Raw genomic sequence first — 122,874 nt, 5'->3', positions numbered from 1 at the left:
TATGGTGTTAAACGCTGAGCTGTAGTCAATGAACAGCATTCTGACACGTAGGTGTCTCTTTTGTCCAGGTGGGAAAGGGCCGTGTGGAGTACAATAGAGATTGCGTCATCTGTGAATCTGTTGGGGCGGTATGCGAATTGGAGTGGGTCTAGTGCTTCTTGGATGATGGTGTTGATGTGAGCCATGACCAGCCTTTCAAAGCACTTCATGGCTACAGACTTGAGTACTACGGGTCGGTAGTCATTTAGGCAGGTTACCTTGCCATTCTTGGACAGAGGGACTATGGTGGTCTGCTTGAAACATGTTGGTATTACAGACTCGTCATGGATAGGTTGAAAATGTCAGTGAAAAAACTTGCCAGTTGGTCAGTGCATGCTCTGAGTACACGTCCTGGTAATCCGTCTGGCCCTGCGGCCTTGTGAATATTTATCTGTTTAAAGGTTTTACTCACAATCGGTTACAGAGAGCATGATCACACAGTCGTCCGCAACAGCTAGTTCTCTCATGCATGCTTCAGTTTTGCTTACCTTGAAGCACGCATAGAAGTAATTTAGCTCATCTGGTAGGCCCGTGTCACTGGGCAGCTCGCGGCTGGGTTTCCCGTTGTAGTTCGTAATAGTTTGCAAGCCCTACAATATCTGACCAGCGTTAGAGCCAGTGTAGTAGGATTCAATCTTAATCCTATATTGCCTGTTTGATAGTTTGTCTGAGGGCATAGCGGGATTTCTTATAAGCGTCCGGGTTAGAGTCCCGCTCCTTGAAAGCAGCAGCTCTACCCTTTAGCTCAGTGCGGATGTTGCCTGTAATCCATGGCTTCTGGTTGGGGTATGTACGTATGGTCACTGTGGGGACGAAGTTATTGATAAGCCGGTGACTGGTGTGGTACACTTCTCAATGACATTGGATGAATCCCTGAACATATTCTAGTCTGTGCTAGCAAAACAGTCCTGTAGCTTAGCATCTGCGTCATCTGACCACTTCCGTATTGAGCGAGTCATTGGTGCTTCCTGCTTTAGTTTTTGCTTGTAAGCAGGAGTCAGGAAGATAGTATTATGGTCAGATTTGCCAAATGGAGGGTGAGGGAGAGCTTTGTACGCATCTCTGTGTGAAGTAAAGGTGGTCTAGATCTTTTTCCCTCTGGGTGCACGTTACATTCTGGCAAATATTATGTAAAACGGATTGAAGTTTTCCTGCATTAAATTCACCGGCCACTAGGAACGTCGCCTCTGGATGAGCATTTTCTTGTTCGCTTATGGCGGAATTCAGCTCATTGAGTGCGGTCTTAGTGCCAGAATCGGTTTGTGGTGGTAAATAGTCAGCTACAAAAAATAAGGATGAAAACTCTTGGTAAATAGGGTGGTCTACAGCTTATCATGAGGTACTCTACCTCAGGCGAGCAAATATTAATATTAGATTTTGCGCACCAGCTGTTATTGACAAATAGACACAGAACACCACCCCTCGTCTTACCATGCATGCGGAAGAGAATAAGATCCCTGACGCTCTGTCTGAATGTTAACAGGTCTTCGTAGAGGTGGCATCACATGTTCAAAATTGGTGTGGCAAAATGTGTGTCTTTTCTGGGGCCTGGAGTTTTTACTGATCTCATGACCTGGTCAGGTAAAAATATATACTGGCCTGGACATAGTGTAGTTTGTAAATGCATTGGGGTCATGCATGGCCCGATGGCACAGTCAATGACGTGGCACGCAACCATTGGTTGAGGCATGCAACGTCTGAGCAGGGGAACACAACCCTACAATATATCTAGTGGAGCTGCACGCAAATGGTTTGGCGCAAAAAAACTAAGGAATCAAGCGACCACACAACTATCATGTTATTATCCATTCATGCAGTGATCAACAATCAACATAGATGAGAACATAACATCTCTCTCTTTCTCTCTTAGTAACACAGCGACCATGGATGGATGAGATGCTCACATTAAATCTCTTTCACACAGAACAAGAACAGATCATCGCTGAGAGGGAAGAGAAACGGTGAAGTCAGTTTGGCCTATGTAGCTTACAGAAACTCTGTACAGTGTCCCGCAACTCCCCTAAAATCCAATGGAGCCGCTTCACAGGTTAAATGTTGTAAAGTGCTTTAGGATCTTCCTGATGATGAGGAGAGTGGGGTAGTAGGGAAGACAGGGGTATTCTCTCTGGGTGAAGTAAGCTAGCACGACTAAAAAGGTTTCTATGGAATGGGGTGCAGTCATATTCCAAAAAAGAAAGGACATCTCCTTCTCTGTGTAGCACAGTCGGTAGAGCATGGCGCTTGCAACACCACAGGCGGTGAGTTCGATTCCTATTGGGACCACCCATACGTAAAAATGTATGCATAAATGACTGAGTTGCTTTGGATAAAAGTGTCTGCTAAATGGCATAGAGTGCATTCAGAAAGTATTCAGATCCCTTCACCTTTTCCACGTTTATTCCTTATTCTAAAATGTATTAATTATATAACAATCCTCATCAATCTACACACAATACCTCACAAAGTGAAAACAGGTTTTTAGATATTTTTGCAAATGTTTTACAAATAAAAAACAGATTTATTATTTAAATAAGTATTCAGACCCTTTGCTATGAGACTCGAAATTGAGATCAGGTGCATCCTGTTTCCATTGATCATCCTTGAGATGTTTCTACAACTTGATTGTGAGTCCACCTGTGATATATTCAATTGATTGGACATGATTTGGAAAGGCACACACCTGTCTATATAAGGTCCCACAGTGGACAGTGCATGTCAGAGCAAAAACCAAGCCATGGGGTCGAAGGAATTAGTCCATAGAGCTCAGAGACAGGGTTGTGTTGAAGCACAGATCTGGGGAAGGGTACCAAAACATTTCTGCAGCATTGAAGGTCCCCAAGAACATAGTGGCCTCCATCATTCTTAAATGGAAGAAGTTTGGAACCACCAAGACTCTTCATAGTGCTGGGCACCCAGCCAAACTGAGCAATAGGGAAGGGCCTTGGTCAGGGAGTTGACCAAGAACCCGATTGTTACTCTGCCAGTGCTCCAGAGTTCCTCTGTGGAGATGGGAGAACCTTCCAGAAGGACAAACATCTCTGCAGCACTCCACCAATCAACCCATTTATGGTAGAGTGGTTAGATGGAAGCCACTCCTCAGTAAAAGCCACAAGGCAGCTCGCTTGGAATTTGCCAAAAGGCACCTAAAAGACTTTAAGGCTATGAGAAACAAGATTCTCTGATCTGATGAAACCAAGATTGAACTCTTTGGCCTGAATGCCAAGCGTCACATCTGGAGGAAACCTGGTACCAGCCCTACAGTGAAGCATAGTGGTGGCAGCATCATGCTGTGGGGATGTTTTTCAGCGACAGGAACTGGGAGACTGGTCAGGATCGAGGGAAAGATGAATGGAGCACAGAGTACAGAGAAATCCTTGATGAAAACCTGCTCCAGAGCACAGGACAACGACCCTAAGCACACAGCCAGGAGTGCAGGTGTGGCTTCGGGACAAGTCTCTGAATGTCCTTGAGTGGCCCAAACAGAGCCCGGACTTGAACCCTATCGAACATCTCTAAAGAGACCTGAAAAGAGCTGTGCATCGACGCTCCCCGACAGAGCTTGAGAGGATTTGCAGAGAAGAATGGGGGAAACTCCCAAAATACAGGTGTGCCAAGCTTGTAAAGTCATACCCAAGAAGACTCAAGGCTGTAATCACTGCCAAAGATGCTTCAACAAAGTACTGAGTAAAGGGTCTGAATAATTATGTAAATGTAATATTTCAGTTTTTTGTTTTTAATACATTTTCTAAAATCTATAAAAACCTGTTCTTGCTTTGTCATAATGGGGTTTTGTGTATAGATTGATGAGGATTTTTTCGTTGCTGAATATGGCTGTGACGTAACAAAATGTGGAAAAAGTCAAGGGTTCTGAATACTTTCCGAATGCACTGTACACATCAACAAAACATATGACTGTCGGAGATCTTATCTGTTCTGCCCTGGTACCACAGGGTCATAAACTACTCTGCGCATGCACAAGCTCCAAGAACCATCTGTGAACTTTCTATTAGGTTCCAGAAACTAGCCATGGCATAGCACAAGTGTGAACTATGAATGTGCAGTGGTAGCATGTACAAGAATTACAGGCTACACAATAACCATCTCTAAACTAACATACTATGCATAAATACTCATGCAATTTAGGCATTGCTGGCACAGACAATATAAACAACATGCAGATGTTGTATCTGAAATATACACAAACATTAGCTGCATGTTACAAACAGTACTGTACGCGCAGTGTCAAATGTTAGAAAGTAAATATAAGTGACTGAGCATTGCTAACAAAAAAAAAACAACAACAGTAAACCCACAACTCACTTTTTGGATGCACGCACAATCTTCCGATTAAACACACTGATAACTTGGTTGGCAGCCAAACATGTGTCTTCATCTGCCAACAATGATAGCCACTCTGACCTAGAGTGGGAGGGGTCAAAGGCCAAATATGCATGCAGGCACTCTGATTGGTGGAAACCAGGAGGCTGTGGTAGACACCTGAGAAGGGGAGAACTCTCCCTAACGGGACTGTGGGAAAAGTTTTTGGAACAGATTATGATAGAGACATCACACTGGGCACGGACATCAGTTCAACGTGTATTTTTTATTTCCATTTGGTTGAGTGGTCAACTAACGTGAATTCAATGTGAAATCACCAAAACATTTCACCATGTCATTGGATTTAGGTTCAAAGTTGGACACAAAAAAAGACGACATTTACGTTGATGACTTTTTGCAAATCGAATAATTTTTCCACGTTTATTCAATGTGATCACAATGAATTATTTTGTTGAAATGATTTGGAAACGACGTTGATTCAACCAGTTTTTGCCCATTGGGATGAGGTTTGGCCCATAGGTTTTTGTAGAGGGTTATCTACACAATTAACATATTCTTTTTTTACCTATTGGTTAAAATATGTATTTTTGATTGGACACCCTACGTCTTAGTTTATCAACCTGCCATACTTTGTGTCTGTATGTTGGTGTGTATGTTGGTGTGTATGTGGCATTTGTGTGTATGCAGCGTGTGTGGCACCTCTCTGGAACAGATGGCGACTTAATCTTCTTCATCGTCCTCTCCTCTCCATCCAACTCCTATCGAAGTATTAACCATCTTTGCTGTTTGGGCCAGAGTTTTAAAACAGATTTCGTGACGTATCTGATTCTGGGAACTTGCAGAAACAGTGAATAAACTAGTTTTTGGGCCACATTGATTTAGCTTTAGAAACCAAGTTTGCATTGTGAACCCCAAGGCATTTTTTTACTCAAATACTTCTAGCAAGTTGAACTCAGTCAATGAAAAGTCATTTTTACTTCAAATGTTTAGGTGGTACTGGCTCAACTAAACGAGAAGACACATCAACTAAATCTTTTACATTTATTATAACAAATTAACATTTTAGCCAGCATGCTCTACCGCAGGTCAATTTTTTGGAATTGTTTTTAATATCTGTGGGTTTATGTGCATTGGGTGATTGGTTGATTAATCTTATGCTACACAAAGATAAATAACATACATTTTTCTAAACAAATCCAATTATTAATTTCTATTTTTTTTGCATCCGTTACTGAAATGATTGTTCCAGTTTAAATGGCTTATGTAATCTCCTCACCCTGTTCCTAACTAACCCTGGCAGTCATTATGAAGGCAGGCTGCGGGTGAATAACAATTCCAACTGTTGGATATCCTAACGCTGGCTGGATTCCAATAGGAATTACACTTCACTTTGCAAGCCAGTACAATGTGACTTGAAGGTAGGGTTACAAAATTCTGGTAAATTTCCAAGGTTTTCCAGAAATCTCGGTTGGAAGATTCCTGAATAACCTCCAACCAGGATATTTTTTGGGGGGGACAGTTGCTGGAATTTTGCAGCCCTACTTGCAGGCCTGATGTGGGCTGTACACCATGAGTTTCAGGCCACTGTATTAGGATCAAGCTAGACCTCAAAATAAGGCCTTATGGTGTAATGTATTGTCATAAAGAGTTTAATTATAATGATAATATTCACCTAGGAACTCAATTGGGGAAGGCCAAAGGACAAAACATATACGAATTCAACATGTCCCTGTCACTAACAAAGACAATCATGGGTGGTATAACTCTACAATTCACTTAATAAGACCAATTTACATTGGAGGACAGGCATAGTGGGGGCGTTACTCAACATATTCAAGCTGACACTCAAATCTGGACGCCGTACAGGGTCACAGTGACTCTTATCAGTTTGAGTAAAGACCTCAAAATCACTTTCAGTAAGTGTACTCAGATATATTAAGAGCAACGGGTTTCCTCAAAAGTATTGAGTAATGACAGCCATTGTGGTTTACAATGTACAGTAGATTGCTCTTGAACCTCCATATGTGAGGTTCCGTGTGTGTGTGTGCACGCGTTGGTGTTTGCGCATACATGCTTATGTGTATGTCTGTATGTATGTACTTCACATACATGAGGGATGATCGAATGCAAGACAGGTCGTGCTTGGCTAACGGTTAGCTTCATTAAAGCGGATCACCTGTTCATTCATTAAGACTGCCCCTGTCGAGCTGGATGCAGTTACTATATATTGAACAGCAGTGGGTGAGAGTGAATGAACAGGCAGGGACAGCTAAACGGCTCAGCAATGACACCCACAGAGATGGCGATTACCTGGCTGTAGGGCTGAGAGGGAAAGGGAGATAGGGAGAGGAGCGATGGAGATAGGACAGGCATAGAGGTAAGAGGGGGAAGAGGGGGGAGAGAGAAGGATGGAGAAAGAGCATGGTTCTTCTTTAAGGTTTCTTCCTAGGTTCCTGCCTTTTCTAAGGATTTTTCCTGGCCACCGTGCTTCTACATCTGCATTGCTTCCTCTCTGGGGTTTTAGTCTGGGTTTCTGTATAAGCACTTTGTGACAACTGCTGATGTACAAAAGGCTTCATGAATGCATTTGATTGATTGATTGATTGATTGATTGATTGATTGATAAAGTGACAGGAGAAGGTGAGTGAGAAAAGGAGGGAATGGGAGAAGAGGAAATGGACATAGAGAGAAAAATAGAGAGGAGGTGATGCTGTGTGTGTGTGGGTGGGATGTTGGGAGGGGGGTGTGGGTGATGGGAAAGAGAGAGAGGGAGAGAGTAAGGGAGTGATAGGGAGAGAAAGTGATAGAATGAAGTAGAACAACAGGAAGTGATGAAGAGAGGTCAGAAATGCTTTAGAACGACTTTTGTGATTACCTGTGGCTCAGTGACCCTAGACTCATAGTCCTTGTCCTGTTGTCACGGTCCACCGAGTGCACGCACGCACACACACACACACACACACACACACATACACACACAGGCTGTCTGTGTGTAAGTAAATGAGTAGGGCTGTGTTCCTGCTCTAGCGGGTCAGAGTGACCATGACTAACTACCTCATCACACAGAGGGAATGCCCCCATCACCATGGAGATGTGTCAAGATTGCCTGTTGATGAGTGAAGACCCCGTCGCCCCTGCCCCCTCCCTCCACTCACACACACACACACACACACACACACACACACACACACACACACACACACACACACACACACACACACACACACACACACACACACACACACACACACACACACACACACACACACACACACACACACACACACACACACACCTCATACACACCCCTCATACACTCCAATCTGGTTGATATGTTTATGCGTGTGTGTTAATGCTCAGAAATGTGATGGGTGAGGTAAAGTGTCAACATTCCAGTGTGAGACTTCTGTCCTATCCTCTTCCTAGTTCTTGACTTTCTCTGGCAGAATGTTAAAGTAGTGGATTGATATGCACCCCGTGTCTCCAGCACTCTCTCTGTCACTCAGACAGACCCAGGGACCCAGGCATCAAAGCAGCCTCTCAGCCACCCTGTATAGATAGACCTGGGATCAGTTGACTCTTAGTTCTAGATTCAATCAGATCAAGCATTAACCTGAGATAGTGTCACGCCTGCTCCCGCTACCCCTCCCTGGCGCTCAAGGGCGCCAATCGGCCCATCATATCGCACACCTTTCACCATCGTTACATGTATCAGAGCTTCATGCGATACACCTGGACTCCATCACATCTTTGATTGCCTCCCCTATATCTGTCACTTCCTCATTTTCTTCCCCGTGTCTGAATTTATGTTGTTTTGTTCCCCCTGTTCAGACGCTGTCCTTGTTTTGTTTCACGTCTGTTATTTATTAAATATTCACTCCCTGTACTTGCTTCTCGTCTCCCAGCGTCTGAAGCATCAGGGAGTTTTTTTTGTTGTTGTTGGGGGGGGAGGGGGGTTGGTGATGCCGTGTCCGGGTGCCGCTGCCAAAGGAGCTGGTGGTGCCTCAGCTGGCTCGAGAGGTTTTCTTACCTCGGTTGGCTCGGCAGGCTCTCAACCCACGTCATGCCCCAGCCGGCTCTTCGGGCTCCCACCCCTCTGCCGGGTCATCAGACTCCAATCTCACGACATGCCTCAGCCGGCGCGTCGGGCGTCTCGGCAGGCTTGTCAGGCTTCCCCGCCTCGGCAGGCTTGTCGGGCTCCCACCGGCTGTTCTGGCGGTGTTGGAGGTGGAATTGCATTGGAGCCGTCAACTCGGTGAGCAGCTGCTCTTGCGATCATTGTAACAAATCAACACCTGCCCCACTCGAGTTAGAAGTCCAGAACAAGAAAGTGTAGGCTATACAGAAGTAATTACACTCAAATGGAAAAATCATTCAAACAAAATGAGGATTTCTACCAGCCTAATTGAGGTATAAATTACATCTCACATTCCAGTGTTCGAACTTGTATAAAAAGGCTGTATGGGATTTCTCCTAATGCGACTCAGTGCAGCCAATGTCAATTTCTGCTTTAGATATAATGCCAGGAGGTGCTTGTGAATTTGGTAGCTCTAACGCAACCACTGCCCAACCAACCTCTATGCGAATGTCGGCTAAAGCGGATCTGATTGAATAGAGCCTGTAGGGTTAGTGCGTGTAAGGTTTTGGTTGTCTCACAGACTAAACTCTGACCTAGGGTCAGTCCCTACTGCTCAGAGGGATAGTCATACAGTTTGAAATGGGATGGAAAAGCCAGTAGCAGCAGGTGTGTTTGTTTCAGACATCTTCATGTAAGCTACATATTTTGCATTTGATTTGGCGGATTTGATCGTGCCTGCAAGATATGTACCTTTGTAGAATGCAGGAGCTTTAGTATTTTTTTGTGAATAAGACTAGGGATTCAGTGGAGAGACTTGAAGGAAAGCTCATCTGATTCCTTATCATATAAATGTGTTTTTGTATGTGTTTGTGTTCAAATAAATGCATTCCTCTGTTTGTGATGGTGGATCTGCTATGGTGCTTTGGCAGCCGAGCAGGGATACGTATGACGCTTGATTTCCATCCCTATATTTAGACATGGAGACGGAGATGAGAAGGAGATGCAGAGGAATCCTTCCAAATGCTCAGCAATAGTAAGATTGCTAGAATGGGAATGAGGCACACCTGTTGTGTTAGCATGCAGCGCAGTGTAGTGCACTATCGTAATATTGATGCAATGGGGACCAGAATGGTAGTCCAAACATCCAGATTCCTGAAAAGCTGAGGGGAAATCTCCCATAGAGAGCTGAAGTGTTTGTGTGTGTGTGTATTGTGTCATTTCCTGTATTATTTAAGTGATAATGCCCGAGAAGCCGGTGTTTGGAGGATATATTGGCATGGGTGTTGTTAGGCCTGAGATGAAGTTGAGGGCCCGCAAACCGTGCCAATAGATCCTCCGAACACCAGCGTCAAGGGCATTGTCATTTTATACAACAGGTTACCAACGTATTCAAATGATGATGTACATATTTTCATTAAACAGTGCAGCCAGAATAACGGCAGCGTAGCCGCGTTGGCATTTGTTTAAGCTGTTTTCTACCGACATTTATTTGGATACATCAATAACATGTGCTCCCTCGTCAGGACACTGTTGTTCAGAGGAGCTAGCCAACAACACAGCTACAGTACAGTAACACAATCACTTCAAACAGAAGCTGGAAAGACTGCAAACTAGCTGCATTTTGTTTCGTTTTTGTCACACCCTGATCTGTTTCACCTGTCTTGTGCTTGTCTCCACCTCCCTCCCCAGGTGTCTCCCATCTTCCCCATTATCCCCTGTGCATTTATACCTGCGTTTTCTGTTTGTCTGTTGCCAGTTCGCCTTGTCCCGTCAAGCCATACCAGTGTGTTACCGTGTTTCCTGTGCTCTAGTTTTGGTTTTTCTCTGATTTGGATTTATGACTCTTTGCCTGCCTCAACTTGTCTTTTGCCTGCCCTTTGTACTATAATAAACTCTGAGACTCGTACCCTCCGCCTCCTGTGTCTGCATCTGGGTTTTAGTCTGAGTCCTGATATTTTTACCTGTTTTCTATTGATATTTCTTTATATATCCATAAAATGATGCCAACTGATTAATGATTTTGACTGGCTGAGAAAAGCTGTCTGCCTGTCTATCTCGTCCCGACACATTCAATACTACGGGAAAGCTGGAGATAGAATTTAAATATTGAAACAATGTTGAAAATGACGGAGAGACAGACAGCAAGGTTTATACAAATCTCCGTTGTTGAAAACCAAATGCTACTCTAAAAGAAATGGGAGATCATGTCTAGATGCTTTTTATAGTGGAGATCTGGCTGGGTTGGTGAGACAGTGGATTGCGCAGTGAGATGGAACAGAATAAATAAGCATTTCAACTTCATAGCTATAACCGGTGGTATCTTGTTGAATTGACACCAGTTGGTGTGCGGTTTTAACCAATCAGCATCCAGGATTAGACCCAACCTTTGTATAAATAAGAGAGAGAGCTCTCGTGGGAAAAATGTGAGCTTGATGAGTCATGTCTGGAGGTCATGCTGCTTGGGCTGGTTGTTACGGCGAATGATCAACATGCAGAATTAGACGTTCATCCATAATCTCCAAACGTCAACTTTCTAAGTGTAGGGTTAAGTTTACGTACTCATTCCAAATGGTTAAGGTAAGGTTTAAGGTTTGGGATATGATACAAATTTTAAAAAGAAACCAATGTCTATGATTGGGGTCGAACACATAACCTTGTCAAGGGATTATGCCCATCCAAGACCCCGTCCACAATGCCCTAGTAAACCCACGGGTACTTGATGGTAATAGCGCTCAATGTTGCCATGGTTTTTGAACACATTTCCCCTCACGACATGGATTTCGACATCTATCTTGAACGTTCTCCCTGGAATGATAGCGGCTGGATCGTGTAGCCTCTCAGCACGCCTCGCTAACACAAAGATGAGTAATATCAGATCTGACGGTGTGTGTGTTTGTGCCTGTGAAAGTATGCATTTATGTGGTTTGTGTGCTAAGAACCATATGCAGGCTGACCGTGTGTGTATTTTAATCCCTGTGCCTACAAGTGTGTGTTACCGACAAGAGTGTGAGTATGTATTGAGACGTATTAGCCTAAGGAAAGCAGAGCGTCTCAGAGTCAGACTGCCATACTGAGAGAGCCAGACAGAGGCAGAGACAAGCCCAATGGCTGCAGCCTGCTGATTAGAGCTCTATTGCCTCATGGCATTTAATTATGACCTAAGGGATGCCGTGCATTTAACCTGACAGTTAGCCAGTGTGATATAACACCTTCGCTTACACGCTCTCTCTCTCTCCCACTTCTGACCAGGTCCTCTACCTACAGTACATGGTTCTTGCTCTCTCGCCCCTATCTCCATTTCTCCCCTCTCAATTCAATTCAAAGGGGTTTATTGGCATAGGAAACATATGTTTACCCTTCCGCAATCCCTTGCCCCAATAAACACACATTAGATAATATTCGAGCTCGGTGTTTTATTTCTGTCCAGGAAAAGCGCTCTACAAATGCAAGTGAATGCTGGAGAATAAACACACGCTGGCATCCATATTTTGGTTTAATTATCCGGTCTTAAACCAAACAAAAGCTCTGCTTTGATCTTAAACACAATTTCCATTTATTTTTCCACCCTTCCTGTATATAGTTAGGCTACTGGTTTGACATCGACTCTAGGGGGTTAAAATAGAACAAAAGCAAAGTACAAGCACCAAAAACACAAACAAAGATCCACATTCCTACTACATAGACATATAACAAGTTTACCCCCCCCCACACCACCCACATACCCCATGTGAACTGAAATACAAAATAAGATATTACAGTAAATTCTTAGGCGTTCAATACATTCTATAAATTCATTTCTCAAAATAACTATTTGGGATGTTTTTTTTGTAACTTTCTGTAAAGGGGTTCCAGGACTTCATTGCCCTGAAGCTGTTTTTCCCAGCTCTAATTTGGGTTTTGGTGATCTATACAGTACGTGGCCTTGATTCTGCTCCGTATGTTACGAGAGTCTTTGTCTTTGATCATATCCAATGATTCATACGATATATAGCGGTTGGTCTTTCAGAGTGGTGATTTTTATGAAAAGGGATGATTATTTTCTAAATTTCCTTCTACATTTGAGTGCATTATGCAATTCTATGGAGGACCACTCGTAGCCATATTGTAGAACCATTCTGGCTGCCTTATTTTTTGGTATCTGTAGTCTCTTTAGGTCACCAACACTTGCATTACTCCAGACAACAGAGCAGTAGTTAACTATGAATGAGAGCTTGTGAGATTTGTTTTAGAATTTACTCAGGCAGACAGTGCATTCGGAAAGTATTCAGACCCCTTCCCTTTTCCACATATTGTTACATTACAGCCTTATTCTAAAATGGATTAAATAAATAAATAAAAAAATGTCATCAATCTACACACAAAACGCCATAGTGACAAAGCGAAAACAGGTTTGTAGAAATGTTTGCAAATGTATTAAAAAGATTCTTACAGAAATACGAAATACCTTTTTACATAAGTATTCAGACCCTTTGCTATGAGACTCGAAATTGAGCTCAGATGCATCCTGTTTCCATTAATCATCCTTGAGATGTTTCTACAACTTCATTGGATTCCACCGGTGGCAAATTCAATTGATTGGACATGATTTGGAAAGGCCCACACCTGTCTATATAAGGTCCCACAGTTGACAGTGCATGTCAGAGCAAAAATCAAGCAATGAGGTCTAAGGAATGGTCCATAGAGCTCCGAAACAGGATTGTGTCGAGGCACAGATCTGGGGAAGGTTACCAAAACATTTCTGCAGCATTGAAGGACCCCAAGAACACAGTGGCCTCCATCATTCTTAAATGGAAGGAGTCTACCTAGAGCTGGCCACTCCCGGTCAAACTGAGCAATCGGAGGAGAAGGACCTTAGTCAGGGAGGTGACCAAGAACCTGATGAGTTCCTCTGTGGAGATGGGAGAACATTCCAGAAGGACAACCATCTCTGCAACACTCCACCAATAAGGCCTTTATGGTAGAGTGACTAGACAGAAGCCACTCCTCTGTAAAAGGCACATGGCAGCCCGCTTGTAGTTTGCCAAAAGGCACCTAAAGGACTCAGACCATGAGAAACAAGATTCTTTGGTCTGATGAAAACAATATTGAACTCTTTGGGCTAAATGCCAAATGTCACGTCTGGAGGAAACTTGCCACCATCCCTACGGTGAAGCATGGTGGTGGCAGCATCATGCTGGGGGGACATTTTTCAGTGGCAAAGACTGGGAGACTAAACAAGATCGAGGGAAAGATGAACGGAGCAAAGTACGGAGAGATCCTTGATGAAAACCTGCTCCAGACCGCTCAGGACCTCAGACTGGGGTGACGGATCACCTTCCAACAGGACAACAACCCTAAGCACACAGCCAAGACAACGCATGAGTGGCTTCGTGACAAGTCTCTGAATGTCCTTGAGTGGCCCAGCTAGAGCCCGGGCTTGAAGCCGATCAAACATCTCTGGAGAGACCTGAAAATATATGTGCAGTGATGCTCCCCATCCAACCTGACAGAGCTTGAGAAGATCTACAGAGAAGAATGTGAGAAACTCCCCAAATACAGGTATTCCATGCTTGTAGTGTCATACCCAAGAAGACTTGAGGCTGTAATCCCTGCCAAATGTGCTTCAACAAAGTACTGAGTAAAGGGTCTGAATACTTATGTAAATGTCATCTTTCAGTTTTGTATTTTTTATAAATTTGCAAAACGTTCTAAAAACTTGTTTTTGGTTTGTCATTATGGGCTATTGTGTGTAGAATGATGAGGGGAAAAAAACACCTGAATCCATTTTAGAATAAGGCTGTAACGTAACATAATCTGGAAAAATACAAGGGGTCTGAATACTTTCCGACTGCACCGTATAAATCCCAATCCTTCTGAGCATAGAGGAGGTGCCGATGATTTTGTGTCATATGAGTTGTGTCATGTGAGTTGTGTAATGTGTGATAACCAAGAGAGACTGTTGTTTAGTAACCACCAGCCTCTGAAGCCCTAAGGGTGTCCGGCCAACTGTCAGCTGTAAGGAGTGTAGTTTCTTCCTTCTCCTTTTGATATATCTTAGCATCACTTTGGGTTTGTTTGTATTTATTACTAATTTGTTTTGGGTTATCCAATTTGAAATATGTATCATGTCAGCTACAAGAACCTCTTTCAGCTGCCTTACAGAGTTGCCTGTTACATAGACAGTGGTATCGTCAGCAAACATGGTTGCCATAGAATTGGAGAGCACCAGAGAGAGATCAGTTGTCTACAGCAAGTTCATACGAGGTCTTATGAGGCTGCCTTGTGGTACACCACAGTCTACAGAATGAAGTTCAGAATAGAAACCCTTTATGAACGCAAACTGCTTCATGCTGACAAGATAGGACTGTAACCATCAAAAATGAGGTGTGATCAAATCCATAGTGACACAATTTCATCAACAGTATATCATGATCAACAATGCAAAAGCAGCACTAAAATCAAGAAGCAGCACACCCACAAGTTAACCTTGGTCATGTGACCTGAGCCATTGATCTGTTAAACCAGAGCTGTTGCAGTTGAGTGATCCTTACTGTATGCATTCTGGGAGGCTGTGATAATTGTATTTTGCTCTATATACTCCCATATATGGTTAATTGATTCAAAATTGTACTCAATGATGACAGTGGGCTAATTGGTCGACTGTTTGATACCATAAAAGGTAATGTTCTGTCTTTTGGAATTGGACACAATTTTACATGCTTCCATTCATTAGGAAACGTTCCTTGGAGTAATAACAGGTAACAAAAAAAAAAAAGAATTGTAACTACAATATAGGGTGCTGCTAGCTCTCGAAACCCCTTCTTCTCCGTATGTAGGGTTTTTAGCCATTACATTTGCCCACATTTGGCTAAGTGTAAACTACAATTCCAACACTGTGTTTTAATGCTTAGAAATGTCAATAATCATCACTTTCTAAATGGTTTTCATAACATATGTGATATGCCCCTTTTCTTTCATGTCAGCAAGAAATAATCTTTCATTTAAAAAATATACACTTACTGAAGCAGGTTTGCACAGACTGCGTGTGCTTCCAGTTGACAAACTACACTTCCTCACCAGTTAGCTTACACACACACAGGTGTTCAGAGCATGCCATATTGCTAATTAGCACAAGTGGTTACTTCTGTCTTCCGTAAACAAGCTCTCTAACATGGAGATATTGCCGTGTGGGGAAGACTAACCCTAACCTATAACGGTATGGAGTAATTTACCTTTTGTTTTTTGAAAATAATATATCTTCATATCTTGCTGATATGAAAGATGCGTTCCTTATTTTTCCAAAACAGTACAGCAAGCGCCGGGGCTCTAAACAAAACTCCAGCGGTCAGAAGATACTATTGTCATTAGGCACTGAAGAAGTCAACATCTATGAATGGGGTAGGGTGCAGCTAGTCAAAGTTGTTTGTTGTCAATTAGATCGAGCCCAGGTGACGTGTCCTCAGGTAAGCACATTTGTGATTTGATCACTTGATCAGTTGATACCTGTGGTAATGTGAAACTGCAGGATTTTGATGACACGATTTGTTCAGTAGAATAAAGAATGCCCCTTTCATTGACAGGATGACTCATATTCTGTATGATATTTTTTACCTTATTTTCTAAATAATCTGCAAAATGACTAGCCATGTCAATAGGTTTAGTTTTTATTTACCCATTTACTTTCACACTAGATAGAAAAGATGCACTGGATGTGCCCAGGAGGCCTTTTACAGTATTCCAGACTGATTTGGGATTGTTTTTAGACACTTGTCCCAGTAGATAGAGAGGCCAAACGGAAGCAGCCCATTCATCATATGCTGTTAATTATTTCCTTCCACTTCCCTCAATAGACTGACTGCCTGACTCCCTATATGTGACCGACCGCCTTGATTCTGTCTCATGCAGGAACATTTGAAAGGGTGTTTTTTTTTTACATTGGATAAAAGAGACACAGAGCTACTAAATGGTATATCATACACTGCATTTGAGGAACATTGGGATAGTAATTCTGCTTTGAACGTTGATAAACTTGTAACGTCACTTTTTGTGAAAATTGCCTTTTAATGTTTTGGTACCTACTGGAGAGCTCTTCTTTGTCTACACCCATTCAGAAAGCTCTTAAGCTTTCGCCTCCACCCAAACGCTGATCATTATACTCACCCTAGCAGAGCTGGTTAGGCTGTTTTCATATTATCCAGATCGTTGGTTACTGTAACTGTGCCGCTGGAAAAAATGTAATTACGCTTTTTTGTCTACGTTTACTGACTCCATTTACTGACACCTTTCAAAGATTTGTTCTTGTTCTGTTTGTCTATTTCCATTTGGCTGAACTCCAAGCTTGCTGTCTGCGATACTCTGTTGGATTGTCTCTAGCATCTCCAGTTTCGCCAGCTTTTTCGACAGACTCCAGCACGTCCCTAGCACCGTCCACAGCCTCCATGCTGAAAGACTGTCCTTCAACGGTGGTGTCCGATGAAGAAGACTGTCACTTCTTGCAGGGCGGGCGTATGACAACGCTTGCACGGATGCTGCCTTTGGCAGTTTTCATGTCCAACAGGGCCTGCAAATCCCTATATGATTTGCCTAATTAAATAAAGGTGAAAAAAAAAAATGTTAGAGTTCTCACCTTCCTTCCCAGTGTGTGCCAGTTTAACAAGGAAAGCAGAGAGATTGGCAAGGATAATATGATTTCTGCCCTATGTATAGACACACAGACTGTACATTTAGATACATGACCGCACACACGCGCACACACACACACACACACACACACACAAACAGAGCCCTGCTGTAATTGCCTGAGGTGAGTCCTTTCTACCATCTCAACAGACAGAGGGGATTTGAAAGGGTCTCCCAGCCCTTCCGTTAACATCTTGCCATCACATTCAGAAAACGTTAAGCCTTTAATGCTTTAAGTGCATGACTCTGCAACAATGCTAGCGGATGCTAGAGGGAATTCCCATGTGCACAATGCCAGGACATAGCATCAAGGGCTAATCGGCTGGCCTAATGAGGGGTAAGTTGTGTTGCTGTGTTGTGTGTTGTGTTGGTATAAGAATTAAGATGCATGTCCGTCCTGTCCAGTGGTGGAAAAAGTACAGAATTGTCATACTTGAGTAAAAGTAAAGTTACCTAAATAGAAAATGACTCAAGTAAAAGTCACCCAGTAAAATACTATTTGAGTAAAAGTCTAAAAGTATTTGGTCTTAAATATACTTACGTATCAAAAGTAAAAGAGTCCTTATATTAAGCAAACCAGACGGCACAATTTTCTTGTTTTTCTTATTTTTACGGATAGCCAGGGGCATGCTCCAACACTCAGACATCATTTACAAATGAAGCATTTATGTTTTGTGAGTCCGCCAGATCAGAGGCAGTAGGGATAACCAGGGATGTTATCTTGATAAGAGCTTGAATTTGACAATTTTCCTGTCCTGCTAAGCATTCGAAATGCAACGAGTACTTTTGAGTGTCAGGGAAAATGTATGGAGTAAAAAGTACATTATTTTCTTTGGAAGTGTAGTGAAGTATAATAGAAATTCACTTCACTTGACTCATCTATTTATATTAATCAATAAAGCCTGTAGTACAGACTACAGAGGATTTCTAGTGATGGAACTAAGATTAATATCTGCATTCAGACCAGGCTACCACACACTGCTACAGTGTACTAGTGCTATTTCTCCCATTCTCTGTGTGTGTGTGTGTGTGTGTGTGTGTGTGTGTGTGTGTGTGTGTGTGTGTGTGTGTGTGTGTGTATAGAAGAATAGTAAACAAACAAAAATTTGACTAACTAGGGACATTTTGCTAGTCCCCACGAGGTCAAAAGCTATTTCTTGGGGGTTTAGGGTTAAGTCCAAAAATTCTAAAAAGTCCGAAAAGGTTAGAATTAGTGTTAGGGTTAGAATTACGTTAAGGGTTAGGAGTTAGGGTTCGTTTTAAGGTTAGGAGCTAGGGTTAAGGTTAGGTTTTTGGGTTAAGGTTAGGGTTAGGGTAAGATTACGGGTTAGGTTTAGGGTTAGGGAAAATAGGATTTTGAATGGGACTGAATTGTGTGTCCCCATAAGGTTAGCTGTACAAGTGTATGTGTGTGTGCACGGGCTAGTACAACCTTCCCTGTTGTCTTCTTCTCCAATCCAGTGAAAGCTCACAGTACACAAGTCTTAAATGGGTTAGTGATCATGGGAACAGAGTCATGAGGAGTAATCACTGCAACATGCCCTTGTGACACTCAGTCACACGCACGCACACAGAACACTGACATCTCTTTCCTGTTCATCTTAGGAGATGTTACAAACTTGAAACCCATCCCCCTTCCTCCCTCTACCAAGTCTTCCTCTCTTTTTGTCCATCTTACATCTCTCCTTCCTTCTCTCTGCTTCTCTCATTCCATGGCTGTCATCCGCTGTTCCAAGCAGATGTGTGTAGTGTCTTAACTGGGCCTGAGGACAATCACACACACACACAGAGGCCCTCTGTCCGGCTGCGTCACAGTGGTCCGGCTGTCTCTGTCTCTATCTTCTCACAGGGCTGTCAGCGGTCATGTGAGCAGAGTGTGTGTGTGTGCGTGTGAAATGTGACAGCACCTTGCTCGGACCAAACAATATGTCCAACCATAAAACAACGACATCAATATGAAAAAAAAGAAAGAGCTGCAAAATCTGGACCCCTACAAATCAGCCGGGCTAGACAATCTGGACCCTTTCTTTCTAAAATTATCTGCCGAAATTGTTGCCACCCCTATTACTAGCCTGTTCAACCTCTCTTTCGTGTCGTCTGAGATTCCCAAAGATTGGAAAGCAGCTGCGGTCATCCCCCTCTTCAAAGGGGGGGACACTCTTGACCCAAACTGCAACAGACCTATATCTATCCTACCCTGCCTTTCTAAGGTCTTCGAAAGCCAAGTCAACAAACAGATTACCGACCATTTCGAATCTCACCATACCTTCTCTGCTATGCAATCTGGTTTCAGAGCTGGTCATGGGTGCACCTCAGCCACGCTCAAGGTCCTAAACGATATCTTAACCGCCATCGATAAGAAACATTACTGTGCAGCCGTATTCATTGATCTGGCCAAGGCTTTCGACTCTGTCAATCACCACATCCTCATCAGCAGACTCGACAGCCTTGGTTTCTCAAATGATTGCCTCGCCTGGTTCACCAACTACTTCTCTGATAGAGTTCAGTGTGTCAAATCAGAGGGTCTGCTGTCCGGACCTCTGGCAGTCTCTATGGGGGTGCCACAGGGTTCAATTCGTGGACCGACTCTCTTCTCTCTTCTCTCTCTACACTGTGTTAACAACCCTCCAGGCGAGCTTCAATGCCATACAACTCTCCTTCTGTGGCCTACAATTGCTCTTAAATACAAGTAAAACTAAATGCATGCTCTTCAACCGATCGCTACCTGCACCTGCCCGCCTGTCCAACATCACTACTCTGGACGGCTCTGACTTAGAATACGTGGACAACTACAAATACCTAGGTGTCTGGTTAGACTCTCCTTCCAGACCCACATCAAACATCTCCAATCCAAAGTTACATCTAGAATTGGCTTCCTATTTCACAACAAAGCATCCTTCACTCATGCTGCCAAACATACCCTTGTAAAACTGACCATCCTACCAATCCTCGACTTTGGTGATGTCATTTACAAAATAGCCTCCAATACCCTACTCAACAAATTGGATGCAGTCTATCACAGTGCAATCCGTTTTGTCACCAAAGCCACATATACTTCCCACCATTGCGACCTGTACGCCCTCGTTGGCTGGCCCTCGCTTCATACTCGTCGCCAAACTCACTGGCACCATGTCATCTACAAGACCCTGCTAGGTAAAGTCCCCCCTTATCTCAGCTCGCTGGTCACCATAGCATCACCCACCTGTAGCACGCGCTCCAGCAGGTATATCTCTCTGGTCACCCCCAAAACCAATTCTTTATTTGGCCGCCTCTCCTTCCAGTTCTCTGCTGCCAATGACTGGAACGAACTACAAAAATCTCTGAAACTGGAAACACTTATCTCCCTCACTAGCTTTAAGCACCAACTGTCAGAGCAGCTCACAGATTACTACACCTGTACATAGCCCACCTATAATTTAGCCCAAACAACTACCTCTTTCCCTACTGTATTTATTTTATTTATTTTGCTCCTTTGTACCCCATTTTTATTTATACTTTGCACATTCTTCCACTGCAAATCTACCATTCCAGTGTTTTACTTGCTATATTGTATTTACTTTGCCACCATGGCCTTTTTTTTGCCTTTACATCTCTTATCTCACCGCATTTGCTCACATCGTATATAGACTTGTTTATACTGTATTATTGACTGTATGTTTGTTTTACTCCATGTGTAACTTTGTGTCGTTGTATGTGTCGAACTGCTTTGCTTTATCTTGGCAAGGTTGCAATTGTAAATGAGAACTTGTTCTCAACTTGCCTACCTGGTTAAATAAAATAAAAAATATGATTATTTAGCTCATTCTCGATTCATGTTCTGTAACATTATTCACTAAATCCAAATTCAAAATATATATGGATTCATGACATTTCCCAGAAATTGAATTTAAGGTGATTTTTTTCACACGTTGAGCTTACTTACTTACTTACATGTGGAATTGCAGATTCACATGTGTGGTTGAAATAATATTATTCTCCTCACTTGTGAAAAGATGGTGTTAACAGGTTGCAGTAGCAATGTTTATTTTTTATCTTTGTTTAAAAAAAAATAAACTGTGGCAGGGAGTAATAGTGTACTGGAGTAATAGTGTTTAATCTGGTGAAATCCTCTTGTGCCTTCAAACTAAACTCTGGACCTCGAAGCCAGTTCCAATGCATTTTTTGTTGTTGTTCCTCTCTAATCAGTGACTGACTTAGACCTGGGACACCAGGTCTGTGCAATGTATTATCAGGTAGAACAGAACCAGCAGACTCCAGACATTGTAGTGTAAGAGCTGAATACCCCTGCTCTAGTGAGTGAGTTATTTTTGTGCCATTAAAATCAAGCAAAACTTCAGAGTCGAGAAAAGTCGAGAACCAAATTATTTGTATTGTAAACAAAAATAATGATATTGTATTGAAAGCTAAACAAAATATTGTAAGGAAATTTAAAAAAAAGAATTGTAAATGATGTGCAAAAAAATAAATAATTATGCAATTTTTTTTTAACGACAATGCAATTTCCCTCATCTTTGGTTATGTTGCCATGGCCTTTGCTGTCGCTGCTTTTTTTCCAGTTGCAAATTTTGGCACATTCATTCCAGCAAATTCCAGAAAGCGCGAGCCACTGCATTTAACCATGGTCTGGGAATATGACTGAATATAAACAGTGTAGTTATTCCCTCCGCAAGGCAATCAAACAAGCGCAATGCCAGTACAGGGCCAAGCTGGAGTCGCAATTCAACGGCTCAGACACGAGATATACTGTATGTGGCAGGGTCTACAGGAAATCCCGGACTCCAAAAAGAAAACCCATGACGTCACGGACACCGATGTCACGCTTCCAGACAAACTAAACACCTTTAACCACTTTGAGGATAATACAGTGCCACCGTCATGGCCCTCTAACAAGGACTGCACCCCCCTCTCTCTCCTTCTCCGTGGCTGATGTGAGTACAACATTTAACCGTGTTAAACCTTGCAAGGCTGCTGGCCCAGACGGCATCCCTAGCCACATCCTCAGAGCATGTGCAGACCACCTGGCTGGTGTTTATGGACATATTCAATCGCTCCGTATCCCGGTCTGTTGTCCCCACATGCTTCAAGATGGCTACCATTGTTTCTGTTCCCAAGAAGGCAACGGTAACTGAACTAAATGACTACCACTCACTTTTGTCACCAACTTACTGGCCACCCTAGACTCACTTCAGTTTGCATACCACCTCAACAGGTCCACAGACAACGCAATCGCCATCACAGTGCACAATCCCATCTGGACAAAAGGAATACCTATGTAAGAATTCTGCTCATTGACTACAGCTCAGCATTCAACACCATAGTGGCCATGCACGCCTCCAACTCAATCATCAAGTTTGCAGACAACACTACAGTGGTAGGCTTGATTACCAACAACGACGAGACGGCCTACAGGGAGGAGGTGAGGGCTCTCGGAGTGGAAAATAATCTCACACTCAATGTCAACAATACTAAGGAGATGACCGTGGACTTCAGGAAACAGAAGAGGGAGCAGCCCCCTATCTACATCGAAGGGACAGCAGTGGAGAATGTGAAAGTTCCTCTGCGTACACATCACAGACAAACTGAAATGGTCCACCCACAGAGACAGTGTGGTGAAAAAGATGCACAATCGAGAGCATCCTGTTGGGCTGTCGGGCTGTCAGCCTGGTGCGGCAACTGCACCGCCATCAACCGCAAGGCTCTCCAGAGGGTGGTGCTGTCTGCATAATTCATCACCAGGGGCGAACTACCTGCCCTCCATCACACCTGCACCACCCGATGTCACAGGAACGCCAAAAAGATCATCAAGGACATCAACCACCCGAGCCACTGCCTGTTCACACCGCTACCATCCAAAACGTGAGGTCAGTACAGGTGCATAAAAGCTGGGACCGAGAGACTGAAAAACAGCTTCTATCTCAAGGCCATCAGACTGCTAACCAGCAATCACAAACTCAGCGAGGCTGCTGCCTACATTGAGACCCAATCACTGGCCACTTTAATAAATTCATCACTAGTCATTTTATACAATGCCACTCTAAATAATTCCACTTTAATAATGTTTACATATCTTACATTATTCATATCACATGTATATACATCATTCTATACCATCTATTGCACCTCGCCTTTGCCGCTCGGCCATCGCTCATCCATATACTAACATGTACATACTCTCATTCACCCCTTTAGATTTGTGTGTATTAGGTAGTTGTTGGGGAATTGTTAGATTACTTATTAGATATTACTGCACTGTTGGAACTAGAACCACAAGCATTTTGCTACACTCGCATTAACATCTGCTAACCATGTGTATGTGACAAATAAAATTGCATTTGATTTGATTTCCTGCGGGATTTTTTTCTGCTGTGTGCAGTAGCGGGCAATCAGACAGACGACTTTGGGATGAAAATATTTTTGTTGTCCCACATATTATTTGTAAACGGTCCTCTTTCTGCTTTGTATGCGTTAGCTTATTTATTGTATTAAAATGACATGTTTTTCGCAATATTCACACATTTAGAATTCGCTGCTTCAACTTCAGTAGCCTACCTCTCCTAGATGGGCGTGAGTGCTCAAGTGCGCCTAGTGTGTGTGGTCTCACTGAAATAGAGTAGGCTGCCTACATGGGTGGAGAATCACATGGTAGTTAGCTTGAATATGAAATTAACAGTGTCTGTAAATAAATATTGTATAATGGAAAGAAGTGGAGGGCGCTCAACCAACATGAGTCGAAGTGCAATCAAAAGATGTAATCATCATGGAAAAGGAAAAGTCACAATGTGCACATAGGTTAGGCTCCTATGGTGAGCGAGTGTTGCATCTATTAATTTACAATAATTATTGATTAGCCATTTATTTGTCTCTGACTGCAAATCATCCTCCTTTTTTTTGTCTATATCCTATAGGCCTATGCAAAACGTAGCAAGTGTCACTGCCATAATTCTTGCTGTTTCCAGTTCAGTAGCCATATCTGTGAGATATATCTGCTTCATCAATAAGTGCATCGACGACATCGTCCCCACAGTGACCGTACGTATATATCACAACCAGAAGCCATTAATTACAGTCAACATCCGCACCGATCTAGAGCTGCCACTTTCAAGGAGGAGGACACTAATCCGGATACTTATAAGAAATCCCGCTATGATCGGCAGAAGAACCATCAAACAGGCAAAGCTTCAATACAGGACTAAGATTGAATATGATGCTTGTTGGATGTGGCAGGGCTTGCAAACTTTTTTGGACTACAAAGGGAAACCCAGCCGCGAGCTGCCAATGACGCGAGCCTACGAGATAAACTAAATGCCTTTTATGCTCACTTTGAGGCAAGCAACAATGAAGCATGCATGAGAGCACCAGCTGTTCCAGACGACTGTGTGATCACACTCTCCATAGCCGATGTGAGCAAGACCTTTAAACAGGTCAACATTCACAAGGCCGCAAACGGATTACCAGGACGTGTACTCAGAGCATGGCAAGAATCTTCACTGATATTTTCAACCTCTCCCTGACCGAGTCTGTAATACATACATGTTTCAACCAGACCACCATAGTCCCTGTGCCCAAGAAAGCGAAGGTAACCTGCCTAAATGACTACTGCCCCATAGTACTCACGTCGGTAGCCATGAAGTGCTGTGAAAGGCTTGTCATGACTCACATCAACACCACCATGCCGGAAACCCTAGACCCACTCCAATTCGCAGACCGCCCCAACAGATCCACAGATGACGCAATCTCAATTGCACTCCATGCTTCCCTTTCTACCTGGACAAAAGGAACACCTATACTTTTCATTGACTACAGCACAGCGTTCAACACCATAGTACCCACAAAGCTCATCACTAAACTAAGGACCCTGTGACTAAACACTTCCCTCTGCAACTGGATCCTGGACTTCCTGACAGGCTGCTCCCAGGTGGTAAGGGTTGACAACAACACATCTGCCACACTGATCCTCAACACTGGGGCCCTTCAGGGGTGCGTGCTTAGTCCCCTCCTGTACTCCCTGTTCACCCACGACTGTGTGGCCAAGCACGACTCCAACACCATCATTAAATTGCTGACGACACAACAGTGGTAGGCCTGATCACTGACAGCAATGAGACAGCCTATAAGGAGGAGGTCAGAGACCTGGCAGTGTGGTGCCAGGACAACAACCTCTCCCTAAATGTGAGCAAGACAAAGGAGCTGATCGTGGACTACAGGAAAAGGAGGGCCGAACAGGCCCCCATTAACATCGACGGGGAGGTAGTGGAGCGGGTCGAGAGTTTCAAGTTCCTTGGTGTTCACATCACCAACGAACTATCATGGTCCAAACACACCAAGACAGTCGTGAAGAGGGCACGACAACTCCTTTTTATTTATTTTTTACTTTATTTTATTTATGAAATATTTTCTTAACTCCAGTTCCACTTGAACTGCATTGTTGGTTAAGGGCTTGAAAGTAAGCATTTCACGGTGTCTTCACCTGTTCTATTTGGTGCATGTGACTGTGAAGCCTATAACGTTAGAGTTGTTAATTAGTGTGTCTGTGTGAAAAGTAGGAAATTAGCTAGGCAAACCGATGGTTTCATCGTTTCATCGTTTGATTCAGGTCTAGTGTGATTGAGGAAAAAACAATAGCTAACATTAGCCAACTTTTGGCAAGCTCTCTCTCTAACAGTACATCAACTGGCGGAAGCTAGCCAAGTTAATTTACTTCTGAAATGGGACAAAACAAAGGCTACAAACCATTTCCATACAAACAACAGCTGTTAGATAGTAACACTAACGGCCTCATATCGCTATCTGACAGATAACTAGAGCTGACCTGTCTGTGGTAGCTACTACTAGCTAGCATAGCTTATTCATTCACCCCAGTCGAGAGGGGATGAAACATTAGCTAACATTACTGTACATGTCACTCACAATACTAGCTCAGCACTGTGAACAAACACAAGTTAATTTTTTTCTGGTAAGTTAAACAGAAGTTACTTTGCCAGCTACATCAGTCAACTAAAGAGTAGCTAGTGTCTGCTCTACTTACTATTAAAACTCTGTGAAAGAGTGCAACACATACACACTGAACTAAGCTCAACTCTCCTTTGCTGGTTCAGCCAGCCTTCCAGAAGCTTTGCCTCCACACAGCATGTCAGCCCCCTCTGTGGTGTCTTCCTGGTCCTAAATCAATCCGTTGTATCATAATGCAATTATATATATATTTTTTACATTTCAGAATGTGGTGGGGACATGACTCTCATCCCCAGTTAAAATTTCGCCACTGGCAGCATACATAAAGTGCCCATCTATACATCCCTTGCCATTTCCATGTGACAAAGACTATGGGCTTTTCAAATACATTCCTGCTCGAATTCAAGGAAAGACTGATACAGACCAAGTCGTTAACATGTCACGCTGGAGAGCGACATAGATGAGGAAGAGCCAGATGAGATGATGACCACGCTCGGTAGAGTAGCCTATTCATTCGTTTATTCTGCGCGCTCGATTGGTCCAGAATACTCTACTGTACGGTGAGGGAGTGAATGCCGACTTGAGAGATATTTTTTGAGAAGCTCATCGGAAACTATCTTCCTCCATTTTTTAACAAGAACGTCGTAAATTGTACAATTCTTGAAATAGTTCGAACCTTAGAATTACGCCCGCGTGATTGTCTGGTGACAGACAAGTCACTCCATCAAGGAGGTGCTGTAACGGTTGTCCCTGAAAGAGATTCCCTAAAAACGGTTTTTTGCTGGACAATTCTAACCGAAGGAGGTTGGCTCAAGGAGGAGGACACACAATAGCGCGCCGCGAAATTAACCGCGTGGCTAACAAAAGAAAACAGCCCTGGCTTTTGACACTTTCGCGGTTTACAGAAATTCAAGTATTCAGCAAGACCCCTTTGTCAACCCATGAGAAAATAGTGGATTCGCTTTTTAGGTAAGGTGCACCTGAGCGCAGGCTGTAGTTTGTCTAATTATGTTGTTTTGTTATGCTATTGATGGATAAGACTAATAATAATGTTAAACAACACCAACATGCATTAGGTTCTGATATTTCTGGGAGTTGTTGGAGTTCCCTGTAGCGAAAATCCAATTGATGTGTTATTTATAATGGCTAGGCTATAGCCAACTGATAGGCACTTGGATTGAGTAACACGTATGGTTGGCTACGTGTATCATTTTTCAAGTATGTGACGATTCGATTGATAAAAAAACAACAACAAAAAATACATAATTGTTTATTTTGAAATAGAAAATCATCATTTGTAACTAACTAGTGACCCAGACTAAATTATAGGCTACATTGTGCAGGCTACATTTCAAGACGTTACATTTTTTTCTGTCTTAGTTCATGTTAACCAACTTGACTTAGGCAAGATACATGGCAGGGTAACTAACCAATTTGACTTCCAATGGGTTAATAACTGAATAAAGTAATACCTTCAAAGCAGAAAACTGACAGATCACTGACACCACTGACGTGATAATTAAATCACAATAGTTGTACAGGTGCGCTCTCTCGATCAGTGACTGGGTATTTTCATTTTAGGGGTCCCTCTGACACACTTTGATATTCTCCTAGGTCTGTCTGGATAAGGACAAGAATGAGAGTGACACTGATATGAAATAGCCTGCAGTAGCCTGCATATTCAGCCTAGACTAGAATAGTCTCTCTCTGTTTCTTTCTGAAGCCAGATTAGTTTTAAATCCAGGGCCAACCTCCTAAACTGAAAAAAAAAACCAAAACACGGTCACACTTTACATGAAGTTGCACAGATACCATATAGCCAAATATAATGTACATTTCTTTATGAAATGTATTGTTAAGTGGTAATATACTAGTAAATAATTAAACACAGAATTTGTTGAATTTCCTTCCATTAAACTGATATTTTATGAATGAATGATTAATGTCTATATTTACAGAGCAACTACATGTCATACAGGGATCTGAAGCTTCCTATGTCCATTAGAGGTTGCAAGACATGTTTTGCATCTCCCTTACCCTTGTGTTGAGCTGACAGTGTTAGTGAGAGAGTGGGTCTGGTCTGAATGATTAGGGGACATAGGCTTGTGAATCAACCCTCCCTGGGCAAACAAGCCTGTCTGTCCTGATGCCATTTGACAGTTATATCTCTGGTGCCTCCTCTTCTTCACTTTCATCTCACTCATTTCTCTCCCTGATTCCCCCAGCCCTCTCCGTCACCCTCTTTCCATCACAGTACATCCATTCTATCACCCCTCACCTTCAAATACCTCTGCGTCTTTTCATCATTATCACTCCCTTCTTTCTTCCGTCCCTCTCTGAGAACACATCACTTTGTCTTCCTTTCATTTCATCCCAAAATCAAACCCTTTTAGAGTGTGTCCATCGATCAGACAACTCAGTCGCTCTCTTTCTCTCTCTCTCTCGCTCTCTCTCTCTGTGTGTATGTGTGAAGTATAGTAAAAACACATTGATCAATAAGCAGCGTTGTAAGTGGACTCTGAGAGCAAAGGTTTAATATTCAATACCTAAGTTCGAGAAATCAATTAATCTCAGTATTCCTGCAATCATAGTATTTACAAGTATTATATCAACATTTGCAAATTTTTTATTAGCCAAAATATTGTATTCGTCAAAATGGTTTGAATGGTCCGCAGGCTCCCTGTGGCAGGATTTTGATGGGAGGGGGGTGGTACGTGTTATGTTCGTCACTGTTTTTGGACCAGGTAGGACAGATTTTGTAGAGAGTTGTTCCGTATGCTAGTTTGCAACATTGTAGAAAATGGAAGAAGACTTGGAGGAAAAACTGAATTCAGGTTTTGCCAGAAGTGTGGTCCAAACACAAAATCAAGTCAATGAAGGCATTTACAACTCCTCTGCTTGAACTCTCTACTAATTTTTTTTTTTTTCAATTTCGGCATGTCTAGCTACAGGCTATGGTAAAAGTTGAGTGTATTAAGTGTGGCCGACATATTTATTGAAATTGATAGTGGAGCAATCGATTGTAATTGTAGTTTCCCCTCTGATGTCAATGATCGAGGATCAGGTTCATGTTCTGAACTCTCAAGGAATCTCCATCATGGACTTTTAAGGTGTCCATCATGTTGTCAACTATGGACCACTTCAAGACATTGAGCCCCACATGCAGGCATATGGAAGAGCAGGGAGGGATGGCACAAGCTCACGTGGGACAAAATGAGTTGGAGGACGAGAAAATTGCCAAGACTCCTGAAACTTTGGTTGGCTCAGAGAAATGGCGATGCCTACTGCAAACGTCATTGTTCCGCGAGCGTCTCATTGAAATGGCTGTCAATGAGATCCCTACTATGGTTCAATGGTGAGTTATTTGTGTTTAAAAGCATATTTTTGGGCTAAGTTGACTAAAACTGTCTGAGAGATATTGGGTGGGGGTGTGGCTATGTGGGGAGAGAGGGGGAAGGTGGGGGCATTGCATGTGATTGTTGCCATGTGTGTATGTTGCCCTAGTATTATTTGACAAGGAAAACAAGTGTCTGATGGTTGAAACATGCTAATTCTTTGATCAGTTGTGTTTCTGTATGTTTGAATATATATCGCTTAATTGTTGGAACTTCTCTTAAAATTACACTCCTTTAAATGAACACAAAGGCCATGAGCTACATTCGACATGACACATTTGTCATTGAACCAGTATTATTTTGTCCTTTATTATGACAACTAATGCATATTTTCTGGTTTTTATCACATTTACTATAAAATGGTAAGGCAGCTTTTCGGAAGTGGTGTGGAATGGTTGGCGACCTGCGGTCGCTCTTACCATTTTCAGACCTGACAGTCATATCTACAGCTTTCAAGGCTACAAGGAAGAGCATAATGAAGCACCTGGGCATTCGGCGAGGTGGTGAAAAGTCCTGACAGGGACAACATCAGACTGGCAATGAAGAAGGTGTCATCTGACCCTGTAGAGACATTTTCATGGTTGGTCAAAGAGTTGGCCTGAAAGGGGCCTGGGACCCCAAGGACTGTCATAAACTGTAAGAGAAGTAAAGACTGTTCTTTGCTGTACAGCACGGTTTCTCAGCGTTTCTTTGGGGAGAATTCGGTGCATCGAGCAGGAATAGAGGACACATGGGAAAACAGTCTTTTTGACATGTACCACTCAGAGACACCCGCGCACATACAACTGCACATCATCTCCGGTCTTGGAAGATAAGTAAATCTAATCTTCGAGTTGTGATGGCTTCTTCAGCACAGGGAATGGGGGTGGACTTTTAGGGTGTCCATCATTTCGTCAACTATGGACCACTTCAAGACATTGAGCCCCACATGCTGGCATATGGAAGAGCGGGGAGGGAGGGCTCACGTTCACTTATCGTGTACAATGGAAGGCAGCTTGTTGGAGTTTCGGATAAGATGAGAATGTATGTGTCAAACAGTACGAGCTGCAGGAGGGTGAAAGTGTTACATCTTTTTAAAGATGTCACACAACCAATATCACCCAAACATGACTGCTATGAAAATCACTCTACCTCATGCAACTGCAGGGTAATTATAGTCCTTTGGAGAGGCATGCAGGACAACAATTACAACCATTGCAGGCTGGTCAGTGAAGAGCGTAGGCAATACCTGAGAAAGGAATAACATGACCTTGCACTTGAGATGGCGCACACAGGTGTTCATGGAAGTGTCTGTTTATTGGTTTATTGCACATCATCCAATGTGGGTAACCCTGACAAAATCATGGACAACATTCTGAGCGCAATTCCCTTTTCTCAATTGAGGACATTTTTTTCTGCTCTGCCCATTACTGACATGAGACATGCAATAGCCCTACTATCCATCATCACTGAACTTTTGAGGGATGAGGAAGACTTGAGTGATGATGATGATGATTCAGTGTTGGGACAACTTGAGGCTTTTGCAAACATGACAGTGTATACATGAGGACTTTTACATTCTGTGTTGACAAATTAATACTGTAGGTATTATCTCCTCTGCTTAACACTTCAAAAGACTTATGTAGTCAAGGATATTATTGTTGTGGATACAGGCCATCTTACCATTGAGCTGTAGCTGTATGGAATAGTAGAATGTATGCCACACACACAGTGTAAATAAATAATTTGGCTTAAAGATTTGTTCTAACACTCATTTTCAGTTATATAATGTAAAGAGTAGGCCAAAATGTGACCTGTCACCCATAGTTAGTTAGTTCCTAATGAGCATTTTGAATATCTCCCTTTTCTCCTTCACTGGTCTTCAATAAATAATCAAGATTTGGAAACATCAAAGTTTAGTGGATTGTAAGACTTTATTGTAAATGAACTTGTAGTTGCCTTTTTTGGATGAAATAAGCAACAATCAAGTGTACTACTATAAACTTTACACAACTTTTAAAGTGGGAAAGTGCGGGCTTTTCCCCCCAGTGTTGACCCAGAGAATTGGCTATAGCAGTTGTTACTGCTCGTACGGTGCTTGTACGGTGTACACATCACTGTGTACATTTCACGTCTTCCTATATAAAGTTTCAGACAGCAACAACAGGAAGCATGTTAATAGTACATCACATTTGATTGGTCACATACATGTGATTAGCAGATGTTATTGTGGGTGTAGCGAAATGCTTGTACTTCTAGCTCCGACGGTGCAGTAATATCTAACAAGTCATATCTAACACATTACACAACATATACACACAAATCTAAGTAGGAATGAATTAAGTTATATACATATGGACAAGCGATGTCAGAGCGGAATGGACTAAGATACAGTAGTATAGAATACAGTATATACACTGTACATATGCGATGAGTAATGCTAGATATGTAAAGATTATTAGTGACTAGTGTTCCATTCCTTAAAGTGGCCAGTGATTTCTAGTCTATGTCTATAGGCAGCAGCCTCTAATGTGCTAGTGATGGCTGTTTACCAGTCTGATGGCCTTGAGATAGAAGCTGCTTTTCAGTCTCTCGGTCCTAGCTTTGATGCACCTGTAGTGACCTCACCTTCTGGATGATAGTGGTGTGAACAGGCAGTGGCTCAGGTGGTTGATGATCTTTTTGGCCTTCCTGTGACATCGGGTGCTGTAGGTGTCCTGGGGGGCGGGTAGTTTGCCCCCGGTAATGCGTTGGGCAGAACGCACCACCCTCTGGAGAGCCTTGCGGTTGCGGGCAGTGCAGTTGCCATACCAGGTGGTGATACAGCCTGACAGGATGCTTTCAATTGTGCATCTGTTGAAGTTTGAGGGTTTTATGTGACAGCCAAATTTCTTTAGCCTCCTGAGGTTGAAGAGGCTCTGTTGTGCTTTCTTCACCACACTGTCTGTGTGGGGGGTCCATTTCAGTTTTTCAGTAATGTGTACGCTAAGGAACTTGAAGCTTTCCACCTTCTCCACTGCGGTCCTGTCGAAGTAGATGGGGGGGTGCAACCTTTGCTGTTTCCTGAAGTCCACAATCATCTCCTATGTATTGTTGAGTGAGAGGTTGTTTTCCAAGCTCCACAATCCCAGAGCTCTCACCCCCTCGTTGTAGGCTCTCGTCATCATTGGTAATCAAGCCTCCTACTTTTGTGTCGTCTGCAAACTTGATCATTGAGTTGGAGGCGTGCTTGGCCACACAGTCATGGGTGAACAGGGAGAACAGGAGGGGGCTGAGCACGCACCCTTGTGGGGCCCCAATGTTGAGGATCAGCGGAGTGGAGGTGATGTTTCCTACCTTCACCACCAGGGGGCGGCTCGTCAGGAAGTCCAGGACCCAGTTGCACAGGGTGGGGTATAATGATGCCTAATGATGAGCTTAATGATGAGCTTGGAGGGTACTATGGTGTTGAATGCTGAGCTATAGTCAATGAACAACATTCTTACATAAGTATTCCTCTTGTCCAGATGGGATAGGTCAGTGTGCTGAGTTGATTTATTTGATGTATTTTTTATTTCACCTTTATTTAACCAGGTAGGCTAGTTGAGAACAAGTTCTAATTTGCAACTGCGACCTGGCCAAGATAAAGCAAACCAGTGTGACACAGACAATAACACAGAGTTACACATGGAGTAAACAATAAACAAGCCAATAACACAATAAACAAGTCAATGACATAGTAGAAAAAAGAAAGTCTATATACAGTGTGTGCAAAAGGCATGAGGAGGTAGGCAATAAATAGGCCATAGGAGCAAATAATTACAATTTAGCAGATTAACACTGGAGTGATAAATGAGCAGATGATGATGTGCAAGTAGAGATACTGGTGTGCAAAAGAGCAGGAAAGTAAATAAAATAAAAACAGTATGGGGATGAGGTAGGTAGATTGGGTGGGCTATTTACAGATGGACTATGTACAGCTGCAGAGATTGGTTAGCTGCTCAGATAGTTGATGTTTAAAGTTGGTGAGAGAAATAAAAGTCTCCAACTTCAGCAAATTTTACAATTCATTCCAGTCACTGGCAGCAGAGAACTGGAAGGAAAGGCGGCCAAATGAGGTGTTGGCTTTGGAGATGATCAGTGAGATATACCTGCTGGAACGTGTGCTATGGGTGGGTGTTGTTATCTTGACCAGTGAACTGAGATAAGGCAGAGCTTTACCTAGCACAGTGGGGCAAAAAAGTATTTAGTCAGCCACCAATTGTGCATGTTATCCCACTTAAAAAGACGAGAGAGGCCTGTAGTTTTCATCATAGGTACACTTCAACTATGACAGACAAAATGAGATTTTTTTTCTCCAGAAAATCACATTGTAGGATTTTTTTTCTTGCATTTTGTCTTAGTTGAAGTGTACCTATGATGAAAATTACAGGCCTCTCTCATCTTTTTAAGTGGGAGAACTTGCACAATTGGTGGCTGACTAAATACTTTTTTGCCCCACTATAAGTTAGAGGTGATATGATACTTGACTAGTCTCTCAAAGCACTTCATGATGACAGAGGTGAGTGGTACGGGGCGGGGCGATAGTCATTAAGTTCAGTTACCTTTACCTTCTTGGGTACAGGAACAATGGTAGCCATCTTGAAGTATGTAGGGACAGCAGACTGAGATAGGGAGTGATTGAATATGCATGTAAACACACCAGCCAGCTGGTCTGCGCATGCTCTGAGGACGCGGCTAGGGATTCCGTCTGGACCGGCAGCCTTGTGAGGGTTAACCCATTAAAATGTTTTACTCACGTCAGCCACGGAGAAGGATAGCCACCAGTCCTTGGTAACGGGCCGCGTTGGTGGAACTGTGTTATCCTCAAATCGTGCGAAAAATGTGTTTAGCCTGTCCGGAAGCAAGACGTCGGTCTCGGCAACGTGACTGGTCTCCCTTTAATAGTCCGTGATTGTCTGTAGTCCCTGCCACATACATCTCTATCCTTTATCTCTATACTGATGTTTAGCTTGTTTGATTTCCTTGCGGAGTGAATAACTCCACTGTTTATTTTCTGCCATATTATCAGTCACCTTGTCATGGTTAAATGTGGTGGTTCCTGTTCTTAGTTTCACGCGAATGCTACCATCTATCCATGGTTTCTGGTTAGGGTAGGTTTTAATAGTCACAGTGGGTATTACATCTCCTATACACTTCCTTATAAACTCAGTCACCGTATCCGTGAATGTGTCTAGATTATTTTTGCAAGCTACCTGGAACATATCCCAGTCCACGTGATCAAAGCGATGCTGAAGCGTGGATTCCAATTGGTCAGACCAGTGTTGAATGGTACGAAGCACAGTTACTTCCTGTTTTGAGGTTCTGCCTATAGGACGGGAGGAGCTAGATGGAGTCGTGGTCAGATTTGCCGAAAGGAGGGCGGGGGAGTGCTTGGTAAGCATTCCGGAAGTTTGAATAGCAATTGTCGAGAGTCTTACCAGCGTGAGTGGTACAGTCGATATGTTGATAGAACTATGGCAGCCTAGTTCTCAGATTTGTTTTGTCCCCAACTACAATAAATGCAGCCTCAGGATATGTGCTTTCCAGTTTGCATAAAACCCAGTGAAGTTCTTGGAGCGCCGTCGAGGTATCGGCTTGAGGTGGGATGTAAATGGCCGTGGCGATGACGGAGGAGAATTCTCTTGGGGGATAATAAGGTTGACATTTAATTGTGAGGTATTCTAGATCGGGTGAACAAAAGGACTTGAGTACCTTTATTTTCCTAGAATTACACCATGAGTCGTTAATCATGAAACACACCCCTCCGCCCTTCTGCTTCCTGGAGAGATATTTTTCCTGTCTGCGCGATGTACTGAGAATCCTGCTGGCTTTACCGACTCTGACAGAGTATCCCGAGAGAGCCATGTTTCCATGAAACAAAGTATGTTACAGGCTCCTTGCTCTCAGCTCATGAACGTTGTTATCCAAAGACTGAACATTAGCAAGTCATATACTCGTAAGCGGTGGGTGATGTGCACACCTCCTAAGTCGAACCAGCAGGCCGCCCTGAGTGCCTTTCCTTCGCCGGCAACGTTTCGGGTCGGCCTCTGGAATAAGTTAAATTGATCTGTGGACAGTGAATAAAGGATCTGCTCCAGGGAAGTCATATTCCTGATCGTAATGCTAGAAGTTCCGGTGAGTTGCCGCTGCTCTATTATCCAATAGTTCTTCCCAGCTGTATGTAATGACACAACATTTCCTGAGCAAATAATGTAAAAAAATAGTACATAAAAAAAACGAAATGCTGGCAAAGTTTCCTAAGAGCTAGTCGCAATGCTGCCATCTCCATCAGCTCCATCTTATGCCATAACATTGTACGTAAAAGAAAATGCACAAATAAATGGTTAAAAAAAGGTTAACAGAATATTTTAAGTTAAAATAATGACAAATGCAACAAAGAACGTAACGGTATAAAAGTAAGTCTACATTTGGCTTCAGCTCACAATCTTTATCATATCACTGCATATTGTCTGTCTGCTCTCATATGGTCCTGCTGACTTTCTGTGCAATGTCAAACTGGACATTGGCCACTTGATGTTGGTTGAGGTTTGTTGTGAGGTGCACATGGTGTTCGCAGTTCAAGTCCAATGCTATGTTTCCTGATCCACCACCTGTAATCACTGTGCTGTTTCACCTGAGTCCTATGAGACACACTGGAGCTTTGTATGGCTAGATCAAACTGCAGTTTCAGAATTTTTAATTTCCACAGCCCGCAGGTTCTCTCCGTCACCCACATGTATAGAAACTAGAAAGTTCCTTTCCTGGAGTACTTTTTCTTTTAGATCTGGCTTAAATTGTATCTTAATTATTGACAACTGATATCTTGTGTTCTTTTTGCTCATGGTGACTCAATTGTTTCAGACTTTGGAAGGACGGATGGCTAGGATAGTGACAGGTCAGCGTCTGTGGTTGTTTCTCCTGTGTTTGGCTTTTCTCCACTCGTCTGGCGGTGGACATCTCTGTGTCGTCGTTCATGACATAGGTGTCTACTATGACAAAAATCTGAGCATCAAACCACTTCTGTTTTTCGATGGCAGATGTGAAATCTTCTGGTGGACTATGTCTGTGTATTGTGTAGGGATGTTGCTTAATGTTTTAACTGCCAAATGTTTTTTTGGGGGGGGGTTCTGTTAAAACAACAAGCACCCCCCCAAAATCCATGTACATTTACAATGCTGAATAATGGTATACAGCAGTCATATACCCTTGAATGCGCATCGGCTATAGCATGTTTGTTTGTCTATCAGGGTACACTATGGCTTTTTAAATTCCAACACGAAGTGCCACTGAATGGGCATTTTGCTTGTCTGTAAAGGAATGCCTCTTCTGAATCGGGACTAACGTCCATCACTAGGCGACCAGAACTGTCAATCAAGTAATCTCGAGCTACCTGTGTGCAGACCACTGTCTCCTAAAAAAAGTGCTTTAAAGTTAGTCAAATACCGTGACTTACCAAGACATTTATTAGAAAGAAAACACATCCTGCTCTAGGAATTGACTGTTAAGATTCAGTATTTCAATTCACCATTACATATGTAACCAGTAGGCCTATTAGATGTACTCTCCCCGTCATTTGGTTACATTAATTACTGTTAATGCATGTGTTAGTCATTTACCGTTCTCATTCTCGGAGTGGAAACATTGTTTGCAGAGTTCAAGACAGCCGGGAGACTCTGGCAGCTCAGGACAGATGGGAGACTCTGGCAGCTCTGGACAGGAGGGAGACTCTGGTAGCGCTGGAGTGACGGGCGATTCTGGCAGCTCTTGGCTGACGGACGGCTCTGGCAGCTCCTGACTGATGGGTGGCTCTGGCAGCTCGAGACTGACGTGCGGCTCTGGCAGCTCCTGACTTACGGGCGGCTCTGGCAGCTCCTGGCTGACGGGCGGCTCTGGCAGCTCCTGGCTGACGGGCGGCTCTGGCAGCTCAGGACAGACGGGAGACTCAGAACGTGCCAATGTGTCCGTATGGCAAAGGCTGGTGCTCTTCCATTAGTTGAATTTTAACTTTTAGATTTGTATAATTTTGATTCCGATTTTTATGATTTAACCACATGACAATAATCTGCACACAATATCAAATAATGTCAAAGCGAAAACAGGTTTAGACATGTTTGCACATTTCTGAAAAATAAAAATAAACCTTATTTACATATGTATTCAGACCCTTTGCTATAAGAATCTAAATTGAGCTCCGGTGCATCCTGTTTCCATTGATCATCCTTGAGATGTTTCTAAAACTTGATTGGAGTCCACCTGTGGTAAATTGAACATGATGGGACATGATTTTGGAAAGGCACGCACCTATCTATATATGGTCCCACAGTGGACAGTGTATTGTCAGAGCAAAAACCAAGCCATGAGGTTAAAGGAATTGTCCGTAGAGCTCCGAGACAGGATTGTGTCTGGGGAAGGGTACCAAAAAATGTCTGCAGCATTGAAGGTCCCCAAGAACACAGTGGCCTCAATCATTCTTAAATGGAAGAAGTTTGGAACCACTAAGACTCTTCCTAGAGCTGGCCACGCGGCCAAACTGAGCAATCGGGGGAGAAGGGCCTTGGTCAGGGAGGTGAGCAAGAACCTGATGGTCACTCTAACAGAGCTCCAGAGTTCCTCTGGGGAGATGGGAGAAACTTCCAGAAAGACAACCATCTCAGCAGCACTCCACCAATCAGGCCTTTATGGTAAAGTGGCCAGATCGAAGCCACTCCTCAGTAAAAGGCACATGACAGCCTGCTTGGAGTTTGCCAAAAGCCACCTAAAGGACTCAAATGCATATCACCTAAACAATATTCTCTGGTCTGATGAAACGAAGATTTAACTCTTTGGCCTGAATACTAAGTGTCACTTCTGGAGGAAACCTGCCACCATCCCTACGGTGAAGCATGGGGGCGGCAGCATCATGCTTTTGGGATGTTTTTCAGCGGCAGAGACTGGGAGACTAGTCAGGATGGAGGGAAAGCTGAACGGAGCAAAGTACAGAGAGATCCTTGATGAAAACCTACTCCAGAGCGCTCAGGACCTCAGACTGGGGTGAAGGTTTACCTTCCAACAGGACAACAACCCCAAGCAAACAGCCAAGATAATGCAGGAGTGACTTCCCAACAAGTTTCTGTATGTCCTTGAGTGGCCCAGCCAGAGCCCGGACTTGAACCCCATCGAACATCTCTGGAGAGACCTGAAAATAGCTGTGCATCGACGCTCCCAATCCTACCTGACAGAGCTTGAGAGGATCTGCAGAGAAGAATGTGAGAAACTCCCCAAATACCAGTGTGCCAAGCTTGTTGCGTCATACCCATGAAAACTTGAGGCTGTAATTGCTGCCAAAGTTGCTTCAACAAAGTATTGAGTAAAGGGTCTGAATACTAATGTAAAATCCGTTTTTTATTTTTAAACAAACATTTCTAAAAACCTGTTTTTGCTTTTTCATTATGGGGTACTGTGTGTAGATTGATGAGGAAAGTGTTTATCCATTTTTAGAAAAAGGCTGTAATGTAACAATGTGGGAAAACTCAAGGGGTCTTAATACTTTCCAAATGGACTGTATTTAGGCTTGCCATAACAAAGGGTTTGAGTACTTGTTGACTCAAGACATTTCAGCTTTTCGTTCTATAAACACAATACCACTTAAACACTATGGTGTATTGCGTGTAGGACACAAAATCTCAATTTAATCGTTTTTAAATGCAAGTGGTAACCCAACAAAATGTGTACAAAAATCAAGGGGTGTGAGTACTTTCTGAAGGCACTGTAATTAGCCTGCGAATGGGCTAGCTAACCAACTAGCTCAGCATTTATCAAGCCTAGCTAGCTAGATCCTCTCACTCAATAGCTTACCATGCCTTTATGACCAACTCGACATTCCTCTTGCCAATCTCAGTGGACTCCTTTTTGCCTGGTTCCGTCTCTTGGTCTCGTTCTAGGTTCAAAACTCTATGGCTGTAGTCCGGTGCTTCATTGTCAAAAGAAACACACTCTTAACACATCCACCTGTGCAGCCAGGCAGTCAAGTAGTCTAGTAAAGGATGTGATCATGCAATATGCAGCACTCTACACTTGAGACAGTAATCAATGAAATAAATGTTTAAAAAAAAAATATAGACTTAAGACAGACCAAGTGAAGGGGAACAAGTTCAACCTTGGATTTGGAGGTTTAAATATATCCCTCTGGTGGCCGAGTTGACTTATTTTAAGAAATGCCATTGGTTTGTGGAGAAAATGTTTAAAATTGTTGATAGGCTGATGAGGAATAATCCCTGCTACTTGGTTGAGGTTAGCATAGGGCTAAATATCCCAGGTTATCTAATGTGCACAGCTAAGATGTAGCATTTTATCACATGCAACTACAGCAGTTAATTGAATTGTGCGATCTTTAAACTTAGTCCAAAACTTTAACTGTTCTAATGGCCCCATTGTGTTTTTAAAGTCTTTGTTTGTTTATGAGTCTGGATGTGTTTTGTAAGTCTGGATGAAATAGGGGGGTACAGTGTCTTTTTTGTTTTTATTGAACACATTACAAAGTACACTACTGTGAACCATAAATCATTTCCAGATATTGAAGCAGCATTGGACATGTTTTTTCTTCTTCTTTTCTCTTGCGGGAGAAAATCTTCATTGATTGTGTTATGTTTCAGCTTTTACTCAGATTTGTCTGATTGCATGATATCGCCAACTGGTCATTCTCACCTGCACATTTAGAGGAGAATGCATGGGGAAAATGCACCACGAATCAAGGTTATCAGAAATCCACACTGATACACCCAGAGGAATTGCTGCAGCAAATCAACAGCACATCAATGTCTGTGGTTGTCAAGGGGAGAGATGAGAGAGAGAGAAAAGAGGGAGGGAAGGTGGAAATGAAAAGCCATTTAGTAAGTGTGTGATTTTATAGGGTACATGGTGTCTTACAGAACAGATGCAACTTTCTTTCCTCTGGGAAATTCAGAGAAAAATAATACATCTGTTTTCTTTAGCCCTCCTACTGTTCCTGTTTTTAACTACGAGCTACTTAATCGCTGCAATTTTCTCACTATGTTTTCCACCACATTAGTGAAGCTCCCCTGAGCACCTTACTCCTAGCCCTGTCTGACTCTTGTCTGCCTGCCTTCCTTCCTGCCTGTCTGACAGAAAGTAACAGGGTGTCAGAGAAAGAGAAACATAAAAGCGGTAGAGAACAACAAAGAGAAGGAGAGACTAAGAGCGAACCAAGGACAGGGACATTGAGATTAGGGCTGACCCCATTTAGTCGAGCAGTTGTAAAAATATATAATTGTTTTGGCAGATCTTGATTGATCTGTCTCAGTGGACTAATCCATTGCGGAGACAGCGGAGATGGCACACCAGTATCACCAGTAGTACATTTACCATTAATTCCCGTAATTTCTCATCTACAATGTTTGTTTGGTTACCATAATTTCTGTTAATGCATTCAATATATTATTATTACAGTCTTTTACTGTTCTAATTGTCGGAGTGGACATGTTTGAAGAGGGTACAACCTAGGCTACACTTGTGAGAAACAGGTTTTTGTTTATTTCATTCCATTTACAAGTTGTCAATTCTTTCATTATGTTGTTTTTCGGAGCGCCCCTGTCAATGTTGAGTAAGGACCCGCACCTGTTTACGCATAGAAGTAGGCCTAGGCTACCTAGCCTGTGCGCAAATGTAGGCTTTTTAATGTGCCCATTTGGGGATCTGATACTATTTCTGATTATCTTAACACACCACCACTAATGAGCTTCTCAAAGTTTTTCTTCACCTCAAATAGGAAGTAAACAAAGACGGTTTTTACATCCATTGAGAATGACAATAGTTCCTCAATGTAGCCTATTTGAAAGATCTTTCCAGTTCTCTCCGTTTTGATAACCACTCTGTGTGTTCGGGAAAAAAATGTATTGCGCTGATTTGGTGGAAACATCATGAAATAGGCCTATCTGGAGCTCAGGGCTAGGGAAACTCTGAGGGTAGAGGATATTTAAATACAATGTTGCAAGTTTGTTAGAGCAAGCTTCCAGTCTGGACCAAGTTGATAGTTGATACAATGTTTCAAGTTCCTTGTAGACAGGCCATGTGTACCCAATGTGATTTATTTTTAATCAGGATATTTTCTACCTTCAGGCTGCAATGTTTTTATTTGTTGGCTTTATGTAGGCTATTTTTACATAGTTGGCAATGGAAATAAGTTACTTTTAGATTTGTATAATTTTCATTTAGATTTAGATGGAATTGTTATTAACCACACAATAATGATTTTGAGATACGAAGTCTTTGTTTTAAAAGAAATTAAACTGTTCCACAAACATTTGCATATGTTAATCATAACTGGCACGCAGATCAGTAGAAATGGTAAGATAAATTGGCACTCCAAATGGAAGCTGATGTAGTTATCTCAGAAACTCTCTCTCAAGCCTCATCCATGCCAGACTAGGCACTCATTCTGTCCCTTTCACCTGCTAGGTGTCACTCACAGGGTGCATCCCAAATGAGTGGGACCTTGTCAAAGGTAGTGCACTTCAGGGGGGTGCCATTTGGGACACAGGCACACCAAGTCTGCTGTGACAGACTGTGTAACCAGCAGATCCAGAGTGACTTACAGGAGCAATTAGGTTTAAGTGCCTTGCTCAATGGCACTTCAACACATTTGTCACCTAGTATGCTCAAAGATTCGAACCAGCGCCCTTTCAGTTAGTGGCCTAATGCTCCTAACCACTAGGCTACCTGGCCCCTGATGTGTCCTGCTAGGTGTAGTATTTGTCAACATGTCAGAGACAAGGTATTGCAATCGCAGCCCCAGACATCTCTGCCACTTACGCCCAGAGGGAAGGGTCAAATATTGACACTGCACAGCTCTGTGGTTCCCACATCAACAGGCAATGCACCAAACTGACGTCACATCACCCTGCAAAGTGACATTTACATGCAAGCTCAAAGTAAATGAATGCTTACCATGACATTTAGGCTACAGATGTAGGATCTTAACTTGACCTATATTGTCACAGCAAAATAATCCTGCAGCAATAGGATTTGAATGTTTAGGCCATAATCTTGCTTGATCGGTGGTTAGTCTATTAGCTGGCCAAAAGCAGGCTACATGAAAAGTGCAATACTGTTAATATAACCATGTGTTAGTGTGGCTTTTCAGTGAATTTCTATAAATAAAAAAGCTCATCTGCATTTCCTGTGGTGCAGAATTCTTTTACATCCTTAGTGTCTATACACAATTGTACAGTTTTGAATTGCATTAGTATGTTTTGGATCCATATCGACTTGATCTCTTTATGAAATGTCACATGTAGTAATAGAGAATTCTCTTCTCTGTCTGCACACTATTTAGAGTTAGGTTTAGAATTCAAGTGTCACTCCACAATAATACAGTAGTTGACAATACAAATTGCAGATTTTAAAAGCAATATTCTGGACCAATCAAATAGAGTTTTGATGTCACAGGGATATTTCATCTCACATCCGAGCTCACTTCATATTCCAACAGGAAATATATCCAATCTCAATCCAATCAGGGATCGTCACCTTCAATGCAAAAAAACAACAACATCCATTCAGAAATGGTCATTTCCTGTGTGTGTGTCACCCACTGGTGTGGGTGTGTGTCTTATGTAAACCGATTTGGAGGTTTGGCAGGCAACACCCAGAAAAGATGTTTATTTAGTCTTAAACTGTCACACAGGGTTATATAAATGTGCCGTCATCCATCATGTAGGTTTTTTAAAGCACCTATGTGCTTCAGACATCTGTGTGGTTGAAAGTAGATTCGCCATGTATGGACTCTGATGCAGAAGTACTGTAGGATTAATTCATAGCATGAAATCATGTATCAAAAATAAATGAAATCATGTTTTTTTCCTTATCCATTCCTGAAAGGAGAAAATCATTGTGTCTGTGTGCTCTATAATTTGTGGTGATCAATCGGTGCATGTTATGCCTTTCATACGCACTGCACTGCCTCTAATTCGGATTTCTTTGGTGAAACGATTGTTTTGCAATGTCATATCATTCTTTTTTTATTGAACATGTGTTGCTTCTGCTGCAAACCAATATAGACAAAAGCGTAATCTAATATTGTATTATATTACATGGAAACCGTAATATTACACAAACAACCAGCTAGAGCTGGTATAGCCAGCTTCTTCTGTTCTTAGGAGGCTTTTGTTGGTGTAGCGGTTGATGGTCCATGATAATGATAGTTGGTTGACTAATGACTACTGGATTATGTATTATAACAGATCCCTTCAGAGATTGGATTACAGTTGGATATTACACCCAGCCAGCTCGAGCTACTGTAGGCTATCTGGCCTCTTCTCATCTAGTAGGAGGTGCTTCTGATGGCATTACTGTTGATGGTCCATGATAATGTCTTTGTTGATGTATTCTAACAGATTCCTTCATAGATTGGATTACAGCAGTGACATTAACCTTGTTTGAAAAGTACACATAAGACCGAGTCTAAATCGGCTCTTAAAACAGCGGCTCCATAGTTCTTTAGTTTGTGCTTTGGTCTACCCTCCAGATGGGCTGTACTCTACCCAGCGGTGCTGAGGACATTACAGTACAGTGTTTCTGACAATTATTAGATCGATGTACCTGCTGTCATGACCTAACCAAATAGACAACCTTTCTGGGGGTCATGTGAAGTTGGGGTGTCTGCCGGCAGCTGTTATGAAATATCGATGTAGGCGTTTCATGGTAACACTTTACGTTACAGTCCAAACACAACTGGTATTTTTTTTGGTATATACTGAAAACAACCTGGCAACAAACAGTCATTTTTTATATAAATTTCAAAGATCGATGAATCACAAATGAAGTCATTGTTATCCATTTAACCTTTTGCCATAGTATGTATGGGAGCACAATATCAAGCATAGCCATATGCATGATTAGACTAAGTCCTCAAGGTATATTTACTTATTTATTTGATTTATTTAACCTTTATTTAACCAGGTAGGCAAGTTGAGAACAAGTTCTCATTTGCAATTGCGACCTGGCCAAGATAAAGCAAAGCAGTTCGACACATACAACGACACAGAGTTACACATGGAGTAAAACAAACATACAGTCAATAATACAGTATAAACAAGTCTATATATGATGTGAACAAATGAGGTGAGATAAGGGAGGTAAAGGCAAAAAAAGGCCATGGTGGCAAAGTAAATACAATATAGCAAGTAAAACACTGGAATGGTAGATTTGCAGTGGAAGAATGTGCAAAGTAGAAATAAAAATAATGGGGTGCAAAGGGGCAAAATAATTAAAATAAATACAGTAGGGAAAGAGGTAGTTGTTTGGGCTAAATTATAGGTGGGCTATGTACAGGTGCAGTAATCTGTGAGCTGCTCTGACAGTTGGTGCTTAACGCTAGTGAGGGAGATAAGTGTTTCCAGTTGCAGAGATTTTTGTAGTTTGTTCCAGTCTATGCTGTAGCATAGTAGAGAAAATGAAAATCCTTCCATTTTAAGGCCCTGTTCAGTCAAAAACACCATTTTCATTTGTTTTATATGTAAACTCAGCAAAAAAGAAACGGCCTCACTGTCAACTGTGTTTATTTTCAGCAAACTTAAAATGTGTAAATATTTGTATGAACATAACAAGATTCAACAACTGAGACATAAACTGAACAAGTTCCAGATGATCCACAAGGTCCCAGATGTGCTCAATGGGATTGAGATCCGGGCTCTTCGCTGGCCATGGCAGAACACTTGCAGGAAATCTCACACAGAACGAGCAGAGCAGTATGGCTGGTGGCATTGTCTTGCTGGAGGGTCATGTCAGGATGAGCCTGCAGGAAGAGTATCACATGAGGAAGGAGGATGTCTTCCCTGTAACGCACAGCGTTGAGATTGCCTGTAATGACAACAAGTTCAGTCCGATGATGCTGTGACACACCGCCACAGACCATGACGGACCCTCCACCAAATCGATCCCGCTCCAGAGTACAGGCCTCGGTGTAACGCTCATTCCTTCGATGATAAATGTGAATCTCACCATCACCCCAGGTGAGACAAAACCACAACTCGTCAGTGAAGAGCACTTTTTGCAAGTCCCGTCTGGTCCAGCGACGGTGGGTTTGTGCCCATGGACGACATTGTTGCCGGTGGTGTCTGGTGATGACCAAACAACAACAGGCCTACAAGCCCACAGTCCAGCCTCTCTCAGCCTATTGCGGACAGTCTGAGCAGCAAGTGGCTGGAGTTGAGACAGTATGTTGGCAGCAGCCACTCAATGTTAGTGGTGGCTGTTTAACAGTCTGATGACCTTGAGATAGAAGCTGTTTTTCAGTCTCTCTGTCCCTGCTTTAATGCACCTGTACTGACCTCGCCTTCTGGATGATAGCGGGGTGAACAGGCAGTGGCTCAGGTGGTTGTTGTCCTTGATGATCTTTATGGCCTTCCTGTAACATCGGGTGGTGTAGGTGTCCTGAAGGGCAGGTAGTTTGCCCCCGGTGATGCGTTGTGCAGACCTCACTACCCTCTGCAGAGCCTTACGGAGCAGTTGCCGTAACAAGCGGTGATAGAACCCGACAGGATGCTCTCGATTGTGCATCTGTAAAGGTTTATGAGTACTTTTGGTGACAAGCCGAAATTCTTCTGCCTCCCGATTTTGAAGAGGCGTTGCTACGCCTTCTTCACCACTCTGTCTGTGTGGGTGGACCAATTCAGTTTGTCCGTGATGTGTACACCGAGGAACTTAAAACTTACTACCCTCTCCACTACTGTCCCGTCGATGTGGATAGGGGGGTGCTCCCTCTGCTGTTTCCTAAAGTCCACGATCATCTCCTTTGTTTTGCTGACGTTGAGTGTGAGGTTATTTTCCTGACACCACACTCCCAGGGCCCTCACCTCCTCCCTGTAGGCCGTCTCTTCGTTGTTGGTAATCAAGCCTACCACTGTAGTGTCGTCTGCAAACTTGATTATTGAGTTGGAGGCGTGCATGGCCACGCAGTCGTGGGTGAACAGGGAGTACAGGAGAGGGCTCAGAACGCACCCTTATGGGGCCCCAGTGTTGAGGATCAGCGGGGTGGAGATGTTGTTACCTACCCTCACCACCTGGGGGCGGCCCGTAAGAGGTCCAGTACCCAGTTGCACAGGGCGGGGTCGAGACCTAGGGTCTCAAGCTTGATGACAAGTTTGGAGGGTACTATGGTGTTAAATGCTGAGCTGTAGTAGATGAACAGGAATCTGACATAGGTATTCCTCTTGACCAGATGGGTTAGAGCAGTGTGCAGTGTGGACCGATTGGGGCGGTAAGCAAATTGGAGTGGGTCTAGGGTGTCAGGTAGGGTGGAGGTGATATGGTCCTTGACTAGTCTCTCAAAGCACTTCATGATGACGGAAGTGAGTGCTAGTCGTTTAGCTCAGTTACCTTAGCTTTCTTGGGAACAGGAACAATGGCGGCCCTCTTGGGCCTGCAGCCTTGCGAGGGTTAACACGTTTAAATGTTTTACACACATCGGCTGCAGTGAAGGAGAGTCCACAGGTTTTGGTAGCAGGCCGTGTCAGTGGCACTGTATTGTCCTCAAAGCAAGCAAAGAAGTTGTTTAGTCTGTCTGCGAGCAAGACATCCTGGTCCGCGACGGGGCTGGTTTTCTTTTTGTAATCCGTGATTGACTGTAGACCCTGCCACATACCTCTTGTGTCTGAGCCGGTGAATTGCGACACTACTTTGTCTCTATACTGACACTTAGCTTGTTTGATTGCCTTGTGGAGGGAATAGCTACACTGTTTGTATTCGGTCATGTTTCCGGTCACCTTGCCCTGGTTAAAAGCAGTGGTTCGTGGTTTCAGTTTTGCGCGAATGCTGCCATCAATCCATGGTTTCTGGTTTGGGAATGTTTTAATAGTTGCTGTGGGTACAACATCGCCGATGTACTTGCTAATAAACTCGCTCACCGAATCAGCGTATTCATCAATGTTGTTGTTTGACGCAATGCGGAACATATCCCAATCCACGTGATCGAAGCAATCTTGAAGCGTGGAATCAGATTGGTCAAACCAGCGTTGAACAGACCTGAGTGAGGGAGCTTCCTGTTTTAGTCTCTGTCTATAGGCAGGGAGCAACAAAATGGAGTCGTGGTCAGCTTTTCCAAAAGGAGGGCGGGGGAGGGCCTTATATGCGTTGTGGAAGTTAGAATAACAATGATCCAGGGTTTTACCAGCCCTGGTTAAACAATCGATATGCTGATAGAATTTAGGGTGTCTTGTTTTCAGATTAGCCCTGTTAAAATCCCCAGCTACAATGAATGCAGCCTTAGTTTACCTAGAGTCAAATAAAGTTTGTTCAGGGCCGTCGATGTGTCTGCTTGGGGGGGAATATATGCGGCTGTGATTATAATCGAAGGGAATTCTCTTGGTAGATAATGCGGTCGACATTTGATTGTGAGGAATTCTAAGCCAGGTGAACAGAAGGACTTGAGGTCCTGTATGTTGTTATGATCACACCACGTCTCGTTAATCATAAGGCATACCCCCCTGCCCCTCTTCTTACCAGAAAGATGCTTGTTTCTGTCAGCGCGATGCGTGAAGAAACCAGCTGGCTGTACCAAGTCCGATAGCGTGTCTCGTGTGAGCCATGTTTCCGTGAAGCAAAGAACGTTACAGTCTCTGATGTCTCTCTGGAATGCTACCCTTGCTCGGATTTCACCAACTTTGTTGTCAAGAGACTGGACATTGGCGAGTAGTATGCTCGGGAGTGGTGTGCGATGTGCCCGTCTCCGGAGCCTGACCAGAAGACCGCTTCGTTTGCCCCTTTTATGGTGACGTTGTTTTGGTTCGCCGGCTGGGATCCGATCCATTGTCCTGGGTGGTGGGCAAAACAGAGGATCCGCTTCGGGAAAGTCGTATTCCTGGTCTTAATGATGGTGAGTTGATGTTGCTCTTATATCCGGTAGTTCCTCCCGACTGTATGTAATACAATTTAAGATTACCTGGGGTACCAATGTAAGAAATAACACCTAAAAAACAAAATACTGCATAGTTTCCTAGGAACGGGAAGCGAGGCGGCCATCTCTGTCTGCGCCGGAAGATGAAGGAAGTTCTGTGAAGTTATTTGGATTTTTATGAATTATCTTCGAAAGACAGGGTCCTGAAAAAGGGACATTTCTTTTTTGCTGAGTTTATTTACACACTATGAGGTTGGAATAACACTGTGAAGTTGTGAACATGCTGATAATGCCCTTTTTGGTGTAAGAGATGTTTGAAAATACATTTTGGTGGGATGGAGTTTTGGCCTAACATGGTGACATCACCATGCGGTAAATTATACTGAGCAAAAATATAAATGCAACATGCAACAATTTCAACGATTTTACTGAGTGACTGATTTCCTTATATGAACTGTAAATTGAAATAAATGCATTAGGTCACATGGATTTCACATGACTGGGCAGGGGCGCAGCCATGGCTGGGCCTGGGAGGACATAGGCCCACCGACTGGGGAGCCATGCACAGCCAATCAGAATACGTTTTTCCCTACAAAAGGGCTTTATTACAGACAGAAATACTCCTCCAGTTCATCACTGTCTGAGTGGTTGGTCTCAGCCGATGAGGAGGTCCTGGGCTGGCGTGGTTACACTTGGTCTGCGGTTGTGAGGCTGGTTGGATTGGACATACTGCCAAATTCTCTAAAACGATAAGGGAGACAGCTTATGGGAGAGAAATTAACATTAAATGATCTGTCAACAGCTCTGGTGGATATTCCTGCAGTCGCACCCTCAAAACTTGCACACTCCCTCTGTGGCATTGTGTTGTGTGACAACTGTACAGTGGCCTTTTATTGTCCCCAGCACAAGGTGCACCTTTGTAATGATCATGCTGTTTAATTATCTTATTGATAGGCTACACCTGTCAGGTGGAATGATAATCTTGGCAAAGGAGAAATGCTCTCTAACAAATTTGTGTACAACATCTCTGAGAAATAAGCTTTCTGTGTGTATGGAACATTTCTGGGATCTTTTATTTCAGATCATGAAACATGGAACCAACACTTTACATGTTGTGTTTATATTTTTGTTCAGTATAGGTAATAGACCAATAAGAAAGAGTTCCAAACCATCTCAGAAGCTGTTTTTGTTTCCTTTTTTTTACCATTTTAATTGAAATCACAGTAAGGTACTTAATTGTTAGCCGGAAATGATTTGTTATTAAGATATAAACGGCTGCATTGGACCTTTAATTTGAAGTTATAAAGGAAGGTTTAATTGTCTCATCAGGGAACCGCTTGATCACTGTTGAGCCATTCATTCTTACACACAGACGCCCCTCTATAGCTTTGAATGATTAGTATGAGATAAATTAATCTGTGCAGGGCCATTAAGGCCACACGCTGTTTTTTTTTTTCATTAGCCAGATATGCTAAATGGGTTGCAATATAATAGCTGTCATGAAGGCTACCGGAATGTAATTTCTGAAGGGGAGAATTTATATGAAGATTGGAGGCTAGGTAGGTTAACACTATTATTCTGGGGGCGATATACAGGCATTGATTGAAGCTCAATCAATCTCCCTACCATCATATCTAAGCCAATTTGACACCAATATCGATAAAAATTCGCAAATCACCTTGTTTGGAGTTATACAACACACTCCCCGCCTCTCGTCATGAGCCGTCCATCCGTTACCGAGAACTACATACCGCATTTTGTTAGCATTAGGAAAAAAAATAAAACGTCTTGCCCAGAACCAGCTCAATATCTATGCGTCAGATAAGAACGAGACTACAGCATCCATAAAGTGACCATTAGACTTGCCACCTTTTGGACTGATGTTTGTAGGGGCAACAGTTATGTTTAAATATAATTTAATCGCTCTCATGTGCACATTTTCGTTTTTTAAGAAACAGCGATGTAGCATTTTTCGCAGCACCTTTTTGTAGCATTTCTGACAATCTCAGAGTTCTATTTAACCAGGTCAGTAACTCGGTTGCTCGGCAACAGCATATCAGCATGCTGTTAGCCTACGTTAGCCTGTAAAGCACAATTTCTCTCCTTTCCAACAAAATAAATGACATGACCTAAACGCCGCCCGTTTCTACATAATACAAGCAGGCAGTGAGCCCCGTCGAGTGTTTTTAAAAATGGCGGGTGGGGAAGCGAAACTAATGCGTGATAGTGAGAAGGACAGATGTCATGTGGGAAAATGGCTTTTTTTTCACTCGATCTGTCCAACTAAAATGTAAATAAAACACTATAAAGAGTTTATATAATGTGTCATTACATACCTATTTGAAGGTTTGTTTCAAATTTGAATCGGGTTTTTAGGGCGGTGCTAAAGTGATCTTAGAAGTAAACAGCGGCTTTGAGAATGATGATCGCATGCAATGATGACGCAAAAAATGACTAGGTATCCCCCTTACCCCCGTCACTGTCCATTTCTTGTTTTTAAACGATGAGAGAAGTACAACACCTGGTGGAGAGAGATTGTAAAGACAGAAATAGTTGCTTTATGCGTGCTGTACGTTACGACATGACACGTCTAGATGTAACGGAGGGTCCGTTTTTTCAACTTTTCTCCAATACTATAGAGCCATTACCATGTCGATCAACGCTTGAATAGAAACCTAGTTCACACCCCCGATTTTGACGTCAACACAGTCACATTAGTTTTCTTTGTAGCCTCGTTTGAATGTTGCGGTTGTGCACATTTGTACGGAATGGGGTGAGTTTACGTTTACATTAACAGCGCTTCTGGCTCTGTTGTCCACTGACGTCCGTGTGTAAATGCATGCTTGCTAGCATCAGAAAAACTCACCAGTTTAACATCCATATTACATTCCAGTATGTTCTTTCTCCTGTGACATTTTAATTAAAATGTGTACTGATCAACATGTGTTAGATTTGACAACAACTCTGCCGTTCACACCTTTGAAGCTAGCCACAATAAGGATTAGCCACAATTTGAGGTTCGCCTTCAAAAATAAAAGTCCCCAGTTGAAAGTGATTCAAACTGATACAAATAGTGGAATCATGCCATATTTGTACTAGATGATACTAAACAGGTCAGGATGTTATATAAATTAAACAAAAGACAATACAAATATGTTGTAATAACAGTATGGATGTAATATACTGTACTTTAGGATTGCATATATCTATTTTTTTAAACCTTTATTTAACTAGGCAAGTCGGTTAAGAACAAATTCTTATTTTCAATGATGGCCTAGGAACAGTGGTTTAACTGCCTTGTTCAGGAGCAGAACAACAGATTTTTAACTTGTCAGCTCGGGGATTCGATTTGGCAACCTTTCGGTTACTAGTCTAACACTCTAACCACTAGGCTACTTGCCACCCCTGAACATACAGTGAGTATACCAAACATTACTTTAGGAACACATTCCAAATGTTGAGTTGAAGCCCCCCTTTTTCCCTCTGAACAATCTCAATTCATCGGGGCAATGTTGACTCCAATTCTTCCCACAGTTGTGTCAAGTTGGCTGGATGTCCTTTGGGTGGTGGACCGTTCTTGCTACACACGGGAATCTGTAGAGTGTGAAAAACCCAGCAGTGTTGCAGTTCTTGACACAAGCCGGTGCGCCTGGTACCTAATAACGTACTCCTTTCAAAGGCACTTAAGTATTTTGTCTTGCCCATTCACCCTCTGAATGTCATACATACACTATCCAAGTGTATGGCTTCAAAATCCTTCTTTAACCTGTCTTTTCCCCTTCATCTACACCAAATTAAGTGGATTTAAGTGACATCAATAAGGGATCATACAGTAGCTTTCACCTAGTCAGTCAATGTCATACTCAAGGTAGAGAGACTACAATGTCAATCCAAGATGGCAGCATGTCAAGTCATTTGTCTGTGACTAGTAGTTTTTAACCTACTAATAACCTATTAATTTATGGTGGAGCAAATCTACAATTTCCTTGTTGTAGTGCAAACTATTTAGTTTTGCTGGTGTAAAGATCGCGGGTCTCCCTTAACTCAGATAAAAAAAATAGACTATTTGCACTTCTTTAATTGAAGTTTACCAAAGTAAACTTCGCTCTGGCTGACCTGTGTTTTATCCTCAGCTGTCCCTCCGCGTAGTGTCTTGTCCAAGCTGCTCCTCTTCACTCTCCGCCTGGCTATCAGAGGCAGCTCAACAATCCCCAACCTGTTCTCTAAGTTGGCCCCCACACCCAATCTACTCACACACACACACTCATACATACACCATGTCCCTCTCTCCCGTCAACTTTCCTTGGCCTCTATTTCTTACATCTCTCAGGAAAATGACCATTTTTGTGGTGTTGCTTTTGTGAACTGACTTTACTGAACTCTGGAGAAAACACATTGTCGCTGGGTGAGTACATCTGACAATGTGCTCTCCCGTCCATTAGACATGTTGTCTGCGGGAACTCGTTATTTTTCACTCGGTCCTCTCGTCCAAGTGCCAATGCATTTGTGGCATGACGTGAACAGTACGAACTTGTGTCTTTAAAACCAGTTTTTAAATTACTGTTTTTTTTGTCTGGAAACTCAATTGTAGAATTCGCCCCCAGAACTCACTTGTAAAAAAGAGAAGCAGTGCAAGGTTATTAAACAGAGGTGCCTAGTTATTATTCTTTTGTTGATATCAGGTAACATGCAACCTAAACTTGGCCCTGATATGCAATGTATCCAACCCCCCTCTGATTTTAAATCTAGATCTAGTTTTGGTATTTTTCATTTAAATGTACGCAGCCTGTTGTGTTTTCTGAAACCTGGCTCAGCAAGTCTGTTCTTGATAAGGATATTTAAATAAATTGTTACAATTGTGTATCGTACTGATCTAGTTAAGAAAGGTGGGAGTGTGGCTACACACATACACACATACAGTTGAAGACGGAAGTTTACATACACCTTAGCCAAATACATTTCAACTCAGTTTTTCACAATTCCTGACATTTAATCCTAGTAAAATATCCCTGTCTTAGGTCAGTTAGTATCACCACTTTATTTTAAATTTTTTGGGCTGTTGTGGAGCAGTGACTTCTTCCTTGCTGAGCGGCCTTTCAGGTTATGTCCATTATAGGACTCGTTCTACTGTGGATATAGATACTTTTTACCTGTTTCCTCTAGTATCTTCACAAGGTCCTTTGCTGTTGTTCTGGGAATGATTTGCACTTTTTGCAACAAAGTATGTTCATCTCTTGGAGACAGAACGAGTCAGAACCAGACTTGTGGAGGTCTACAATTTTTTTCTGAGGTCTTGGCTGATTTCATTTGATTTCCCATGATGTAAAGTAAAGAGGCACTGAGTTTGAAGGTAGGCTTTGAAATACATCCACACGTACACCTCCAAATTATGTCAATAGCCTATCAGAAGCTTCTAAAGCAATGACATCATTTCTGGAATTTTCCAAGCTGTTTAAAGATATAGTCAACTTAGTTTATGTAAACTTCTGACCCACTGGAATTGTGAAACAGTGAATTATAAGTTAAATAATCTGTCTGTAAACAATTGTTGGAAAAATGACTTGTGTCATGCACAAAGTAGATGACTACATTTCTTGTAAGTGTGGCAAAGTCTGAAACTATTTGTAAACAGTTGGAATTTCTTGCTTTGAATCTTGGGGTTTCAAAGGGTCTCTCTGTAACTGTGATTGGCTGTTATTGACCCCCCTCTGCTCTCTATAACTGTGATTGGCTGTTATAGACCCCCCTCTGCTCTCTATAACTGTGATTGGCTGTTATAGACCCCCCTCTGCTCTCGGTGATGCGTTTTATTCTCTGGTGCACCTTATGTCTAAACTTCTTTACAGTGTAATGATCTTGATTGGTGATCACTACTGGTGTTGGTTAAAGCCGGTGCCTGATTTTAAAATGTATTGTAATTATATGAATTTTACCCAGTTGATTAACTCACCCACTCGCCCAAATCTCAAATGTCCAGAGAAATCTACCCTGATTTGATTTGATATTGACAAATGTTCCACATAAATATTCTGTGGTTGGTGTTTTTTGTAAGGATTTAAGTGACTATTGTGCTGTTAGAAATACTAAGATTCCTATAACAAACCCACGCTTTATTCGTAGGAGACATTTTAAGAGTTTTAATGAGCACGCTTTCTTTCATGATTTGTTTTATTTTGACTGGAGCAAGATTAAGTTTATCCCTGATGTGGAAACTGCCTGGAAAGTATTTTCCAAATAGTAAACAAACATCCCACAGGTTCAGAGTTAAAGGGCAGGATAATCCATGGTTTTCTGAGCTGTCTTGCGTTATTCACACAGGTAATCTAACCTGGGCTTAAGCAAGGAAATCATGTTCTGATGCTGATTTGGCTTCTTTTTAGGCAGCTACCAAACACGTGTTTTTTCTTCTCAGGAAGGCCAATATTTTATGTCTGTTACCTTAGAAGGTTTTGGAAGGCAATTATGTCTATGTCTGGTAACAGTAATGTTCATGAATTACCGTCATGTGTATTGAATTACTCTGTTGCTGTATATGACAACTGAAATGCTGAATTGTTTTAATGTGCACTTTGTATCATCTGGTAGGCTTTGATTCAGTATCATTTGTCTCTGTACAACCCTGTGTGAATGAACCAGTGAGAGTTGGTCAAATATTTAGCTTTTTGCCATTCTTAGTCTAGGATGTAAGTAAATCCCCGAAATCCTTAGATCAGAGAAAGCCTGCAGGTCCTGATCTTCTTAATCCCTGCATTTTAAAACTGGCAGCTGATTTCTTAGCTGAATCACTTACATATCTGATCAGTTTAACCCTGGAATGTAATGAAATTCCAAAGATCTGGAAATCAGCACTTGTCCTATCACTTTTAAAAGGCAGAGACCCAACTCTTATATAATTATAGGCCAATCTCAAAGCTGTCACCCCTGGTGAAAATACTTGAAACCCTTGTTAGTGAACAGCTAAAAATCATTTTTTATATACTAACTCTATTTTTTTCAATGTACCAATCGGGCTTCAGGAAAAAGCATAGCATAATTACAGCAGTCATGAAGGTTTTAAATGATATCACTGAAGCCCTTGACATAAAACAGCACAGTATCTCACTTTTATTGATCTCTCTAAGACTTTTGATACACTTGATCATGCTATACTGAGGCAGAGATAGTCGAGTGTGGGTCTTTCGGAGCATGCAGTTGCATGGTTTGCTAACTACCTGTCTGATAGAACTCAATTTGATGGGGTCATATACAGTGCCTTGCGAAAGTATTCGGCCCCCTTGAACTTTGCGACCTTTTGCCACATTTCAGGCTTCAAACATAAAGATATAAAACTGTATTTTTTTGTGAAGAATCAACAACAAGTGGGACACAATCATGAAGTGGAACGACATTTATTGGATATTTCAAACTTTTTTAACAAATCAAAAACTGAAAAATTGGGCGTGCAATTGTAGTGCCACCTTTTGCTGCGATTACAGCTGTAAGTCGCTTGGGGTATGTCTCTATCAGTTTTGCACATCGAGAGACTGAAATATTTTCCCATTCCTCCTTGCAAAACAGCTCGAGCTCAGTGAGGTTGGATGGAGAGCATTTGTGAACAGCAGTTTTCAGTTCTTTCCACAGATTCTCGATTGGATTCAGGTCTGGACTTTGACTTGGCCATTCTAACACCTGGATATGTTTATTTTTGAACCATTCCATTGTAGATTTTGCTTTATGTTTTGGATCATTGTCTTGTTGGAAGACAAATCTCCGTCCCAGTCTCAGGTCTTTTGCAGACTCCATCAGGTTTTCTTCCAGAATGGTCCTGTATTTGGCTCCATCCATCTTCCCATCAATTTTAACCATCTTCCCTGTCCCTGCTGAAGAAAAGCAGGCCCAAACCATGATGCTGCCACCACCATGTTTGACAGTGGGGATGGTGTGTTCAGGGTGATGAGCTGTGTTGCTTTTACGCCAAACATAACGTTGGACAGAGTCTCCCACCTCAGCTGTAGATCTCTGCAGTTCATCCAGAGTGATCATGGGCCTCTTGGCTGCATCTCTGATCAGTCTTCTCCTTGTATGAGCTGAAAGTTTAGAGGGACGGCCAGGTCTTCGTAGATTTGCAGTGGTCTGATACTCCTTCCATTTCAATATTATCGCTTGCACAGTGCTCCTTGGGATGTTTAAAGCCTGGGAAATCTTTTTGTATCCAAATCCGGCTTTAAACTTCTTCACAACAGTATCTTGGATCTGCCTGGTGTGTTCCTTGTTCTTCATGATGCTCTCTGCGCTTTTAACGGACCTCTGAGACTATCACTGTGCAGGTGCATTTATACGGAGACTTGATTACACACAGGTGGATTGTATTTATCATCATTAGTCATTTAGGTCAACATTGGATCATTCAGAGATCCTCACTGAACTTCTGGAGAGAGTTTGCTGCACTGAAAGTAAAGGGGCTGAATAATTTTGCACGCCCAATTTTTCAGTTTTTGATTTGTTAAAAAAGTTTGAAATATCCAATAAATGTCGTTCCACTTCATGATTGTGTCCCACTTGTTGTTGATTCTTCACAAAAAATACAGTTTTATATCTTTATGTTTGAAGCCTGAAATGTGGCAAAAGGTTGCAAAGTTCAAGGGGGCCGAATACTTTCGCAAGGCACTGTATGTTAAATTGTTTGTCTGTAATGGTATGCTCCAGGGCTCTGTACTTGGTCCCCTATTATTCACTATTTATATAAATAATTTAGACAAATTTGCTAAAAGTGCAACTTCACTTTTATGCTGATGATACTGTTATTTATTGTTGTGCCTCATCTCTCACAAAAGCTTTCCAGAACTTGCACACTGCTTTTTATACTGTTCAACATACCTTGTGTCAATTGAAGCTTATCCTCAATACTGACAAAACTAAACTAATGGTGTTTTCTAAAGCAAGAAATAGACCTCTGAACCTTTCACCTATTACTACCTGTCAGGGCAATGACATTGAGACTGTAACCTCATATCTTGGAATTTTAATTGATGACTGCCTTTCTTTTAAATTGCATAATCAACAATTTACAAAAAAAATTAAGCTAAAGTTGGGATTTTATTTTAGGAATATGGCCTGTTTTTCTTTTGAAGCCAAAATGAGGCTAGTTCAGCTACATTAATGCCTATACTAGACTATGGGGATATTTTATATATGAATGCTTCTGCTCAGTGTTTGAAATCAATTGACACCCTTTACCATGGAGCATTGAGATGTATTTTCAACTGCAAAACTCGAGTGTGGCGTAGCAGTCTAAGGCACTGCATCTCAGTGCAAGAGGCATCACTACAGTGCCTGGTTTGAATCCAGGCTGTATCACATCTGGCTGTGATTGGGAGTCCCATAGGGTAGTGCACAATTGGTCCGGGTATGGCTCATTGTCATTGTAAATAAGAATTTGTTCTTAACTAACTTGCCCAGTTAAATAAAGGTAAAACAATGTTTAAACCTCATGCACCACTGCACTTTATATACCAGGGTTGGCTGGCCTTCCCTAGTCAATTGTAGGCTCGCTTACTTTTATTTACAAAGCCATTTTGGCTTTACTACTATTTTATATGGGCAGTTTTATTGTTGAAAAATGTGGTGGGTACTGCCTTCGTTAGCAGGACTTTATCCTGCTAACTATTCCATATGTCCGAACTGAATTCAGTAAAAGGGCTTTTATGTACTCTGCGCCATCGGCTTGGAACGCCTTACAAAATACTTTTAAACTGGAAGAACTTGTCTCGATTGGTGTTTTTAAATGATCGATGAAGGATTTTGAGGCTAATTCCCTGACCTGTCAATGTTTTTAATTAGCTGTTTTATGATTTTGTTATACTCTTGTGAATTCTATGTTTTTTTAAACTAAATTTACTAAACTGTAGTTTTTCATGTCTGTATGTAATTGTGTAAATGACTTGGTGCTGCCTATCCTGGTGACGATGCTCTTGAAAAAGAGATTTCAAATCTCAATGAGCCCTTCCTGGTTAAATAAAGGTTTAAAAAATGTTTAAAAAAAATGTTTTACTTAAACTATACAGCTTAATCTATGGATTGTGAATCCATGAAATGGGGTATCAGCCTTCCCAGTGACACCCACAAACACAACTGTGTAGAGTTTACACAAATATTTGTGTCTTAGCTCCTATTGCAGCCTTTTGACTGTGAGAAATTACCTTTCCAGTCATTCTATTGTGTGTATTGGACATGCATATTGCACTCTACAGCCTAACCTATGGATTGTGGACCCATGAAATGGGGTATCAGTCTAATCAGTTACACTCACAGAACACAACCGTGTACAGTTTACACAAATATTAGCTCTTATTGTGCCCCTTTGCTTTCCTTCATTGAATGGGGCTTTGTTGTTTTATTGCCCCTATAGCATTCAAAGGATCACGGCCGTTTGAGACTGAAAAGCCCTGTACGTACTGACCAGCTATGGGTTGCATGCCCTGTAAAAGGACCCTATCATGCAGAATAGTTGGTTGGAATTTGTTGCTCCCCAGTGCAGTGGTGATGGGTATACTGGTAGCTAGACCATAGACTGCTGGTTATTTATCTGGTTATGAATATTTAAAAAAAATACACGGCTTCTTAAACTAGTAGGCTAATTCCACAGCCAACCCGATACTAGTAGTGTCATTTTGGTTGTGAAGTGCATTAGCAGCATAAAGAACACCAGCAAGGGGGCCTTCATCAGTGTGAGTTTGTGTGTGAACGACCAGTATCTTTGATGAGGAGCCAGGAGCTCTACAGGGCTATGCCCATCAACGGGGCTCTGGCAAAGAACTCAACTCCAGCCTCTTGCCTGCTCTCCAACAGTCATCGATGGAGAGAACAGATCAAGGTAGGCTTAGTCTGACCTTTTTAGTCTGACCTTCAACATAGTATATGTTTGTGTGTCAGATATTACCTATCCCTAACTACCATTGGTAATAGAATAATGACCTGTGTGTGTTTACAGATGCATGCAGACCTGGCACTCAACACATCCACAATGAGGTGATTACTAATAATATAGTACCGCACAAATGTCCAGTAATAGCAACACCCTTTTCATTCAATGTGTCACTGATGAACTCTGCCTCCACTACGTATTTCTTCAGATGGACTGGAGATGCTTTTGCCAGATGGCAGCCTCAGTCGTTTGATGTGGAGACCGTAATTGGGTAGGTTTTATCTGACCTGTTCAAACTTCAACATACAGTGGTTCCTCATTGAAAAGTTTGGAGATTATGCTGCGAGATTTAGAGGTAATTTGTGGTTTAGTACGTTACCTTGCGTCATTGCTTCAGACCACCACAAGGGGGAGTTAGAGCACTGATTATGCGTTTGGAAGCTGTATCACATCTGGCCGTGAGTCCCATAAGGCGGCGCACAGTCATCTGGGTTTGGCCGGGGTAAACCGTCATTGTAAATAAGAATATGTTCTTAACTGACTTGCATAGTTAAATCAAATATATATAATATGTCTTACAGAGCCTTTCCGTAAGTCCACTCAAGTTTCTTCAACTGCCTTCTGTGATGATAGCGATATTGTGCGGTGACGCTAGCACAGCCATCAGTGAATCGATGGCTTGAATAGTCTCGCTGGTAATGGAATACAATGTAAAAATGTGCAGCATACAGTAAAGACCAGCAGTCAATTTATTTAAGCGTTATTTTTAGTACTATTAGGCCTACTTTACAGTGTTGTAGCCTTCTGTACCTGTTCATTTTCCAGGGCTTTCGCGTTCGGCTTAACACAGGCGAATAACACTTTCTGTGACCATAATCTCCAAGTCGAACAGTATTTTCCCGACATGTTTAATTATTCAAGGCTTCTTTTTCTTCTCTGTGCTGGAATTCTTTTAAGAATACTTACTGGAACACCCACAGTTATCCAATTGTTATAATAGGATTTGAAGCAATAGCCTACCCGCGTGTGGTCAACTATTTCAGCACTGTTTCACACTGCTCTGAGACAAGCATGGGGACTGGTCTTGATAAATCCATTTTTATTTTCACTGAATCCCCGTTTGAGTATTGGTTAGCCTACAATTAGGGTGTGGAAACGGTTACGTTGTACAGTGCCATATTTTCCTGACGGAAACCCTGAGGGTTTCGTTTTTTGTTTTTCTTGGAATAGAAATACCATAATATTAATCAAATTAATTAAGCTAAATTTCTTAAACTCAATCCCATATACTATGTTCTTACAAAAAAGGTTTTAAATTCTCTAGCACAGCCAATATTAAAAAGAGAAATGCTGCTCAAAGATGCCCTCTGGTGGTCAAACTAGCACTAACCAGCATTAATGGCAACAATTGCTGACACTTAAATAACGTGCCATTGAATTATGCGGCAGTCCACAAGGTGTGCTGCAGTATGACACAACTTTTAAAGGAAGAAGTACCTGTTTGTGTATCAGATAGTACCTATCCTAACTGCCATTGGTAATATAACTTTGACTGTGTTCACAGAAACATGTATTGAGCCAGTACACGGAGACTTACAAGATGATATGACGACTGACAGACTGACCGACAGGCTTGGTACTGAATGGAGAGAGTCCTGGCCCCGGCATAATTTTTTTACTATACACAACATTTACTTGTATTGTCTTTTTTATTATTGAATTAACACTTTTGTAAATGTTTTAAAAAATGAAAACAGAAATACCTTATTTAAAACACAGTACCAGTCGAAAGTTTGGACACACCTACTTTCAAGGGTTTTTCATTATTTTTTACTTTTTTCTACATTGTAGAATAATAATGTCTTAAAATAATAATGGACTGTCGAAATTCCATAAATTAACTTTTAACAAGACACACCTGTTAATTGAAATGTATTCCAGGTGACTACCTCATGAAGCTGGTTGAGAGAATGCCAAGAGTGTACAAAGCTGTCATCAAGGCAATGGGTGGCTACTTTGAAGAATCTCAAATATAAAATATGTATTGATTTGTTTAACACTTTTATTGGTTACTACTTGATTCCATATGTGTTATTTCATAGTTTTGATGTCTTCACTAATATTCTACAATATAGTAAAAATAAAAACTTTTGACAAGTACTGTATACTGTTTGGCTGTATGCACTTTTAGATATAGGCCTATCACAAATGTGTATTGTCACCATCTTTATTGCAAAAATAAATACAAGTACAAACATAACTTTAAGCTACATATTATTTTGTTTGAGAAGGTTTGAATTCTAAGCAACCTGCCTACACATAGTTTGAAGTACAATACCAATATAGCGACTGTTGTAGGTAAACGCTGTGTGCTGGAAAACCTTGGTAGAGCATGAGTGGAATAGGCATTGTGATGCTCATGTGAATTTCCTTTTTCCATTTCAGACCAATGGGAACTTCTCACATAGTATCATGTATTAAAAACAAAAAACGAACACACAGGCTACCATTTTATACAGTAACACTAATGTCACATAGATTTGATTTGACATACCCAATCATTACATTCAGTGTGTTTGAGAGGTTGGCTGCTGTTCCTCTCCCAATCAAACACCCACGCTCTTGATCAATGATTGGCTGTTGGGCTAACTTCTGCTAGCGTCTTGTCCCCCATTTGCCTTGGCTAATGTCAGTATCCATATGTCTTTATTGTACATCCTTAGGCTCCATAAGATTATTATGATTTTTGTATGGAATCTGAGAGCTCCTGACTTGTACAGTATGTCCCAAAGCAGCAAAAAAATACAGCATTATTAGTCTTCTTTGTCTTCCTCTCTGATCCAGCAATAGAGTCCCTCTTCTACACATGTAATAATGTGTGTTTGTATGTATTAGCTCACTAAGTCCAGTCTCTGCTCTGTCGCCTTCTGTTCTAACAGCACTATTGGAAGACAGAGACATATGTCATTTAAATGACGCATTTGAAGAGTTACACTTCAAATACCATTTAATCTCCGGGACGGGCAAAGTAATGAGAGAATTGGTCCAATTGCCAATAAATGTCCTCCAACCAATGTATGTAATTCAATACTCATCACAGAGAGATATTTCCCTCTTGGTTCAGGGAGGATGACTTCATATTTTATATGAACCATAAAGGCTTTCTATTTTTCCTCAAACACAATTTTACAGATCCCTGTTGATGTGCTGGTGTCTACTCTGCAAAGCTAGATAAAACAAATTACATTAGCATGCAACACTTGATTTTGTCATCTGTTTCTCAAAATTCTCCCCAATGCCACCTCGGTTTATCCCCAATGTCTCCATTATCGCAGGTGATTTGGGTAACCTCCTGGTCCTATACCTCATTGATCATCTCTGTTCACCACCCACCACCTCTGCCTCCCCAGTACGTCAACATTTACCCATCCCCACCAAAATCATACTATAATCCCCACAGAAATCTGACATTTATTTAAGCGTCCATCCTTCTAGTCACCCATGTGCTTTAGTGAGGCTCTGGCCTGTAGTTAGCACTCCAATCACAGCCTGACCGTAGCCATTATAAGGTTATGATAAGGTTATGTCTACTCTTCAGATCTACTGTGGTATTTACTGTACACACATGCATGCATGGATGCACATTCACACACAAACATCCTACTTAAGCTACATGGAGAACATGAGCAGCTCTTTTGTGAAACACCATGGTTGTTCAAACAAACACAGTAATTTGAATGGATCTGGCTACACTACACAGACAGACTAGATGACAAGCATTGATCAAACACAGCGTGATCAATGGAGCTATTGAAAATGCACACAGTTCTTCATTCCTATGATTATGGGTAATTCAATATGATTCAACGTCATAACGGGTTGTAGTTCCAGACAGTAGTTCATTAGTCTGGTCTGGAATCAAATCAAAACGTTATGTCACATGCTTTGTAAACAAAATGTGCAGACTAACAGGGAAATGCTTACCCAGCTAGCACATAACGTTCTGAGAACCATATGTTTCTTAGAGCTTGGTGAGAGCTATGTTATTTTACATATAACCTCACCACATTGTTCTGGGAATGGTGCACAATAGTTGCTTGGCTTTGGAACATTTTCAGCATATTGTAGGAACTTTCACAAAAATAATGTTATTTTCTTGGTATATTTTAACAGAAAGTTTCCTAAAAGTTGAAACATGTTTACATTTAATTACATTTTTGGTAATGTTCTAGGAATGTTCTCCAACTAGTTTGACATTGGGAATGTTGTCAAATATTTCAGAAAACATTGTGAAACAACGTTCTTCTGTGGACATTTCAGTACTTCAGCATAACGTTTTCTGCAGATTTCCTCATGGTTGTACAGTATTTAAAGTCATGTTCTCAGAACTTTAAGAAAACGTTCCATAGAAAACCACAAGAAAAACCGTCACCACCTGGGAGCAGCCCGTCAGGAAATCCAGGATCAAGGTGCAGAGGGAGGTGCTCAGTCTCAGTGTCCATAGCTTGGTGATGAGCTTGGAGGGGACTACGGTGCTGAATGCTGAGCTGTAGTCAATGAACAGCATTCTTACATAGGTATTCTCTTTGTCCAGGTGGGTGAGGGCAGGGTGGAGTACAATAGAGATTGCATTATCTGCGGCTCTGTTGGTCAATATGCAAATTGGAGTGGGTCCAGGGTGTCTGGGAAGATAGTGTTGATGTGAGCCATGATCAGCCTTTCAAAGCATGTCATGGCTATTGAAGTGAGTGATACGGGGTGATAGTCATTTAGGCAGTTATTTAGTAATTAGGCCTGTCCCAGTGCTCCCCAGTTAGCTCTAATCTGGTGTGGCTGGCTGATATTGGTAGCCTGAACACACACACATACATACAAAGGCGTTCACATAAAAATGTATTTTTTAACTACCCAGCTCTGGGTGCAAACTCGTGATGCTCAGAGTCAGAGCGCGCTGGTTAGATCACTGCGCCGCCACACTTCACAATGCTATTGATGATAGTTGAGGAAGACAGTGTGTTGTTTTTAATTATTTTGTTTTAAGCATTTCCCCAAACCAGTCCTAACCTTAACCACTCTGAATTAATACCTAAACGGTTAACATTTGGGTTGTTTCTATTTTATCCCTGTAACCACACAGAATGAACTCTGTAACCATGCGGAACTAATGCGTCAAAAATGGATGTTCATCCATAATATGTACAATTTAGAAGGGAACCTATTAGATTTAGATATTGTTGGATATGGGACAGCTGTGGTGGTCACATTACAGGCTATGTTAAACATATTGTTTCTGGTGGAATATGATTCACCTTGGCACGGAGGGAATGGCACATTCAACACAGAATTATATGAGATGTAAGATCCATATTGACCCTACATTCCTATAGAGAGAAACAAAGGGTTCTGGTGACAGAGATACAACTTGGTGGTTGAGGTTCAATGCGTCTCAGTGGCCACAGCACCACATTAGAAGAAGTATAAAATGTGTGGAGAACAGTGAAAAATGTGTTGTTTGTCTTTTTACAATTGACTATGTAGTTTACTATTCCTCTTCATGATATATATATATATATATATTTGTTTTTATTAAGGTGACAGTTAAACCTGTACTGTGTAACTATGTGTGTACAGGTGTTTTTAGAGACCCCTTTGGCAAAAATGTTTGATTTCTTTCTAGATTTGAACACAATATCCCTGAAACCCCAACTCTTATTTTAGTTGCCGCTGATGAATCAATGTCTGTGATGTGATTTTGTGGCTGTGTAATCTAGTGGAAACCGAACAGAGTTGGGATATTTTAGACTGTGGATAGGGTTGCCAACTTTCTCACTACCAAATAAGGTACAAAAGGTGGCGTGGCAGTGCCACGGGTATGGTGTTGTGTCATATTCTCATTCAATTGGAAAGGAAAAACATTTTAAAATTCCATTTAGTCTATAGCTTTACTAAAACTGTATTATGTAAACTTATGTGAATAAACCTCAAAATAAATGAAATCACAATTTGGACCTTTACAGCAAAAACACAGTTCAAATGCAAAAGAGGAAAAGAGGGTCATGAGTCACTCACCAAGTCTACTTTTTCCAATTATATGTTTTGCTGCTCTTGACTGATTCAAGCAGTCCTTTGTCCTTTTGCATAGCCAGAGAGAAGTCCTCACATGACAAGTCACAGTTCACATTTTTGATCAGCTCTGTGCTGCATCTGTTTCTTGAGTCTGGCCATTTAATCGTCATCAGAGAGAAACTCCTCTCTACAAAGACATTTGAGCCTGGCACACTGAGGACAAATAATGAGACAATTTGACAATCCTGAACATGTTGATCAAGTTGGCTTTCCCTAGGTTTTGGAAAACTGCCACCCACTTTTCACAGGTGGATTTTGTGGTATCCTGTCAGGCTTTCTGTATTTCCTCCCGGCTAGCACAAAACTCTACGTAGAGTTGGTCCATACTGGCTGTCTCGGTCATTTTGAGGGCAACCACCACCTGCTCCAGGTCAGTGAAGGAGAGCTCCTCGTAGAGGCCGGTCAGTTTCAGTTTTCCATTACATTTTCTGGTGAGAAATCAAACCACTTGTCTGTAATGACAGTGTCATAGAACTTAAGTGCTGTTGCTGCTTGGACCTTTGTGCTGACAATTGTTTGTCCATCAGCTGCTCGGTCTGGTATCCAAAAACAATCGGTCCTGTTTCCGCTGAAGCATCTTCATTTTGAACTTTTAGATTTCCTCGTAAATGTAACCGATGTGAAATGGCAAGCTAGTTTACGGGGTGCGCGCTAATAGCGTTTCAATCAGTGATGTCACTCGCTCTGAGACCTTGAAGTAGTTGTTCCCCTTGCTCTCTGCAAGGGCCGTGGCTTTTGTGGCGCGACGGGTAACGATGCTTCGAGGGTGGCTATTGTCGATGTGTGCAGAGGGTCCCTGGTCCGAGCCCAGGTTGGGGCGAAGAGAGGGACGGAAGCTATACTGTTACATAAACATCTGATGCAGAGCGTTGTTTCCTCCAGCTTTTTTACGAGTTGGTCAAAAACACACCCCAACGTTGTGGAAAAAGCACAGATAAATCTCAGCAGCTTCCGTTTTTTTCTTCATACAGATACTCTTCAGTACCACAGGACAGGTCTCCAAGGGACCTGAAGTATTAAGTAAGAGCTGGCCAGCTTTGCAGGAGACGATCAACAGCTGGATGAAGAGAGAGCCATCGTGTGCAAACATATCGCAGAATTTCACGTCACTCAAAGTCAACAAAGGCAAAACAAATGCACGCAGTTCCTCTCTTCGTGAAGCAGATACTGAGAAGTGGCTGTAGAGCTTTAAAACAATTGTCTCAATATCCACTGACAGCAGGCGTGCTTGCTGGCATTATGAGTTATGTGAGCTGGGCAATTAGCTTTCAGAATGTGATTGTTAGCACTGCTCAATAACTGGTAAACGGAGTGGTGTTTTCCGACATTGGCATTATCGGCTGCATAAGCTGTGATGTGTCTAATATCCAATTCATGCTTTTCCAGACAGCTCATCAGAGCTTGATGTATGCCATTTGCAGTTTCACCACTGTCTTCATAAAAGTCAAGTAACTTGCACTGCACTCCAGACACAGAAATATAACTCCAGACATCAGACACTGAAATCTCATGCACACTGGAAACATTTTTCTATTTCCCTTGTTTGAGACATCACTGGCAACAGAAATACACGGGCTCATCCAAAATATCCGGCATAGTCTTTGGTCCTAAAACATTCATTGTAATCACCTCAGCTTTCGTTCTTGCCAAGTGCATCTTCTAAACAACATTTGAGTCATGGAACAAAGCACCGTTGAGCTTAACAAGGCAGTCGGTGCTGTTGTAGCTGAGTCCGTGTTTAACCGTATGGTACACATATGAGGCTTCACTTGACGCAATTTTGTCAAGAATGCACCGATATTGCTAGCACCTTTAGCTAGCGTGGCCTTCTTGTGCATTTCTGTGGATGCATGCTGAGTTAGGTCATTCTCCCCTCCAATGGCCAATTGAGAATTCCCGACGGCATAAAGTACAGAAAGCTTTCATCCAGTCACCACTGACGAGGCTTATCCCACATCTTTTTTGCTTCCCATTGTTTGTTGTATCTGCACAGTCTTTTCTTTTTTGCAGGTTCATCCATATTTTCTTGATATGCTAAACCGACCGAACAACAGAAATTACTTTGCAGGAATTGGCGCTATACTGTGATTGGATGAATATACGGGACATGGGAGGCCCCTTATGGGACAAAACAATTTAGCCCAATATAAGAGACATCCCGGCTAATACGGGACAGTTGGCAACCCTAACTGTGTATGTCAATGTGATAACAGTTACAGACAACATTGAAGATTCCATTTGAGCAACAATGTCTTCAGAACAGGTACTAAAAATTTTATACATATTATAATATTCACATGGTTAGCTAACGTTAGCAATGTCAAGGTAGCTAGCTAGCTAACTTTGCAAGCTACATCATTGATAATAGTTACTGTGAATTTCCCTGACTGGTACAAGATAGCAATATAAGGATAGCTTTAGTATAGTAGTTATCATACTTGGGTAAAACATTTTTTGGGGACTATCATAGCTCAGCATACATGAAAAATAACCTTGGCTTTTGCAAGTCTTGGCTTTATCTTGGCCAGGTTGCAGTTTCAAATGAGAACTTGTAAAGGTGAAATAAATACATAAAACGTCCTTTGCCATTCTCTGACTCCTATACTAGCTTTCTAGCTAGCTAATAACATTACCCGGATGGCCCCTTAATTCTTGAGAGCTATGCTATGAAGATGTGTATTGATTGTAGAAGTGTAATTTTGACTATCATAGCTCTGTATTCATGGCAAATAACCTTGGCTTTGGCATGCATTCAATCCTTTGCCCTTTTGACTCCTACAGTATCAAATCAAATGTTATTTGTCACATACGCTGAATACAACAATACAACGTTACAGTGAAATGCTTATTTACAAGCCCTAACCAACAATGCAGTTAAAAAATACCTTAAAAATATGAATAATAAATAAAAGTAACAAATAATTAAAGAGCAGCATTAAAATATCAATAGCGAGGCTATATACAGGGGGTACCGGTACAGAGTCAATGTGCCGTGGCACCGGTTAGTCGAGGTAATTGAGGTAATATGTACACGTAGGTAGAGTTATTAAAGTGACTATGCATAGATAATAGAGTAGCAGCAGTGTAAAATGGGGTGGGGGGGGGAATACAAATAGTCTGGGTAGCCATTTGATTAGATGTTCAGGAGTCTTATGGCTTGGGGGAAGAAGCTGTTTAGAAGTCTCTTGGACCTAGACTTGGTGCTCCTGTACCGCTTGCCATGCGGTAGCAGAGAGAACAGTCTATGACTAGGGTGAGGGCCTTCCTCTGACACCACCTGGTATAGAGGTCCTGGATGGCTGGAAGCTTGGCCCAAGTGATGTAGTGGGCCGTACCCTTTGTAGTTCCTTGCGGTCGGAGGCCGAGCAGTTGCCATACCAGGCAGTGATGCAACCTCACATAAGTGTTCCTTTTGTCCAGGTGGGAAAGGGCACTGTGGAGTGCAATAGAGATTGCATCATTTGTGGATCTGTTAGGTCGGTATGCAAATTGGAGTGGGTCTAGGGTTTCTGGGATAATGGTGTTGATGTGAGCCATGACCAGCCTTTCAAAGCACTTCATGGCTACAGACGTGAGTGCTACGGACCGGTAGTCATTTAGGCAGGTTACTTTAGTGTTCTTGGGCACAAGGACATTGGTGGTCTGTTTGAAACATGTTGGTATTACAGACTCAGACAGGGAAAGGTTGAAAATGTCAGTGAAGACACTTGCCAGTTTGTCAGCACATGCTCTGAGTAGCCAGGTAATCCGTCTGGCCCTGCTGCCTTGTGAATGTTGACCTGTTTAAAGGTCTAACTCACATTGGCTGCGGAGAGCGTGATCACACAGTCGTCCGGAACAGCTGATGCTCTCATGCATGTTTCAGTGTTACTTGCCTAGAAGCGAGTGTTGAAGTAATTTAGCTCGTCTGGTAGGCTTGTATCACTGGGCAGCTCTCGGCTGTGCTTCCCTTTGTAGTCTGTAATAGTTTGCAAGCCCACATCCGACGAGCATCGGAGCCGGTGTAGTAGGATTCGATCTTAGTCCTGTATTGACGCTTTGCCTGTTTGATGGTTCGTTGGCGGGCATAGAGGAATTTCTTATAAACTTCCAGGTTAGAGTCCCGCTCCTTGAAAGTGGCAGCTCTACCCTTTAGCTCAGTGCGGATGTTTCCTGTAATCCATAGCTTCTGGTTGGGGTATTTACGTACAGTCACTGTGTGCACGACGTCATCAATGCACTTATTGATGAAACCAGTGACTGATGTGGTGTATTCCTCAATTCCATCGGAAGAATCCCGGAGCATATTCCAGTCTGTGATAGCAAAACAGTCCTGTAGTTTAGCATCTGCTTCATCTAACCACTTTTTTATAAACCGAGTCACTGGTGCTTCCTGCTTTAATTTTTGCTTTAATTTTTGGAATCAGGAGGGTAGAATTATGGTCAGATTTGCCAAATGGAGGGTGAAGGAGAGCTTGGTACACATCTCAGTGTGTGGAGGAAAGGTGGTCTAGAGTTTTTTTCCCCTCACATTTAACATGCTGGTGGAAATTTGGTAAAACTGATTTAAGATTCCCTGCATTACATTTTCCGGCCACTAGGAGCGCCGTCTCCGGATGAGCGTTTTCTTGTTTGCTTAAGGTAATATACAGCTCATTGAGTGCGGTCTTAGTACACTACTTTAGCTAGATAATAACATTACTGGGATGGCCCCTTGATTCCTGAGAGCTATAGCTATGAAGATGTTGTCTATGGATTGTAGAAGTGTTATACTCAACTAGAGGTCGACCAATTATGATTTTCCAACGCCGATACCGATTATTGGAGGACCAAAAAAGCCGATACCGATTAAGAAAAAAAATAATGTAATAATGACAATTACAACAATACTGAATTAACACTTATTTTAACTTAATATAATACATCAATAAAATCTATTTAGCCTCAAGTAGACAATGAAACATGTTCAATTTGGTTTAAATAATGCAAAAACAAAGTGTTGGAGAAGAACGTAAAAGTGCAATATGTGCTATGTAAGAAAGCTAACATTTCAGTTCCTTGCTCAGAACATGAGAACATATGAAAGCTGGTGGTTCCTTTTAACATGAGTCTTCAATATTCCCAGTTAAGAAGTTTTAGGTTGTAGTTATTATAGGACTATTTCCCTCTATACCATTTGTATTTAATTAATCTTTGACTATTGGATGTTCTTATAGGCACTTTAGTATTGCCAGTGTAACAGTATAGCCTCCGTCCCTCTCCTCGCTCCTCCCTGGGCTCGAACCAGCAACACAACGACAACAGCCACCACATCGAAGCAGCGTTACCCATGCAAAGCAAGGGAAACAACCACCCCAAGGCTCAGAGCGAGTGAAGTCTGAAACGCTATTAGCGCGCGCTAACTAGCCAGCCATTTCACTTCGGTCACACCAGCCAGCTTGATGCACAACGAAGAGCTGCTGGCAAAATGCATGAAAGTGCTGTTTGAATGAATGTTTACGCGCCTGCTTCTGCTTACCACCGCTCAGTCAGATACTTGTATGCTTGTATGCTCAGTCAGATTAAATGCAACACAGGACACGCTAGATAATATCTAGTAATATCAACCATCTGTAGTTAACTAGTGATTATGATTGATGTTTTTTTATTAGATAAGTTTAATGCTAGCTAGCAACTTACCTTGGCTTACTGCATTTGCGTAACAGGCAGTCAGTCTCCTTGTGGAGTGCAACGAGAGAGAGGCAGGTCGTTATTGCGTTGGGCTAGTTAAATGTAAGGTTGCAAGATTGGATCACCCGAGCTGACAAGGTGAAAATCTGTCTTTCTGCCCCTGAACGAGGCAGTTAACCCACCGTTCCTAGGCCGTCATTGTGTTCTTAACTGACTTGCCTAGTTAAATAAAAGGTGTACATTTTTGGGGGCAAATCGGCGCCCAAAAATACTGATTTCCGATTGTTATGAAAACTTGAAATTAAAAATCGGCCATTCCGATTGAATCGGTCGACCTCTATACTCAACTCTTCTGCATGAACATCCTGATTTGGTTATACATAAAAGACCATGTGGTGAACATTACAATACAATCCTAATAAGTGTTGTGTACATTTTGTTCTGTAGGATTAAATTTTTGAAGAGCCGCAAGACCATCCATGATTTTTGACATCATGGAGTACCTCCGGACAACATCACGGTTGCACATGGATCAAATGCAGGGAGACTCGTGCACCTTACAACACACAACTGCTGCCATTTCACCACTCTAATATTTCATGTATTTATTAACAACTATATTTACATAAGAGGTTACACTTTCCACGACTACATTATACTTTATTCTTCATTTGGATCAGTATTAGGAAAAATACTCAATTTCGAGATATCTTTGTAAATCTTTTTGGTCTGAGTGATCAGTTCAGTACTTTATCAGAATGTATCCCTTTACACTGTGCTTTTGTTAATTTGAGGAGATTACCTTGCGTTCTTGTTTATCACTCTAATAAAACTGTTTGACCTGAGGTGTGCTGACTGCACCCTGCGTTGCGCGGCGATGTCTCCTCAAAGTTGTAGCAGCTCAGACGCTGTTGGTGGTGGCACTTCAGAGAGTCTCAGGATCATTCTCCTTTGTAGCCCCAGTTGAGAGCTCAGTCTTCACAACCCTGCTCTCTGAAGATCTGGGACATCGGTGTAGTCCTTTGCAGTTTTCAATGTGTAGACACTTCACCTTTGAGACTTGTTATTACAGTCTTCTTTAGCTGAAAAATAGAGTAATATTTGGTGATTATTTTGTCTGTAGAATGAACTATCACGCCTGATTATCACACTTTAAACTAATTCCATTCTAATCTGAAAACCAATCAAAACTGTTTGACCTCAGGTTATTGGAGTCTTGTGTTAGCTGTGGAAAAATTGTCACCAATCAAGCCACAGAGGATTGGAGATAACCATCCCTGACCTAGATCAGATATCAAAACAAGCTCGTTTTTGAACGTTGTGTTGTACAACAGCTGACTAAAGATGGGGCATTCAGATCAAGAACACGAGATGTGCAGTTGAGAACATTTCCTCGCTAACGGTGTAGCTTTACAATTCTGTGATTAAACTTTTAAACTAAATTTCCACTTGTTGTAGCAAACGAGTGTCGTGAAATACATGCACCAGAAACAGGGTACAGTTTTTGACTTGTCAGAAATGTCAGCAAGCCAGCTTAGCTATGTACAGGGTCGGTTTTGAAACCCTTCAACTCCCCCAGTTCTCTCCACTGTGTGAACGCAAATCTGAGGTTTACTCTCATCTGGGCTCTATCGCTTTCCCTTTTTGCCTGTCTGCTCTCCAAATTTAGATGGAGGAGTAGTTGCTGCTGGTTCAGGTCCCATGTCTGTAAGCTAGCTATCGACGCTAGCCATTAGCCACAGGCTCAGCTAGCTAGCCAGCTAGCTACAGTATGACACCGCCACCTCACTGACGGAAAACACGTCACTCATTGTGAGCCCCACAAAATCTGGCAGGGAAATCCCACCCGATGGAAAACAACAACCTATGAATACAACGGTTCTCAGGCAGGCTAGAGGCGCAATATTGTTACTGTTGCATCACATTGGATGACCACTAGCGAGCGATCTGTTGGAGATTTTGAGCATTAAAATAAATACAATAAGTTACATATTGCAGCTTTAGTAGATACTGTTTTTGAAAGTGGATGCCATGTTTTTTGTGGAACTCTCAAATCTGATCAGTTACCTCAGGTTTGACAGAAAACATCCCTCCCTTGAGTAGCAGTGCACTATGGAACTGATATGGGGGTTGGAAGGTGAGTCAACAGTCTAATATTGCGTTTGTACAATGAGGCCTGAAAGGAGACAGAGAGCGAACACAGAGCCATTGAGGAGAGCAGATTTACTCCACACCAAAACACAGTGCAAATACCTGGTTTTCCCAGGTTGATTAGATCATTCAGTCTAACTCACTGTGGGTCTACTTATTGTTGGTGTGCTTGCTTTATCTGACCCTGACTCTATTCATTCACACACCATCTGATGTAGTGTTGGAAAGGAGTGTCATGGGAGAGAGAAGTCCTGGGTTTGAACACACCCTCTCTACTTCTTTCTCTTTTCCCCCCTCTAGCCCAGGTCAGATCTAGCCCAGTCAAAGAGCACTCTGTCCCAGACACTGCAGTAGTTTTTAATAGACCACTATGTGAATGGCATTGACGTTGTACAGTGAAAATACATTTTTTTTAGCATCTCACATCACTGTTTGCTCAATTCAATAACCACATAAGTAAGTGTTATTAATTTCCTCTACATCCTGTAGATTCTTATCAATGTTACATGGCAGGGTTCACCCTGAGGTTGTGTGTAACACAATTTGCATACTACTAATCTAGACACAACCCCTACTGTATACTGTACAAGTACAAGATGTACAGTACTTCCTTAATTTAAGAAAGCTAAATCAAGCTACTTTCTAAGATCTATATCAGACTCTGCTGGTGATCCGTCACAATTTTGGAAAACAGTTGTAAGGATGAGAATTGGATGTTCATCATTGATAACTAATGCCTGACTTGTGTCTATAAATTAACCTGTGTCACGTGAACTAATTGAGACGGTGGTCACATGTCCTTGAAAAAAGTCCCGTCCTGCTGTCTCGTGTCCAAGTCTCTTCTTTCACATAGCTGATGGTCCAAGCTTCGAATCCTCCAAACGGAGCATTGCATTGGTGGCAGCAGTGTTTTTGTGATGCTTTTTTAGTAGGTTGACATTTATTGTCATGAATCTTGTCCTAGAGGCAGAACTGAGCGATTTCCGCCAGATGGACCAGCTGCAAAGTCAAAATTAGCTATATCGGTCAAATTTATGAAAATAAAAATGTACGGTAAGCGTTAGGCATTAAGTTTAGCAGTGTGGTTAAGGTAAGGGTTAGGTTTAAAATCAGATTTTATGACTTTTTGGCTGTGCCAGCTAGTGACCACTCTGCAGAGCTGCCTTCAGGGCATTATTAACAGCAAGGGTTGCATCAAATAGGTGCAATTTTCTTTTACTTATGCATTTAGCGATGTTCAGTTAATTCAGCCTAAAATAAAGAACCTTAATTAAGCCTATATAAATTTCACAATAATTCCACATATGGGTTATTAAAGTATTTTTGTATCTTTATTCAACCCGCCCGCCCTTCAGCTACACAATATTTAATGACCCTAAACCCATCTGCCCCGAGGATATAACCGCGGAGACTGTGGGTTATGAGTCAACCCGTGCATCACTACAGTATGCTCTCCAGTGTCCATGTCTTATCTTTCATATAACTGATGGTCCACTCTTTGTTAACGTCTTTGCACGTTACTTTGTTAAGGCACTCTGGCATCATTACTGAGGAAAAATGGGATAAGTGATGCTTTTATCTTGGGTGGCTTTTTATTTGAAAGAAATTGTGGTTTAATTGACCCTGGTCAGTCAGTCAACTGCTCTTCCGTCTCACAGACTCCAGTTAGCTCATTAGAAGATCAGTCAACTTCTAGTGAATTTTTGTTTAATTTCTACAATGTTGTTCTTGTAATATGCTAGATGCCTTAAGATTGATGTAAAAAAAAACATATATCCACTGGGGCTGATTTGCTGCAGCTTTCTGCTCTGCTGGTTACGGAGTCATTGACCCATTCTTTATCTGATTATTATCTCAGTTGCTATCCCCAGAGCTGGAAAGGCAGCCCATGTGCTCCCTTCTCCACAAAGGCGGTAACCCCTAAACCTAAATAATTATTGCCATATCTCAAATGTATCTTTGCCAAGCAAACATTTTAGAATCATTAATCAACTGTATGCTTAAGAACCTTTCTAGCTATGAGATGTATTCTAAGTGTCCACCACTCTGGTTCTGCAGCAACCTTGGTGTTCAATTATGTGATTAAGGGTATGGATAGGAAGAAGCACTGTGCTGACCTGTTTTACTTTTGAAGGCTTTCGATACTGTTGACCACCATGTATTGATTCAAAGATTGTCTGCCATCGGTATGGATCAGGCGTCATGTAATTGGTTTGAAAATTACTTGACTGACAAGACACGTGCTTTTGGGATGGTGCTATGTCAGGTTTCCTTGATATTGCGAAAGGTGTCCCATAGTGATTGCTTTTAGGTGATGTACTTTTTACTGTCTATAAAAGAAAAATGTTGATCTAGTGGCATTTACATTTATTTGTATTTTTTACATACACCTATATGCAGAAGACACTGTTGTGTATGCTATTGCCCCCACAGTTGACCAGGCTCTTTCTGAGCTTCAATCTGCCTTCATTTCTTTACAGAAGGCCTTTGTTGAACTGAAATGGTACTTAAATGCAGGTAAAAACCAAGTATATGTTATTCTCCAAATCACGCAAAAATGTATCTGATGATTTATGCATATGTGCTTTGGAAGGTGCCCTCATTGATGATGTCCCCACTTATAAATATCTGGGCATCAGGATTTACAAAAAGCTATCTTTCAAAAAGCATGTTGATGAGTTAGTTAACCCTTGTGTGGTGTTCGGGTCTGTGGGACCCATTTTCAATATTTACTAAAAGAAAAATGACAATTATTTTCTAAAATAACACATTTTTCATTGAGTGCACACTATGTGGTGTTCGGGTCCACTGTCCATCTGCCTTTCTCCCGCTTTTCTCACACTCTTTACCCTTTGTAGTGTGTGAAACTAGACAATTTCTTACGAGAACCTGCACAATGTTATTACAATACATTATTTCGATACAGAATGTTTTACAATGTATTTTCCCATACTCTACCCCAGCCAGGTGAAAATTGGGGGAGGGACACAAATAGCTTTGCATGTGTGGCTTCTTACCACAATCAATCATTATGGCAAAAATAATCTCTGCTCGGAGGGCCTTAGAAATAATCTTTGCAGAGAGAGAAGCTAATATGGAAGGAGCATCTTCCAATTTGGAAGATAAAGAATTTTCTAAATATGAGGATCATGCCACTGTCAATTCAGAGCCTGACAGTGATTTGAAAGGAGGGTGAGATTGAGCCTCAACCAGCCCCAGGACCAGCCAGTCAGCAGCCAACCCCAGGACCAGACAGTCAGCAGCCAACCCCAGGACCAGACAGTCAGCAGCCAACCCCAGGACCAGACAGTCAGCAGCCAACCCCAGGACCAGCCAGTCAGCAGCCAACCCCAGGACCAGCCAGTCAGCAGCCAACCCCAGGACCAGCCAGTCAGCAGCCAACCCCAGGACCAGCCAGTCAGCAGCCAACCCCAGGACCAGCCAGTCAGCAGCCAACCCCAGGACCAGCCAGTCAGCAGCCAACCCCAGGACCAGCCAGTCAGCAGCCAACCCCAGGACCAGCCAGTCAGCAGCCAACCCCAGGACCAGCCAGTCAGCAGCCAACCCCAGGACCAGCCAGTCAGCAGCCAACCCCAGGACCAGCCAGTCAGCAGCCAACCCCAGGACCAGCCAGTCAGCAGCCAACCCCAGGACCAGCCAGTCAGCAGCCAACCCCAGGACCAGCCAGTCAGCAGCCAACCCCAGGACCAGACAGTCAGCAGCCAACCCCAGGACCAGACAGTCAGTAACCAACCCCAGGACCAGACAGTCAGTAACCAACCCCAGGACCAGCCAGTCAGCAGCCAACCCCAGGACCAGCCAGTCAGCAGCCAACCCCAGGACCAGCCAGTCAGCAGCCAACCCCAGGACCAGCCAGTCAGCAGCCAACCCCAGGACCAGCCAGTCAGCAGCCAACCCCAGGACCAGACAGTCAGCAGCCAACCCCAGGACCAGACAGTCAGTAACCAGCTCATCAGCAGAGAAAGGCAAACATGTGGTACTCATGTCAAAAACAGAAATCATAATGGATTACAATGCCACAAAAGGAGGGACAATTTAGAGAAGCTGGTGACTGGGTACAGATGCAAAAGAAGAACCATACGCTGGCCACTTGTGATATTCTTCAACATCATGGACATCTCGGCGTACAACGCGTTTGTCATTTAGATGGCGTTGAACCCAGATTGGAACAGAGGGAAGCTCCATAGGAGCTGGCACTTTCTCGGGGAGCTGGGCAAGTCATTGGCAAGACCTCAAATCCAGAGGACACAACATATCCCAAGGACCCCAGCTTCTGCAGCCATTGTGAGGAGGATGCTGGTGCCCCATCCACCCGACCCATAGAACTAACTACTCCAATACCAGAAGTAAGTGCGAGTGATGTGTTTGAGTGAGAGACTCTCCTACCTTGGCCTGCTGTAACTATATATGTGAGTGAGATGTTAGTAAAATTCCTCAACTAAGTGTTTATCATTGTAGATTGCAGCCGGTAGCAACAAGAATAAGCGCTGCGATGTGTGTGGACCCAAGAAGGACAGGAAGACGCAGTACACATGCATCAAGTGCAAGAAATGCATTTTCAACACACAGTAAAACTCTGTCCTGCATGTGGTGTATAGACCAGCCTTAATTTGTGTTCAATGGGGCTCATTTATCATTTCCATAAAATACTGTGTCAAATTTGTCCTTCCAATTTGTTCATTTCAAAGCAATAAACATCAATAGTGAACCTTTTATATTTATTTGTTTAAGATAATCAAGACATGGGTGGAATAAATCATGTTTATACATTTTAATTAAAAAACAAAGAGGTTTTATTGATAAATGTGATCCAGCAGAGGTAAATGGCAAATATTAACCATGTACAGTATGTCTATATTGATTGTAATTGATAGTCAACATCTAAGTATCTTTATGTAAATTGTTATGGCTTTGTTTTAAAAACCCAATAATGTTGTTGTGGGTCCATCAGACCTGTGAACATTGGATGAATAACAAAAACATGAACACCACACACGAGCTAAGAATTTAAAATGGGCTTATTGTATTGGATTAAGTCATGCCTTTCATTAAAACAGCAGAAAACAAAATCATTAGTCGGGAAGCAAGTACAGGGAGTGACTAATAATAACACAGGGAACAAAACAAGAAACACTGGTAGCGTACAGACATGAAACAGAAAACAATGCCTAGGGAAACAAGGCCTAGGGAAACAAGGCCTAGGGAAAGAACCAAAGGGAGTGACATATATAGGGAATGTAATCAGGCAGGTGATTGAGTCCAGGTGAGTCTGATGAGGCACGTAATGGATGGTGACGTGTGCGTAATAAGGAGCAGCCTGGTGACTTCGAGCGCCGGAGAGGGAGTATACGTGACAGATATGAATGCAGTTGTCTTTGTATTGAAGCCAATAGACGCAGTTCATCATAGCACACTGTGCTTTATTATGGGCGACAAGATCAGCACACGTCACTGCATTCTATATCAGAAAGTAGGCTGGCCCCCTTTGCAATTCCATAGATTGATGCGTTGCACTCTGTTTATAAAGCCCTCCTGCATTAACAATGAAGTAAAGTACGGCGGAAGTTAACTTAGACGTACCAATACCCGGTCTCAAGAATGGCAAACTCTCGAGAGCCCTTTGATCTCCACAGAGTTAGTCAAATCTGCTTTTATTTTTTTTTGCACCTTACTTGTGGAATAAATTTCCAAGCCTCTAAAATTGAATGAATTGGCACCTCTAGTGCAATTCAAAAGGCTGATTGGGTACCCTTTTTACTGAAATGTGAATGTTTGTTTTCTATGATTGGGTTTTGTTTTTAAAATGTATGGATGTGTGTATTGGTGTGTTGATGTGTATGCAGATCTCATCTGAAAAAGAGACTTTGTTCTCAGTAGGACTCCCTGTCAAAATAAAACATCTCAATAATGGAAACCGTCTTGTCTTTCATTTGACTGTATATTTTATATCGGACACTAAACACCTACGTGTCGCATGTATGCTCGTGTTCCTCTTTGCAATCTACAACAGTAACACGTGTGTGTGTGTGTGTGTGTTGTTCCAGGTGTGCATGTGAAGCTGGCTGCTGTGGAACTGAGCAAGGAATACTCCACGGAAGATGAGGAAAAGCAGAAGTGTGCTGACAGTGTCTCCCAATGACGTAAGTAACGTTTATACAGCGTTGAAGTAGTGTTCCAAGAACCCCCCCCCCTTCCCAGATTAGCTAAGGATAAGTTCCTCACATAATTCAAAAATCTAAAGCACAGAAGAGACAGTGGGGGGAGAAAGGGAAAGGAACATTTTAGAGAAGAATAATACAACTTCAGTAGTCCCCAGTGAGTGAGTGGTTAAAAATCAGGCCTCTGATCAAACCTACAAATAGCTCAGTGAAGCGGGTCAAGAGCTTCAAGTTCCTTGGTGTCCACATCACTAAGGATGCTATTTACAAAACAAACCTCTGCTAAAACATTTTTTAATGCAGCCTAGCAAACCCAGAGCTCCAGTCAAAGCCCATGTTTTCTGTAAAGATGCAAATGTAGGCCAGTCTTTGCTAAAAAAGGTATTTTATTTAACAGAAAAAGAAAGTTGCACATAGCTTGCCTGCCCTGTTTGTTATGGATGATAGATGCGGTGAGTGCAGATTGGGTCATCAGCGGTAGTCCCTCGCATTCCAGACCCAACGTGGTGGTAGTGTTGGTCTATGATCCACTCCAAACTGTCAATGCATAAATTCTTCATGAAAATTGTTGATTTTGCAAGGTAGGTACTTCACCGGCTTCATTCCTGATGAGAAAACTTACTGGAACAAGTTAGCTAGCTAGCTTATATTAACCAGTAATATGAAATACGTGTAAACTTCTTAAAACATTAGCTGTCACCATGAGGCTTGATAGGGGGTAAAGGCAATTTCTATGGGTTAAGGCATCCACATGCTTCCCAGTCTAAACAGTTCGGTGGAGTTTGTGCATATATGTTTTAGTTCTACACACTTGTCAGTGATTGGTGAACAGTAGGGATTCGATAAAGTCTCGTCATTCAACGAGAAACAACTTGTTTTCATACACATTCTTTCATTGAAATATACTGCACCAAACATCTTAGATGTAAAATTGCACTAAGATCTCTACGTCAAAAAAACATCTGTAAAGTAGATGCTGGGAGTCGAGAAGCAGGTGGTAAGTTTAATATAACATGGAACAATACAACGTAGGAGTAGCATCTAGACATGAACAGAAACAATCGTGCCTGGGGAAAGAACCTAAGGCAGTGCCAGATAAAGGGGAGGTAATGAGTGAGGTCATGGAGTCCAGGTGTGTTTAATGATGAAGCGCAGGTGCACGTAATGATGAATGCCAGGTGCGGTGGTTAGTAAACCGTCGCCGACGAACGCCGGAAGGATGGTGCAGGAGTAGAGGTGACAACGTCAAACTTAATGACAGATTTGAGTTCTTAGGTTAATTCTTTCTATTTTGAGGAAGTGTATACTGGCTATGGTGTCTAAATATGGACAAAAAGTACTGTCACTGCTTTATTTTCTTTGTTTTCAAGCAAATGTCTTTTAGGGGAGTATGCAGGCACGCTAGGCACCAGCCGAACTGAAGCATGCTGACGCCTTTATCAGGGCTGTTATGTTAGGCCACTCAGGCTTGCTGGCAGGGATAGATCCTCTCCACTGTCAGATTACTTAAACACACACACACACAGTGGAGTGCAAAGAACAATGTTTGGGTGTGTGGCTTGTTATTGGATCCCAACCCAAAAAGGCCTGTGGTGTTGATTGGTATCCTAAATGAAATAAACATACAGACCACAAATTCCGATTGGCTATACTTAACTTAAAAACATCTTACTCAATATTTGGAACCAAGGACTGATCCCCCAATCCACAAAAGTGGAGACAAATTTGACCCCAATAATTACTGTGGAATCTACAGCAAGCTCAGTAAAATCATCTGCAGTATCAAATTGTATTGGTCACATACACATATTTAGCAGATGTCATTACGGGTGTAGTGAAATGTTGGTTCCTGGCTCCAACAGAGCAGTAGTCTCTAACAATTCACAGTAGTACACACAAATCTAAAGTAAAAGAATAGCATTAAGAAATATATAAATATTAGATCAAACAGTGTCGGAGTGGCATTGACTACAGTATATACATATTAGATGAATAAAAAATTATGTAAACATTACTAAAGTGACTAGTGTTACATTATTAAACGTGGCCAGTGATTCCAAGTCTATGTATATAGAGCAGCATCCTCTAAGGTGCAGGGTTGTGTAACAGGGTGGAAGCCGGCTAGTGATGGCTATTTAAGTCTGATGGCCTTGAGATAGCTGTTTCAGTCTCTCGGTTTCAATCTCTCGGTCCCAGCTTTGATGCACCTGTACTGACCTCGCCTTCTGGATGATAGTGTGGTGAACAGGCAGTGGCTCAGGTGGTTGTTGTCCTTGTTTGTCTTTTTGGCCTTCCTGTGACATCAAGGGCTGTAGGTGTCCTGGAGAACAGGTAGTTTGCCCTCGGTGATGCGTTGTGCAGACTGCACCACCCTCTGGAGCCCTGCGGTTGCTGGCGGTGCTGTTGCCTTACCAGGTGGTGATACAGCCTGACAGGATGCTCTCAATTATGCATCTGTAAAACTGTTTTTTGGGGCCTAGCCAAGTTTCTTCAGCCTCCTGAGGTTGAACAGGCACTCTTGTGCCTTCTTCACCAAACTGTGTGGGTGGACCATATCAGATCGTCAGTGATGTGTATGCCGAGGAACTTGAAGCTTTCCACCTTCTCCACTGCGGTCCCGTTGATGTGGATAGGGGCGTGCTCCCTCTGCTGTTTCCTGAAGTCCACGATCAGCACCTTTGTTTTGTTGATGTTGAATGAGAGGTTATTTTCCTGGCACCGCTCTCCCAGGGCCCTCACCGCCTCCCTGTAGGCTCTCTCGTGATTGTTAGTAATCAGGCCTACTACTGTTGTGTCATCTGCAAACTTGAGTTGGAGGCATGCATGACCACGCAGTCATGGGTGAACAGGGAGTACAGGAGGGGGCTGAGTATGCACACTTGTGGGGCCCGTGTTGAGGATCAGCGAAGTGGAGGTGTTGTTTCCTACCTTCACTAGCTTGGGGCGACCCGTCAGGAAGTCCAGGACCTATTTGCAGAGGGCGGGGTTTTGACCCAGGGCCCGAGCTTAATGATGAGCTTCAAGGGTACTATGTTGTTGAATGCTGAGCTATAGTCAATGAACTGCGTTCTGACGTTGGTATCCCTCTTGTCCAGATGGGATAGGGCAGTGGGCAGTGTGATAATGATTGCATCGTCTGTGGATCTATTGGGGAGGTAAGCTAAATTAATCAGTTTAGGGTGTCAGGTAAGGGTGTTATGATCCTTAACTAGCTTCTCAAAGCACTTCATGACAGAAGTGGGTGCTATGGGGCAAAAGTCATTAGTTCAGTTCAGCAAGTGGAGACAACAGACTGGGATAGAGAGAGATTGAACATGTCCATAAACACCCCAGACAGCTGGTCTGCGCATGCTCTGAGGACTAGGCTACCTGCCACCCCAACCTTGCCATGATTTAATGTGGTGGTTCGCTCTTTCAGTTTTGCACGAATGCTGCCATTTATCCACGGTTTCTGGTTTGGGTAGGTTTTTAAGTCACATTGGGTAGAACATCTCCTATACACTTCCTGATGAACTCAGTCCCCGTATCTGTGTATTCATCGATGTTATTCTCAGAGGCTACCCGGAACATATCCCAGTCCACGTGATCAAAACAACCTTTCTGATTGGTCAGTCCAGCGTTGAATAGACCTCAGCACGGGTACTTCCTGGTCGAGATTCTGCCTATAGGAAAGGAGGACCAAAATTGAGTCATGATCATATTTGCCAGAGGGAGGGCCTTGTATGCATTTTGAAAAGTTGAGTAACAGTGGTCCAATGTTTTTCCAGAGGGTGTACGATAGTCGATGTGTTGGTAGAACTTCACAAGCGTTTTCCGTTTTCCTCAAATTTGCCTTGTTAAAATGTTCCATCTACATTGAATGTGGCCTCAGGATATGTGGTTTACAGTTTGCATAAAGTCCAGTGTAGTTCGAGGGCTGTCGTGGTATCGACTTGAGGGGGAATATACACGGCTGTGAGTATAACCGAATAGAATTCTCTTGGGCGGTAATACTGTCAGCATTTGATTGTGAGGTATTCTAGGTCAGGTGAACAAAAGGACGAGTTTCTGCATGTTATCATAATCACACCATGAGTAGTTAAATCATGAAACATACACCCCTACCTTTCTTCTTCCCGGAGAGTTCTTTATTCCTGTCTGCGATGTACTGAGAACCCAACCGGCTGTATGAACGGGGACAGTATATCCCGAGAGAGTCATGTTTCCGTGAAACAGAGTATGTCTCTCTGGAAGGAGATCCTCGCCCTGAACTCATCTACTTTATTGTCCAGAGACTGAACATTAGCGAGTAATATACTCAGAAGCAGTGGATGGTGTGCCTGCCTCATGTTGGATTAGAAGTCCACTCCGAATTTCCTGTTCTCCACCGGCTGTGTTTAGCAGCAGCCTCTGGAATAAGTTCAATTTCCCTGGGGGGTACGAACAAAGGATCCAATTTGTGATTGGTGAGTAACCCCTGCCCTGATATCCCAGAGTTATTTCCAGCTGTATATAATAACACCCAAAAATTCTGACCTAATAATGTAAAATATATACAGTGGGGAGAACAAGTATTTGATAACCTGCAAAATCGGCAGTGTTTCCTGCTTACAATGCATGTAGAGGTCTGTAATTTTTATCATAAGTACACTTCAACTGTGAGAGACAGAATCTAAAAGTCCAGAAAAGTCCAGAAAATCACATTGTATGATTTAAGTAATTAATTTGCATTTTATTGCATGACATACGTATTTGATACATCAGAAAAGCAGAACTTAATATTTGGTACAGAAACCTTTGTTTGCAATTACAGAGATCATATGTTTCCTATAGTTCTTGACCAGGTTTGCACACACTGCAGCGGGGATTTTGGCCCACTCCTCCAGATCCTTCAGGTTTCAGGGCTGTCTCTGGGCAATATGGACTTTCAGCTCCCTCCAAAGATGTTCTATTGGGTTCATGTCTGGAGACTGGCTAGGCCACTCCAGGACCTTGAGATGCTTCTTACAGAGCCACTCCTTAGTTGCCCTGGCTGTGTGTTTCGGGTCATTGTCATGCTGGAAGACTCAACCACGACCCATCTTCAATGCTCTTACTGAGGGAAGGAGGTTGTTGGTCAAGATCTCGCGATACATGGCCCCATCCATCCTCCCCTCAAAACGGTGCAGTAGTCCTGTCCCCTTTGCAGAAAAGCATCCCCAAAGAATGATGTTTCCACCTCCATGCTTCACGGTTGGGATGGTGTTCTTGGGGTTGTACTCATCCTTCCTCCAAACACAGCGAATGGAGTTTAGACAAAAATAGAGCTTTTTGGTCTCATCAGACCACATGACCTTCTCCCATTCCTCCTCTGGATCATCCAGATGGTGATTGGCATACTTCAGACGGGCCTGGACATGCGCTGGCTTGAGCAGGGGGACCTTGCGCGCGCTGCAGGATTTTAATCCATGACGGTGTAGTGCGTTACTATTGGTTCTCTTTGAGACTGTGGTCCCAGCTCTCTTCAGGTCATTGACCAGGTCCTGCCGTGTAGTTCTGGGCTGATCCCTCACCTTCCTCATCATTGATGCCCCACGAGGTGAGATCTTGCATGGAGCCCCAGACCGAGGGTGATTGACCATCATCTTGAACTTCTTCCATTTTCTAATAATTGCGCCAACAGTTGTTGCCTTCTCACCAAGCTGCTTGCCTATTGTCCTGTAGCCCATCCCAGCCTTGTGGAAGTCTACAATTTCATCCCTGATGTCCTTACACAGCTCTCTGGTCTTGGCCATTGTGGAGAGGTTGGAGTCTGAGTGTGTGGACAGGTCTTTTATACAGGTAACGAGTTCAAACAGGTGCAGTTAATACAGGTAACGAGTGGAGAACAGGAGGGCTTCTAAAAGAAAAACTAACAGGTCTGTGAGAGCCGGAATTCTTGCTGGTTGGTAGGTGACCAAATACTTATGTCATGCAATAAAATGCAAATTAATTACTTAAATCATACAATGTGATTTTCTGGATTTTTGTTTTAGATTCCATCTCACAGTTGAAGTGTACCAATGATAAAAATGACAGACCTCTACATGCTTTGTAAGTAGGAAAACCTGCAAAATCAGCAGTGTATCAAATACTTGTTCTCCCCACTGTATATATATTTTTTAAATACTGCAAAGTTGCTTAGGAGCTGGAAGCAGAACTGACATTTGTTGTGGCAGCAACAGTAGACTCCATTTCCGCAGTGAAAACAATGTCCTGAGCAAACATCAAACTGGCTTCTACCAAAATACCGTATGACAGACCACATATACACCCTGCAAACCTGTATTGACAAAGAACCTGTTTTGTTGATTTCAAAAAAAGCTTTTGGACTCAATTTGGCACGAGGGTCTGCTATACAAATTAATGGAAAATGGTGTGCAATTAACACTGATTTCTTTCCTCAGGGTCGTGGGGTGAGACAGGGATGCAGCTTGAGCATATACAGTAAATCAATTAATTGGCAAGGGCACTAGAATAGTCTACAGCATCCGGCCTCACACTACTGGACTCGGAAATCAAATGTCTGTTTGCAGATGATCTGGTGTTTTTATCCCCAACCAAGGAGAGCATACAGCAGCACCTAGATCTTCTGCACAGATTCTGTCAGCCTTGGGCCCTGAATCTCAGCAAGACAAAAATAATGGTGTTCCAAAAAAGGTCCAGTAGCCAGGACAACGACAAATTCTATCTAGACGCCGTTGCCCTAGAGCCGTAGTTTCCAAACTTTTTAATAGTCCCATACCCCCATAAACGTAACTGACATACCATGAGCTATGCCAGGCCCGCCACGTCTGTTGACTCATCCAGCTGTAATGCATGTAATTCACTGGCTTGTATGCGAAGCAGTAATTGTTTCAAAACGCCTCCTGCCATGTCACTGATGTGTCGTGAAACAGTGTTGTTTGATGAAGACATTGTCTGTATAGTTTTTTTGGCCTTTTCCCCCAGCATTGTCCCAGCCATAACCACGGCAGCAGGAAGAATTAAGTCCTCCACAATAGTATGGGGCTTGCCTGTCCTAGCCAATCGGTAGGGCACCATATAAGACACTTCTAACCCCTTCTTATTAAATGGTATCTGTTGCTTTTATACATGTCTTACTACTCGAAAGTAATCTTTATTCTCGCTCAAAAAACTTGTGGCTTATTTTTCAAATTGTCATGTTTTGTTTCTAAAATTTCTGCGCAAGAGACAAGGTTTCCCACGAGAGAGTAACGGTTAATGTGATTGGATGTTAATTATTTGACTAGGCTACCTGTATTTGACGTTGTGCTGTTATTTCACTGAACACTAGATGGTTTAAATGTTATTTTTGGCAGTGCAACAAGGCTACTTAAGCGAGAAAAAACCCTCACCCAAATGTATAGACCTGTTGGAAAGTAGAAAATGTACTGTTTGAAAACGTGATGAATTTTGTAATTTATTTTTAATGAGAATCACATTTTTATTTGGCCTCCGACGGCATTGCTTACTTTATTTGGCGTACCCCAGTTTGGGGAATACCTGCCCTAGAGCACAAAGAGCTATACCTACCTCAGACTAAACCCAATTGCAAAAATATATACTTTGTGTACAACGCAAAACCCCAAACAATGCATGCAGAGCAGAATTAGGAATAGACCTGCTAGTTATCAAAAATCCAGAAAAGAGATGTTCAATTCTACAACCTCCTGAAAGGAAGTGATGCCCACACATTCCACCACGAAGCCCTCACTTACAGAGAGATTAACCTAGAGACGAGTCCTCGGAGTGCAATATTCGCTCTTAAATTCGAATAGGTTTTTGTTGATGTTTTGTGTCTTCTCACTTTTGTTTGTTTATTTCACTTACTTTGGCACTGTAGACATATTTCCCATGCCAAATAAAGCCTCTTTGAATTGAATGGAAGTGCAGAACCACAGCTGCAGGCTAGCGAGAAATGGCCTGATTAAATAACAAACTGTTACAGCCAGGCCCACTGATGACCCATCAGCCAGTGAGCTCAGGGCTTAGTAGTGTGTCTGTTTAAATGTAAGTGAGTATATAGTGATTGTATGCGTAATGTGTGTGGGTGTGTTGGCATGAGTGTGCCTGGCGATGGTTGTGGAAGTGGGCTTAGATTGCTCTGTGTGTGTCAGAGGCGTCACTGGGAAGGAACACTATCCATTTCAATCTAATAGTCAGGATGGAAAACAGTGAGGTGGGTCACTGCACACAGCCTTCAAGCTGCACTAACCTACCTCATCTATTCCGACCAGGCATACGCAATTGTTGCAATATCATGCTCTCTGTAGCCAGATACACTCTGCCTCTCGCTGTCCTTGAATGACTCCCTAGCCTGTTTGAGAAGTAAGGATGTCCTATTATCCTATCCGGTGCTATCTGGGGATAGTTTGCAGTAAGTGTGCTACTGCTTCTGTTTTAAGTCTCTGTAGGTCCCTCCACCCTCCCATCACCCAGCTGTATAACCCATATAACTGTAGTCTGTTAGAGCAGCAGGTCAAACACAGATGTTCAATCTCCAATTAGCAGATTTGGAAGCCGAGAGAGAAAGAAACTCCCCAGTGCTAGACCAGCCAGCCATCACAGGGCGTTACGTTACAACCTTATTCAAGGGCACAATGGCCACAAAAGGCCTGGATTTTTTAGGGTGCATTAGGATCCCACGAAGGGGATGCCGCCGTGAAATTCAAGGCATTATTAAGTGCTTGTCAAATTGTGAATGCAAGACTGATGAAGTGTGTACTGCCTGCGCAAAAAAACCCAAAGCAGAGCTCATGCCTTTCAAGCTATTTTTTTTCAAGTCATTGGAGACGCATCATGCAGCCTTACAATGTAGATGTTCCAAAGGTCTGTATCAGTGGCTTGTAGGCTGTGTGGAAGCCAAGAGATGCTAAATGTGTTAAGTACAGTGAGACAGTTTTTTGCTTGACAACCACCAGCTGACAAAATTTCGTGACCACCACAGCCCTAGCTGTAACATAACAAAATTTGGAAAAAGTCAAGGGGTCTGAATACTTTTCGAATGCACTGTAAAAGGGTCAGAGGATGTGATCTGATGTCCGTTGCTATAGCAACCCCAGCATTTGTGCTGTGCTGATCAATGTTGGGATAGGTTTTTCTTTTCTTTCTGTTCAAATACATTTATTGAATACACACACACGGTGTATAGGTATTTTGTAGAAAAGACAAGTATGCAATTCTTATCTAAACATAAAACAGGCAGAAACAAAAATACCCAGAGTTCTAGGTAGAAAGTAAATAATACAAATTAAGACACACAGAACAAGTAAACAGAAGGAGGGACGATGTCACGTCACACATAGCAATTACACACCAATAACCATACAAGTTAGAGCATAGGGCAAAGCAGTGGAGTAGTGTACCCTGCGCAGCATGACATTTATCACATAGGGGATGTGATACGTTTTGTAGGGTATTGCAACAGGTGTCCTGTATTAAATTGAACTGATATGTAGTGGTTCACTCCTTGCTGTTACCTTGTAACTATATCCATCATATTGGACAGCAGTGTTCCTGGTCTGGAGGTATGATGGAAACACATACTGCATGCTTTTGAGACTGCATTTTGACATTATTAAATTGTATTCCCTGTTACAGCTCTGCACTTTTTCATTTGACTTGGCATCAACGCCAACAGCTCCATCTTCGGGTTCCATTACAAGGCGGATTATGACTGTTCCCTGACAACACCTCTCTTCTTGTCAGACACTGCTGTAGTATTACAGACCAGCTCGTCAGGCTCTGCTGTAGTATTACAGACCAGGGGCCGGATTTACAAAACATTACTTACGAATAAACTTAAACTGCTTAAGGAAAATAAATTAGAAGTTCATAAGATAGTTCACAATTCCACAAAATGTTCTTAGTAACTTCATAAATATCTTTAAGAACTTCTTTAAGAACTTCGTAAATCTTGACATTAGTGATGTGCTTGAAACCAATAAGTAATGCCTGTAACTGGGATGATAGGATTTTGTTATTTTTCACACATTATAGCCATCAGACTAGCTATATCAAAACCAAACATGGATAACCAAGGAAAGCGCAATAAAAACTTCAGCGAACAGCTTGAAGTGATGGAGGATATAGCAGCCAGGAAAAGGTTAATATTGAGGAGACTTGATTACTGCAGGGTCACTGCAGACCAAAAAGAGAGGATGGGTGAGAATGGCCAAGTCTGTCTCTGCTGTCGGGGGTATGACAATGGACAGTGACACTGTAAAAAATACATTGGCTGCTAAGGGAGCTGAGAGACCATTCATGTGGACCAGCTGAAGGAGAAGGTGTCGTCCATGATAGGAGAGACGGTGGTAGAGGGACTGCGCGGCCGGTAAGTTAGGTAGCTACGTTAGCTAGCTAACGCGTAACGACATTATAGCAAACATAGCTAGACGTTAACCAAGTTCTTTGCAAATTAACGAGATATCACCAGCTATTTAACACTTCTATAATATTGTTAACAAACTGTCGGTAGCCAACTGTGTCTGGGGCGCAAGAAAACGTTCATGTTACAAAAGTATTTGTTCGTCTCAAGACAAGGGTTTAGCTGTCCTAAAGTTAGGATTTCTTCTTGGAAATGTACTTAACACATACTTTTCAAGAATCCCATTTCTTACCTTTTTTCTTTGGAAGAAACATAGGGAAATTAAGAACATAATTAAATTAAGAACATTTCCAATAACTTTGAGGAATAGCAACTTTGCTTAACTTTCTTCATAAGTCTATAGTTAAGGGAAAAAAATGGCAGTTAAGAAATCTCTTCTTAAACTCTACAGGATTGGTCTTAAGGTTTTGTGAATTCAGCCCCAGCTCTTTAGGCTCTGCTGTAGTATTACATACCAGCTCTTCAGGCCCTGCTGTAGCACTACAGACTGGCTCCTCTCATCCTTAGCATTCAGAGGTGTTATGGGATAACAGGAGGATAGTGTAGTGATCTTTGAAACAGGATATGCTACTGGAGTAGTTCTCCTTTGATCACATTAAATCTGAAATCAAATGATTTTCTTCTAAATTTGGAGAAGCCTGATTTCCCCTCTGACCACCTGCATCCTGTGAGTGAGTGTGTAACGTCTTCAAATAAATATTTCAATCTGTGATATCAAGTCTTGTTTTAGACCTTGGTGACTGCGGTTCAACTCTTTAAAAAAAAAAGGACTGTATCATGTCATCACAGTCTCAAGTGTGACTTCATAGTATATTTTGCTGCCAGTCTCCTCCCATTGGCTCTCGAAAACATTCATGCATGGTGAAAAATCAAGACACTCCATAATCGATTGTGGCTGGGCTAACAGTGACAGACATGTAGATCTAGTTCTGCTAGCAGACAGGCATAAAAGACAGACAAACACATCTAGCTCTCACATCTAGTTCTCGCACCTCAGTGCCAACCTCATCTCCCATTTATACAAATTGCGAGCTCAGAACGCTTTTGGAAAGGTAAAATGGAATTCAATCACAAATGTGAAGCGTAATTGAATGGATCCCAGCCTGAAGGTAATGAAATTCTGCTATCCACTCCAGAATGTCTACAGTAGCCACTTTACACCTAAACCAGCCGTTACATCTACCTTAACTGTATTATATTCCCTCATAGCCTGCTTTGAATGGTGGTGGAGTGAAGATCAATATACAGTATAATAAATATAAAAGCATTGTTCTGAGTATTTGATCACAAATGTTTACTTAATGGGTGTTTCTTATTAAAAAAAAAACAAGTATGTTTCTTTACAACAACAAAAAATGTAACAGAAAGTCTAATTTTGTCAGGAACCATAAACTGGTACTGACTGTGACCAATATACTGTACGGTCAGTCAATACCAGTTTACTCAGTTTTCCTAAAACACTTCCACGGAAATGCTCCCTCTCAGCCTCCTTAAAATGCAGAATATAAATATTTGAGAGAGGAAATAGAGAGTACATTTAAAACTGTTGGAGAAACCCTGCTCCTCACAACTACGCAAAACGTTGCAACAGAGAGCACAAAGAAATGGAAGGTCAGAATAAAAGGAAATTCTCTATTATGGAACTGCTAGCCAAGCATGATCACACAGTCAAAAGAAAAATGACAAGTCAAAGAAACGCATGGGCATAGTACACAAAACAAAATGATTGATTGCCTGGCTGAAATGGTCCGCACCTCAATAATTAGTGAAGTTGCACAAAGTGAGGCTTCCAGCATTTATGGTCTACGAGACAAAAGACATTAGCGAGAAGGAACAGATGTCCTTTGTAACTTGATACTATCACAATGGGTCAATATGCCTGGATGCTGCAGCACTTTCACAGACAAGTGTACAAATACTGCCGAAGTATGGCCTTGACTACAGAAACCACCTAGTATAGGGCAAGAAATGGTGCCTCTTTCATGAGTGGAAAGAACACAGGTGTGCAAGCATGCATTAAATGCCCCATTAGCTTTTTATGTTCACTGCAATGCACATTGCTTACATTTAGTATTAGTTGATAGTATGAAATGCATCCCTGAAGCCCATTGTTTCTTTTAGCTTTTGCAGAAACTGTACGTCTTTGTGTCAGGGTCATATGTGCACCAAAGGTGGCTAGAGGTACAGAGGGAGATGGTTCAGTGGCCCCCGAGAGAGTTACAAAGGCTGACAGACACGGTGGGCATGTAGGTACAATGCTTGCAAGACAGTGAGGGACAGACTGCCAGGAAATCCTATGTCTACTGAAAGAAATATCTGAAGAGAGAAATGGTGACAGAGCTGTAGAGGCAAGAGGTCTATTAGCCCAAATAGATCTAAAGGTCGTTGGCCTCGGTCAGATATTTTACAGTCCCCACAACTCAATCTGATGTATTCAACAGTTAGAGAGGGCTCTTTAATGATATTTGGGACAATACTGTGACCCTTGCTGAGCAATGCAACATCGGTGTTGCACCTCCAGGTCGTCAGGTCACACCAAGCTCTAGGCTTTGAAGGGTATTACATTTCCTCTCCCAATAGTTCAAAGACAGGTCAACACAGCTAAGGAGTCATTTCAGGCAGGTTTATTCATTCATTCCAATTGTTGATGTGCTTCTGAGGTGAAGAGAAGATTTTCTAAAAGAAAAGTGTGGCATAATGCAAAGGATACAAGCCTTGAAACCCCGCAGTCCCACAGTTTGAGAAAAATGTAGTGTTTCCATCTTGCCTCACAATACAACTGCAGCACTGAGGATCTAGAGTATGAGAGCCATCAGCTGAAGCGAATTCTTGATAGGAAACAAACTAGTGGCTTGGAAACACCAACCAGTTTAATAGAGCACAGTCTTCCTTGAGCCATATAGGGAGGTGTTCCACGAGATGTTTAAAATGTGCAAAATTGCACTTTGCATTACCTGTGAGCACTGCAGCATGTGAGCGCAGTTTCTGTGCTAAAGTTAAGACTGTCTTGAGAAATACATTGAGCAATTTGTGGGTGTTAAGTGTAGAGTCAAGGGCTAGGGTCATAAATCTTCATTTTGTGGATGTGTTTGCCAAAAGACACAGCAACAGGAGAATAAAGCTGTATTGAAAATAATTGGAGGCCTCTGTGTGGTGTTTTTAAACTTGAGTAGGCTTGTTCCCAGTACATGTGTTGTTCCTTGCAATCAATGTACTCCTTCAAATTAAAGCTGTATATTTGTCTTAAGGAAAATGACAACTAGCCTATTTGAAGAACAAAACAGATACATAACACATTAACAGGATTGTTGTGGAACTCAATGTTAACTGTACCGTTAGTCTATGCACATAAGATAATTACTAACATTGACTGTAAAATAAGAAACCAATGTATATCAGTATGCGATTCCTTAACTCTCATATTGACATAGTATATAGGCCAGTTGAAAACTACAACAGCATAATAGAATTCCTGAAAATCAGTTATGGTTCTTTTTGAAATAAAGTATTGGCCTCCCAATTGAAATGCCCTAATCAGTCTCAATTTCTTTCTCTGCCTCCTTCTGGTCCATCACTCCCTCCATGGTGAGAGGAGAGCTCAGGTCATAATTTCCTCTGCTGGTGTGGTTGGCATAGACACAGTAGCAGGGGGTTAGGGACGGGGTAGGGTGGGCAGGGTGCCAGCTGAGAACAATGCCCTCTGATATCATGCGGTGTTTGGTAATGACCCTGAAGCTCAGTGTGTTCACACAGTTAAACGTTTGGACACACCTACTCATTCCAGGGTTTTTGTTTTTACTATTTTCTACATTGTAGAATAATAGTGAAGACATCAAAACTATGAAACAACACATGGAATCATGTAGTAAAAATATTTTATATTTGAGATTCTTCAAAGTAGCCACCCTTTGCCCTGATCAAAGCTTTGCACACTCTTGGCATTCTCAACCAGCTTCATGAGGTAGTCACCCGGAATACATTTCAATTAACAGGTGTGCTTTTAAAAAGTTAATTTGTGGAATTTATTTCCTTCTTAATGTGTTTGAGCTAATCAGTTGTGTTGTGACAAGGTATGGCTGGTAAACAGAAGATAGCCCTATTTGGTAAAAGACCAAGTCCATATTATGGCAAGAACAGCTCAAAAAAGCAAAAGAGAAGTCCATCATTACTTTAAGACAGTCAGTCAATCCGGAACATTAAGAACTATCGAGCACTGCTGAAGAAACTGGCTCTCATGAGGACCACCAGAGGAAAGAAAGACCCAGAGTTACCTCTGCTGCAGAGGATAAGTAGCAGACACATCTTAACAGCAACTGTTCAGAGGAGACTGCGTGAAGTATCATTTGTTTTTCAACAGGACAATGACCCAACACACCTCCAGGTTGTGTAAGGGCTATTTGACCAAGATGGAAAGTGATGGAGTGCTGCATCAGATGACCTGGCCTCCACAATAACCCGACCTCAACCCAATTGAGATGGTTTGGGATGAGTTGGACCGCAGAGTGAAGAAAAAGCAGCCAAAAAGTGCTCAGCATATGTGGGAACTCCTTCAGGACTGTTGGAAAAGCATTCCAGGTGAACCTGTCTGAGAGAATGGCAGGAGTGTGCAAATCTGTCGAGGCAAATGTGGCTACTTTGAAGAATCTAAAATACAATGATTTGTTTAACACTTTTTTTTGGGTTAATACATGATTCCATGTGTTGTTATTTCATAGTGTTGTCGTCACTATTATTCTATAATATAGAAAATAGTAAAAATAAAGAAACCCTGGAATGAGAAGGTGTATCGAAACTTTTGACTGTCCACCTGTCCGTGTAAGGTTCCACAGTTGACGGTGTATTGTCGGAGCAAAAACCAAACCATGAGGTCAAGGGAATTGCCAGTAGAGCTCCGAGACAGGATTGTATCGAGGCACAGATCTGGGGAAGGGTACCAAAACATTTCAGCAGCATTGAAGGTCCCCAAGAACACAGCGGCCTCCATCATTCTTAAATGGAAGAGGTTTGGAACCAACAAGACTCTTCTTAGAGCTGGCCGACCGGCCAAACTGAGCAATCTGGGGAGAAGGGCCTTGGTCAGGGAGGTGACCAAGAACCCACTGCTCAATATCTCTGACAGAGCTCCAGAGATCCTCTGTGGAGATGGGAGAAACGTCCAGAAGGACAACCATCTCTGCAGCACTCCACCAATCAGGCCTTTATGGTAGAGTGGGCAGATGGAAGCCAGTCCTCTGTTAAAAAGGCACATGGCAGCCTGCTTGGAGATTGCCAAAGGCCAAGAAACCAAGATTGAACTCGTCGCCTGAAAGCCAAGCGTCACATCTAGAGGAAACCTGGCACCATCCCTAAGGTAAAGTATGGGGTGGAAGCATCATGCTGTGGGGATGTTTTTCAGCGGCAGAGACTGGGAGACATGTCAAGATCGAGGGAAAGATGATCGTAGAAAAGTACAGAGAGATCTTTGATGAAGAGCGCTCTGGACCTCATACTTGGGCAAAGGTTCACCTTCCAACAGGACAATGACCCTAAGCACACAGCCAAGACAACTCAGGAGTGGCTTCGGGACAAGTCTCAATGTCCTTGAGTGGCCCAGCCAGAGCCCGGACTTTAACCCTATTGACCCTATCGAATATCTCTGGATAGACCTGAAAACGCTCCCCATTCAACATGACAGAGCTTGAGAGGATCTACAGAGAACAATGGGAGAATCTCTTCAAAAACAAGCTTTAGGCTGTTATACCTAAGACTCTAGGCAGTTATCGCTGCCAAAGATGTTAACAAAGTACTGAGTTAAGGGTCTAAAGGCTTATGTAAATGTGATATGTCATTCTTTTTAAATATATATATATATATATATATATACACACACTTGCAAAACTGTCTAAAAACCTGTTTGTTTTGTCATTATGGGGTATTGTGTGTAGACTGATGAGGGGAAAAAAACAATTTAAAACATTTTAGAATAAGGCATTAAGTAACAAAAATGTGGAAAAAGTCAAGTGGTCTGAATATTTCCAAATGCACTGTGTATACACAGACTTTAAATATATTTTGTTTTTAGTCCTGTCCTTCCTCTACCCTATTTCGACAATCTGAAAGGCCGCTCAGCAAGAATGAAGACACTGCTCCAAGACCGCCATAAAAAAGCCAGACTATGGTTTGCAACTTTACATAGGGACAAATTGTACTTTTTGGAGAAATGTCCTCTGGTCTGATGAAACAAAAATAGAACTGGTTTGGCCATAATGACCATCGTTTATGTTTGGAGGAAAAAGGGGGACGCTTGCAAGCCGAAGAACACCATCCCAACCGTAAAGCACGGGGGTGACAGGACCATGTGGTGGGGGTGCTTTGCTGCAGGAGGGACTGGTGCACTTCACAAAATAGATGGCATCATGAAGGAAAAGTATGTGGAAGTATATTGAAGCAACATCTCAAGACATCAGTCAGGAAGTTGAAGCTTGGTGGCAAATGGGTCTTCCAAATGGACAATGACCCCAAGCATACTTCCAAAGTTGTGTCAAAATGGCTTAAGGACAACAAAGTCAAGGTATTGGAGTGGCCATCACAAAGCCTTGACCTCAAACCTATAGAAATTGTGTGGGCAGAACTGAAAAAGCATGTGCGAGCAAGGAGGCCTACAAACCTGACTCAGTTACACCAGCTCTGTCAGGAGGAATGGGCCAAAATTCACCCAACTCATTGTGGGAAGCTTGTGGAAGGCTACCCGAAATGTTTAACCCAAGTTAAACATTTTAAAGGCTATGCTACCAAATACTAATTGAGTTTGTAAACTAAGCCCCTGGGAATGTGATGAAAGAAATAAAAGCTGAAATAAATCTACTACTATTATTCTGATATTTCACATTCTTAAAATAAAGTGGTGATCCTAATTGACCTAAGACAGGGAATTTTTCCTAGGATTAAATGTCAGGAATTGTGAAAAACTGAGTGAAAATGTATTTGGCTAAAGTATGTAAACTTCCAACTTCAACTGCATATTACACTTGATCTTCCATAAAATCAGTTCCTCCATTTATTTTTTCTCTGACTTATTCTGAGCCTCTATGGCACAGTTATTGCTGTCTGTACTGTTAGTCCTTCCATATGAACTCTTTTGACCTAAATTGCTTTTGTTTTAGAGATGGGTGCTGAATTGCATGGCCTCTAAAAGGCACATTTAAAACTGTCCTATACAATAACGGGCATCTGCTCTACCCATGTTATGTAATGTAAAATGCTTCTGTCCTAGTTAAAAACAAGTTATCATCCAATAGTCTTTGATTGCATTTCCAATATCCTTGCGCACATGTAAATTCTTTAAAAAGAGTAATATGATTGTCTTATTTTCTGCTAAGCCATTAAATATAACTGGCTATACTTATTTCACCATAATGAGATACAAGTTTCAAATCTATTTGTCTTAATATTAGTTTGTAAACTCACCATTTAAAAGTAATATAGTGATTGAGTGTCCATATAGCTGTACCATGATATTTGCAATTGCCATTTGTTCCCCACTATTCCACCTCCTAAAACCCCTCCCCATCCCAAGTTGGGTTGTCATCCCAGTGACTGGCAGACCACCCCCATCCCTCCCATGGCCCGGGACTCGTCCTTTGAAAAGAGCACTGTGCCACCCGCAGAACAGAAGCAGATCAACCGCCAAAAGCATTTCCAAAGCCCTCACCTCGATTTGCATTTATATACTGTATATATAGCTATTAAAAATATATTTAAATAAAATCCTGCTTATCTTATTTTCCATAATTAACAAACAATATGCATAATGATGTAGGCAGATCATGCAAAGGATTGATACCTCTAACCAGGATTACCATTACAAAATTACATTTTTGGCAAGCAATTATTTTAGCTAACAATTGTTATTCAGCCTATATTATCCCTAATATCTTTGCTCCCTAGCAACGGTTGTGGGATGCATACACAAACTCAACCCCTTTCCTCCACAAAAATGGTCAAAAATATGGAGATTTGATTAACCATTGTCAAGTCCTAGGCGATGGAGATCAGATATACCCCCTTCCCCTGAAACACACACACACGTCCCGTTGTTACCATTTTTCCCAAGCATCTCCGTGCAGTCACACCTTTGATTATTTTGAGCCACCAGGGTCACAATAATATGCCCCCTCGCTGAATGTCGGTGTGTGACCCTCACAATGGGTTACTGCAGCTAGTGTTGCCAGCACTGCCACTACCTGGGTGGGGGCACCACACCGGCATCCCCACCAGCTAGGTACAAGGTCGTCAAAGTCCTCATTAGCAGCTTTGATAATTTCCTTGTTTATTATCCTCTGTCAGGGGGCTTTATCTGTGTAGGACCAACCCTGCCAGGCAGGCTTTGAATCTTGAGTGGGCGGTGCTGCTTTAGTAGGTCTCTGACCACATTCATCTTTCTGATTTGGCTGCATATAGGCTACTTACAGTAGACCCATAAAACAGATAAGGACTTCTCCTTAGTGTATGGGTTGCTCAGTTTAGTGTCTAGGGACCATTCCATCATGATTGGACAATAAATCATTTACTTTAAATGATATCCAATATCTGCACAAAATTGAAAGCTCTCAAAACCCCTAAACACAAACGGTCTCTGGGATTTAGAACGTTAATCGTTTTTCACTCACTTAAATCCACACTTTTCCAAACACAAAAACATACCCCACCTGCCATCACAATATATCTGCACATACTGTGCTTTCTATGTTCTGTGTTTTATCTCTACCATGTTGATTGAGTACTTGTGTGTTCCAGTTCCTTATATTTGATGTATTATTTAGCCAATTATCCTCTCTTCTAATACTATAAATGGAAAGTCTAATACTAATTATTTTCCAACAGATTTTCCCAATCTAGAATGGTATAGTGTAGTAAACAAAATAGAAAAGCAATAAAATACAATTGTTAAAGAAATAAACTACAATCCCTACCATGGCTAGTGTTGGGTGTTCCATTACTCGATTCCTCTATGGTAACTAATTTATTTTATTTTATTTATTTTTATTTCACCTTTATTTAACCAGGTAGGCTAGTTGAGAACACGTTCTCATTTGCAACTGCGACCTGGCCAAGATAAAGCATAGCAGTGTGAGCAGACAACACAGAGTTACACATGGAATAAACAATTAACAAGTCAATAACACAGTAGAAAACAAAGGGGGGAGTCTATATACAATGTGTGCAAAAGGCATGAGGAGGTAGGCGAATAATTACAATTTTGCAGATTAACACTGGAGTGATAAATGATCAGATGGTCATGTACAGGTAGAGATATTGGTGTGCAAAAGAGCAAGTAAATAAATAAAAACAGTATGGGGATGAGGTAGGTGAAAATGGGTGGGCTATTTACCAATAGACTATGTACAGCAGCAGCGATCGGTTAGCTGCTCAGATAGCTGATGTTTGAAGTTGGTGAGGGAGATAAAAGTCTCCAACTTCAGCGATTTTTGCAATTCGTTCCAGTCACAGGCAGCAGAGTACTGGAACGAAAGGCGGCCAAATGAGGTGTTGGCTTTAGGGATGATCAGTGAGATACACCTGCTGGAGCGCGTGCTACGGATGGGTGTTGCCATCGTGACCAGTGAACTGAGATAAGGCGGAGCTTTACCTAGCATGGACTTGTAGATGACCTGGAGCCAGTGGGTCTGGCGACGAATATGTAACGAGGGCCAGCCGACCAGAGCATACAGGTCGCAGTGGTGGGTGGTATAAGGTGCTTTAGTGACAAAACGGATGGCACTGTGATAGACTGCATCCAGTTTGCTGAGTAGAGTGTTGGAAGCCATTTTGTAGATGACATCGCCGAAGTCGAGGATCGGAAGGATAGTCAGTTTTACTAGGGTAAGCTTGGCGGCGTGAGTGAAGGAGGCTTTGTTGCGGAATAGAAAGCCGACTCTTGATTTGATTTTCGATTGGAGATGTTTGATATGAGTCTGGAAGGAGAGTTTGCAGTCTAGCCAGACACCTAGGTACTTATAGATGTCCACATATTCAAGGTCGGAACCATCCAGGGTGGTGATGCTAGTCGGGCATGCGGGTGCAGGCAGCGATCGGTTGAAAAGCATGCATTTGGTTTTACTAGCGTTTAAGAGCAGTTGGAGGCCACGGAAGGAGTGTTGTATGGCATTGAAGCTTGTTTGGAGGTTAGATAGCACAGTGTCCAATGACGGGCCGAAAGTATATAGAATGGTGTCGTCTGCGTAGAGGTGGATCAGGGAATCGCCCGCAGCAAGAGCAACATCATTGATATATACAGAGAAAAGAGTCGGCCCGAGAATTGAACCCTGTGGCACCCCCATAGAGACTGCCAGAGGACCGGACAGCATGCCCTCCGATTTGACACACTGAACTCTGTCTGCAAAGTAATTGGTGAACCAGGCAAGGCAGTCATCCGAAAAACCGAGGCTACTGAGTCTGCCGATAAGAATATGGTGATTGACAGAGTCGAAAGCCTTGGCAAGGTCAATGAAGACGGCTGCACAGTACTGTCTTTTATCGATGGCGGTTATGATATCGTTTAGTACCTTGAGTGTTGCTGAGGTGCACCCGTGACCGGCTCGGAAACCAGATTGCACAGCGGAGAAGGTACGGTGGGATTCGAGATGGTCAGTGACCTGTTTGTTGACTTGGCTTTCGAAGACCTTAGATAGGCAGGGCAGGATGGATATAGGTCTGTAACAGTTTGGGTCCAGGGTGTCTCCCCCTTTGAAGAGGGGGATGACTGCGGCAGCTTTCAATCCTTGGGGATCTCAGACGATATGAAAGAGAGGTTGAACAGGCTGGTAATAGGGGTTGCGACAATGGCGGCGGAAAGTTTCAGAAATAGGGGTCCAGATTGTCAAGCCCAGCTGATTTGTACGGGTCCAGGTTTTGCAGCTCTTTCAGAACATCTGCTATCTGGATTTGGGTAAAGGAGAACCTGGAGAGGCTTGGGCGAGGAGCTGCCGGGGGGGCAGAGCTGTTGGCCGAGGTTGGAGTAGCCAGGCGGAAGGCATGGCCAGCCGTTGAGAAATGCTTATTGAAGTTTTCGATAATCATGGATTTATCGGTGGTGACCGTGTTACCTAGCCTCAGTGCAGTGGGCAGCTGGGAGGAGGTGCTCTTGTTCTCCATGGACTTCACAGTGTCCCAGAACTTTTTGGAGTTGGAGCTACAGGATGCAAACTTCTGCCTGAAGAAGCTGGCCTTAGCTTTCCTGACTGACTGCGTGTATTGGTTCCGGACTTCCCTGAACAGTTGCATATCCCGGGGACTATTCGATGCTATTGCAGTCCGCCACAGGATGTTTTTGTGCTGGTCGAGGGCAGTCAGGTCTGGGGTGAACCAAGGACTGTATCTGTTCTTAGTTCTGCATTTTTTTGAACGGAGCATGCTTATCTAAAATGGTAAGGAAGTTACTTTTAAAGAATGACCAGGCATCCTCAACTGACGGGATGAGGTCAATGTCCTTCCAGGATACCCGGGCCAGGTCGATTAGAAAGGCCTGCTCACAGAAGTGTTTTAGGGAGCGTTTGACAGTGATGAGGGGTGGTCGTTTGACTGCGGCTCCGTAGCGGATACAGGCAATGAGGCAGTGATCGCTGAGATCCTGGTTGAAGACAGCGGAGGTGTATTTGGAGGGCCAGTTGGTCAGGATGACGTCTATGAGGGTGCCCTTGTTTACAGAGTTAGGGTTGTACCTGGTGGGTTCCTTGATGATTTGTGTGAGATTGAGGGCATCCAGCCTAGATTGTAGGACTGGCGGGGTGCCAAGCATATCCCAGTTTAGGTCACCCAACAGAACAAACTCTGAGGCTAGATGGGGGGCGATCAATTCACAAATGGTGTCCAGGGCACAGCTGGGAGCTGAGGGGGGTCGGTAGCAGGCGGCAACAGTGAGAGACTTATTTCTGGAGAGAGTAATTTTCAAAATTAGTAGTTCGAACTGTTTGGGTATGGACCTGGAAAGTATGACATTACTTTGCAGGCTCTCTCTGCAGTAGACTGCAACTCCTCCCCCTTTAGCAGTTCTATCTTGACGGAAGATGTTATAGTTGGGTATGGAAATCTCTGAATTTTTGGTGGCCTTCCTGAGCCAGGATTCAGACACAGCAAGGACATCAGGGTTAGCAGAGTGTGCTAGAGCAGTGAGTAAAACAAACTTAGGGAGGAGGCTTCTGATGTTGACATGCATGAAACCAAGGCTTTTCGATCACAGAAGTCAACAAATGAGGGTGCCTGGGGACATGCAGGGCCTGGGTTTACCTCCACATCACCCGCGGAACAGAGAAGGAGTAGTATGAGGGTGCGGCTAAAGGCTATCAAAACTGGTCGCCTAGAGCGTTGGGGACAGAGAATAAGAGGAGCAGGTTTCTGGGCATGGTAGAATATATTCAGGGCATAATGCGCAGACAGGGGTATGGTGGGGTGCGGGTACAGCGGGGGTAAGCCCAGGCACTGGGTGATGATGAGAGAGGTTGAGTCTCTGGACATGCTGGTTGTAATGGGTGAGGTCACCGCATGTGTGGGAGGTGGGACAAAGGAGTTATCAGGGGTATGAAGAGTAGAACTAGGGGCTCCATTGTGAACTAGAACAATGATAACTAACCTGAGCAACAGTATACAAGGCATATTGACATTTGAGAGAGACATACAGCGAGGCATACAGTAATCACAGGTGTTGAATTGGGAAAGCTAGCTTAAACAGTAGGTGAGACAACAGCTAATCAGCTAGCACAACAACAGCAGGTAAAATGGCGTTGACTAGGCAACGGGGCCGACAGATAAAACATAAACAAGCAGAATGGAGTACCGTGATTAATGGACAGTCCAGAGTGCATCAGCTATGTAGCCAAGAGATCAGTGTCCAGGGGCAGCGGTGGATGGGGCAGGGAAGCTGGACTGGCGAGTGTTATCCAGGTTGAAAAAAAGTTAACAATGACTAAATAGCTTGTAGCTAGTTAGCTGGTTAGCTTCTGGAGGTTCTTGAGTGTGTTCTAAAAATTAAAAAATAATAGCGATTCCGTATCACATTGGGTGAGGCAGGTTTCCGGAAAGGTATAAACAGATTAAAAATCAAGAAGAGATAGAAAGTAAATATGGGTCCGGTGAGTGTTTGGGACGCGGCGATTCAGACGGTTAGCAGGCCTGTGCTAACAAGCTAACAGTTCGTAGGCCCGGGCTAGTCAAGCTAGCAGTTAGCAGGCCTGTGCTAACAAGCTAACAGTTCGTAGGCCCGGGCTAGACAAGCTAGCAGTTAGCAGGCCTGTGCTAACAAGCTAACAGTTCGTAGGCCCGGGCTAGACAAGCTAGCAGTTAGCAGGCCTGTGCTAACAAGCTAACAGTTCGTAGGCCCGGGCTAAACAAGGTAGCAGTTAGCGGACCGGGGCTAGACAAGCTAGCAGTTAGCAGGCCGAGTTTAGCAAGCAGGGAGATAGCGAGGGCTAGAGAGTTGGCCTTTAGGGGACGTCGCGATGGGGTGAGTCTGTTTATTCCTCTTCATGCGGTGACATCGATAGACCGGTCGTGGGCCCGGGTATTGTAGCCCAGGAGTATGCTACGGTGGTAGTACAGGTGCGCTGGCCGGGCTAGCTTCACGCTAAGTGGGTGGAAGCGCTAGCCAGGAGTAATCATCCGGGGTTGCGGTTTAGCTAGATAGCTAGTTGTGAAGATCCAGCTGAAATGTTCCGTTTGCGGTGGGAATCCAGGGATGAAAAATAAATAGGTCCGTTTTGCTCTGGTTAGAGTCGCGTTGTTCGAGCTGGCGAGAGCTTTCCGAGCTAAAGGTTAGCTTAGCTGATGACCGGTTAGCTGAAGACCGCTAGCATAGCTGGTGGTTAGCCGGCTAGCTTCAGTTGAGGGGTTCCGGTTCCGAAGTAAATATAAATACTTTAGGAAAAATAGCTACATTGGGTGAGGCGGGTTGCAGGAGAGTATTTGGAAGTATTTGGAAGCTTAGGTTTAGCAAAATGTTTTTGAAGAAAAATATGTAAAAAACTAAAAATAGACGATATATACGAGGGACACGACGAGACAGGACGACTTACTGCTACGCCATCTTCAACGATTGGGCGCTCATCTCTGTTGGAAACGGTGTACACGTTCGAGTAGGATTTGGGTGGCAGCTTTGCGCTGTAAGGAGAAACCCTCAGGAACTTACTTTCTTGGAAACCAGGAAGTACCAGATTCTCTCATAGATCTAGTCTGATTGTCAAGGCTTCTCTCAGAAAGATGTTCTCCTTTTTAAGTTCATTAACGGCCGTTTCAATCTTATTGACTGTCCCTTTTAGCTTGTTTCTCTATTGGTTGCAGCTTTTTCCATCACTCGCCTTGAGCTCCTTTATAATCTTTACGGACTAATTCAAGTATGCTCAGTGTGTCATTCATCTATTTTAACAGCTCGGTTTCCACTCATACCATTCCCGGTGGTGAAACGCTTAAGTCGTCTGTGTCCGTCGAGGAGTCACGCTTTCTTTTTGGAGATTTGGTTCTCCTTGTTTACTCTGTCATGTTTGGGTGTTGCTTGTTTTTGTGATATTTGTAAGTGCTGGATCGGAGGAATGGTGTCAAATACATGGTTTCCATGCGTTTGATGCCATTTCATTTGCTCTATTCAAGCCATTATTATGAGCCGTCCTCCCCTCAGCAGCCTCCACTGGTGTGTTAATTACCAAGACAGATGAGTGTTGGCAGGGTAGAGCAGCTGTGTGCAGACTGACAGTGTGTGTGACTAATGAGTGTCTCAGTAGGTCTGCTCTTCCCTCTGTCTCAGTACCATTCCTCTCTCGCTCTCTCAATTTCAATTCTTTATTTGCATGGGAGACATATGTTTACATTGTCAAAGCTCCCTTTCTCTGGAGGACAAAGACTAATTGACTCTACTGTGCTGTGGAGACCTCTGGTCATCTGAGGCCAGAGACAGGAGGGAGGAGAGAAGGGAGAGAGGACAAAGACTAATTGACTCTACTGTGCTGTGGAGACCTCTGGTCATCTGAGGCCAGAGACAGGAGGGAGGAGAGAAGGGAGAGAGGACAAAGACTAATTGACTCTACTGTGCTGTGGAGACCTCTGGTCATCTGAGGCCAGAGACAGGAGGGGGGAGAGAAGGGAGAGAGGACATGTATTGACATGGCTCTCCTCCCCCAAGAGAGTAATTTAAGGTTAAAATAACTGTCCAGTGGGGAAGAAAAAAAAAAATCACTTTTCAAAGTTAATATTCTGTTAACTCATACCCAAATGTTGTTGACTACATGCCCACACCATTCAACACAAAGCTGCTTTTTAAACATACTTCATTTCTAATTTTAAGGAAGGAAAACTATTTCACTCATATTGTAATTAAAGTTATATTTCATAGAAATTTGGAAACAGACAGTTACTTTAAAGGGTTATATTACTAAAACTAGTGTCATCTTAGAAGTCAGGTGCAAGACCTTCCTAGATTTGGGATAACCTTAAAACTATATATTAATGCTGAATGTTTATATTAAACCAAAATAAATGAACCCAATGAACTCCATTTCCTGATGAGTCATCAACTTTGAGCTACTTTGCAATGACTTAGTCTTCAGTCTCATTCATTTACCCTTTTCAAGTGGAGACAAAGGCCCACAGCTTGGTGGACTTTGCCTTTCACGCCAAACTGTCATTATTTAATTAGTAATAAGAGCTTAATTTCATGTTGATTCACAGGCTAGTTTGCCCTTGCTCCTGTTATAGACAAGTTTAGCAGAGCCTTACTAAGAATCACAGTCCCTAGACAAGCCTGTGATATCGCACTTGGACTCGAGCCCACAGAGATACTAATGAGCTATCGGGACATGCAGAACGTCAGAAAGGTGATCACAAGGTCAGTGATGCACGTGGTGAAAAATGCTCAAAAGTCACACTTTTCTCAGTCCCGTCCTCAAGGTTACACAAGAATATAGCAGCTCACATCAAAGGTCTAAGCCAAGTTGCTACATATGTGTGGGAGATAATCAGCACAGTGAATATCAATTTGAAAATGAAAAGTGCCACAATTGTGGAAAGTTTGGACATCTACAGAGAGTGCGTAAAGCTCCAAAACGCACAGCAAGAGCGCACAAAGTGTCAGACGCAGCACAAGAAGAGGAAGGTACAACTGAAACAGTAGTGGAACTGTTCACAGTGTACACAGCTCAACAACAAAAAGATGGAATCTATCTCAACATGGAGTTAGCGGGAAAATGAGTGAAAATGCAGCTGACAACGGAGTGTCTGTATCACTTGTTCCAGAAAGACTCTACAAAGAAAAACTGAAAGAGTGCCCTCTTCAGCCAGCGTCCATCCGCCTCTCTTCATACACTGGTGACACTATTCCTGTGTTAGGGCAGATCCAGCTATCAGTCCGGTATGAGGGGGAAGGAGTGGACTCTACCGCTTGTCATTGTTAAAGTAGAAAAATCTGCCTTGCTAGGAAGAAACTGGCTACAAAAAATCAAGTTGAACTGGGGAGAAATCGTCAGTCAGAAATTACAAACCAGTGAGTCAGGCTACACTAACATGCTGAAGAAGCACAAATAACTTTTCTAAGATGTCTTGTATTTCGCCGTAGCCTTCAAAGCAAAAGTCAGAGTGCAAGAAGCCTATCTTTCACAAACCACATCCAGTTCCCTATGCTCTTAAGGAAGCAGTAGAGAAGGAACTGGACCGCCTACAGAAGAATAACATCACGAAAGTAGCGAGGAGCGACTGGGGCACTCCGATCATTATAGTGCTAAAGACAGACAAGACCGTCAGAATGTGCGGAGACTACAAGGTCACAGTAAATCGCTGCATACTACCAGAGGAATATCCACTACCAAACGCTGAAGATCTGTTTGCCACTCTAGCTGGTGGAAAGGTTTTTAGCGAGTTGGACCTGGCATTCGCTTATCAGCAACTGAAGCTGGATCCGGAGTCAGAACAGTATCTGTCCATCAATACACACAAGGGGCTATTCAGATTCAATCGCTTGGCCTAAGGAATCTCGACAGCTCCAGCAATATTCCCATTCACACAATGGATCAGATCTTGGACGGTATAGACAATGTTGTGTGCTTCATTGATGACATCCTCGTGTCAGCACCAACCATTGGAGAGCACCTTGCTCCTGAACTATTACGGAAAGTTTGTGGCAAACTTGTCCACATTGTTGCATCCGCTTCACCAACTGCTGCAGGCCGATACAAAGTGTAATTGGTCCCCACAATGCGAAGAAGCATTCAAGACTTGCAAACAGCGTCTGCTAAAGCGCAAGTGGCTTGCCCACTACGACAGAGATTAAGCTGAGACTAGCGTGTGATGCGTCGCCATACGGAGTAGGAGCCGTCATCTCACATGTTCTACCATCAGGTGAAAAACACCCTATTGCATTTGCATCACGGACAGTCACCAAGTGAGAAAAATTATGCTCAAATTGAGCAGGAAGCCCTGGGCATACTATTCAGAGTGAAGAAGTTTCACAAATACCTCTACGGAAGGAAGTTCCAACTGCTGACAGATCACAAGCCTCTGTTGGCCATCCTTGGACCAAAATCAACCATGCCACGAACCCTTGTGGCACTTCGAATGCAACGTTGGGCTCTGATATTGCTAGCCTATGACTACAAGATCGAATACAGACGATCCAGTGATCATGCAGATGCATTATCAAGACTACCATGCAATAGTGACTCCGACAGTGATGATTGAGAGAGCAGTCTTCCAGATCTCTCTCATCGACGAACAGCCCATATCTGCTTCAGACATAGCAGAGGAAACGAGGAAAGACCCAGTGCATTCCAAAGTCTTGGACTTAACATTAGGCGGTTGGTCGACCTTCGTAAATGACGATAACCTTCGTCCATTCATCGACAAGAAAGACCAGTTGTCCACTGATCAAGGATGTGTTCGGTGGGGATCAAGGGTGGTGGTACCTCACAAATTCCAGAGGAGACTGCTATCTGACCTGCATGAGGGACATCCAGGGATCACTCGAATGAAAGAACTTGCCCGCAGTGATCTGTGGTGGCCTGGACTGGATCAGGACATTCAACAGCATGTGGGCCACTGCTCACTGCTCACAATAAGCAGTAATGTATTACGGCACTATACCTAATAGGAAATGCACATGCGCACTATTGTGCCGGGGGCTGTAGAGCACGAGAGGTTTGGACTAAACTAACTGTGCTCCCGTCTCCTGCCTGGTCGTTTCTCCACAACACAAATATTACAGTTCAGAGAATGTTAAAACATTCCGTAAAAAAACACAAGAATATTTTAGTAAGGTTCAGAGAACGTTCTAAGAAAGTTATTTAAAAACATACATTCCACTCTCAGCATAAATAAAACTGGCTGTTTTTCAGACTCATAAAACACATCTGCCTCCACTTACCCTTGCCTTATGCCCTTGGGGGAATCTGCGCGGCCATCTTTGTCATGGGTCCAAATCATTATCCAAGCAAGGGAAGTTGGCAACGTAAGCCCTCGTATTTGATCGAGTTTGCGAGTGTACAATTATGTTCACTCCAGGCCTGAAACGCGGCAGAATTCAAATCACAATGATTGTACATCCTCTAAGAAAAGTCAGCCAAAACCAACATTAATATGGAGATCAACATACAAGTGTAAGAAAAAAAAAAAGTAAATAAGTTAGAAATTGTGCTACTAATGAACATGACGGCTTAAACACTTATCATAAAAGTCATGTTTTTGTTTGGTTAGCTTTTGGAAACGTTAGCTTGTGCACAACTTTCCCTTATACATTGTAATTTTTGATTTACCTGATATAGTAGGATGGCTAACATTCGATGTCTGCGGATGCGTTGTCTTCTAGCCAAGATATGAAATGTAATCATAATTGACTGTAGCGCATATAAGGCTCACACACAACAATTCCATGGTGAGTGAAAACACAATCGTGGGATGAACGCGTGACAAATTTCCAGCCATGAGCGGTCCATTTCAAATGTATTCATTCTTCCCTTGCCCTGCAAGTGTCAACTCGTCAGACATCATGATACGTCATTTGAAGTGTCCACTTACTTTGACAGCAAAGGGGAGAGAGTGCGTCTTTTAAGAGTTTGGAATGCAGCCTCTCTCATCCTCTATCTTGTTAAGTGTGTGCAGGTGTGTGCAGCTGATCTTAATGAGTGCTTGTTTCCTTTTGATTGGGATCTGTAAATAGACAAAAATTAACTGCTTTGTATGAGTTAAAAATACATGGCACGCTAGCTCCATCCTGGTGGATTAATTCCATGGATAGAGAACAGAACATCATAGGTTTGAATCTCACAGATGTCCTTCCACAATAAATAAGGAATGATTAATGCTTAAGCAAGTTCATTTCTGTTCTCGGAAGGTTAATAAAACCTCCCAAGAAACCTTTCAGGGAACCATAGTAAACTGTTCTCAGAATCTCCCTGCAACCTAAAAATGAACGTTCCCAGAACAGGCGTAATATGCACTTTGGTTCTCAGAAGTTTTAAAAACCTTTCAGTTTACCAGTCAGGAAACTTATGGCTTCGTTCCCAGAACCAATGGGAAACCAAAAACGTACTTTCCCATTCCCACAACATCCAGGAAACCAAATGTGCTAGCTGGGATGTGTTTGTTTTTCACTGGAGTGGAATAGGTGGAATGGTATCAAATACATCAAACACATGGTTTGTATGTGTTTGATGCCATTCCATTTTCTATGTTCCGGCCATTATTATGAGCCGTTCTCCCCTCAGCAGCTTCCTGTGGTTGCTGTAGACAGAGTGATGGGCAGAGTGGGTGAACTAGCACAGCTGCCCACATACAGTACTGTGGCTTCTTTCCCTCCCTCCTACCTGCTGCCACTGCATAAGCCTCACATCTACTGAGATAAAACTAGAGAAAATCTGTTCTCTCTCTCTCTCTCTCTCTCTCTCTCTCTCTCTCTCTCTCTCTCTCTCTCTCTCTCTCTCTCTCTCTCTAATTCCTTTCCAGTTTCCACAGACAGGGGAATAATCTAATTTATTTGCAAGCCTGTAGCAAGGTCAGAGATGCTGGTCCGCTCTGTTTCCTAGAGCTAGGGCTGCACTGTAAAACTTTTTTTCCTGTACATTTACAGTATTATATTGGCAGCAGAGTTGCCAACTAAATACTGTAATGTGTCTTTACAGCAGGGTTGCTGTAAAATGTTTTACAGTAAGAAGAATTATACTGTAAATGAACCTACTGTATTCATTACATTAGCACATCTGTATTATATAAATACAGTAATTTGTTGGCAACTCTGCTGCCAGTATAATGGTGTAAATGTACAGTTGAGCATGTTACCATAACATGTTTACAGTACCAATACTCCTATTGTTATATTTTTTAGAGTAATTGTAATAAATGAAATAATTAAATTAATTGAGGGAGGGGAGGCGGAGTTTGAAATTGCATGGGATTCGTGCAAGCAGGTTGGCTGCAAGGTCATATTTTCATATGACAGCATATCATATACAGTACCAGTCAAAGTTTGGATACACCTACTCATTCAAGGGTTTTTCTTTATTTGGACTATTTTCTACATTGTATAATAATAGTGAAGACATCAAAACTATGAAATAACACATATGGAATCATGTAAGAACCAAATAAGTGTTAAACAAATCAAAATATTTGTTGGGATTTTTGATTCTTCCAAGCAGCCACCCTTTGCCTTGATGACAGCTTTGCACACTCTTGGTCTTCTCTCAACAAGCTTCACGAGGAATGCTTTTCCAACAGTCTTGAAGGATTTCCCATGTATGCTGAGCACTTATTGGCTGCTTTTCCTTCACTGCGGTTCAACTCATCCCAAACCATCTCAATTGGGTTGAGGTCGGGTGATTATGGAGGCCAGGTCATCTGATGCAGCACTCCATCACTCTCCTTGATCAAATAGCCCTTACACAGCCTGGAGGTTTGTTTTGGGTCATTGTCCTGTTGAAAAACAAATAATAGTCCCATTAAGCGCAAATCAGATGGGATGGCGCATCGCTGCAGAATGGTTTGGTAGCCATGCTGGTTAAGTGTGCCTTGAATTCTAAATAAATCACAGACAGTGTCACCAGCAAAGCAACCCCACACCATCACACCTCTTCCTCCATGCTTCACGGTGGGAACCACACATGCAGAGATCATCCGTTCACCTACTCTGCATCTCACAAAGACATGGCGGTTGGAACCAATAATCTCAAATTTGCACTAATCAGACCAAAGGACAGATTTCCACCCGTCTAATATCCATTGCTCGTGTTTCTTGGCCCAAGCAAGTCTCTTCTTATCATTGGTGTCCTTTAGTAATGGCTTCTTTGCAGCAATTAGACTATGAAGGCCTGATTCGCGCAGTCTCTTCTGAACAGTTGATGATGGAATGATGTGTCCGTTACTTGTACTCTGTGAAGCATTTATTTGGGCAGCAATCTGAGGTGCAGTTAATTCTAATGAACTGATCCTCTGCAGCAGAGGTAACTCTGGGTCTTCCTTTCCTGTGGAGGTCCTCATTAGAGTCATCTGCAAGTGTAGGCCTACCCGTCAAAAGAAAGAAGTTACCATGATGAGATAATACATGCATTGTGAACTGCACCCCAATTCACAATGCATACTGTCTGTCGTTGATGATTGATCAGATAGCATCGAGAAGACATATAGAAGACAGATTTAGACATTGCATGTCATTTAATTGTTCCATTTAATTAATTTGTCTTTAATTTGTTATTATTTACCGGTTTCTCGCAGTTATTTATTCTGGGAAATGGATGTGGGTTTGGGCGGGAAACTCAGATTCAACCCTAGCATGGGCAAAGAGCTCCATTTTAATGTAAAAAGTAAAAGTAAATGCTATACATTCAATTCTTTATATTAAGCAAACCAGATGGCACATTTTTATTATTAAAAAAATGTATCAACAGCCAGGGGCACGTTCAGGAATCATTTAAAAATGCAGTATTTTTGTTTAGTTAGTCCGCAAGTTCAGTAGGGATGACAACGCGTTATATTGATATGTGCGTGAATTGGACCCTATTGTTGTCCTGTCTGAGCATTCAAAATGTAATTTGAAATGTAACTTTTGAGTATCAGGGAAAATGTATGGAAGTAAAAACTACATATTTATTTTAGGAATGCAGTGGAGTAAAAGTAAAAGTTGTCAAAAATATAAATAGTAAAGTACAAATATCCCCCCAAAACTACTTAAGTAGTACTTTAAAGTATTTTTACTTAAGTACTTTATACCATTGGTCTTTAATATCACTTGCACTTCAAAGGCTTCCAAACTTGAAGTGACTACTGGGCAAAAAAAGACCAAGGACAATGGCAAATACTCAACCAGGTTTGATGGAGTTAAAATTGGGATTGGGGACAATCCTAGATCAATTATCAGGGGCAAATCTATTTGGGTAAGCGGGTTCAGAGGTGGTGAAACACAACGGGACAGTTTGGACAGGAGAGAGAAGTCTGCAGGTGCTGAAAATATTGTTCCACCACCATCTTTTCCAAGAAGATATTTACTAAAATAGTCTGAACTTTATGCGTCTCACAAACTCTAAAGTTTGTGAATCTTTTTTCTCTCTGTTGATTTACATATATCACTTAAGAAGACCTAGTATACACAAAAAATCAATACCAAACAAATGTTTAGTAACCGTTTACATTGTCATTGATCCTTTAATGTCTATCAGGGCATTGTATCTATTATTAGGTTCTAAATTTTACAGTAAGAAATTGACGGTCACTATGGAAGCTCCAACCAAGTTTATTCGCCCAAAAGATCTAACAGCTGAACAGACAAAATACATATTCACACAAGCACTGATATTTAACCCTTTCTCCTATGCTGAGTCTCCTCCTACACATTTGAACAGCCAATGCATCTCTGTTGCTAGACAGAACCTTAGTGATATCTGTTCTTCCTCGCGTCATCTGACCTGACCTTTGCCCCAAAGTGCTCACTCCTCCCCAAATCACTCCTGTCATGTTGACTCGGACCACTGTCTTTTTCCCTCCCACAGGATCCCCGATGGCTAACAATAATATATTCGGACAGAATGTAAATGTTATACATTCCCCTCTCTCCCTCAGTGACATGAATAAGTATATTTCATATTTTCAGAACCCAACAGTCCCTCCTCTTGAACATTAGCTTCCTGCTGTTCAACTTACATAAACTTAGAAATTAATTATCAATTAACAAACAATGATAACAAAATATGAACAAAAAATAAAACAGGATTAACATTCACAGTGAGGTTTACAAACTCAGAGACTTGTGGCCTCTGTTCTATAGTCGCACCACACACACTCTTATGTCCATTTCTCCTAGAACACTGATGATAACGTGTCCACTGGAGCTGTCGACTTCTTCCTTTCAGCTTTCTCCTTCGGGTTTCTAAGAGAGTGATAGCACAAGACTTGAAAAGCAACGAGAAACACAAAACATAACAGTATTAACAATGTGGTAAGCTATGCACAATTATATATGCAAAGAAAACCCAAAGTTTGATACCATGACAATTCCCACTCTCTCTTCGCCTGACTCTATGCCCTATTTTTCTACTGGATTCCACAAAAATGAAGGCCCTAGAAATCCTCCTCGTGCTTTAACCTGTTTTCCCCATCAGGCCACAGGTTATAAGAGGTATTCCCAAGCCATGTCATTTTCACTTTGTTCCTCGTCTCCTTCTTCTTCCATTGCCACCTGACAGGCACGTCACCTGATAGGTACGTCACCTGATAGGCAAGTGCGTAGCCCTAATCAACGCTACATCCTCTTCGAGGTAACTCAGCACTGTATGCACGTTTCACATCAATGCCTTCAGAATGTTGTCCAGTCTACAGTGCAATTACCCCAACATCTATCCTTTTATATGATGCATTAACCAATAAAGGAACTAACCCAATCCAACTATGGCGGCTAAAGTAGCTCCCAGACCCAAAGTCTTTCTCTCTCTCTTTAGCTCCGTTTCCTCTGTCATGGCGTCTTCAAGCTCACCCATTATGCAGCTGGATCTCACTTCACGTGATAATTGTGAACCTACTGAGGAGAGACATGACGATCTTTACCACTGCAGGTGCTGCAAGGAGTACTGTGTGTGGACCAGACCAACGCTGTCGCAACACCCGAGCCTGGTGTATCTTGATGTACAGTCAATCTCCAGAATTCACCCTGTGCTTTTCTTCTGCTCATTTCACCTGGGAATATACACACTGCAACGCATGGGTCCTTTCCTGACAACAGGACAACATAGACTCTCCCATTATGGCCAGATCACTCATTTGTGACCTGTGAATAACAGCACCAGATACTCCCATCAGTCTTACCACTTCATGGGGCATGAGTCCTCATAAAATGATATCCCAACAATGCTACTAAAGCAGGTATTCCCAAACTGGGGTACATACGCGCAATGCCGTTGGGGGTATGCCAAATAAAAATGTGATTCACATTTTAAAAAATCAAATAAATATTCTTCACATTTTCAAACAGTTCATTTATATTTACCAACGGGGCTATACATTTGGGTGAGATTTTTCTCTCTCACCTGAGTAGCCTCATTTCACTGCCAAAAATAAAATGAAACCATCTAGTGTTCAGCGAAATAACAACACAATGTCAAATACAGGTAGCCTAGTCAAGTAATTAACATCCAATCACATTAACCGTTACTCTCTCGCGGAAACCTTCACTCTTGCGCAGACATTTTAGAAAACGTAAGATGACCATGTTTGAAGGGTTACGGGAAAATAAAAAGTTTGGGAACCACTGTCCTAAAGTAACCCCTGCTACTATTGACACTGCCCATGACGCATACCTCAAAATCCCCCATTTGCACCGTAGTCCAATTCCATGCTGTTACTATAGCCTCCAGTTACTGTCCCTACAGCAACTGCTGTGAGAATAACTACTGCATGGAATCATTCAAGTGTTTGCTGGCTGTCAGAAATGGGGAAGAGATTAATGGTGTTGGAAAAATATCCAACCTAACAAAACTCTGAGTTAAGGGTTCCTTGAAATTTGACAATAGTGTCTGAAATGCTAACACTGTCTCTGCTACTCTCACCACGATCTGGGTATTTGTAACGTTCAGTTTAACTTCATAATAGTCTCTATATTGTGCACAGTTAGCTCATAGGAGAGGGAGGTCATCTAACTGTGCACAATATACATAGAGTGGTATAATCCCCAGAGACTATCACCCCAACCTTAATTTATGAGCCCCACAGATCTCCCCCAATTCACATTGCCTTCTGCTTACACCCTTATGTAAACATTCTGTCTCAAACACAGGCCTCGTGTGTACCTCGCCTCCTGCGACAAATACATTTACACATATTTCATTCCATCTAACCCATAACACAATAGTCACTACTCCTAATGCACTTCTACAGTTATGAACATACTAAAACATATTCAAATCAATTAGTCAATATACATCAATCTCTCCTCTGGAACAATGATCACCCTTATGTTCCACTACACCTAAAAACAGATTGACTTGAACAGGGAAGAGAAAAAAAACGTGTAATAATTTCACACCACCCTTGATGCGACTTAGACTGGGGGAAGAACAGTCCATCCGTTCCGTTCTATGCCCATGTGATGCTAGTCTCCATGCCCGTCTCCTTAATTTTCATCCTTGGGTGTTAACGCAAGTCACAGACTATGAGCCTTGAATGCAATTAAGTGTACCGTGTAATCCAGCAATCTATATGTAGTGATGCGATTTAACATACAAATCCTGATGACATGGTAACACAAAAAAAAAAACCTTCATGGTTGACTCAAGCTATCATCTAGTGAGTTCTCTAATAACCTCCCTCTCGGAGGACACTTCAAGATAAGGTTTCATGGGAGAAAAACTCTCCCTAGACCCAATAAATTGGAACAGTGCACCCACCCTCACAGTTTGAGAGTAGCGCTCTCTCTCGCTTTATCCAAATCATAATTAAAACATTTTATAAATGATCTTACCCAAATTTAGAAGGACGGTTCTTTGCGCTTTACTTTGAGTCTATCACTCCAATTTAAGCCCCTCACGGTTAGAATGTACATTTATAAACGGTACCAGGTATTACCGGTAATAACTCTTCATCATTACAACCCCCATTTGTCCCTGTTGTCCTGTCGCGAGTGGCATGGTAGTGACAGATCGGTATCTCAATGCATTCTTAGTCTAATTACTATACATTTCTCAGTGTGCAAACCTCGTCAATAAACCTGACAACCGAATCCCCCCCCCCCCTGATCCTGGCACTTATCCTTCTAGCGTGCCTTCATTGGTTCTTCTTCAGGAAGATTGCTGCTATAACTTGATGACCCTTCACATACCTAACCATTTCCTTGGCTCTCTTGTAGATTGTATCCAAGGACATCAGTGCTTGAGGAGTAGATTCAATGCATGAGCAGCACAGCCAATGGGTGTGGTGTGAGGGTAGGACTCCTAAACTTTAGACCAAGCAGCCTTCATTTTCACAGCATTGTCTGTCACCAGTGCAAATACCTTCTGTGGTCCAAGGTCATTGATGACTGCCTTCAGCTCATCTGCAATGTAGAGACCGGTGTGTCTGTTGTCCCTTGTGTCTGTGCTCTTGTAGACTACTGGTTGAGGGGTGGAGTTTATGTAGTTAATTATTCCTTTCCCACAAACATTCGACCAACCATCAAGGATTATTGCAATAGTCTGATTTCTCTATGATTTGCTTGAACTTCACTTGAACTCTGTTTAACTCTGCATCCAGAAAATTAGTAGATAAAGCATGTCTGGTTGGAGGGGTGTATGCTGGGAGAAGAACATTCAGAAATCTCTTCCAATACACATTGCCTGTGAGCATCGGAGGTGAACAAGTTGCATACACAGCTCAAGCAAGACATTCATCAGTATTTCTCTGACTACATTTCTCCACTGAGTAAAAAAAAATCTGATTCCAGGAGGACCATGAGCTGTTGCTATTGATAAGGTGTCTTATTCATAATTTTCACCTTGAATATAAGTAGCGGGATTTTTGTCAGAGGTTGCTTGTTGTGAGCGCTGAGGGAACTTTATGCACTTGGCCAGATAATTCTGCATCTTTGTTGCATTCTTCACATATAATTTGGTACAGTATTTGCAAATGTACTCTGCTTTTCCTTCTACATTAGCTGCAGTGAAATGTCTCCACACATCAGATAGGGCCCGTGGCATTTTCCTGTAAAGATGAGGAAAAAAATGGTAAAAAAAGCAACAAATACAATTGCATGTACAGATGAATAGTTAAGCAGTTAGATTTAACAACTCCTTTGTAAGATACATGTTTTAAAATTAAACATGTATGGAAACAGGTGAATTAACACTCCTCAGTTAGCAGGGTCAAGCAAGCTATAACCCACATGGTAGCAAAAACTAACTAGTAGACATTTTTAATAAGTTAGAAATGATTTAAACACACTTTGCTTTAGGCTACTATTTACTAGTTAAACAAAAAAATAATGTATGTCATATAGAATATATTCACCCCACTCCGTATTGTAATCAAAACTTACCAGAAAGCTTGTAGTCCTTGGCTTGTGTTGTAGTGTGGGCTCAATAGCATGGCATTAGTGTGCAAGATCTTGAGAATCAGCTGTACATGTGATGGAAGAATGCACTGTGCATGCAGAGGGTTGCAATTACATTGAATTGGGGATAGTTTAACCAAAATATGCCACAAGACCTAGAATTGCCTTATGTGTATCCCACAAAAAAAGGTTCACTGTTATAAGCTAACGTTTTTGATGAATTTAAGTAAAAATCCCCAAATTCCCGGGCTTAACATCCAATGGAAACTTTTGGGAAAAATTCAGGAAATTTCCCGGAAAGTTTCCAACCCTTTGCAACCCTATCACTAACTGCTCTCCCCAAAACCACAGTCTTGGGAAACATTCCAAAGGGAGTTAATGAAACCCTTCCTCTTCTGGAAAAGAAAGTATACATTTCGTTAGCATGAACTATGCTACATCTTAATCTGCAATCCAAAAGATTTAATTATAAACCAAACATGATAATGGTAAATCCACTGTCCTCACTCCAATCATTAACCGTTTGTTTTAATCCACCCCATCGTTTATGTGTCCTTTATTTGGCATGTACTACCCTTAAGACATGGCAACATTATCTCGCCACCGAGTCTAACGATTCACTGGTCTCTTTTCCCCATGATTCTCCATAACCACCACAGCACAATTCCCTTCATGCTCATGAAGAAAAAATGGAAAGTTAATTTTAAGTTTGGTAACCCCAATGCTAATTTCTCGTGACCCCTCCTCCCTTTTGTCCATTCTCTAAATCTATATCATAATAACACGACATCAAATGTCTCACGAGATTAAAACCCCCCCAAGGCTTTCTGAGTTTGCCAAGAATGTATGGCCATATCATTTTTAATTTCTTACCTATTTAGAATCCATCCCCCTGGCATTTCACTTAGATTCTTCAACCCAAAATACTTTTTCCTGTGGCAAATTCAGCCACTCTCTCATCATAAGGAACCTGCGATATTTGATCCCTGTCATCTACTGTATTAAAAAGTTGTTTGAGACGTGTGCTCCTAAACACTGTAATCTCTATGAACCACTAACGATCGGACCAAGGCCATACACTGCTATGTAACATTTTCCTGCCCCGCTGCATTCAAGAGGATTTTGTTGCTGCTCTTCTGAAAAACTTGCAATCGCTTGCATGGTAGCATTTCCTCCGAATGCAGCAGGCTCCATTCCCACCCTACACTCATTCTTCCAATGACCAACGGCCCCACATCTTAAACAGGGATCGCCCTACTCTTTGACTCCCGCTACATTTCTTTGTCTTACCTTGGCCATTGAAACCACTGTTAGTGACTTTCACTGTGGCCGTGTTAACCGTATCAACACATTCTATCAATGTGCTCACATACCCAGTCTTTTTGCAGCTGAGTACATCTACTCATTTAGTTTTTTTGTCGGTTATACTCTTCTGTTGATAAACTGCCGACATCAAAACGCGTGTATGTTGAGCTTGCCATTTCTCATTGATGTCATGGTGCCAGACCACAACAGCATCTCGGAGTTCTTTATTTGATGGGAATTTTCCCGTCAGCAGGGAAATGCTGCCCTATTTGATCCAGTTTGCTCAATTTTTCCCATATCCGAGCTGAATTGGTAGAACGCTTGTGCGCGCGCCTCTTTCAGCGCCTCCATTGCTTTATTAATCTTCTCTTCCTCTAGCCCCGCTTTATAGGGAGAATCTGGGCCTTCTGTCGCCATTTCAATAGTTATGATTCTGAAACCTCTCCCGTCGGTGTCCAGGGTGTTTAGATCTTCTTCACTCCCGGCTCTAATACACAGCTTTTATGAACTATTTCCCAAAGGGAGCGCTACACACTTCCCCGGAGAATAGTTTTGTGGTATTTGTGCCTATTAAATTGGTCACGGCACTTAATACCTTGTTTTAGAACCAATATTATAGCGTCTGCAAATGTATTACTGGAGAATACGGACCTAATGTCTTATTCCAGTGTTATGCTTCGAATATCACAGTTGTTGATAACACACATTACCAAAATGATTCACACTTGTTTTCCTATTTCCACATAATCTGTCATGGTTCCCCGCCCCAACAGGGTATAAAACCAACCTCTCTTTATTGCTACTGCTAATAGACCCAAATCCAACAGCGTTCAAATATCTTATTGATTTTCTTTTAACCCTGAATATGGCTCTCCTTCAGAATTTATAGGCACCCATTTATCCTAGTGCACAAGCATGACACTTTATCCATCCACACACACACTATGCTGCCTCATGGCCACTGCAGCTGAGACTTTCACCCTCCATACAGGTATGGCTGATAAACCACTACGCTAGGGATTTACCCTCCACAGGACCACCCTGTTCAGGATTTACCCTCTCTCTAAGAGATTTACCCTCCACAGGAACTATCCTGCTCGGGACTTACCCTCTTTAAAGCTACGAGACTTACCCTCCACAGGAACTATCCTGCTCGGGACTTACCCTCTATAAATCTACGAGACTTACCCTCCACAGGAACTATCCTGCTCGGGACTTACCCTCTTTAAATCTACGAGACTTACCCTCCACAGGAACTATCCTGCTCGGGACTTACCCTCTTTAAAGCTATGACCGGTCGTAACACAATGGGACTACTGAATAAGCTAAGGCTTTCTAGGTCTGTATCCTATTATTGGTTCAGCCTACGACTCATCTACCCAAGATGTCAGAATGAGTGATAACATGTGTAGAAACTGTGCTTAACTTGTTTCTGGTGCCAGCGTTAGGTTCTAAATATCAGAGTAAGAAATTGACGGACACTATGAAAGCTCCAACCAAGTTCTTCCTCGCGTCATCTGACCTGACCTCTGCCCCAAAGTGCTCACTCCTCCCCAACTCACGGCTGTCATGTTGACTCGTACCAGACTGTGTCTTTTTCCCTCCCATAGGATCCCTGATGGCTAACAGTAATATATCCGGACAGAATGTACACGTTATACATTCCCCTCTCTCCCTCAGTGACATGAAGAAGTATATTTCATATTTTCAGTACCTAACACTATACAAATGTTGATTTGAGCTATGTATCTTATCAGATGTGTTAATGGTTTTGAGAGTATGGAACGTTGTTTCCCATATTTTGCCAAGCCAATTGAGAACTGTGAGGCCATTCGCTTGGAGGGACTAAGGGACTCAGTGGAATCTCTACATTAGACACACTCAGTGGTACATGCCAGACTGAGAATATGTTGTCTTGGAGCAAGTGAAGTGATGAGGGGGGGTGCTGCTGTGGTCTGATCCATCATGAACTCAAAAAGAAGAGAGTAATTCTGTCCAATAACATCAGGCTGCATCTCTCTGTTGTTTAAGCTGAAATCAGCTGCCATTGAAAACAACGACTTTGGTGCCACTTAGTGGCCAAAGTAGTCAGGTTGAAAGATGCTCTGAGTGTGCAGGACAGACAGTATCATCAACATGATGTCATTCCATGCTCATCTTGTATTTATCAAAAGTATTTGTTTTTCTTATAATCCAGCTTTTTATTTATTTCTCTCTCTCCTTCATCTTTCTCTCTACCTCGTCTCTCTCCCTCTTTCTCTCATATCTCTCTCTCCACTCCTCTACCCCCCTCTCTCTCTCTGTAGGACAATAAAAAGCCCACAGACTGTGTTTTCAGTGAGTATTCCTGCACGCTGGGTGTCGACCTACGCCGGGGATGCAGGCGTTTCTCCGGGAACCTGCAGCTGCCCCCGTTGTCGTGGCGACAGGCCGAGAGGTCGCGAACCCCTGACAATGACTGGGTGGTCCGGCCCACCTCCCTCCCCTTCTGCATCCCACCCCGCATCGACATTACGCCGGTTGACCCGGAGTGGTGAGCACACACACACATATGCAGGCACATACACACTCAACTTTTCTCCATTATATTCCAGACTAAACTCCTCTGCTGATAATATAGATCGATTAGAACCCCAAAAAGACTGACTGTACCATTTCATATAATAACTCCCATCATCACCATTTCTTACACTGGAATTGCCCACTGATATACCTATTATGGCTCCTTCTGGCCCAATTACGTTACGTATCTACTTATATAATAAGTGGATGGAGCCTCTGAGGATTACTGTACTTTTGCTGCCAGTCTCCAGCCCTTAGAGAATTACCATAACTGTGGGCTATCTGCTGTGAAAGCTATTGAAGTGTGAACCCCATTGAGACCACGGAAGTGAAGGCTGGATGGACTATTCTCTATGGGATCCTGCTGAGATTTGTTCCCAATGTAGTCCCTGGGAGAGGCTCTTTAGACTTCAAATAGCTGCACAGGCTGTGCTAATGGAAGTTGGTTGGTGTGTGTGCGTGTGTGCAGTGCTTAATTTGTAAATGGGAGGTGCCGGAACAAAAAGTGAGCCCGATAGAGGGGTGACCGGAACTTGAGATACCGGAACTTTATAATAAACATTGTGTGCATTATCGTCGCTTTTGCATTCTGGCGTAGAGCAGTAGAGTAGAGGCACTTGTTGACGTTACACACGAGGGATAATTATTTTTGTAGTCTATCTTATGGGAAGAATGTGGCCTTTATAAACCCATTTCATACAATTATACATCATTTTAGATGACTGGAGACTTCAGCAGAGTCGTTGTTTTGATATTTCATAAATTATGGAAATGATAGGCTACTTTGACAAACTGAGAATCTTGAGATCAACAAAAATGGCCTGGTGTTGAATCGGTCAATAGCTTAGGCCTAGGTGTGTGGAGACACACATTTTGTACAATATGAGTTTCGCTGACTCCGACAAGGACGAGCAACTCACTCACTGGCGATGGCCGATGCGCTCGTGTCAAAAGCTTATCTCTCTTGTAAAACAATGCTGTTCGGTCAATAGGCCTATTTGGAAGTTAATTAACTTGTTAGCCTATAGGCAGATTGGTCTTCTATTGTCAGCAGGGTTTATTTGTTTTCCAACCTGTGTTTTCTCGTGATTGTATTTGAAATACAGCAAAAGGCCTGTTTTGGCTACATGCTGTTTGCTGACAGATTTGCAGCGCGTTCATAACTATATGCTATTTTTGTTAGAAGCTATTGATCCTCTAAATTATAGTCCTTCTCCTGGTGTAGTATTCGGAATTGTACTGAACAAAAATATAAACGCAAGATGTGAAGTCCTGGTCCCATACGCACAAAAAGCTTATTTCACTCAAATTTTGTGCACAAATTTGTTTACATTCCTGTTAGTGATCTTTTCTCCTTTGCCAAGATAATCCACCTGACAGGTATGACATATCAAGAAGCTGATTACACAGCATGATCATTACACAGGTGCACCTTGTGCCGGGGACAAGGAAAGGCCACTCTAAAATGTGCAGTTTTGTCACACAACACAATGCCACAGATGTCTCAAGTTTCAAGGGAGCGTGCAATTGCCATGCTTATATTTTTGTTCAGTATATTTCATTTCATTCTGAACAGACAGCAGTGATTCTATAACTTTGACAAATGTATTTCAATTCATCAGAGGTGCTGCAGCACCTCCAGCGCCCTTCCGGTGGCTATGATTCTATAATGAAATAAATGTTGAAGTGCATCGCTGGAGTTGCAGGCTCATGTCTATCAGAGCAGAGAGAGAGAAAGATCATAGAAAGTGTATCTCA

At 42.4% G+C, this 122,874-nt stretch overlaps 1 protein-coding gene and 1 long non-coding RNA gene across 2 annotated transcripts; one reads left to right on the top strand and one right to left on the bottom strand.

Annotated features, from left to right (window-relative positions):
• Positions 1-26,398: 26,398 nt before the first annotated feature.
• Positions 26,399-121,475, top strand: LOC121846415 (cAMP-specific 3',5'-cyclic phosphodiesterase 4B-like). Its single transcript, XM_042321267.1, has 3 exons — positions 26,399-27,031; positions 79,241-79,336; positions 120,861-121,475. The coding sequence occupies exons 2-3, from the start codon at positions 79,295-79,297 to the stop codon at positions 121,089-121,091; spliced, it is 273 nt and encodes a 90-aa protein (XP_042177201.1). The 5' UTR covers positions 26,399-27,031; positions 79,241-79,294; the 3' UTR covers positions 121,092-121,475.
• Positions 79,721-108,752, bottom strand: LOC112248392. The gene is made up of 3 exons (XR_002953226.2): positions 108,503-108,752; positions 108,115-108,253; positions 79,721-79,891 (listed from the first exon to the last, which is right to left on the bottom strand). It is a non-coding gene; the product is annotated as an uncharacterized LOC112248392 (long non-coding RNA).
• Positions 121,476-122,874: the final 1,399 nt, after the last annotated feature.

This window comes from Oncorhynchus tshawytscha, linkage group LG01 (assembly GCF_018296145.1).
Source record: "Oncorhynchus tshawytscha isolate Ot180627B linkage group LG01, Otsh_v2.0, whole genome shotgun sequence".
NCBI classification, from domain to species: domain Eukaryota; kingdom Metazoa; phylum Chordata; class Actinopteri; order Salmoniformes; family Salmonidae; genus Oncorhynchus; species Oncorhynchus tshawytscha.
Note: the sequence above shows the minus strand (reverse complement) of the source record. Positions and strands in the feature narration are given on the sequence as shown.

Coding starts and splice junctions, on each gene's coding strand:
- LOC121846415 (XM_042321267.1), top strand. CDS start 79,295: ATGAGGAAAAGCAGAAGTGTGCTGACAGTGTCTCCCAATGAC. Junction 79,337..120,860: donor TGACAGTGTCTCCCAATGAC/GTAAGTAACGTT, acceptor CTCTCTCTGTAG/GACAATAAAAAGCCCACAGA.